This window comes from Apium graveolens, chromosome 10 (genome assembly GCF_009905375.1).
Source record: "Apium graveolens cultivar Ventura chromosome 10, ASM990537v1, whole genome shotgun sequence".
NCBI classification, from domain to species: domain Eukaryota; kingdom Viridiplantae; phylum Streptophyta; class Magnoliopsida; order Apiales; family Apiaceae; genus Apium; species Apium graveolens.
The window spans coordinates 188,415,185-188,559,363 of record NC_133656.1 but is presented as its reverse complement, the minus strand read 5'-3'; the positions used below and the strand labels follow the sequence as shown (position 1 = coordinate 188,559,363).

Sequence of the window (144,179 nt, the reverse complement as noted above, 5' to 3'; positions counted from 1 at the left end):
TAATGAGTTATCCGTCGGGACTATAATTCTTATCCGTCGAGTGCTACATTATTTCACTAAGTAAAATCTACTTAGGTGTTTTGTTTGTGAAATCATCAAGTACACAATATATGCACAACAATCTCCCCCAATTTATGTCTACTGGAATTGTAGTCATAAATTAAGAGATAGTTGATGATAACAAAACATCCTAAACATACAGCTTTAAAGAAAAGTAGATAATACTGAAAGTGCTTCAAATAATCAAAATGTACAAAGTTTGGCTCACAGCCATTTTCAAGATGCTCCTCTAGCCTGAGCAAATTTATCTAGTTCCTTGAAGGTCTGGATCTTCTTCCAAGCTTTCTGTTGTTTTCATTAATCTGATTTTGGAGCTGCCTGTGGAATTCCAGTTCATCAGATTCTGAGAGATTTAGCTTTTCTTGCATTTCCAAGAGAGTCTCATTGCTAGAGATGCTCAATTGGTCTTCTAATCTGAAGAATCTTCTCACACCTTTGTCATCCATGAACTCCATCAGCCAGTAGGGCCTTAGATGCACTCTTCTCCCTGTGTATGGGATAATTAGAGTCTTTGGGAGTGCATCTTTAGCTCTAACACTCCTTAGATCTTCAATCTTCTTCAATACTAGTCTTCTTGCAGTGATATTGAATCCAAAGTTCTTCTTGAAGGATGAATAAACTTTAATCAGTACAGCTTGGCTCTCTTGAAGAATCCTGTGAAGTGGCCACTGAATCTCCCTTCCTCCTTTGTACTTGAACACTAACCTTTCGGGTAGGTTTCTGTATGCATCAATTCCCCTCACTTCATCCAGTTCATCCAGATAGAGGTTTAGATCAGAAAATTCTTTGATGTGACACAAGTACAAGTAGTCTCCCTTGTTGACTTTGGGTTGAGCTTTAACTACAGATTTGGATTTGAGAGGTGACAGCTTCACTTTCTTGACTGCCCTTGACTTTGTTCTTTTTGGATTGCTAAGGATTGGTAGACTGAAGTCAGGAATTGATATGTTATCCCATTCTATTGGCTCATCCTTGGGCACAATAGGTTCACCATGAATATTCCTGCAGGGATCCACCACCCTTATATCTTCAAATACCACAGAGGGCTTTGATGTTTGAGTTGTAGCTGGTGTGGGTTCCTTAGGAAATTGATCTTCCAATTCCTTGTCAACAATATCCAGTTTCCTTTTTGTTCTTTTAGCCAATTCTTTCTTTCTTGGAGATTTCTTCTGTTTTTCAACTTGCTTCCTTGATTCAGTAGCTTCAGATGGTTGAGAGGGAATTTGTTGAGATGAATTCACAGCCTGTAGCTTGGCCAAGATAGCAATCTGCTCTTTCTTTTATTTAGTCTTCTTTGCATCTAGAGCAGCTTGCTTCTTTTCCTGCTTCAATCTGGCTTTTTTTTTCTCTCTTTGCTTGAGCAAATTGTGGATGTCCAGCTACCACACAAAGTTCCTTCCCATTTCTGAATATCTTAGCAATTCTTCTTTTTAAAGCTGAATCAGCTGGATCTTTATAGAAGGCAATTGATCTTGGCAGAAGCTTCTTCTCATCAGGCTTTGGTGTCTCATACACAGTATCCAAGGGGTTCTTCAAGGATGATTTTGAATAGTTTGCCCTTGGTTTAAGAATCATTTCAGCCTTTGGAGACTTGATACAGGAAGATTATCCTCTTTCCAGATAGTTCATGCTCATCTCATTCACATTGATTTGCTTGACTTGAGAGTGATGGATGGCTGACTTAACTGGCTCCTTGACAAGTTGGAATTTCTTCTGTATCTCCTCATCAATCTTCTCCCAGTTGACTAAACTCAACTTTTCTTTCTCAACAGCTTTCAAGTTGGCTGCTGCTGCTTGAATCAGATCTATAACATCTGTAACTGATGGCTTTGAGACAGTAATTGAAGGCACAATTACCTTATTGATTTGTATCTGAAGCTTCTCCCCCTCACTTGGTCCTTTATCCCCCTTTTTATTATCATCAAGTTGAGGAGTCAAGCCTTGTGCTTTAGCCAGTTGCATTAGAAGATTGGTCTGAGACTGTTGATTTTGAAGAATGGTGGCCACAGAGTCTTCAATAACTTGAACTCTGTTCTCCAATTTGGCCAGCTTCTTTTCAGCACCAGATTCTCTTCTCAGTCTCAGTAATAGATCCTGCATGGTACCATAGGGCATGATTGAATCCAGCTTTTCAGAATTGTAGGTCTTCAAGTCAGCTATATCCTTTTTGAGTTCATCCACACTCAGATTCTATCTTAATTGCTGTAGCTTCATGAGATGTAGAGAATCTAGGTGAGCTTGAAGAATAGACTTGGTACCAGCATTTGAGGTGTTCTGAATGGCATTTTGGATAGACATGATTTGTTTGACTAAGGATACATTAAATTGTCCTGGTGTGGACTCCTTTGTCAATGCCCATTCAAGTAGATCCGGAATAGAACTTGGGCCTTCATCTCCCCCTAAGTTCATGCTTCCATCAAATGAAATAGAGTCATCATCATTAGAATTTACTCCAAATTCCTCAGATGGCTCACCAGCTGTAGGAGGCATCAAATTGACAACAACTTTATCCCTTTGTAGAGATTCTGAAGTATGGACTAGATTCAAAGTCTTTTCTGCCTCCTCATTGCCCCGAGCAGCCAACAGTTGATAGGCTGACACATGATGAGTAAAAGTGTCAGCATCCAAGGAAATGTTATCAATTACAGCTTTGTAATGTTGCTGAAATTGTCTTTCCTTTTCAGCATCATCCACAATCATTGACTCATGAGCAATGGCTGGGTCCACCCTTATACCCTCTGTACCTGCTTTTCTCTCATGTTCTCTCTTTTGTTGTATCAGGGTCTCACCCTGGCTCCCCAGCCTCACACCCTCACCTTCACCTACTAAGGTGGGACTCCTTTCATTCCCTTTTGCCAATCCTGAAGAAATGGATTGCAGATTTTCACTCATTTCCTCTTCTTTTTCCTGGGAGCTGAAAGAGATATGTCCTAAGTCCAATCACGTATGAGGAATTAGGAATAACTTTTATATAATCTGTTTTGATTTCATTGATAATTAATAAAAGACTTGTTTTGTTTTTATTACGGGCTCTATCTATTTAAATGTTTAAATAAGATATATTATAGTTTAGAGTAAAGCTTTTTATGGATTATGATGAGATCATAATAATGAGACCTAAAAGATGATAACTCTAAACTTAAATAGTTCCTGGTCATAGGATTACTAACTGATAATTAATAATCCGCAAAGATTGGTACATACTATGCTTGCTCCCTTCAGGAGGATGTCTGTTCTCATAGACATTTGTGTGGTGACACTATAGCTAGTATGTAGGTGCTTATTAGGGAATAAGTTCACTGAACATGACTCGATAAGTTGAACAACTAATGGAGATTACTCACGTGTCAATAGTTATTCACTAAGTGATAGTTGTACAAGTGTCCTTATACTTGAGATCATTAAAGGTATCTTATATATAATAAACTGTGCTTTGGTTTAGTCCTTAGTCTCAAGGACATCCATTAGGTCTATTTTGGGCATAGGGATTTGTGTATAGAGATAGTTAACATCAATAGAGGATCTACCCCTTCCAGTATAGGAAGAGAATATCCTATGTTATTCTTAGTATGCGAGTTCTGGAACCTCTGGCCAGAGTGTATGAAATTAGAAAGGAGTTTCTAATTTGCATTAATATTAACTTTGCATTATGAATAAGAAATCATATGATTAAATTTGATAGGCTTGACACGAGATCCATGCCTTGTATTTATTCGGGATATTATAAGGGTAGAAGGAATTCATTGTACGGTAACTAGTCACTGACAGGTTCTTGATATTCTAAGCAGTGAATTCATATTATCCGGATAGTCGCGATATGTTGAGAAGCATCACTCACGATGTAGAATAAATATAATTAATCAGTTAATTATATTTAGTGAATTTTAGTATTCATATAAATAATTAGTAAAAGTTTATTATTATTTATTTCAACTGCCGACATAATATTGAACCTACAGGGTCACACCATAAAAGAATATTTTTTTTGATGAAATAATGAGAGAGAGAATTATTTTCTAAATAGTTAAGAAAAGAAATAATGATTAAAATAGTTTTAATTATTATTAAAGCATTTTATGAAGATAAAATGTGGGGGTTAATATATATAAAGATATATTATAAAACCCTAGGAGAGCCCTATAAATAGAATGAGATGGATGGCTCATTCAATTGACACACAATTTTGGTTTTGTGAAAACCCTAGCCTCCATATTCTTCTTCTCTCTCTCCATCCCAAAAACTCCATTTTATAAAAGCTCGGTTTTATAAAAGGTTCATCGAAGAGGATCGTTCTTGGTGGATACCGGTAGAGTGCTTCACACACTGAGGAGCAACTGCTAGCACTCCAATTTTATAAAGCTTCGATTCACGAGGTATGATTTCGATTCCTCAGTTTTTCCCTTTTATACGTTTATCTATATATGCGGTATATGGTTTTTACGGAATAAATATTATTTCACGCTTCCGCTCATCCGTAAATTCCATCAGGAGCAACCCAGCCTCTCACTCAAGACACTCTCCTCTCTCAATCCTAAGAGTGACTGTACAACCACTAAATCTTCTGCACTTGAAATAATTGAAGTTTGAAGCTGTGCAGAGATACTCGACGGATGAGTGATATCCATCGAGTGAGTGGTAATGATATCCGACGGATAACTGCTGTTAGGCTTATCCATCGGGATACAAACACTACTCGACAGATGAGCAATATCCGTCGAGAGAGTAGAAATGAATGAGTTGGGAAGAGAAACTATTGTTGACTCTGTGTTGATTGAAGATATTTTGGGCACATATATCATAATAGTTTCTGAAAGAATTGGCAAGTGAGCCAACAAATCATCTAAAAGATGATGCTCACTTGCACTAGATTTTGGCTTCCCCAACAGAGTTAAAGAAGGGAAATCAGGAATTGATGTGTTTATCATATCCACATCCAGAGAGTTTGTTGGTGAGTATGGTGTATGAGGTGCTTCTATAACTAGAGATTTTGGCTGTGACTCCATATTTATTGGAGCCACATCAAACTGAACTTGAGAAGGTGCAGTGACTGTGTCTTTAGCACCAGTTTGCACAATGTGTGTACCCTGTGCATCCCCAGAGGTTTTAGATTTCTTCTTTCTTGTATAAGTTTGGGGTGAGCTTGTGTCCCTAACCCTCTTGGCCTGTGCTCTTGGTTGAGAGCTTTGTTCAATAACTACATCCTTTAGGGAGGATGCAGCTAAAAGTGAGCTTTTATCCTTTTTAAGCACTGCAGTTTGTTGGGAAACTGCAGTGTGGCTAGGCCGGGATTCACTCAACTCTCCAACCTTATTCTTGGGGTTTCTTTGATGTTCACCCCTTCCCTCACCTGACTTTCCCTCCTTCATACTCCCCTCTTTTGCTTTTGTGGATTTTTCAACTGGCATCTTTTGAGAGATACCAGAGGGGGTTTTCTTTGATTTAGATTTGGAGATTGTAGTAGGTTTGGCAGCTTTAGTAGGCAATTGTTTGGTCATTGGTACAGTTGCCATAGCTACTCCTGAATTCAATGAAATTGTGGAGGTTGGAATAGTTGTAGGGACGGATGAACTTACCTCACTTACCTGAGGTGCCTGCATTACAGGAAAGTAGAACATTGGCACATTCTTGTGATGATTGGCCCTGTTCAAATCTGCAATGAGTCTTCTCTCTTGAACCCAACAATCCAGTTTGTTGTTAGGGTTCTCAAGCACAATCTCTTCACAGAGGTGGTTAGCCAATAACATGAAAAATCTAGCATAATACACATTTTTACCTCTTTTAGCTAACTTACCCAATTTAAAACCTAACTCAAACAGGACAAGGTCACTGAAATTGTAAAAATTATATGTAACTAGCATGTATAGCATGTTAAGCATGGAAATATTCACTGAATCAAAATTACTGATTTTTCCAGAGAAAACCTTAGTAACTACATCACACATGAAACTCCACTCCTTCCTAAGATCCATTCCCCTAATATCACTCAGTTTAGAAGTAGGAAGTGCATAATGTATGGAATTAAGCATATTGATAATATCAGTGTCATTGTGTGGTGAAGTCACATTGTTATCAGGAATTTTGAAACATGCTTTTATCACATCACTATTGATACAGAATTCTTTACCTTTGATGGTTAGAGTAATGGTCTTGTCAGTAGAGTTGTAGATAGCAGTGGTCCACATCTCTTCAACAATTTCATAGAAGATTATGGGTGATTCCAGCATGGCGTAATTGAGCTTGCAATTCTTCACAAAGTCCATCATCTTGTGGTAGTCCTCTGATTGTCGAATACCCTTATTGACTAATGCAGTGAAATTGTTCTTCTCATAAATGAACCCAGTTTGAGACATAATCTTTACTACAGATGCCATTGTTAGAGAATGAAAGCTTGAAGAGAAGGAGAGTAAGTGCTTGAGAGAGAATGAAATAAGAGCAGTTGAATTTGAGAATGATAAAAGAAAAACAATTGCAATGAAATAAGCTTTTATACTATCTCAAAAATAACTGATAAAAATAATAAAGTAAAATAAAGTAACCAATAGAAATTTCCTAAAATAGCCGTTTTAAAAATAAACTGTAAAAATTCCACCCATTATCCGTCGTGTAATGCTTACAAACTGTAAGTATACTCGATGGATAATGTACAGGGAATTAACGGCTGAGATTAAGACAATTTGACGGATGAGGATAAACTGTTATCCGTCGAGACATAAAATATTTCAGAAAAGAAATTGATTTTTATTAGCAAATAGTATATCGACGGATGACCAAACTCGATGGATAAGGGTCATCCGTCGAGATGTAAATTTTGACTTAGCCAAAATTTCATCCAAGAATGAAAAATTAATTAAATTTTTGGCTGCATATCAACTTGCAAAATAACTCAGATAGATTTAAGAGTAATTAAACATACCTAACTCACTTACCAACCTTGAAAAAGTGGATTCATCCAGTGGCTTGGTAAAGATATCTGCAAGTTGCTTCTCAATTGGAACAAAATATAGTTCCACAGTACCATTCATTACATGTTCCCTTATGAAATTGTAATTGATATCTATGTGCTTTGTCCTTGAATGCTGCACTGGATTTTCAGTGATAGCAATTGCACTTGTGTTATCACAGAAAATTGGAATCCTCTCAACTTGCAAACCATAGTCCAGCAATTGATTTTTCATCCATAAAATCTGTGCACAGTGAAAGAGATATGTCCTAAGTCCAATCATGTATGATGATTTAGGAATAACTTTTATGTAATTTGTTTTGATTTCATTGATATTAATAAAAGACTTGTTTTGGTTTTATTGCGGGCTTTATCTATTTAAGTGTTTAAATAAGATATACCATAGTTTAGAGTAAAGCTTTTTATAGATTATGATGAGATCATAATAATGAGACCTAAAAGATGATAACTCTAAACTTAAATATTTTCTGGTCGTAGGATTACTAACTGGTAATTAGTAATCCGCAAAGATCGGTACATACTATGCTTGCTTCATTATGAAGGATGTCTGTTCTCATAGACATTTGTGCGGTGACACTATAGCTAGTATGTAGGTGCTTATTACAGAATAAGTTCACTGAACATGACTCACACAACTGAACAACTGATGGAGTTCACTCACGTGTCAGCAGTTGTTTACATAGTGATAGTTGTACAAGTATCCTTAGACTTGAGGTCATCATAGTCATCTTGTGTACACTGAACTATGCTTTGGTTTAGTTCTTAGTCTCCAGGGATAATTATAAGGGCTCTATTGGGTATAGGAATTTGTATACGAAGATAGTGTATGATCAATAAAGGATATACCCCTTCCAGTGAAGGAATAGAATGTTCAATGCTGATCCACTTATGCTAGTTCAGGAATCTCTGGCCAGAGTGAATGAAATTAGAAAGGAGTTTCTAATTTATATTAAATAGAACTAAGCATAGTGAATGGGAAAACAAATGATTAAATAAGATAGGCTTGACACAAGTTCCATGCCTTGTATTTAATCGTGACATTGCAGGGTAGAAGGAATTAATTGTACGGTAACTATTCACTGAATAGGTTCTTGGTATTCTAAGCAGTGAATTCGTATTATCCGGATAGTCGCGATATGCTGAGAAGTATCCCTCACGATGTATAATAAACATGATTAATTTATTAATTAATCATATTTAATAAATTAGAGAATTTATATAAATAATGATAAAATAGTTTTATTATTATTTATTTCTACTACCGGCTTAATATTGAACCTACAGGGTCACACCATAAAAGAGAATGATTTAATGGTGGAGGAATTAATTAATAATGGCCAGTAATTATTTATTTGTGAAATAAATAATTAATTAGAAAATTTAATAATTGATTAAATGAAATTTAATTAATTATAAAATTAATTAAGAAAAGTTCTTAATATTATTAATTAAGAATTTAATTTTGGAAATTAAATCAAGTGAAAGAATTATTTTTCTAAAGTGTTTAGAAAAGGGATTAATGATTAAAAGGTGTTTTACTTATTAGTTAATTGGTTAATAAGAATAATCAATTAAAAGGTTAATAATAATAATATTTTATGGGAAAATTTTCAGCTAAAAATTTTGCCTATAAATATACTATTATAAACCCTATTTGCCTCAACCCAAATAATTAACCCTAATTCTAAAGTAGAACAAGAGGGAGGCAACTAATTCTCTCAACCTCTTCCTCCTCCATCACATTGTACTCTTGGTGGATACCGTTGGAGTGCTTCACACTTGAGGAGCAGCTGCTAGGGATCTCCGCTCATCGTTCTTGGATCGCTATTAAAGACCTCCATCTTTCCATTAACGTAAAACTTCTTAAGGTAAACATACTGAACTACGAATTAAATATTATTTTCGCATGGATCCTGCGGAGGGTTTCGGTTTTTTTTAAGATTTAAATTTATATTTTTGCTGCGTTTATGTGCTAAAAACCCTTCAATGGCATCAGAGCTACTTGCGAAAAGTTTTTAATTCGTTTATGTGTTTAACTGTTTTCGATATATGAGCATGTACGTGATTCGCCATGATTTGATGTTGATATAATATGCTTATATATGTATAGTTTTGAATATATGATATTCATGTGAGTTGTATAATCATAAGATGATTATGTAATCTGTATATATACTGGTATATACATGATTTGTGTTTGTTCTAATTATGAGAATCATGTTATATACGGATTCTGAATTGGCTGCTGCATATTTGCTGAAATCTGGGTCTAGTGTCCGATTTACACAAACGAATACCCTATTCTATAGGTAAATGAGCGTCTGAACAAAACTGATAGCTATAGCTATTAACGACTCGTCTGTAAGGCGTTTGACGTCGTTTACTGCCCGTAAACAGTGATTCTTGTTTTTCTGATTTGATTCTGATTTTTCTGATTTTTGTCATATTTTTTTATAATTAGATCATGGATAATATGATATGTTAAGATCAGATTATGTGTTTTAACATGCTTTTATGTGTTGTATGAGCATGATGGATGGTTATGGCCTTTCGACCTTAGTGTAATGGTTTTGGTTTTGCTTTAAAATACGGCTTGAATGTCGTCAATCTTTGTAATCATAAATCTCGAATGTAACTCGAGTTATTCTTATAAGTTCATTAGATTAGTTTACTTTCAATCTTGTAATGTAATTGAAGACTCAAGAAGTCTATCCAATGGAGGTGATACAAAGAAGAAGACGAGGCATACAAGTAGTCTAAACAAAGAAGAAGACTTATGTAATAAGTAGTTGTATTTATTTCCATCACCATATTAGATTGACCTTGATCTTTATCATGAGCTTAACAAAGATCACATAGGATGGGGCCATAACCAAACACATTTACTTTATTTCACTTTACATTTACTTGTTTATTTAATTTTATATATGAGATATATGCCTATGTTTACCATGCGATGATATATTTAGGTGAACTTAAATCAATATAAGGCGTGCTCTAGAAAATCTAGAATATGAATCGTTTCTTGCCTTAACAATAATATTATGAATACAATCATGAGATTCTTGTGTTTATGAAACACGTAATTAAATATGAATTTTCAATATTGAGAGAAAGGATGATTCTGTCAAAGGCAGATTTCTATCTGTAAGAAAGGGGTATTAAGTGACGCCTCTTGACAATGCTCCCCCCGATCTGGGAATCATCTGATTATCGATTATTGATTTGAAATATTTAATTTAAAAGGAAGAATCTCTTTATAATATGATTATGATTGTAGCATATTATAATCCCTCTAAAATTAAATAATATCAAGTAGTAATTAGCCAATGACACAACGGGCTTGTGTCTGTCATAGCCTTCCAACATGGTAGAAAGTGGTTCTTATTTTTAAATCATTATCGTTTCGTGCTACAGCCGAGGGCTTTTATTTCGAAATAAGAAATACTTGTCTATTACATAGAGATGTGTACATTGAATTAGAATCTAAAGGTCGTTACGTGCTACATCCGTGGGCCGTTGGAGACTGATTCAATTGTACGAAATGTTGGGTTAGACTTGACTTAGAATATTGAGTTTGTCGTGCTACAGCCGTGACTCAATTATTCAAGAGACTAAAGTTTTATTAGGGAATAACATAAGATGTAATTGACAAGAGTTGTCTGCCTATTGAACATCACATGACGCTTCGTGCTACAGCCGAGGTTGTGTGATGGAATGTAGGATCCATATTCCCACTAGCATTATGAATGCTTAATTTTCACTTAGGGGTTGTATAAATTAGATAAACTAGTGGGAGCCACTTATGAATAAAGACCCGATTCATATAGTGTCTTGAAATGAAATTGAATATTTGCTAAGTGTTGTTTTGTGTTCATCATTTACAGATTTACTATATTCGTTATATCTTCTGCACTATCACTCTGGAGTATACTAGATGCTCACAAGTTGACTGGTCCTAATTTTGCTGACTGGCTTCGAAATTTGAGAATTGTTCTCAGGGTTGAGAAGCTGGAATACGTGCTTGACTCACCTAAGCCTACTGAACCTGCTAGCGATGCACATAATGATGAACATGTTGTGTATCGTAAGTGGATAGATAATGCAAATGTTGCTCAATGCATCATGCTAGCTTCCATGAACATTGAGCTACAGAAGCAACATGAGCATATGGATGCTCACACTATCCTTATGCATCTACAAGAGTTGTATGATGTGGCGGGGAGGACAGCCCGATATGAGATATCGAAGGAACTGTTCGATTGTAGGATGTCTGAGGGATCATCTGTGAATGACCATGTACTTAAGATGATCAATTTGATTGAACGTCTTGGACAACTTGGTTTTGTCATGGATGGGGAGCTGAGCCAAGACTTGGTCTTGCAATCACTTCCGAGTTCGTTCTCGCAGTTTGTTGTGAACTTTCACATGAATAAGCTGGATGTCAGCCTACCTGAACTCCACAACATGTTGAAGACTGCGGAATCGAATTTTCCCCCTAAGAAGAGTTTTGTTCTTCTAATTGGTGAAGGTTTCAATCCTAAGAAAAGGAAGAAGAACCCTTCCAAGAAGAAGAAAGTAGGTGAGAAAAAGCCGGTTCCACCAAAAGCTGAAGACCCCAAGAGCAAAGCTGTTTGCTTTCACTGTAACAAAGTGGGGCACTGGAAGAGGAACTGCAAGGTTTACCTTGCAGAATTGAAGAAGAAGAAGGGTAGTGAGACTACCGCTTCTGATTCAGGTATATTCATGATCGAAGTTAATATGTCACTAAGTCAAATTTCTACTTCGGTATTTGATACCGCCTGTGGTTCTCATATTTGCAATTCGTTGCAGGGACTAAGGAGAAGTAGGACTCTTGAAGAAGAGGAGGTGATTCTACGGATGGGAAATGGAGCAAGAGTCGCTGCTGAAGCTGTAGGATCATTTCATTTACATATGCCTACGGGCAAGACTATTGTTCTAAATAATTGTTATTTTGTTCCTTCGATTGTGAGGAATATTATTTCTATTCCATGTTAGACTTGGTTGGATTTTCGTTTGTTATTCAGAATAATAAATGTACAATTCTTAGAGATAACGTTCTTTATGGAAGTGGTATTTTAAACAATGGTCTGTATGTATGTGACCTAGAGCATAATTTACTACAAATTGAACATACTAATAAAAGAAAAAGGGATGATGAAAATCTCACTTTCTTGTGGCACTGCGGACTTGGTCATATTAGTGAAAGTAGACTGCGGACATTGCATAAGGAAGGGTTACTTGAGCCCTTTGATTTTGAATCATATCCTACATGCGAGTCTTGTCTATTGGGTAAAATGACCAAATCTCCATTTAGTGGACATGGAGAGAGGGCTGCAGATTTGCTAGGATTGGTACACACAGATGTATGTGGACCAATGTCTACGCAAGCCATGGGTGGATTTTCATACTTCATTACTTTCATAGATGATCGATCTAGATTCAGATATGTGTATTTGATAAAACACAAGTCTGAAGCCTTTAAAAAGTTCAAAGAATATAAGTATGAAGTGGAGAAACAAACCAAACATAGTATTATAACTCTTCGATCAGATCGAGGTGGTGAATACTTGAATAGAGAGTTTCTAGCTTATCTCAAAGAAAATGGTATAGTCTCCCAGTGGACTCCTCCATATACTCCACAGTTGAATGGGGTATCTGAAAGGAGAAATCGAACATTGTTAGACATGGTTCGGTCCATGATGAGCTATGCGAATCTTCCAGTATTCCTATGGGGTTATGCATTGGAAACCTAAGCATATTTACTGAATAAGGTGCCTTCCAAATATGTTTCTCAAACTCCATATGAGATATGGAAAGAAAGGAAACCGAGTCTTAAACACGTTAAGATTTGGGGATGTCCAGCTTATGTCAAGAAAATTGACCCAGATAAGCTGGAATCTCGATCCGTAAAATGTAATCTTGTGGGATATCCTAAAGAGACTTTAGGGTATTACTTTTACACCGATCATCGGGTGTTTATCTCCAGACATGCTACCTTCTTGGAAAAGCAGTTTATCCTTGAAGGAAATAGTGGGAGAAAAATTGAACTTGATGAAGTTCAAGAAGCACAAACTACTACGGATCAAGTGGAAACACCTGTTCAGACTGAACAACCTTCTGTGGAACAGCTCATTCATAGGTCAGGGAGAGTGTCTCGCCAACCTGAGAGGTATTATGGCCTTGTCATTGAGAAAGACAATGAGTTGTCAATCATTGATGATGGCGACCCTGTGACCTATAATGAGGCTATGAGTAGTGTTGACTCAGAGAAATGGCATAGTTCCATGAAATCCAAAATGGAATCTATGTATACCAACCAAGTATGGACTTTGGTTGAGGCGCCTGAAGGTGTTAAGCCTATTGGGTGCAAGTGGGTATACAAAAGAAAGATTGGAGCAGATGGCCAGGTGGAGACCTATAAGGCCAGGCTCGTGGCAAAAGGATTCAAACAAAGGCAAGGGATTGACTTTGATGAAACTTTTTCGCCTGTAGCCCTGCTAAAATCAATTCGGATTTTGCTTGCGATTGCTGCTTACTACGACTATGAGATCTGGCAAATGGACGTGAAAACGGCCTTCCTCAATGGGAAACTTGAAGAGGAATTGTATATGGCACAACCAGAGGGTTTTCTTTCCAAGGGAAATGAACACCTAGTGTGTAAGCTGCTGCGAACCATATATGGTTTAAATCAAGCTTCTCGTAGATGGAATATCCGTTTTGATGAGACAATCAAAGATTTTGGTTTTATCAAAAACATAGATGAACCACGTGTCTACAAAAAGGTTAGTGGGAGCACGGTAACATTTCTAGTATTGTATGTGGATGACATTCTTCTTATAGGAAATGTTTTGTGACGCTTTCATCAGATTAGGGAGATTGTTGAAAGAGGAGATGTCAACATCAAGAGAGTTGACACACATAACAACATAGCAGACCCTTTAACAAAGCCACTTTCTCAAAGTCACTTTGATCGTCATAAAGACAAGATGGGTATTAGATACCAGAGTGATTGGCTTTAGTATAAGTGGGAGATTGAAAGAGATGTGTCCTAAGTCCAATCATGTATGATGATTTAGGAATAACTTTTATGTAATCTGTTTTGATTTCATTGATATTAATAGAAGACTTGTTTTGGTTTTATTGTGGGCTTATCTATTTAAGTGTTTAAATAAGATATACCATAGTTTAGAGTAAAGCTTTTTATGGATTATGATGAGATCATAATAATGAGACCTAAAAGATGATAACTCTAAACTTAAATATTTCCTGGTCGTAGGATTACTAACTGGTAATTAGTAATCCGCAAAGATCGGTACATACTATGCTTGCTTCATTATGAAGGATGTCTGTTCTCATAGACATTTGTGTGGTGACACTATAGCTAGTATGTAGGTGCTTATTACAGAATAAGTTCACTGAACATGACTCACACAACTGAACAACTGATGGAGTTCACTCACGTGTCAGCAGTTGTTCACATAGTGATAGTTGTACAAGTATCCTTAGACTTGAGGTCATCATAGTCATCTTGTGTACACTAAACTATGCTTTGGTTTAGTTCTTAGTCCAGGGATAATTATAAGGGCTCTACTGGGTATAGAAATTTGTACACGAAGATAGTGTATGATCAATAAAGTATCTACCCCTTCCAGTGAAGGAATTGAATGTTCAATGCTGATCCACTTATGCTAGTTCAGGAATCTCTGGCCAGAGTGAATGAAATTAGAAAGGAGTTTCTAATTTACATTAAATAGAACTAAGCATAGTGAATGGGAAAGCAAGTGATTAAATAAGATAGGCTTGACACAAGTTCCATGCCTTGTATTTAATCGTGACATTGCAGGGTAGAAGGAATTAATTGTACGGTAACTATTCACTGAATAGGTTCTTGGCATTCTAAGCAGTGAATTCGTATTATCCGGATAGTCGCGATATGCTGAGAAGTATCCCTCACGATGTAGAATAAACATGATTAATTTATTAATTAATCAAATTTAATAAATTAGAAAATTTATATAAATACTGATAAAATAGTTTATTATTATTTATTTCTACTACCGGCTTAATATTGAACCTACATGGTCACACCATAAAAGAGAATGATTTAATGGTGGAGCAATTAATTAATAATGGCTGGTAATTATTTATTTGTGAAATAAATAATTAATTAGCAAATTTAATAATTGATTAAAAGAGATTTAATTGATTATAAAATTAATTAAGAAAAGTTCTTAATATTATTAATTAAGAATTTAATTTTGGAAATTAAATCAAGTGAGAGAATTATTTTTCTAAAGTATTTAGAAAAGGGATTAATGATTAAAAAGTGTTTTAATTATTAGTTAATTGGTTAATAAGAATAATCAATTAAAGAGTTAATAATAATAATATTTTATGGGAAAATTTTCAGCTGAAAATTTTGCCTGTAAATATACTATTGTAAACCCTATTTGCCTCAACCCAAAAAATTAACCCTAATTCTAAAGTAGAACAAGAGGGAGGCAACTAATTCTCTCAACCTCTTCCTCCTCCATCACATTATACTCTTGGTGGATACCGGTGGAGTGCTTCATATCTATATATATGATGTGAGCATATTTTATTTAATTGTGCTTGTTATTAAACTGGTGATGATGAATAATAAATTACATATTCTATGTGAAATTGATTGATTAAATAAATAATTAATATCACTTTACTTGTGGATCCTAAAAAAAGATCGGTACTGTTTGTTTGGATACATTTGTTGTTTTGTTACTTGTATGCCCAGTGATTGATACTCCTATTTGATGTTATCTTAGTTCTAGTTGACTCATTGCACTTTGACATGCTCATTCAATTGTTGATATTTTCTTTAGTTTTAGTCAACAAACTGAAAATTCAAACTAGAACTTATGAATTGTGATAATAATATCCTAATGTTGCTAATGTTCCATGTTATGAAACTATACCAAGGTATCAAACTGGTTCAATGGGATATGTCCATGTATACAGAATGGCAAGAAATAAACACAAAATCGCAAAATAGGAATTACTGGACGCATCAATTTTGAGGCATATTTACATCAAACTAACACATTACTAATGGCATTGAATGTTGATGTTTTAGTTCTTTGACAAGGTTGTGATAAGTTACACCGTCAGGATTGAATAGTTCGGTAGATTTTGGAGTGCAATTGATACTAAACACCATATTCTACTCTTTAACACAATTAACTAGTGATGTTTTGATATTAACATATTGTTGTGCATAGTTTATAGGTGTCTTGGTGTTAAACAAAATGTTATTTGACATTGATATACAAATTAGTTGTACCTATTTAGGCTCTCAGCAAGTACCTGACATTCCTATATAGGCCATGCTGACTCGCCTGATGTTGCATCCTTAGGCCAAGTAAAAGCAGTGGAAGTATTCATAAAGCAATAGCTTGTGTTGTTCTTCGTATTACAGAAGAGTAGTAGTGCCTTCTAGGAATTTTTTATTTGCAGTGGACTGGACATGCTGGAAATATATTATCTCAAATAGAGTACTCATCCGCCCGTGAAACATGTACTTGGGTTTGTCATGTCATCTGGATCTGTAAATTAGTCTTCTACAGTTAGCAAAGTGGCAAGACCAAGATAAAATTAGTCTTCTACAGTTAGAAAATTTTATCTGTAAATTAGTCTTCAACAGCTTAGAACAGGTAAAGTTTAGATTTCTTTCTAATTACTGAATGTGGTTTGTACTTATGACAACAAGATATGTCTGGTATCTGATTATTATGCAAGTCTTGCAACTTTATCTTTCATTCTCGAGCATACTTTTTTTTCTGTACACCTTATTATATAAGTCTGTATTTTATTATCAGCTTTTGGTGAAGATAATTTAATTCCTTGTTTTGGATTCGGAGATGGTATTTCTTTATTTCTTCTTTCACTGTTAGTGCTAAAAGTACGACTTATGATGATGTTTGTCATCAATGCAGCATTCAACCAATGGTTGGTTGAAATAAGTTGACTGAACCAAGGACTTTAACTGATTTTTTCATTTACAGCTTCAACGCATGACCAAGAAGTGTTCAGTTTCTATCCAGATGAGAAATATTGTGATAGATTTGAGGAAGTGTTGACACGATATAGAGAGCTAGTCCCACAACTCAGACTTGCAGGTTTGAACTTGACTAAATTAATATCCGTTTTCTTTTTGGTTGGGGCTAGTATCTTATAACATGGTGTCGGTTTATGTGAACAGGCCCAACTTCTTTTGCTCCCGTTATTGAAATGGAAATTACTATTGTTGAACAAAGTCGTGACCAGTATCATGTTTCGTTGATAATAGCCGAAGGGCGGGTATTATAAAATTATAGTCCGAGAATTGTAATTTATTGAAACAAACATGGCTATGATTGCTTTCTGAATACATATATGACATATGGATTTAATGTATATTTAACAATGTACCTTTGATGATAGGTGACAAGAAGTGTCGATACTAAACGTGGTCAGCTAAGCCATCATGATAGAAAAACTGTAGAGGCAATTGTGAAAACCAGGTGATTTTGGCAGTCTAACTTTTTCTTGATGATGATTTTGATACCAAAACACCTACACATGTTCTTACATTTACTTTTACAGTGAATACCCCTTTTTGATCATATTAGTTGATGTTGGGGATGGATCCTGGGACATGATGCGAGAATTTGATGACAATATACCTGCTCGAGCCTTGGACAACTTTTAGGCAAGTAACAGGAATCTCCTAGCTACTGTTTAAGTGCTTGCATTTATGTTTCCGTTACTAACTGATTTCTATTTTCTATAGTTTGTCAATTTTACAGAAATTATGTCAAAGAATCTGAACCGATCCAAGAAAGAGGCAGAGTTCGCTCTTGCAGCCTTAATGGAAATACCTTCCCAATATAAAGCAAAACTAAAGCTTAATATATTGAAGTATTACTTGGACTTATTCGCAATTAGTAATAATTTTAGATTATCTTTTTTTGATTTCATTACTTATTATATTTGCATTTATCCATCAATGCACAGAGAGGCAAGGCAATAGATAGGATTCCTCTACTCCCACCTCACTACGGCATGGCATCTCGAGGGGAATCAAAGCCTTCACAGTCAACTGTTTTATGTCCGAGTGGATCTTCTTCATATAAACAAACTCCATCCGTCCCTAGTAGGGAGCCTCCAAGTTCTTCAGCTGATGCCAATGTAAGTGCATTCCCAGTGGAATTTCCTACTGTATCACTTCTCACTTTACTGTTGGATCTGGTAATATAGGAATCTTCCTCCAGATGCTGTCTACCTCCAGATACTACCTCCAGATACTATCTGGTGGTACATATTAACTAGTCAAATATGTTTATAATGTTGGATGTAATAACTTTGGAATTTGGGTTTTATTGTTTTTAGTTGGGATGTTTATTTTAGACTTGGAAAGTAATGTCCGAATTGAGCTATTGTTGGATTGAATGTTAGTAAATTTGGTATCAATGTATACCTTTATGTTTTTACAAATTTGGTTGGATGTATTGCATATTGTTGGTATTTTTCTGGTTGAAAATGCAATTGGTTCCCTGGGCTATTAATAGTACCAGGATGGCATATGCAATTTACAGTACATTAACATCAGAATGGTAATTTAAAACCGATGTAAAAATGAACAAAAGACATCAGGTGAAACAATATTAAAAGAAAAGGAACTACAAAAACCAATGTCAAATAGTCATTTGACATCGGTTTTGTAAAAAAATCAATGTATTTTAGCCAAATAACATTGAATTTTCAATAGCTGATGTCTTAAATTTTACAATATTAAAGATTAAACATCGGTTAGAAAAAAACACTGATGTTAAACAAAAGGATTTAACATCACAAAATGAACGAAACCGATGTCTAACCCGGTATTTTACATCGGTTGATAAAAGTACCCGATGTCTGATGGACCATTTCACATCGGTTAGACAACATAACCGATGTCTGATCTAGACTTTCACATCGGTTTGTTTGAAAGATTTAAAAAAAAAATGTTTTTTAGAGCTTGTAGGTTTCTTGTTTTAATGGATAATTACCCCATAATATACTCATATTCACCTAGAAATACTGTAATATAAGCTGAAATTTGTTGCAAAGAAATCAGAATTATTCTTAAAACCGATGTATAGCACTGTAATAGACATCGGCTGTGAACCGATGTCAAAGGCTGATGACATTTAACATCACACGCGAAGACATCGGTTCAGTTTTTTTTTTAACATCGGTTCAGAACCGATGTCTGATCCCATATTTCTAGTAGTGTACAGAGATCAAACTTTAACATGTGAAAGATTAACTTCTGAAAATCTTGCTTGTAAAAAGAGGAATGATTATTTAGAAAAAGAGTTAGTCATGTTCCATCAAACTCAGAAAGATAGAGATGATGCCTTCTATGTTAGGGATGAAGTTCTTAAAATGAATGAATCTCTAAAAACTGAGTTAGAAAAGGAAAGAGAGATTATCAGGATTTGGACTAACTCTGGCAGAACAACTCAGAATTTGTTAAGTAGTGGAAACTGGAAAGAGGGTTTAGGTTATGGAGATGATAAGAATGATAAAGGAACTGTAGAAATTAAGCCTATAGTTGTTAAACAAAATCCAAAGTTAAAACCTGTTAAGTTTGTAGCTGTAAAGTCTGATAATGAGAAATCAGAAGTTAAAGAGGAATTAACTTCTGACAAACTAAAACAGGAAAAGGCAACTGAAGTAAACTTAGGCTTAATGATAAAGAAGCAGCTTAAGCATAAGCTGAAAGACGTTAAGAATGTAAACAAGGTAAAGTCACCTAGGAAAAATAGGAATGGAAAGGAAGGTGTGAATAAAAGCAATGATTATAAGCCTATTCCTGATGCTCCTAGAAAAACATGTCATAACTATGGAAGTTCTAACCATCTGGCTTCTTTTTGCAGAAAGAATAAGAACATAAACTCCTTACCTTCAAAGTCAGGAGTTAAGAGTCAGTCTATTAGATATAGGCCACAAAATCCTTGTTTTCATTGTGGTAGTTTATGGCATTTCATTTATACTTGTAAGGAATATCATAGTTTGTACTATGATTATTATCAAATAAAACCTTCTTTAAAGAAAGTTAGCAGTGTTCCTTCTAGTGTAAGTTCTGATACAAAGTTTGATAGTGTAAATGCTGATATGAAAAATGTTAACATAAACTCTGATGCTAAATCCGCTACAAATGTTAATAAACTTAAGAAGGCCAAAGGATCCAAGCAAGTCTGGGTCCTTAAAACTAATCATTAGTGGTCTTTGTGATTGCAGGGCAACAGGAAAAACATCCTAGTTCTGGACAGTGGATGTTCAGGACATATGACTGGAAATAAAGTCCTGCTATCAGACTTTGTGGAGAAAGTTGGCCCAAGTGTTTCTTATGGAGATGGCAACATTGGAAAAACACTGGGATATGGCAATATCAATTTTGGGAATGTCATCATTAAGGAAGTAGCTCTAGTCTCAGGACTTAAACATAATCTGCTGAGTGTTAGTCAAATCTGTGACAGAGGTTATCATGTGGATTTCTTTGAAGAAAACTGTGAAGTTGTAAGCAAATCTACATGAAAAGTTGTTCTGAAAGGATACAGGCATGGTAACATTTATGAAGCCAAGCTTTCAACAAGTACTGATGGTTCTGCAATCTATCTGTTGAGTAGAGCATCAATTGAAGAAAGCTGGAATTGGCACAAGAAACTCTCTCATTTAAATTTCAACAAATAAATGAACTAGTCAAGAAAGATCTTGTGAGAGGACTGCCAAAATCAGTATTTGCTCCCGATGGCCTTTGTGATTCATGTCAGAAGGCAAAACAAAGAAAATCTTCATTCAAGAGCAAGACTGAATGATCAATTCTTGAGCCTTATCACCTACTACATGTAGATCTATTTGGTCCAGTGAATGTCATGACTATTGCAAAGAAGAAATATGCTATGGTCATAGTGGATGAGTTCACCAGATACACATGGGTGTATTTCTTGCACACAAAAAGTGAAACTGCATCTATCTTGATTGATCATGTCAAGCAATTGGATAAATTGGTCAAAGATTTTGTAAAGATCATAAGAAGTGATAATGGCACTGAGTTCAAGAATTTGATTATGGAAGAGTTCTGTAAAGACCATGGAATCAAGTAGGAATTTTCTGCTCCTGGAACTCCACAGCAAAATGGAGTTGTTGAAAGAAAGAATAGAACTCTTATTGAAGCTGCACGAACTATGTTTGATGAAGCAAAGCTACCAACCTATTTTTGGGTTGAAGCTGTGCAGACTGCTTGTTTTACTCAGAATATAACACTCATTAACAAGCATGGAAATACACCATATGAGATGGTGAAGAAAAAGAAGCCAAATCTGAAGTATTTTCATGTATTTGGATGCAAGTGTTTTGTTCTTAAGACTCACCCTGAACAGCTATCCAAATTTGATTTAAAAGCTGATGAAGTAATTTTTGTTGGATATCCACTTTCCACAAAAGCCTTCAGAGTCTATAATTTAAGAACAAGGGTTGTCATGGAATCTATCAATGTCTCCTTTGATGATAAGAAGATTACTGGACTTGGAGATTTTAATGATCATGATCAGCTGAGATTTGAAAATGAAGACTTAAATTCTGATACTGAAAATCCTGACAGTCTAAATCCTGATACTGCAAACTCTGATGGATTAAACTCTGATGTTATTGAAACTGTGGTGACTACGCCAAAGGAAGATGCACCTGTGCAAGAGGAGCATACTGAAGAAACAATCACATCTCAAGAAGCATCATAACATACAACTGGCTCTTCAAGTTCTGATTCATCAAGTTCTGATAAGCCAAGTTCTGATAGTTCAGATAACTTAAATTCTGAAGGATCCAACTCAGAGAGCATATTTCAGGGGTAGCATCAGAAAATGTTGATGAAGATAGCATGGATCATGGGGGAGCATCCAGTTCTAGAGAAAACCTTCCATCTGCAAGGAAGTGTACTAAATCATATACACCTGACTTAATTATTGGAAATCCTGATACAGGTGTCAGAACTAGAACAGCTACTTCAAGTGAATGTCTTTATAATTCTTTTCTTTCTCAGACTAAACCAAAGAAAGTAGAAGAAGCTCTTTAAGATGCTGATTGGGTGCAAGCAATGCAGGAAGAGTTAAATGAATTTGAAAGAAATAAATTCTGGACCCTAGTGCCAAGACCAAAGAACAGATTTGTTGTTGGTACAAAGTGGGTGTTCAGAAACAAAACTGATAGTGATGACATAATTACAAGGAATAAAGCAAGGCTGGTTGCAAAAGGATATTCTCAACAGGAGGGAATTGATTATGATGAAACATTTGCACCAATTGCTAGATTGGAAGCCATAAAGATATTTTTGGCTTATGATGCTCACAAGAAGTTTACTGTCTTTCAAATTGATGTGAAAAGTGCTTTTCTCAATGGAGAATTAGAAGAGGAAGTATATGTTGAACAACCTCCAGGCGTTGTAGATTCCAAATTTCCAAATCATGTCTACAGGCTTGATAAAGCACTTTATGGCCTTAAGCAAGCTCCAAGAGCATGGTATGAGACTTAAGCTCAGTTTCTTCTGGAAAGTGGATTTAACAGAGGAACTATTGAAAAAACACTGTTCTATCTCAACCATGGAAATGACTTATTTTGGTGCAGATATATGTTGATGATATCATTTTTGGTTCTACAAATGACAGACTTTGCAAGAAGTTTGCCAAACTGATGCAGTCAAGATATCAAATGAGTATGATGAGGGAACTTAGCTATTTTCTGGGCCTTCAAGTCAAGTACAATGAAGAATGCACTTTTATTTGTCAAACCAAGTACACCAGAAATTTGCTGAAGAAATTTGGAATGCTAGATTGTTCAAGTGCATCCACTCCCATGGCTACTGCAACAAAATTGGATAAGGATACTGGTAAATCAGTAGATATTACTAATTACAGAGGTATGATTGGCTCTCTACTCTATCTACTGCTAATAGACCTGATATCATGTATGTTGCCTGTCTTTGTGCAAGTTTTTAAGCAGATCCAAGAGAACCTCACTTAACAGCTGTGAAAAGAATTTTCGAGTATCTTAAGGGAACAGCTGATCTGGGATTGTGGTATCCCGGAGAATCAGATTTTAAACTAATAGGTTACTCAGATGCAGATTTTGCAGGATACAAAATTGACAGGAAAAGCACAAAGGGAAGCTGCCAATTTCTTGGAGGCAGATTGGTTTCTTGGTTTAGCAAGAAACAAAAGTCAATTTCCACATCAACTGCAGAAGCAGAGTATATTACTGCAGGAAGCTGTTGTGCACAGATTCTTTGGATGAAGAATCAGTTACTGGATTATGGATTAACATATTTTAAAATCCCTATTTACTGTGATAATCAAAGTGCTATTGTTATGACAGGTAATCCAGTTCAACACTCAATGACAAAGCACATCAGCATTAGGTACCACTTCATAAGGGAACATGTAGATGAATGTACCGTGGAATTGCACTTTGTTCCCATAGATCAACAACTAGCAGATATCTTCACAAAACCACTGTGTGAAGCTACTTTTACAAGATTGGTAAATGAACTTGGCATGGTTTCAGGTTTTTTCTCTAAATCTGCTTAGTTTTTGTTCTGATGCATCAGATTTTATGATCAGTATTTACAGATATTACTATCTTTGTGTATTCTGTGCTTAATTGAAAATTGCTTAAGTACTGATTGTTGTCTGATGTGAATTTCTAAACTCTGATAATGATATGAATGTTTTTGTGATTATTCAATCCAATGAGGATAACTGTGCTAGATGCTAACCTAGTAGTCTTTAATATACTAAAGATCCCATGTTTGAAGTAATTGTTTATGTGGAAATCTTTTAACACAAGCAAATTCTGATATTGAGCTTAGTTAAGTTTACTTTGTGTATTTTATTACTAAGTCAAAAACTAGAATAATGCTTCTTATCTGTTAAGTTCTGATGTTAGTAAATCTAGTGGATGTACTAAGTGTTGATAAGCCTCACTTATCAAAAGAAAAAGAAAAGAAAAGAAATAAAAAAATCAGGTACTCCTTTGAGATCTAGAGTAAAAATGTGGAAGGGAAGATCCAAGTGCATTGCTGGTATTAAGTAATATGCATCAGAAAAGCAAAATAAATATTTTTCTTGGTGACTTTTCACACTCTATGATTACTAGAGAAATACTCTGATAATAGCATAAATTCTGATAAGCATTCGTGACTCACTTACACTGAGAAGCCACTGTAAAATGTAATTTCAAAAGATGCATAAAATGAGCACAAAACAGTTGAGGTGGACTCATGCATGAACTCATTCTAAAGTAGACTTCAGAATCATGATAGATTTTGAGCAAAGTTCTTAGTTATGCCTTATTTCTAAGATGTACTGAAGTGAATCAGACTTTAATCTTTATCTGATATTTAGCTTACTGCACACACATACACTCCATATGAATGATGAAAATTACTGTGGTGATAAATGTTCTTTTAGATGAACAGTTTAAGTGTTAGTTGCATAAATTCCGAGGACAAGTTCTGATGATTAAGTTCTGGAGAAATGAAATCAGAATTTGCGTGCAGAATTACAGAAATAGGCATTCACTTTTCGAGTTAAGAAATCATGTTCTGATGACTATTAAGTTCTGATATAAGTCTAAGTTCTGATATTAAACTTTGATTCTTTACTTGACTTATTTGTGGTTAAAATCTGAAACAGTCTTATTTAAAAATCAGAATATGTTTGGGTGAGACATTAACAGTCAACATAATTTGGGTTAGTGGTACACGTCTATGCACTGTAATTTTTACTTGTTTCGTGTGCACATTAAATCATGTTTTAAACTTCCAATGGCTATTATTATTCTCATCAGTCTAGGGAGACGAGGTAGAATTATTTCTACCTATAACCATTCAATTTTCTTTGCGTCTCTTGGTATTCTATTGGCTATATAAACCAACACCTCATTCCAGCAAACACATCTCTCATTTTCTATCAAACTCTCAAACTCATTTATTTTTCACTCATCACAAACATGGTTCACTTTAACTTAGTTATGAACTATAACACTTTCACTATCAACTTGAGGTATCCTGAATGGCAGCGGGAATGGCATGTCACTGACATTCCTGATGATGTCTGGGACTCTGTTCCCCAAGAGGTCCTCACAGACCTCTTGTTCTTCTACATGGACTACCATCGCCATCTTGAGCGTCTGGAAGAGGAACGGAGAGAAGCTCTCCGACAGCAGGAGCGTATTATTCATCTTTTTGTTCTTTTTGTTGAGAGTAGGAAGAAGAAATCATTTCTTCTATCTCTTTCTCTTCATCGTCAGCTTTGTCTGGCTTCTTAGCTTAGGAATAAAGCTGTTGATGTTAGGATTTTTAGCTTAGGACAATCTTGTACTTTTAAGCTTGTAATTTAAATTTCATGAAATGTATTTGCTCAATATATTAATGAAATTTTATATTTATGCAAGATTTTGTCTCTGAGTCGTTTGATATACTGATAACATTTTAAATCCTGATACTAACCATTTTTGATGACCTTTTTAGCTCTGATACAAATCAAGTTCTAATTCTGACGTGGCAGTATTTGTTTCCTTGGTTTATTAATGGTCATTCTCTCATTGGTTATAATTTTACAAAATATAGGTCAGGCAGTAATAGAAATAAAAAAAACAAAAAAAATTAAGTGGGAACAGTTTTAAAATTTAAAATAAAACTGAACAACCTTGATTAATGGGATTACTTGGTAAGTGGAACGGTTTTTCCTTGAAAAACTGCATGTGATAAGTAATGATTACTGAATACCCTTGCCCATTAATTATCTTTTACTGCTGCATGTTTGACAGGTGTCTCAACGGTTACTTTTTCTACCGTGTATAAGTAAAAGAGAGAAAAGATTGTAGAATCTTTTATTTACTTTTATATTTTATCTCTCTCTCTTTTTACTTTTATTCTCTCTCATCCACTGGCGATTTTTCATACAGACATTTTCTAAAACACCTTACAGACAATTTTCTTTCTCATAAATTCTCATGGCACCCAAGGACATGATTTTTGATGGAGCTACGTTTGTTCCTAATAACTTCTCTGCTATTCTTAGCAAGTCGGAAGCACCCTCTGAACTTCACTTCATTCAGGTGTTTCTTGCTAGTTCTGATATTGGGTATGCTCTGACCGCACCCGAAGCAGTCTCTGGTACTCAAGTACTGGAGTTCTGGAGAAGCGGTGTATATAATGATGGTGGTGCTCAAGGGTCCCCAAGTATTATTTTTTCATCAGGGGAGGATGAGTATATTATGACATTATCTACGGTTCGACAAGCACTGCAGCTACCTGAGAACTGTGTTTATTCTACTTTTGATGAGCCAGTTCTTCAAAACATGATGGCCAGTCTGGGATATGAAAGGACATTGGCAAAGCTGGGCCAGTTGAAGAGATCTTTCATAAGGAGGGAATGGAGTTTCTTCTTTGATTGCATAACTAAAGCTTTTGCAAACAAATGTTCCAATTTTGATGCAATTCCCATATTCAGCCAACAAATCGGGTATGCTCTCATAAATCGAACTGATTTTGACTATGCAAGTGTTGTTTTAGGTTTTATTAGGGACATGATGCATGAAGATAGATCTACTGTTTATTTTTCTAGATTTTGTCAGCTTATTTATAGTTTCTGTTGTGATAATAAGCCCCAAAGTTATGGTGAATTAATTTCATCATTCCGAATAGCTAAAAGAGCTTTTACTGATTTATTATCTACTGATAATAAGAAGGCTGTATTAAGACCCCTCTTAATTCCTTTATCTGTCAAACAAGCCTTAATAACCTATGATCCTGTTAAGTACACTGCATTATATCATGATGTTCAACCATCTGAACCTTATCCATCAGAACCTACCACCTCTACTCAACCACCACAAACTTCTCAACCTCAAACTTCAGATCCTACAGTGCAGCCTTCATCTTCCAACCCTAAGAGGACTAAGAAAGTATCTCAGACACAACAGAAGAGAAGAAGATTCATTCTGTGAGATGAATCAGATGCTGAGGAACAGGTTCCTATATCAGATGATGTTGTTGAAGAAGCTGAGAAGGTTTCTTCTCAGAAGGATGTTGATATTGGGAGTTTTAGGCCCCTAAAAAGGTTTAGAAAGCGTAATTCTGATGATACAACTCCTAAAGTCTCATTAAAAGCTAAAAGATTCAAAACATTGGCAAAAAGGCCTGAAAATTCTGGTAAAGGAATGGAAGCAGCAGCTAAGGAAGGGGATCATGAATCTCTGATCTCACAAGACTCTGTTGAAGCTCACAATTCTCCTAGTGCTGATCCAGACTCTCATGCAACTTATCACTCTCCACTACATGAGCCAGAAACTACTCACATGCCTACACCTCCAGTATCTCCGGTAAATGCTGATACCCAGGGGCCAAGTGATGAAATTGACATTCATAACTTGGAAGTGCCTCAGGTTTTGTATCTAGAAGTTCCACCAACTCAAGTCACTCCACCAACAACACCAATTCCTGATGCTGATTTTAATCCAGAATTGCCTACAACACCTTCTCTGCATCTAGATACTGAAGATCAGATTTTAGGTGAGCATCAGAAGATGGTTGTTGATCAGAACTTAGTTAGAGATCAGCCCTTAGAGGATGATGTTGAAGACTACATAGCTTCTCATACTGTTCTTTTATCAGAATATGCTGAAGCTGTTGACTCTGTAAGTTCTGATGCTGCAAATGTTGATGCTACTGGTACTGCTGCTACAAATTTAGATGCTGATGCAGCTGGTCCTTCTTGACATGCACCTCTACAAGCTCCTTCAAAAGCTGAGATAGTCAAAAAGTTTGTTACAAGGGAAGCACCAGTACCTTGGCGTGAAACTCCTAGAGGACAAGAGTGGACTAAGGAGTGGAACACAGTTACCTTTGTTCCTTCTGAAAAGATTCTTGCTGATCACTTGGCAAAAGCTGATGAGATGTTAGTCAATGATGATTTCAAGACACAGCTCCGAGTTACTGCACTAAGTACAAGGCACCTTCAAGGTCAACCCTCTGTAACTCAGGCCAAGGTGGACAAGATTCAAGAAACCTTAAATCAGCAAGATACAGTTTTCAAGTTGGACAAGAAAAGGTTTTTCAAGCCTTCCTTTGACAAAATTACCAACATTGAGAAAACCCAAGAGAAGCAACAGTTTCAGATTGATGAAATTTTAAAAAATCAAGCTTCTCAGAAATCTCAACTCAATGAGATCTAATCCTCAGTGGAATTGCTTCTCTCTCTTCTTTTACCTGCTGATGCCAAAAAGGGGGAGAAAGTAATTAAGTCCAAATGCAAATCTGATAAGACACTGAAGAAAAAGGATGATGGTAATGACCCGGGAAACTCTGGAATGGGTGGAAGTCATGGTCAAGGTGGAGGTCTCTCATCAAGTAGAGATGGAACTACAAGGCATAGAACAAGTTCTGATACTGGGAGAAGAATAACTTCTGATACTGGGAAAAGGATAAGTTCTGATGAACTTTTGGAACTTGATGAAGAAATTTCAAGACAGTTATTTCTGAAAGAAAATCCAGGAATGGACTTTGAGAGTCTAATGGAAGAAGAAGCTAGACTTAAGTTAGAAAAGGTCAACTCCAAATCTGAAGCTTCTGTTGTTAAAAAGAAACTTCATATGGCTAAAGGCATTGTGATAAAAGAAAGGACAAATCCTATGGCAATTAAGGCCAAATCACAATTGCAGATAGATCCAAAGTTCAAGGGCAAAGAAAAAATTGGTGAACCTGTAAAGGTTTATGTGCCTCCTATGGATAAAGAAATATCTGATGAAGATGCTAATCTTACTCTGACTTCAAGGAAGATTTCTAAGACAACCTCTGACATGGCTCAAGTTGTTCAGAGTCAAGATATAGTTAATTCTGATATAACAATGAAGCAAGTAACCTCTGACATAGCTCAAGTTGGCTTGATATCAGAAGATAAAGGAAACCTCTGACATTGCTCATGTTAAATCCTCAAAGTTACTCCTACCAGGATTCACTAAATCCAAACAGACTCAACCTTTGAAAACTGCAGCAAGTGGCTTTGAAGCAAGAGTGGTTAATGGAAAGGAAGCAAGAGATAAATCTGGATTGGGTAGTGCTGATGAAAGAAGAGTGCAAAACACAACTAATGATCCAAATTCCTTAAGTGAACCAGGTATTGGAGCAACTCCTGAAAGATTGAATCAACTAGAATTTGTACAGATGGTCTACCATACCTTCTTGAAAGAACACATCTTGTTATATTTCATGACAGATGGAAGGGTTTACCATATAAGGGAAAATGTTATACCACTGAAGTATTTTGAGGAACTAGAACATGTTTTATTCTTACTTCAAGTAAAGGACAGAATAACAGAAAGTGCTGCAAATTATTTGAAGAATCAAATTCAGAGACAGGAGAAGCTCTATTTTGTAAAGTCTGACAGCACATATTGTCCCAAGTACAGAGATCACAAGGGTGATATTGTTGATATAAAGCCTAATACTGCAAAGATCAGAACATATCTTGGTATTAAGGGACTTGAATTCAATCTAGAGTCTGACAAAGCCTATGTCATAAGACTAGATCAGGTTTTGAGAAAAGCAAAAATTAATGATCTCAGATATGCTATCTTCCAAACTGGTGAAGATATTGCAGAGCTTAAAGATGCTAAAAGGAGAATGATTGATGAACTCAGATATGCTGAGAGATGTTTGTTAAAGAACTATCTTAGAACAACTCATGATATCGAAGAGATCAGAAAGTGAAGCCAAGTCAAGATCTACAACTGCTCAAATTCTGATATGTACACAGACTGAAGTTGTTATCAGAAGTTAAAGTTGGTAAAGCTTTAAGGACTATAAGTTGTAGTTATCTAGTCAAATTCTCATGCATTTGTACTTAATATTTTTGACATCATCAAATATCTGTTAAACTTGTATATTATGCTAATTTACAAGTTGGGGGAGATTGTTAGATATATTTGATAATGTCATGTCTAATATGATTTATGTTTAGTTTTCAGATCTTACTTAAACAGGACAAATCAGTACTTAACTGAAATCAGCACTTATACTGAAGTCAGAACTTAAGTTATCAGTACTTAAGGTTCAGGAGATATTTATCAGGAGATAATATCAGGACTTAAAGGAAACTTTTAGATAAGGAAGGCGGCTGATTGAAAGGAAAGAAGATCAAGACAAACATAAGAAGAGATATGCATGAAGAAGGAATTCTATGAAAAATAGAATACTTGGAAGAAAAGATAACTGATTGATATATTTTAGGAAGCAGAATTATATTCCATATCAATTAGCGATTATCTTGTAACTGTGTAGTATATAAACACAGACATAGGGTTTACACTATAAGTGTTATCATTATCGAGAATATTATTCATTGTAACCCTAGCAGCTCTCGTGATATTTGTTCATCACTGAGAGAGGACAGTTCTACATTGTAACAGAGTTTAATAAAGTTTGTTTTCTGTTACTTGTGTTCTTTAAATTTGATTTGATTGTGCTATACACTGTATTCAACCCCCTTCTACAGTGTGTGTGACCTAACAGTGAGTTAGGTGTGCTTAATTACTCCTAATCTATTTTGATGTCTAGGCATATTGATATGCAGCCAGGGTGAAAGTTGATACTCCCTGTCAAAGATAAAATTTTGGCTAAGTTAGAATTTATATCTCGACGGATGTTCCTTATCCGTTGAAAATGAATATTCGTTGAATCTTATCATCCATCGAAGTATCAATTATTACTATGGGTACTTTTATCATTATCCATCGAGTTGCACTCAATCTTAGCCGTTAATTTTAAGCATTATCCGTCGAATTTACTTACATCCTGTATGTATATCTCAACGTATAATCTTAGCATTTTGACAGTTTTCTTTATTTTTAAACGGCTATTTTGGGCTAATTTGATTGGTTACTTTATTTTACTTTTTACTTTTTGACAGTTTATTTCTAAAAAAGTATACAAGCTAATTTCATTTCTATTCTTTACTTCTATCTTTCTCAAGAAATTTCCCTAACTCTTTCTTCTCCAAAGAAAAATATTTTCCTATCTGCAAATTACTCTCATTCTCAGCAATGGCACCAGTAGTCAAGATCATGTCCCAATCTGGATTTATGTATATAAAGAACAACTTTGTCGCACTAGTAAATAAGGAGATTGCTGCTTCTGAAGATTACCACAAAGTGATGGATTTCATTCGAAGTTGCAAACTGAATTATGCTATGCTAGAGTCTCATGTTATCTACTACGAAGTGGTTGAAGAGATATGGACCAATGTTGTTTACCACTCAAGTGACAAAACCATTACCTTTACTCTCAAAGGTACAAATTACTGCATAAATAATGATATATTTCGTGCATGTTTTCAATTGACTGAGAATAATACACTAATTCCACACACAGACACATATGTGAGTTCTATGCTCATTTCTATGGGTTATGCTTTTGACCGCACCAAGTTAGGTGATGTTAAAAGAAAAGGCCTCAGAAAATAGTGGAGCTTTCTCTGTGATTCTTTTATTAGAGTATTTTCTGGAAAAATTAGTAATTTTGATGTTGTGACTTACTCACTTGTAAACATGTTATATATGTTGCTTAGTGATAAGTGTCATAACTTTAGTGAGTCTGTCTTGTTTAAATTAAGTTTTAAGCTAGGGGACATTAAGAAAAGATCTAAAAAAATATACTATGCTAGATTCTTTATGTTACTAGCTAACTTTGTTTCTGAAGATCTTATCATTGAGAACCCAACCAACAAGCTTGATTGTTGGGTTCAAGAAAGAAGGGTTATTGCTGACTTAAACAGGGCAAACAACCTCAGTGGGGTTCCCCTGATTTACATGCCAATAATGGAACAGCCTCGGGTAAGTGAGGTAAATGTTTATGTCCCTACTACTTCTCAACCACCCACCTCTTTGCAATCAATTGTGGCCTTGACACCTGTGACAGTGACTAAACAGGTGCCTACCCAAGCCACAAAATCAAAAATTTCAAAATTCAAATCAAAGAAAGCCCCATCTAGTTTCTCTCAAAAGAAGCTAGTTGTAAAATCCACTAAAAACCAAGAAGGGAGTGTAAAGAGAAGTGAGTCTAGTGAGGGACAGGGTGAACATAAAAAAGCCCTAAGATTAAGGATGGAGAGGTGTGTGTAACCAAACCTAGCCACACTGCAGTTTCCCAACAAACTGTAGTGATTAGGGCTGTAATTCGAGCGGAGCTTTTTTGAGCTCGACTCGAACTCGACTCGATTAACTCGGCTCGAACTCGTTATCGAGCTCGAGCTCGAACAAGATTTTAGACTCGATTAAAAACTCGAGCCGAGCCGAGTTTTTTTGAATTCGACTCGATAAACTTGAACTCGACTCGACTCGAACTCGAACTCGGTTAATTTTTTTATATTTTATTAATTTTTTTATTTTTTATATATGTTATTACTTATGTTATTAATATTACTTATGTTTTTCTATATTTTTATTTTTTTCCATTAATATAACTTGATGTTATTTTTATTTGTTATTTACATGATTAATGCAATTTTATTTTACTTATATTATTAATATGACTTATGTCTTTCTATATTTGTTATTTACATGATTGATAATTTTTTTTGGTTATGTATATATATTTTGATATTGGTAGTCCTTTGTCATTTTGTATATATTTGAGGGGACCCCTTCCATACTTTTATTTGTTTGAAAATGTTTGCATTTATTTTTTTCAATCGGTTTCTTCAAAGTTCAGATGCCTTCCTATATATTGTCCCTTTTTCTACCCAAGGGTGTTTTTTTGGTCAACCTTAATATACTAATCATGTCTTCCATAACCTCATTACGATTCTACCATATTTGATTAATAAACTTAACACTTAACATTGTAATAGTGATACATAAATCCGGAAATTTCATGTAACATTTATTTTGTTTCAAAACTAATTTTGTTTTGAACTGAATTAGATTTTTATTGCATCAATAATTAATATTTTATAGAAAATTAAGAATTTATTAATTTGAAAGAGTAAATCAAAAAACTAAAAAGAATCAAGTTGGAGTTGAAGCAAGTAAAATTGTTATCGAGTTTCGTTTGATTTTATTTTAAAATAAAAAGGACAGTTACGAATTTTACATGAAATAATCTATTCAATATAGGGTTTCTATTTTTTTGTTTAAATCATGAATCTATAGAATATTCCTTTATTTTAGACTCAAAAGTTATCATTTATTTCAAAATTTAACGGTCCTTTATAGTAATAATGTATTATTACTATATTGATATTTAATTATATATTCGATTCATACTTTTGATAGTTGTCTAAATTCTAATTGAGATGTCAACTAATTAGATCTAAATTTACAATTTAGTGATAAGTTAATATGTATATTATACAACTATTATAAAAAATTACACCAAAAAAGTTTTATTATGATGTATTGCTATTAATTAAAATTATTATTTTTATAATTGTTATTTATTAATGATTTAATGTCTATTGCGTACTTTTGTTTTAAAAAAGATAAAAATTACTTTTCTCCCCCGAGTCCCGACAATAATAAAATTATCATTTTACTTTATTTATCATATATATAAGATATACAATATACAATATAGAAAAATAAGTACATTTTTAAGAAATATGAAGATAGAGTTAAACAATATTAATAGAATAGATTATTTGTTTTCTAGTTTATACATGTATTTGAATATGTTGTTAGATTTATCTCAGAACACATGTATGTTATTTTGAACATTTATTTATTGTTATTAATAGTGAAACTAATGTTTTTAAATTATAAGTCAAAATTTCAAAAAAAGAAATATTTTTACGAAGGTAAAAATAAAACTCGAATAACTCGATAAGAACCCGATAACTCGAAAACATGTTAAAAACTCGATAAACTCGTAGGCTCGATAAACTCGATAAACTCGATAAGGACTCGATAACTCGAAAATATGTGAAAAAACTCGATAAACTCGAAAACTCGTTAAACTCGAAAACTCGTGAAAAAACTCGTTAAGTTCGAAAACTCGCGAACTGCTCGAACTCAGCTCGTGTATTACCCGAGCCGAACTCGAACACACAATTCAGGCTCGATTATTTTCAAGCTCGACTCGACTCGATAAAAAAAAAGCTCGAACTCGACTGTAAAAAACTCGAACTCGGCTCGACTCGGCTCGAATTACAGCCCTAGTAGTGATTAATAAGGATATAAACTCATTACTAGTTTCATCCTCCCAGAAGGATGTTACTATTGAAACAAGCTCTCAATCAAAAGCACATGCCAAGAGGGTTAGGGACACAAGCTCACCCCAAACTTATGCCAGAAAGAAGAAATCCAAAACACTAGGGGGTACACAGGGGGCACAATGTGCAAACTAAAGTCAAAGACTCAGTTACAGCACCTTCTCAAAGTCATATTGATGTGGCTCCTGTAAATGTGGAGTCACAACCATAATCTTTAGTGATAGAAGCACCTCACACACAAAACTCACCCGCAAATTCTCTGGATGTGGACATGATTCATACATCAATTCCTGATTCTCCATCTTTAACTCTCATGGAGAAGCCAAAATCTATAGCAAGTGAGCACCATCTTTTAGATGATTTGTTGGCTCACTTGCCATTTCTTTCTGATTCTACTGAGAAATCTGTACAAAATCTCAAATCAATCACCACATATTCTACAGTAGTCTTTACTCCAAACTCTGTCATTTTTACTATCTCGACGGATATTGTTCATCCGTAGACTATTGATTGTATCTCGACTGATGTGCTTAACAGTAGTCATCCATTGAAACTCTCAACTACTACCTCGATTGATATCTCTCATTCGTTGACAATCACTGCACAACTTGAAATCTCAACTGTTGTCACAAGTGAAGATGATTTAGTAGTTGCACAATCACTCTTAGGATTGAGGGAAGGGATTGAACAGAGTGAGAGGCTGAGTTGATCTCATGCAAAAGGAGAGGAAAAGAGTGAAAATTTGCAAGCTATTTCTTCTAGCTTGGCAAAGTGAGTGAGTGGAGTCCCACCTTAGTAGGTGAAGGTGAGAGTGTGAGGGTGGGAAGCCAAGGGGAGCCCTTGATGCAAGAAAAGAGAGATTATGAGAGAAAAGCAGGTATAGAAGAATGGGAAGAGCCCATTGTAAGTGAGCTAAGGGATGTCAATGAGGCTAAAAAGAAACAACTACTTCAGCAAGATTATCAAGTTGTCTTAGACTCTGTTTCTTATGAAGCTGAAGCATTTACTCACCCTGTTCCATCTTATCAAATTTTAGCTAAACAAGACAATGTGGTTGCTGAGAGAATTCTCAATTTGGTCACAACTGCCTCTATGCAAAGGGCCAATGATGCAATCACTGCCATGCCCCCAACAGCTGGTGATGACTTTGATTATCCAACTGGTGGTTCTGAGGATATATTTGGGGATGAAGATGACGATGAAGGATATTTTATGCATATAGGGGAAGAAGCAGGCCCTAGCTCAAGAACAAACACTCAATCTTGGATGTTTGGCAAAGAATGTGATGAGCACCATTTCAAATCCACTCTCTTTCACATCATTCAACAAACTCAGACAGCTCTTCAAGCTACTACAAATGCCAACACCAAAAGACTTCTTCAAGCACACCTAGCATCTCTTCAACTGCACCAAATTCAATCTCTAAAGCAAAATCAAGATGTCACTGAGCTCAAGACAGAAATTGGTCAAGTCAAAAAGGATATTACTGCAAGATTGGAGGCTACCTTTCCTAACACAACAATGCTAGATATCAACAGATAGCTTAGGAAAAACTCTGATCTAGCCAGCAAAGTGAACTCCTTAGATACCAGACTCAAGACCCTGGAAACATCTATTACTCAAATTCACCTCCATCAAGCTCAACAAACTTTGCTACTTCATAAACTGTTGGCTGCACAAACCTCAACATCCACTCAACTTGATGCTAACAAAAAGGGGGAGAAAGACTCTATTGTTCCAGTTAGCCAGGGGGAATCAACAAGTGAGGGGGAGAAAGTGCTCAACATACAAGTTAGCAAGTTGATTGTTCCAGCAATTACTTTCACTAAGCCACCAGCATTTGATAGTATTGATCTGATCAAGATAGCAACAGCTAAGTTGGAGTCAAATGACAAATTAAAAAAGCTTGATGTAGCAGTAGTTGAGTTAAAGCTAAATGAAAAATGGAAGAAGCTTGATGAAAACATCAAGAAGAAGTTTGGTCCAATTGGGAAGTAAAGCAAGGTCTTTTCTCACTTCTCTCAATTGAGATAAATTTCAGCAAATGAAATAAGCTTAGGGAATATGGAAATAGGTCAACCCTCATCAATCAAATCTCCAAAGGCCAATGTGATTTTTAAACCCAAGAAAAATTATCCAAAGAATTCAAAAAATATCCATTGGACCTATCCTATGAAACCCCCAAGCCAGTTGAAAAGAAGTTTTTTGGAAGGTCTATTGTTTATCCAAAGATACCAGAGACACAGTGTCAAAGAATAGAATTGCTAAGATCTACAGGAATGGTAAATTAATCTGTGTAGTGGCAGGACATCCACAGTTTGTATAGGCTAAGAAAGAAGAAAAGGTGAGGCTTAAACAACAACAACAAAAGCAAACTGCTTTAGAAGCCAATAACCTAGCCAAACAGCCTGCAACCACAGAAGCTGCATTTTCTGCTGTGATAATTGAGAATCTGATTGAAGAAAAGTAAGAAAAACTAAAGCAGACTAAGAGGAAATTTAGGTACAAGCTACCAGCCAAGAGGAAGCTGGATTTCAATGATGATAAGGAAGAATTCATGCAATCCCAATCTACAACTTCAAGTCTACCAGCCATACCTACATTGGAGGAGGTTGGATTTAAGGTTGATCCTAAATAACTTTTCATGGTGAACCTGTAATTCCTAAGGATGAACTCATAGATTGGGACAGCCTACATCTTCCTGATCTAAACATTCCAATCCTATCCAAGCTAAAGAAGACAAATAAAAGAGCATTCAAGATGGTCAAGCCTGTCAAACTTCAATCCAAGTCAGTGGCCAAACCCAAACCTATTGTCAACAAGGGAGATCAACTCTTCTTCTGTGACATCAAAGAATTCTCAGACATAAATCTTTATCTGTAAGAAATAGATGAAGTTAGAGTTATTGATGCTTACAGACACCTTCCAGAAAGATTAGTCTTCAGGTATAAGGGTGGAAGAGAGATGACATGGCCCCTTCACAGAATTCTCAATGAAGGTTATTCTAATTTGGTAACTATCTTCTCCTCAATCAAGAAAAACTTTGGATTCAACATAGTTTCCAACAAAATGGTACTAAACATGATTGGGGAGATAAGAAATAGTTGGAGAGGACCAAATGCACTCCCAGGGGTATTAACAATTCCTTTTACTGGAGATAAGGTGTATCTGAGACCTTACTGGATAATGGAGTTCAAAGATGAAAAATGCATCTGAAAATTTTTCAGATTGGAAGATCAGCTCAAGATTTCAAGCAATGAAACTCTCATGGAGATGCAAGAAAAGCTGGATCAGACAAATGAAGATGAATCTGAATTCTACAGCAACTCCAGAATCAAATTGAATATAATAATGTGAAGTTGGGAAAGAAGTCAAGACAATCAAGGAAGTAATCTAAATTTGCGCAGTCTAAAGGAGCGCCTTAAAAATGATCTGTAAGATACTCTACAAATCTTCCTTTGTAAGAATTTTCAATAAATTGCAGCACTTATAAATTTTATCTACTTTATTTCATTCGGTTTTCACAGAGTATTTTGTTATCATCAAGTTTCTCTTAATTTATGGCTACAATTCCAGTAGACATGAATTGGGGGAGATTGTTAGAAATATGTTGTGTACTTGATGATAACTTAAACAAAATACTTAGTAGATTTTATTTAAGTGATTTTGTAACTTTCAACGAATGATCAATTCAACATTCGTTGAAACAGTAGCTTATGTAATCATAAGTTTTGTAGCACATTCCTACATATTATAATGTCTTAGTGAACTAGATGTTGCAGATTGTTTAAGTTATGTTGAATACTAGCTTAAAATGCAAGATAGGTTGGTTAATTGTAAATATTAGATGCCTTGTAAACTTGTATAAATGAAATGGAGTTAACTACCAAGAAAACAGTCTCAACAGATGATTCACAAAGTTTCAGTGGATGCTCAACTAAAGCTTCAACGGATGATTCACATAGTTTCAACGGAGGATCAATCTGAGTTTCAACAGATGATTCAATGAAGCTTCAACGGATGTTCAAATTCAAAAGAGCAATTGATAGTGACTTGACAGTCACATGCGTTGATTATATGCAAATGGAATGTGGTAGCCTATTTGCAGGTTTAGAGAACAAAGAAGCATTTCCATTTCCATGCTAAACTGAAGATATTCAAAGATGCTGGATAGAGAAACGAAGGAGCATGAAATTAGACTAAAAACATTTTATTTTATTAGTTTGTCTTTTTATCATGTAACTTGTGATATATAAGCCAAGTGGAGTAAGTAGAACTTTAATAAATCTATCCTAGTAAGCAATAACCAGAAAAATAGATAAGGCAAAATATGTAAAGAATTTCTCTGTTCTTGTAGTTCAACTTGTAAGCAGCTGTGTGTAAAATTGTAATATAGAGTTCTCTACTTAATATATATCTCTGGTGGAAAAGTTCAATTTATCAGAAAATATTTAAATACTTGTATTTGATTACTTTGTGTTTTGATTTCCATGCTACTTTCATTCCGCGCCATTGCTAAATCAAACACAGTTAGATATATTTATAGCAGAATTGTTCTTAATTTTAAGAAGTCAGAATTACATTCAACCACCCTTCTGTAATTCTTGTTTAGATTGTTTGGGAATAACAGATATTCCTAAAAAAACTAAGAGGAAGACCCAAGAAAATGAAGAGGAGTGGGAAGGAGGTAGCAGAAGTCAAGTCACACCATCCCCTGGAGGTTTTAATTGCAGACTTCAATGCCATAGAGTCTCTAAATGCCCCACTAAGAAGTCTGGTGAGAATCAAGCTGTTCAAGGAGATGCACCTGATGAAGAGACAATTAGGAAAAGAAAGGAGAACACAACAGGACATGTGAACAAGTTAGCCAAGAGGAAGAAGAGGCAAAAATTAGTTGTGAGAAGGCCTCCGAAAGGAATTTAAATTAATGAGTTATAAACTCAAAGCTCACAGACTGGTGCTACAAGAGTAAAGAAGCCATCATATACAGGTAAATGGAAGTTGCCAATATAGGAGGAAGAAAAAGATGATGGTGATGAAAGTGAGATAGGTGAAGAAGATGTGTGAAGATTGTTTGAGCATGATTATGCGAATAATGAAGCGGATCACCAGAAAAGGGATGATGCAGAGAAGTGTCAGAGCATTGATGATTTAATTGATGAAACAATTTCAACAATATGGATGAAACAGAAGAAGGCCAAGCTAGTGGTTGAATGTGGCACATAAGGAGCTCAGCTAGCTGATGATGAGCCCCTTGCTTTCTTTAAGAAAGTTCCAAGAAAAAAGATGCATTTGGTGAAAGGTAATGTGACGGCCTCAACCCCGGGGTCAGGAGTTGACGTCACCAAACACAATAACCAAAATATAAATAACAGGATTATTATTAAATATAGTAACTTGACCCCAAACCAAGATCCGATCCAGGTTCAAGTATAATTCAGGTTCTCATTATTACAAACTCTTTTATTCAACATCTACACACACTAACTTTATTCAGCAACTCATCAGACCTCATGGCCTGATACAAACTACCTCAGAGGAGCCGTGTCCAGTAGGGGCGGGAACATGGGTCGGTCTGACTGATCTTCTAGGCATCTACGAGATATACATAACAGTTTGCAAGGGTGAGCATAATCGCTCAGCAGCACCAACATATGAATAACGGAATAAAACAGTAAGGTAACAGTATTAGGAACAGAGTTGTAATCATAATATCAACATCATATAATAAAAATCAGAGATAACTGGATACCATTAACTAGCATGCTTTATCAAAACAACATAGAAGTGTGTTGTGTAAATGCCAGAGTTCAATTTTAGCATGCTAACCAATTTTATAAAATCGCTGTATCAACTACTTATGGTCTTATGTAAATTATAAATCCCAATCAGATACGTAGCGGATATGTGAAGACAACTAATCAGGCTATCAACACCAAACGGCTCTAACTGCCATCCCATTTACCTATTCCGGAACTCAGAGACTAGCTAGGTCTTTGACCTTCTGGACTAATCGGTTTTATAGTGCGCGCAACCGAATTAGCCTCTTACGCCACCTCAATAGGCCTACTCTGGCCCCAATGTATCCCATATCTGACCGTTTTATCCAGTTTTCAAAACACTTGTACCTATCTCATTTTCAAAATCTTTTATTTAACCAGCACACATATAAAATCCAGTTTGTAACTCATTTCATTCGAGATAGGTACCTTTCGAAGTTACTTTTCCCCAAAACAATTTGAAAACAGTGATTTATAACTACGGGGATACGCAACTTAAAACGTTTCTGTTCCATTATGAAAGTAAAACATTTAGCTATTCATATGCACTGAACCACAAAAGAATGGTCAGGGGTACTTGCCTTGCAACGCTTTACAAAATCCTAAGTAGCTTTCACGCTGACTTTGATCCTGGAAAAACTCGACTAAGATCTACAAATACAGAGTACCCTAATTAGTTATACCGACATGCTTGATATCCTCAATCCAATAACCCAATACGATAACCCGACTCGTATTATTATTATTTTACATATAATCACGTAATCACATATCCCGAACATAAATAGGGGTAACACGTAGAATATAATTATGTACATTTACAATATATTTTTAGAAAATTCTGACAGCATCTTATTTGTTTATAAGACTACCCGTCAATTACGATCGACGTCAATAATCGCAACAATCCACAATATTACTCCACCAATTTATACAATGTACATCCCAACACCAATCAAAATTAATTATTTACGTCCGAAAATATTTTACGTAATCATTTTATATATTTATAAAATTTAGGACTCAGAACAACGTCATCACCGTCCACCGTCCGCTCGTAACGAGTCATCGCGGTACGGCGGCAAAATTTCCGAGGTACCCGATAATTCGGATTCCAACCAAAAATTTCACTGATTATTAAAATTCTTTTTACTGCATGGATATTTTATTTCACAAAATCAGTCAACAAAATCCCTGCAAAAACACCATTAATTTATATTAAACCAACTGCACAATAATCAAGCCCACAATTAGAGCCCACTTTTAAACCCAACTGTCAGACCCAATAATAGGCCCAACAGAAGGCCCAATAATCAAGCCCGAACTGCAAGCCCAACAACACAGAAAACCCAACACAGAACCAAGCCCAACAACCAAGAACACAGCTGCACACACTACACAGCCGCCTTCCACCGCACACACGGCCTCACGGCCATCACAACACAATCACACACACACACACCATTACACAGGGCACACACACACATATATATATACATGCATAAACCAACTGAGCAACAGAGTCACCAAGCTCACCGGAGCAAAAGCACGGCGGCGGCGAAACCGGAGTAACATGGGAAGCCGAAGAAGAACGCCGGAAACAGAGAAAGAACGGGGAAAAAAAGGAATGGGAAGGGAGAGATACAGCGGGAGAGAGAGATAACGAGAGATGAGAGAAGATAGAGATTAGAGATTTCGAGAGAGGGAGACAACGACCGAGCAACACAGTGAAAAGGGGAAACCCCCCTTTAATTTATTTTTTTTCCTTTCTCCTGCTTACAACACGTGGAAATGCAAATACTGAGAAGCTGACACGTTGATTTTGTGATAATTATAAAGATTTAAGGTCGGCTTTGCCCCGGTATTCAAAATTAACGGGTAAAGGTGCACAAAAAACAATTCTCGAAAATTATAAAAATAATATCAAAATGTCATAAATAACCCGAAGTTACAAAGACATAATTTTTAAAATTTTTAAAACACTTTTTAAGGTGCTCTTCGTATCCGCTATTAAACAAATAACGAAACGACGCACGATGAAATGATTCCCGAAAATTTCCAAAATAATTTTAAAATCCTCAGAATATTATAAGCTTCATAAAATATAAGTTTCGTAATTTTTAAATATTTCCATAATTAAATATGGATTTTACCATTAAACACAACCAGAAAATCATTTAAAGATAAATAATTAATAAAATATTGATTTCTCAATTTTATAAAGTTCTAAAAATAATTATTGAAATAATAAAATTATAAAACCAATTTTAGAAATAACCCAAGTATTTATGGAATTACAATTACAATAAAATCACTTTTACAAGCGAAATAAAATCATATAACTCACTAATAAATCACACAATTCAATCCCACATAATAACAAGTCATAAATAATTAAATAACAATCAGTAGCCGCTGCTAAAATCAATACACACATTTTATTTAATTATTCAAATCTTTATTACACTTTTAGATATTAAAATAAAAGAAAAATACACGAGTCGTTATATCCTTTCCCCCTTAAAAAGATTATGTCCCCAGAATCTGACTTAACTAAACAGATGAGGATATTTATCAAGCATGTCTGACTCTAATTCCCAAGTAGACTCTTCTACTCGAGGATTTCTCCATAAAACCTTCACTATAGGAATCGACTTATTCCTAAGGACTCATTCCCTACGGTCTAGGATTTGAATCGGTTGTTCCACAAAGGACAAATCTGGCTGAAGCTCAATCAATTCATATTCTATGTCTTGATTTGAATTAGGGATATAGGGCTTCAACATAGACACGTGGAACACATTATGAATGTGCTGCCACTGCGGTGGTAACGCTATCTCATAGGCAACCTTTCCTACTTTCTTCAAAACTTCAAAGGGTCCTATAAATCTAGGGCTAAGTTTACCCATTTGGCCAAATCATACTAACCCTTTCCAAGGTGATACCTTTAGTAACACCAGAGCTCCTATCTCGAAGTCCATATCTTTCCTATGCAAATCCGCATACTTCCTTTGTCTATCTTGGGCTGCTTCTAACCTTTTCTGAATCAACACTATGGCATCTCTAGTTTGCTGAACCAACTCAGGACCTAACCCTTTCTTTTCTCCTACCCCATCCCAATACAACGGTGATTTACACTTACGTCCATATAAAGCTTCGTAAGGCGGCATCCCGATACTGGCATGGTAACTGTTATTATACGAGAACTCAATCAAAGGTAGGTGTTCATCCCAATTACCCTTAAAATCCAGAACACAGACTCTCAACATATCCTCTATGGTCTGAATCGTCCTTTCACTTTGGTCGTCCGTCTGAGGGTGGTAAGCGGTGCTCATATTCAGTTTCGTTCCTAGGCACTCTTGAAATTTAGTCCAGAACCTAGAGTTAAATCTCGGGTCTCGATCTGACACTATAGAAACAGGCACTCCATGTTTGGTAACTATCTCATCCAAGTATAACTTAACTAGATTTTCCAACGAATACCTTTCACTGATCGGAAGAAAATACACTGACTTAGTCAACCTATCAATGATTACCCAAATAGCATCATGATTCACTCTCGTCCTTGGCAATCCCACTACAAAATCCATGGCAATCTCTTCCCATTTCCATTGGGGAATCTCTAAAGGTTGTAACAATCCACTCTGTCGTTGATGCTCTGCTTTTACCGTTTGACATACATGACACTTACTTACCCAATTGGCAATATCCTTCTTCATTCCTGGCCACCAAAATTTCTCTTCAAGTCCTGGTACATCTTGGTACTACCAGGGTGGATAGAAAACCTAGAGCTATGCGCTTCCTGCAATACCTCGTTCTTCAATTCTGTTACATTAGGAATCCAAACTATGGATGAAAATCTATAAAAACCTTGGCTATCTTTTTGAGTATACAACTCTTCTCTTGTTAAAGTATCCGACTCCTGTTCCATAACTCCTTCTTGACACCTTCTGATCTTTTCCATCAATGCCGGCAGGAAAGTAACTTCATATAATTGCTCTTGACTTTCGCTAGGTACTCGAACCTCAATCTCCATTCTTTCAAATATCGTGCTAGTTCTTCCGCCATTTTAATCATATTCAACTTTTCCTTTCTACTCAAGGCATCAGCCACCACATTGGCTTTACCGGGATGATAGTTAATCGAATAATCGTAGTCCTTAATTAGCTCCAACCACCTTCTCTGCCTCATGTTCAAATCCTTCTGCGTGAATATGTACTTCAGGCTCTTATGATCTGTATAAATATCGCATTTCTCTCCATACAAGTAGTGACGCCATAACTTCAGAGCAAACACTATAGCCGCCAACTCAAGGTCATGAACTGGATATTTCTGTTCGTGAGGCTTTAACTGTCTGGAGGCATAAGCAATCACTTTGTCATGCTGCATTAATACACAACCCAATCCTTTCAAAAAAAGCATCACTATAGATTACAAAGTTTCCCGTCTCATCCGGCAATGCTAACACTGGAGCCGTCACTAATCTTTATTTCAATTCCTGGAAACGTTTTTCACACTTTTCCGTCCAAACGAACTTCTCATTCTTCCTGGTCAACTTGGTTAATGGGAATGCAATCTTCGAGAAATCTTTCACAAACCTTCGATAATATCCTGCTAATCCAAGAAAACTTCTTATTTCTGTTGGTGTCTTCGGTTGCTCCCACTTTGATATGACTTCGATCTTTACTGGGTCTACTTTGATACCCTCATTACTCACCACATGTCCAAGAAACTGTACTTCTGTCAGCCAAAACTCACACTTAGAAAACTTCGCATATAATTGCTTTTCTCTTAACTTCTGAAGGGCAATCTGTAGATACATTGCGTTATCTCCCGGATTCTTCGAGTATATGAGGATGTCATCAATGAATACAATAACAAATTTATCCAGATACTCCTTATATACCCTATTCCTCAAATCCATGAAAGCCGCTGGTGTATTCGTCAATCCAAACGACATCACTAAAAACTCGTAATGCCCATACCTTGTTCTGAATGCAGTCTTGGGGATATTTTCAGGCTTTATCTTCAGTTGGTGGTAGCCAGATCTTAAGTCAATCTTTGAGAAGTAACATGCTCCCTTAAGCTGATCAAACAAATCATTAATTCATGGTAAATGTAACACCCCCAAATTCAAGGTCGGGAATTCGGGTCGTTACGATCACTTAATATTGACTAATAAATAATTAATCCTCTTTTCACATCATTACTCGACCTTTTAACCAAACTCACACACACACAGGTTATATGCTCAGAAACATTACTAAATTAACGTTAAAGTATTTAAGTTATTACAGACCAAAGGAAATTATCTCAAAAGAGTGAATGCCGAGAACAGCTCTACATGAGACTGACTCGGGTCACAAATAGTCTTGGTTCAAGTACTCAAAAGGAAACTATCTCTATTCGTCTACCTGAGGTGGCTGGCGGACGAACAGTCTACGGTACTCACGGGCGTCCCCTACCCGTTTGCGGGCAGTCATCCTGGTTCGGGCCATGCTGGTAATCTGTTGTGATATGATATTTATAAAAGCAAGAGTGAGCACTAATGCTCAGCAAGATATAGATATCCATTATCTCAATATAATCATTTAGGGAAAAACAACCATTAGGCATTGTATAACCAAGGTTTCTAAAAGTTTATATGCTTGTCAATTTTATGAAAAACTCAACTTTAACTGTATCAGTTTAATCGGCTTATACTCGTACTCATTTTATCTCAAAATCTCAATATGATGCTTGAACCAAGATTCTCATATGGATGTGATATATGAACATCAACATCCTTATTTAAAACTCAGCCTTATCGGCCTTCTGTTGTAGGTTTCACAACAATTTATCCAAAGTGGAGGAAGGGACTATACTGGAATAAACCACGTACCGGTGATCAGCCGAATACGAAATTTTCTCTACTAGTAGAAGGAATACAAACCTAGCCGCCTTTGGGCTTATCAAGACATTACACGATGGTTGCCCATTTCCGTGCAAGTCCGAAAGTCAATGGTCACAGAGACCACATAACTGTATACTGCGCCACTCCGCGCTTGGTCACTACCCGATACCTCTCCGTGCCGGGTAAGCCACATTCCAGTCCCAAAACAATTATATCATTTAGATAAAATCCTTTATCGAAGGAATAGATCGTTCTCAGTTGACCTTTAAACAAGGTAATTTATCGGTCACTTTTATTACAATTGATTCTTGGGAGTTGTCGGAGTTTTGAATTTAAAAATCGTTTTCTACCCTTAACCGTAGTAGAGTTTTACATATATTGTTCACTTGTTTTTCATTGAGCGAGGAAGCAAAACCTTCATGCTTCTAGACTAAGTTCCCTAAGGTTTTGATAAGTTTCAGATGATTGATCTCTTCCGAGAAATTTTGAATAATTTAGAAAGTATCCTTGGGAACTATGTCTATTTTTAAATGATTTTTTTTTGAGGTACGTAATATTAAATATTTACGGTCTCATAATATTTTTATGAAGGGTCCAATGAATTGATAAAACCTTAAGTACAAAATGTTTCTTAATAAGGTTCAATGAATTGATAAAAATCTTAATTAAATACTTAAGACGGGATTCGACATCTTATAATTATCCTTCGAATGGTTACATACATTTTAGATAGAGTGAATTGATTTAAAAACTTTTCAATATTACTTTAAGTATTTTCCGGATATTTTAGTAACTCTTTAGGTATTACTTATAAATAAATAGTCAAGTAGGATATCCCTTGAGTGAGTATTCGATTACCTCTTTTAGTTATAAATCAAATCTCAATCGCTCGTTTGATATGTATGTTACGCGAAAGTACTTTATTTATTGAAATCGAAATTTTCCGCGTCCGGCTCGTTCCGGGATTAAATTGATTTAAAACTATCTCCGACTCCCACTATCTTGTATTATATTAAAATTACGTTTCAATTTCTCATACTCGTATAAAACGAAGTTCGTCTCCGTAAATAATCACATAATTGGAATGTATTGATATCACAGACAAGCATATATTTTCGAATTATAAATCATGGCATCAATATCACAAAAGTATATATAGCATGGATAATTTGTGTTAGGGTTTCGTAAACTTGCCTCGAGTGCTAGGAGTGGTATGGTCTCGGGGCTTTTGTTGGCGATCTAAAATCAATAACCAACGATCTTAGTTAGTACGCGATTATCGATTCGCTTTACTAAAACATTTTTATAAAATCGAAAAATTAATATTTTCTTAAAATTCTTTTTGGACAGTCTTCCTTGCTGCATTATTTAATTATCATGATTTTTCCAAATTTTCGAAATCATTTTTAGCCTTTCAAAATTATTAAGCAAGTGGCCTATGCGCAGTTGGCTTTTCGTATGAACGCTCTACACTAAAACGATCATAATTTTTAAACCGTAAATCCCCTCGTGATGATCCACACATGTACAGAAACTACAAATCAAGATCTACCCAGTCATGGCCAGTGACTCACAAATTTCAAACATTTACATGGCCGAATACACTGCAGAAGGCAGACCAAGTGCAATAGGCTCCATATTCCATTTCTACTACTTGTTCTTGACACAATCACTACTTATGACCAACACAACACTTCTTACTTCTCAAGATCCACCCACATACACCTTATATACTTTATCTATCATCAAATAAAAGAATCATAACTCAAAAACTCAAGTACTTAGCAAGAATATGAGTAAAACAACCTTACACATACACAAACTCTTGGATCTTGACACTACATCATAAATAACTCTTAAACCCACCCTTAAAACTTTAAAGAGTTGGAAGTTATACCTTATTGAGCACTAGGAGGGTTAGTACTAAGGTGATTAGGGCTTGGTTTGCTTGAAAAACACTTAGAAGGGCTAGATCCTTAAGAAACAAAACCAAGAAACAAGTTAGAATTTTGGAGTTACTTTTCAGCACCTCATTCAAACATTTTTATAAAATTGAAAAAAACTAATTTGAGGCTGAAATTTGGTACGAATCTTACCCAAGATATATAGAAGCTATGGTAAAAATTTCATGACATTTGAATGCGTACATTTTGAGTTATGAATTTTTCTTTCTCCCTTGCTCAGAAAATCCGAACTGCTGGAATGTAAAATGGGAGAGCTTTAAGTGAGGGAAAAGAGGGTTGTTTTCTTTTGTGGATGAAGTGTGGGAGTGTATAATGAATATATGGGATGTATGCAGCAGATTTGACAATAATTTGGCAAAGGTATAGGTTGGTTTGATTGTGTGATGAAGTGAGAAAAGGGAGAAGTATGGCTTGTGTACTTGTTTGTCTCCCATCACTATTCAACACTATTCCACTAACTATTCTAGTTAACTTCTAATCATCTAGTTACACTCCTAACTACTAGTTAGGACTTGGTTATGCATGGCCAACTTGCATGGGATTTAATTTCTCATTCCTTTATTTATCGTAAACGCAATCGTCGTTCCATTCCGATAGATTCCACGTATAACGACTTGTTTCGTAGCGATTTCTTTTATCGCTTATAATACTATAACCAATTCCATTCCTTCTCTTGATCATAGAAACACCTTGATATATTATTTATTTCATGTAGTATTCCCGGTTCTACGCCATTCTTTACGGATACGAAAAAAATGTAGTATAATCGTAAATCTTCGAATTTCGTCGGCTTTTACATTCACTTATTTTCCTCGATAAACAAGAATATGATCTCGGATTCTCAAAATTCCACTATTCATTTTATGATGATCCCCATACGTATTACTTAATCAGCTCAAGTTACTATTCACAGAAGTTTTAAAATATTACAAAAAATCAGGGTTCTTACAGTCTCCCCCCCTTAAAAGGATTCCGTCCCGGAATCAATCCACAAATAGATGGGGGTACTTTTCTTGCATGTGACTCTCTAATTCCCAAGTCGACTCCTCGACGTTGTGATGCCTCCATAAGACTCTGACTAGATTGACACTCTTGTTCCGGAGTACTTGCTCTTTTCGGTCAATGATTTCGACTGGCTGCTCAACATAGGACATATCTGGTTGAAGGTCTACTTGCTCATGCTCCACTATATGTTTGGCATCCGCATTATACTTCCTCAACATTGATACATGAAAAACATTATGGACCTGCTGAAGATTTGGAGGTAAAGCTAACTCGTATGCCACGGGTCCTATCCGTCTTAGAATCTCGAAAGGTCCAATATAACGGGGGCTCAGCTTCCCCTTCTTCCCAAATCTCATCAATCCTTTCCATGGTGACACTTTCAGAAACACCTGGTCACCCACTTCATACTCTCTGTCCTTTCGTGCCAGATCGGCGTATTTACGCTGTCGGTCTTGGGCTGCTGCTATGCGTCCTCTGACTAATTGAACTATGTCCCTTGTCTTTTGCACCAAGTCGGGACCTAGTAACTTTCTCTCACCTACTTCATCCCAATACAAGGGCGAACGGCACCTTCGGCCATACAACGCCTCGTATGGGGGCATTCCGATACTCGCATGATGACTATTGTTGTAAGCAAACTCTATCAAAGACAGGTGTTCATCCCAAGAACCCTTAAAATCAATTACACACATTCTCAACATGTCCTCCAATGTCTGGATGGTTCGCTCACTTTGTCCATCTGTTTGCGGATGGTAAGCGGTGCTCATGTTTAGTTTGGTTCCTAGGCATTCCTGAAAGCTCCTCCAAAATCTGGAGTTGAATCGAGGATCTCGGTCAGATACGATAGCTACTGGCACTCCATGCCTTACCACAATTTCTTTAATGTATAGCTCCGCTAATCTATCCACTGTGTAGGTTTCCTTGATTGGGAGAAAGTGCGCTGACTTGGTTAGTCGGTCTATAATTACCCATATTGCATCATGGTTAGTCTTAGTTCGGGGTAATCCTACCACAAAATCCATAGCTATCTGCTCCCATTTCCACATCGGAATTTCTAAGGGTTGCAAGAGTCCGCTTGGTCGCTGGTGTTCTGCCTTTACTCTCTGACAGGTCATACACTTACTGACCCACTCCGCTACATCCTTCTTCATGTTAGGCCACCAGTAGTACTCTTTTAAATCTTGGTACATTTTAGTGCTTCCTGGGTGGACCGTATATCTAGAGCTGTGTCCTTCCCGTAAAATTTCATCCTTTAGTTCTTGGACGTTAGGGACCCATATCCTGTAGGCATGCCTCCTGATTCCTTTCTCGTCTGGGTCACACTTGGCCTCCTCTCCGCTTACCAGTTCCTTGTTCTCCCTCAACACTATTTCTTGGCATCGCCTAATCTTTTCCAGTAGCTCCGGTCGCATAACCATCTCATACAAACCTTCGGTCCCTGGCTCAGCAACCTTGACCTCAATCTCTAACTTGTCAAATTCTCTGATCAAATCCTCTGACGTGGTGATCCTTTTCAATCTTTCCTTACGACTAAGGGCATCGGCCACCACATTGGCCTTCCCCGGGTGATAAAGAATTTCGCAGTCGTAGTCCTTAATCAATTCTAACCACCTTCTCTGCCTCATGTTTAGCTCCTTCTGGGTGAAGATATATTTAAGACTCTTGTGGTCAGTATAAATTTCACACTTTTCTCCGTATAGGTAATGTCTCCACATCTTAAGGGCAAACACTATGGCGGCTAATTCTAAGTCATGGGTGGGGTACCTCACTTCATATTCCTTTAATTGCCTGGATGCATAGGCAATCACCTTACCGTGCTGCATCAGCACACATCCCAAACCCTTATGGGACGCATCACTATAAATCACAAAGTTCCCTTTATCGTCTGGTAGGGCCAGCACTGGGGCCGATACCAACCTTTTCTTCAATTCTTGGAAGCTCTCCTCACATTTCTCCGTCCAAACAAACTTTTCTGTTTTCCGAGTAAGTCTAGTCAACGGGCCTGCTATCTTGGCGAAATCCTTTACAAACCTTCGATAATACCCGGCCAGTCCAATAAAGCTTCTGACCTCGGTGGGCGTGGTTGGTTGTTCCCAATTAGCGACAGCTTCTATCTTTGCGGGGTCTACGAGAATTCCTTCCTTACTAATCACATGACCCAAAAACTGAATTTCTTTCAACCAAAATTCACACTTTGAGAATTTGGCATACAATTTTTCTTTTCGTAAGATTTCCAATACTATCCTGAGGTGTTCCGCATGTTCCTCCTCCGACCTAGAGTAAATTAGAATATCATCGATGAAGACTATCACGCATTCGTCCAGATACTTCTTAAAGACTCTGTTCATCAGATCCATGAAAGCCGCGGGCGCGTTAGTCAAACCAAATGACATAACCAGGAACTCATAATGTCCGTACCTAGTACGAAATGCAGTCTTAGGTATATCTTCCGGTTTGATCTTAAGTTGATGATAACCTGTCCTAAGGTCAATCTTGGAAAAACATGTGGCATCCTTTAGTTGGTCAAAGAGGTCATCTATTCTTGGCAATGGGTACTTGTTCTTAATGGTCAGCTTGTTCAGCTCTCGATAATCGATGCACAGTCTCATGCTGCCGTCCTTCTTCTTCACAAATAATACGGGTGCACCCCACGGGGACACACTTGGTCTAATCATTCCTTTATCCAATAGATCTTGCAGTTGATCAGCCAACTCTTTCATCTCGACGGGGGCCAAACGATACGGGGCCTTTGATACTGGTGCCGTGCCGGGAGCTAAATCAATGGCAAATTCTATCTCCCGATCCGGAGGTAGTCCGGGAAGATCCTTGGGAAATACATCCTCAAACTCGTTAACTACGGGTATGGTGTGGATCTCAGGGGTTTCTCGTTTGGTATCCACCACGTGAGCCAAGTAGGCCTCACATCCTTGCCTTAAAAGTCTTTTGGTCTGCACCATAGTTAGAAACTTCTTGGTTTGCCGTTGCCCCTTAATTATTACACTCTTACCACTAGGTGTTTTCAATTTTACTTTCTTCCCCTCACAATCAATCTGGGCATGGTTTCTAGATAGCCAATCCATTCCTAATATCACATCAAACTCCCCTAGTCGAAAGGGAATTAAATCTACTGGGTATCTTACTCCACCTAATTCTAGGTTGCAGTTAGCATAAACTTGATTTACAGGGATAATCTCTTGATTAGCTATTTCCACTTGCAAAGATTCTTTCAAAGGTTCCACTTTTAAGTTCAATTTTTCAGCAAATTCCTTAGACACGAAAGACTTAGTAGCTCCAGAATCAAATAGCACATTGGCGGAATTGGAGTTTAGGAGGAGCGTACCTGCTATAACATTGGTGTTCCTCACGGCATCTTTCACAGTCATATTAAAGGTTCTGGCAGTCGGCACTCTGTTAGATGCAGCTACACTACCCCTTGAGCTAGCTGGGGCCGCCGCAGGGCAGTCCTTCCTCATGTGTCCTGTCTTTCCGCACTGGAAACACTTAGCCGCTTCCTGGTTACAAGCTGTGGCATAGTGCCCCACCTTACCACATTTAAAGCATGTCACTGGTTTCTGCATACATTGCCCAGAATGCTTCTTACCACAGCTCTTGCATTCTGGCAGAGGGGGTCGTGGTTGGCTATGATAAGACATTCCCGTCTGGTTCCCGCTCCGGGCCACACTCACGCCCCCTGATCCCCCGAATCCTGTACTGCGGTTGGGTTGGGAGGCCGTCCCCCTGACAAACTTACTAGGGAAGCTTCCCCCTCCCACACTCCGGCTTTGACCATCAAACTTTCGCTTCTTAGTTTGCTTCATTTTCTGGCTCATTTCACTCCCTGCTTCAGCTATCGTGGCCTTCTGCACTAGGGTGGCATAGTCAGTTATCTCCAGAATTGCCAGCTTATTCTGAATCCACTGTTTCAATCCCTGTTGAAATCTCTCAGCCTTTTGCTCTTCGGTACCCACCAGTTGTGGCACAAACCTCGACAATTCTGTGAACTTAGCTTCATATTCCGCTACGCTCATATTTTCTTGTTTCAGCTCTAGGAACTTTCGCTGCATCTGAACCTCCATAAACTTCGGGACATACTTCTTTAAAAATAACTCAGTGAATCTTTCCCAAGTAACAATCCCTTGGGGCTCCATATTTTTCTTGGCTTCCCACCAATAGTTAGCCTCACCCTTTAAGAGATAAGTGGCAAAATTAGTCTTGTGGGCTTCTTCAGTGCCGATTCGCTCAAAGGTCTTTTCTACCTCTTTTAGCCAAGCCCTGGCCTGAACTGGGTCAGTAACACCGTGAAACTCTGGGGGCTTGACCGACTTGAAAGATTTAAATGCATTAGCCATGGCCTGCTGGGGTTGCTGGGGTGGTCGTTGCTGCTGCAGGTTTTGCCTCAGAAGTTCTACAAACTGCTCCATAGGGTTCACTGGCATTTCCATCCCCTGAGTATCTTCAGCCTCTGACTCCTCATAGTCCTCATCATCATACTCATTTCGTTCTTTGTTAAATCTTAATGGTGGGGTCTGTGCTCGATGCCCTTGCTCATTATTACTACCCTGGCCGCCAGATGCAGCCGGGCGAGTTCTTGTTACTATTCTCCTTGGCGGCATTTTCCTGTTACATAAACTTATTTAGGTTGTTTCCACTTGCCAATTCTCATGCTTCCTGATTTGTTATGACAGTATGTAATTATGCAGGTATGAAAGAAGATTAAACCACAATCTAGAAATCGCAATTAAACAACATGATAATTATACATAATTTGGCCATACGCCGGGTCTAGGTACAACATACTGAATAATAAAAGTACAATTTGCCTTAATACAATAATCCTTAGCTGGTGGCACTATCAAAGACAACAACCCAGAACAACTATCACAAAACAACTAAGTACCACCACTGAGGAACAACAACCAACTACTAACAGTGTCCACTAGCCATGAGTAACATCACGAATCCGCCTCATAGCGCGAACCACAACCCTAATAACCTCGCGCCTACTCACCAAGTCACGCTGGGGGGATAAGCGGTGAATCCTACCGATGGTCCTCTGCTCTATGCGGCGAATGGTCCTGCGCACGCGTCGGGCGCTGGGGTATCCTCGCCTGGCTCGGGCCTCTATCCTCATGTGCCGCTCGATGGAAAGCTGGTCCCTCAGCTCGGTAATACGGGCCTCAGCCGCTGTCAGATCAGCAGCATAGCGACCTACCACCCAGTCGTGAACTGCTAGGGATATGACTGGTAGGGGTGGTGGAAGTGGGGAATTTGCAGGAGTCGCTGCCACACCGTCAAGAATAGGGTCCATGCCGTCGTCGGTCTCAGTCCGTGCGGGACTAACTGGTACAGGGGATGAGGTGGGTGTCCTCACTGGGGTGGATGCCCCTAGCTCCGCCTCTAACTCCTCAGTCAGTGCAGTGACTCTAGCCTGCAGAGCTATCATCCTATCCATCAAATCTGCTACTCCCGTCTCGCTCTCGAGCTCAGCGACTCGAGCCTGGGCTGCTGAGATCCGATCTAACAAACGCTCTATCGACCTCTGATGCACATCCACCCTCATCATCTCTGGAGACGAAACCTCCGTGCTGCCGTATGGAATATCCTCAGGAGGGGCTATCTCAGTGTCTGGCTCAGTGGGGTCCTCCTCTGAGTCCTCCTCAGGGTCAGTCTCCGGGTACTCGAATACCTCTAAGCCCACAGTGGGGGCAGGGTCTGCTACCTCGATCTCAGCTAAAAGGGCCTCATCATGCTCTCTCTCGTACGCCTCTACAGCCTCAGGGTCTAACACATCGGGTACCTACAAGTCATTTAACACACGTATTACTATCCTTGGATACTTAAATCACCCCTAAGGGTTCTTAATATCAGTGCTACCCTCGTAGCCCGACTACGAACTCTATGTGAGTTCTAGTTCATTGATTCAGTTGATTCACCTAACATTTCTGAGACTTATAACCTAGGGCTCTGATACCATTTCTGTAACACCCCCAAATTCAAGGTCGGGAATTCGGGTCGTTACGATCACTTAATATTGACTAATAAATAATTAATCCTCTTTTCACATCATTACTCGACCTTTTAACCAAACTCACACACACACAGGTTATATGCTCAGAAACATTACTAAATTAACGTTAAAGTATTTAAGTTATTACAGACCAAAGGAAATTATCTCAAAAGAGTGAATGCCGAGAACAGCTCTACATGAGACTGACTCGGGTCACAAATAGTCTTGGTTCAAGTACTCAAAAGGAAACTATCTCTATTCGTCTACCTGAGGTGGCTGGCGGACGAACAGTCTACGGTACTCACGGGCGTCCCCTACCCGTTTGCGGGCAGTCATCCTGGTTCGGGCCATGCTGGTAATCTGTTGTGATATGATATTTATAAAAGCAAGAGTGAGCACTAATGCTCAGCAAGATATAGATATCCATTATCTCAATATAATCATTTAGGGAAAAACAACCATTAGGCATTGTATAACCAAGGTTTCTAAAAGTTTATATGCTTGTCAATTTTATGAAAAACTCAACTTTAACTGTATCAGTTTAATCGGCTTATACTCGTACTCATTTTATCTCAAAATCTCAATATGATGCTTGAACCAAGATTCTCATATGGATGTGATATATGAACATCAACATCCTTATTTAAAACTCAGCCTTATCGGCCTTCTGTTGTAGGTTTCACAACAATTTATCCAAAGTGGAGGAAGGGACTATACTGGAATAAACCACGTACCGGTGATCAGCCGAATACGAAATTTTCTCTACTAGTAGAAGGAATACAAACCTAGCCGCCTTTGGGCTTATCAAGACATTACACGATGGTTGCCCATTTCCGTGCAAGTCCGAAAGTCAATGGTCACAGAGACCACATAACTGTATACTGCGCCACTCCGCGCTTGGTCACTACCCGATACCTCTCCGTGCCGGGTAAGCCACATTCCAGTCCCAAAACAATTATATCATTTAGATAAAATCCTTTATCGAAGGAATAGATCGTTCTCAGTTGACCTTTAAACAAGGTAATTTATCGGTCACTTTTATTACAATTGATTCTTGGGAGTTGTCGGAGTTTTGAATTTAAAAATCGTTTTCTACCCTTAACCGTAGTAGAGTTTTACATATATTGTTCACTTGTTTTTCATTGAGCGAGGAAGCAAAACCTTCATGCTTCTAGACTAAGTTCCCTAAGGTTTTGATAAGTTTCAGATGATTGATCTCTTCCGAGAAATTTTGAATAATTTAGAAAGTATCCTTGGGAACTATGTCTATTTTTAAATGATTTTTTTTTGAGGTACGTAATATTAAATATTTACGGTCTCATAATATTTTTATGAAGGGTCCAATGAATTGATAAAACCTTAAGTACAAAATGTTTCTTAATAAGGTTCAATGAATTGATAAAAATCTTAATTAAATACTTAAGACGGGATTCGACATCTTATAATTATCCTTCGAATGGTTACATACATTTTAGATAGAGTGAATTGATTTAAAAACTTTTCAATATTACTTTAAGTATTTTCCGGATATTTTAGTAACTCTTTAGGTATTACTTATAAATAAATAGTCAAGTAGGATATCCCTTGAGTGAGTATTCGATTACCTCTTTTAGTTATAAATCAAATCTCAATCGCTCGTTTGATATGTATGTTACGCGAAAGTACTTTATTTATTGAAATCGAAATTTTCCGCGTCCGGCTCGTTCCGGGATTAAATTGATTTAAAACTATCTCCGACTCCCACTATCTTGTATTATATTAAAATTACGTTTCAATTTCTCATACTCGTATAAAACGAAGTTCGTCTCCGTAAATAATCACATAATTGGAATGTATTGATATCACAGACAAGCATATATTTTCGAATTATAAATCATGGCATCAATATCACAAAAGTATATATAGCATGGATAATTTGTGTTAGGGTTTCGTAAACTTGCCTCGAGTGCTAGGAGTGGTATGGTCTCGGGGCTTTTGTTGGCGATCTAAAATCAATAACCAACGATCTTAGTTAGTACGCGATTATCGATTCGCTTTACTAAAACATTTTTATAAAATCGAAAAATTAATATTTTCTTAAAATTCTTTTTGGACAGTCTTCCTTGCTGCATTATTTAATTATCATGATTTTTCCAAATTTTCGAAATCATTTTTAGCCTTTCAAAATTATTAAGCAAGTGGCCTATGCGCAGTTGGCTTTTCGTATGAACGCTCTACACTAAAACGATCATAACTTTTAAACCGTAAATCCCCTCGTGATGATCCACACATGTACAGAAACTACAAATCAAGATCTACCCAGTCATGGCCAGTGACTCACAAATTTCAAACATTTACATGGCCGAATACACTGCAGAAGGCAGACCAAGTGCAATAGGCTCCATATTCCATTTCTACTACTTGTTCTTGACACAATCACTACTTATGACCAACACAACACTTCTTACTTCTCAAGATCCACCCACATACACCTTATATACTTTATCTATCATCAAATAAAAGAATCATAACTCAAAAACTCAAGTACTTAGCAAGAATATGAGTAAAACAACCTTACACATACACAAACTCTTGGATCTTGACACTACATCATAAATAACTCTTAAACCCACCCTTAAAACTTTAAAGAGTTGGAAGTTATACCTTATTGAGCACTAGGAGGGTTAGTACTAAGGTGATTAGGGCTTGGTTTGCTTGAAAAACACTTAGAAGGGCTAGATCCTTAAGAAACAAAACCAAGAAACAAGTTAGAATTTTGGAGTTACTTTTCAGCACCTCATTCAAACATTTTTATAAAATTGAAAAAAACTAATTTGAGGCTGAAATTTGGTACGAATCTTACCCAAGATATATAGAAGCTATGGTAAAAATTTCATGACATTTGAATGCGTACATTTTGAGTTATGAATTTTTCTTTCTCCCTTGCTCAGAAAATCCGAACTGCTGGAATGTAAAATGGGAGAGCTTTAAGTGAGGGAAAAGAGGGTTGTTTTCTTTTGTGGATGAAGTGTGGGAGTGTATAATGAATATATGGGATGTATGCAGCAGATTTGACAATAATTTGGCAAAGGTATAGGTTGGTTTGATTGTGTGATGAAGTGAGAAAAGGGAGAAGTATGGCTTGTGTACTTGTTTGTCTCCCATCACTATTCAACACTATTCCACTAACTATTCTAGTTAACTTCTAATCATCTAGTTACACTCCTAACTACTAGTTAGGACTTGGTTATGCATGGCCAACTTGCATGGGATTTAATTTCTCATTCCTTTATTTATCGTAAACGCAATCGTCGTTCCATTCCGATAGATTCCACGTATAACGACTTGTTTCGTAGCGATTTCTTTTATCGCTTATAATACTATAACCAATTCCATTCCTTCTCTTGATCATAGAAACACCTTGATATATTATTTATTTCATGTAGTATTCCCGGTTCTACGCCATTCTTTACGGATACGAAAAAAATGTAGTATAATCGTAAATCTTCGAATTTCGTCGGCTTTTACATTCACTTATTTTCCTCGATAAACAAGAATATGATCTCGGATTCTCAAAATTCCACTATTCATTTTATGATGATCCCCATACGTATTACTTAATCAGCTCAAGTTACTATTCACAGAAGTTTTAAAATATTACAAAAAATCAGGGTTCTTACAGTAAAGGATACTTATTCTTTATTGTCAACTTGTTCAGCTCTCTGTAATCAATACACAATCTCATGCTTCCATCCTTTTTCTTCACAAATAGCACTGGAGCACCCCACAGAGAAACACTGGGTCGAATAACTCCCTTGTACAATAATTCCTGAAGTTGTTTAGCCAGTTCTTTCATTTCCATCGGGGTCATCCTGTATGGAGCCTTAGAAACTGGTTCAGCTCCAGGTATCAAATCAATAGAGAACTCTATCTCTCAATCAGTGGAAATCTTGGTAACTCTTCTCGGAAAATGTCAGGGAATTCTCTCACTATGGGAATCTCATCCAACATAGGGGTCTCTTTCTTCGTATCCACCACATGAGCCAAATACGCCTCACATCCTTGCCGCAACAATCTCTTTGCTTGCATCACTGAAAGGAACTTCCCATCTTGTCTTTGTCCTTGGTAACTGATCCTTTTATTATCTGGGGTGTACATAACAACTCTCTTTTTCTTACAGTCTATATTCGCCTTATGTAAAGACAACCAATCCATACCTAAAATAACATCAAAGTCCCCCAACTCGAAAGGTATTAAGTCAACAGGGAACATATACCCTGAAATCTCTAGGGAACAACTAGGACAAAATTGTTTTACAGGTACTTTATCTTTATTAGCCACTTCTATGGTCAGAGGTTCGTCTAGGTCTTCTAACATCAATTGCATTTTATTCACACCATTCACAGATATAAAGGATTTGGATGCTCCCGAATCAAATAAAACATTAACAGGTACGGAATTAAGAGTAAGCGTACCTGCAACCACATCGGAGTCATGAACTGGAGACTTCTGGGTCATCTTGAAAGTCCTAGCTCTAGCAGTACTGGTTGCTGGTCCTTAGGACACACTCCTTCCAACATTACCTTGGGTCACTGACTTGCAATTCCTAGCTATGTGTCCCACTTTGCCGCAATTAAAGCAAGTAAGTCCTTGAATCTCAGACTTACATTCCGTGGAATAGTGACCTTTCTGTCCACACTAAAAACAGTTGATGTTCTCTCGGCACTATCCACTGTGCCTCTTCCCACACGTCTTACAATCAACCACTGGCTTACTCATCCTCGTCGGGGCAGAGTTAACTGAAGTAGTACCGGGTTTAACCTGGGGAAGATTCTGCCTTTTGAACTTCTTATTCTTATTCTTGCCAAACCAACGCCGGAACTTCCGACTGGCTATTCCTGATTCTGACCTAGCGGGTCCACTTTCAATTTTCCTCTTCTTCTCACCCTGCTATTTTTCCGCTAACTTCTGATCACCCTCTATCACTAAGGCAGCCCGGACTACCGAAGTATAGGTCTTAAGTTGTAAGGCTACAACTCCACACCTTATTTCTGGTTTCAACCCTAGTTGAAACCGCTTCGCTCGTTGAGCTTTTGAACTCACATATTTCGGTGCTATATGGGCCAACTCCGTAAACTTCTCTTTATATTCCGTAACACTCCTGTCTCCTTGTTTCAACTCTAAAAATTCCATCTCCATTTGACTTTGAAGACAGTCCGGAAAGTATTTCTCCAAAAACAATTATGTAAATCTGGCCCAGGAAACTGGACCTTCTCCTTCTAGGGCTCGCGTAGATTCCCACCAATAATTCGAATCATTCCTTAGAAAATAACTAGCATAATCAGTCTTTAAATCCTCACTCACCTTGGTGAGCGCAAACGCTTTTTCCATCTCCTTTAACCATATCCTGGCAGCAACATGATCTACTTCTCCTTTAAACTCTGGGGGCTTCACTGCTTGAAAAGACTTAAAACTAACACCCTGATTTGCCCCTCTCATCTCATGCTGCTGTTGGATTTGTAGTTGTTGCTGTTGGATTTGTTGTGGTTGTTGATGTATGAGCTGCTGTTGTTGTTGTTGTTGTTGTTGCAATTGTTGTTGCTGCTGCTGGAATTGTTGTTGCTGTTGGGCCAGCTGTACAGTCTGCCGACGCAACAAGTTCATCAAGTCGCTCATGGAAGGATCCCCAGCATATCCGTTATTGGGTTGAGAGTTTCTCTTTGGTGGCATCTCCTGAAACATAACAGTTATATATAAGAAAATGGATTGCTCCAGCAGTTTATATTTATGCATCAGGAGAGCGTTACCACTAAGACAATATTCTCATCCCCGGTTTAATTGGATCCGTCCTGAGTGAATGATTATAATCTAAAAATGCCAACAACAGAAACAACAATAATAATAACAACAATAATAGCAACGCACAATATATAAAAACTGAACAATAAGATAAAGCAGCTAAAATACAATAACCAACAGAATCCAACTAGTACAACTGAAAATCCAACTGAAAAGAACCATCCGAATACACACCAAAATTGGCTGTCATAGCAGCCTCGCCTACTACAAACTATCACAACATAATGTACATATACAAAGTAAACAACTACAGAACTCCTAGAGGTCAACTCTGAAATCTGTATCCCTCTGCTACAACTCTGTCTAGCCACTACCACCAATGGAACCTAGCTCAAACACTAGCCAGTTCACTAGGTCCTGATACTGCACAGCTCTAAACTCTGAACTAATGAAATGGTCAACAAATCTAGCCCTCTCTACAGCCATCTGGGTCAATGCTCTCACACGGGCTCGCACCTATGAGGAAGGGGCAGGGATGCCCTAGAAATGTGCAACAGGTACCTGATCAAACTGAGCAGCAAACTTTGGACTCTGATCTCTGATAAAGGAAGTGTTCACCGCTCGGTGAACGTGGTAAGGGATCGGTGAAGAAGTACCACTAGGGGCCACATGAGGTACTGGAGGTCTCATCATGGAAGAACTGGGACTGTAGCCACGAGGGAAATCCCTGACAGCAGACATAGACCTACGTACCCAATGGGGACGAGGTCCAGATCCAGGAATGTCTCTCGGCACAAAGGAAGGAGCTGGCGGAGGTGGCATAGGGGTCTCCTCAGTAGCAACATCTGGGGGTCTCTCAGAATCTGAGCTACCCGAATCGGAGGGATTCTCCCGAGATGGAGAACTCGAAATCGCAATAGGCCACTGTCAACATAATAAATATACAGGAAAGACACAACTAGGTCAAGGCAATTCTATCAAAATATTTAATAGATGCCAGGGTAACGCCGTCGGAACCCTCGACTGACTCTAAAGGTTTGCTCCTCTATATGAGTTGTTGACTCACACTTAAAGACTCACGTTATTCACCTACTCGACACAATCCCTAACCTGAATCAGGGACTTGAACCTGTAGCTCTAATACCAACTGTGACAGCCTCAACCCCGGGGTCAGGAGTTGACGTCACAAAACACAATAACCAAAATATAAATAACATGATTATTATTAAATAATATAAATAACAGGATTATTATTAAATATAGTAACTTGATCCCAAACCAAGATTCGATCCAGGTTCAAGTATAATTCAGGTTCTCATTATTACAAACTCTTTTATTCAACATCTACACACACTAACTTTATTCAGCAACTCATCAGACCTCATGGCCTGATACAAACTACCTCAGAGGAGCCGGGTCCAGTAGGGGCAGGAACATGGGTCGGTCTGACTGATCTTCTAGGCATCTTCGAGATATACATAACAGTTTGCAAGGGTGAGCATAATCGCTCAGCAGCACCAACATATGAATAACGGAATAAAACAGTAAGGTAACAGTAATAGGAACAGAGCTGTAATCATAATATCAACATCATATAATGAAAATCAGAGATAACTGGATACCATTAACTAGCATGCCTTATCAAAACAACATAGTAGTGTGTTGTGTAAATGCCAGAGTTCAATTTTAGCATGCTAATCACTTTTATAAAACTGCTGTATCAACTACTTATGCTCTTATGTAAATTACAAATCCCAATCAGATACGTAGCGGATATGTGAAGACAGCTGATCAGGCTATCAACACCAGACGGCTCTAACTGCCATCCCATTTACCTGTTCTGGAACTCAGAGACTAGCTAGGTCTTTGACCTGCTGGACTAATCGGTTTTATAGTGCGCGCAACCGAATTAGCCTTTTACGCCACCTCAATAGAACTACTCTGGCCCCAATGTATCCCATATCTGATCGTTTTATCCAGTTTTCAAAACACTTGAACCTATCTCATTTTCAAAATCATTTATTTAACCAGCACACATATAAAATCCAGTTCGTAACTCATTTCATTCGAGATAGGTAACTTTCGAAGTTACTTTTCCCCAAAACAATTTGAAAACAGTGATTTATAACTACGGGGATACGCAACTTAAAACATTTCTGTTCCACTACGAAAGTAAAACATTTAGCTATTCATATGCATTGAACCACAAAAGAATGGTCAGGGGTACTTGCCTTGTAACGCTTTACAAAACCCTAAGTAGCTTTCACGCTGACTTTGATCCTGGAAAAACTCGACTAAGATCTACAAATACAGAGTACCCTAATTAGTTATACTGACATGCTTGATATCCTCAATCCAATAACCCAATACGATAACCCGACTCGTATTATTATTATTTTACATATAATCACGTAATCACATATCCCGAACATAAATAGGGGTAACACGTAGAATATAATTATGTATATTTACAATATATTTTTAGAAAATTCTGCCAGCATCTTATTTGTTTATAAGACTACCCGTCAATTACGATCGACGTCAATAATCGCAACAATCCACAATATTACTCCACCATTTTATACAATGTACATCCCAACACCAATCAAAATTAATTATTTACGTCCGAAAATATTTTACGTAATCATTTTATATATTTATAAAATTTAGGACTCAGAACAACGTCATCACCGTCCACCGTCCGCTCGTAACGAGTCATCGCGGTACGGCGGCAAAATTTCTGAGGTACCCGATAATTCGGATTCCAACCAAAAATTTCACTGATTATTAAAATTCTTTTTACTGCATGGATATTTTATTTCACAAAATCAGTCAACAAAATCCCTGCAAAAACACCATTAATTCATATTAAACCAACTGCACAATAATCAAGCCCACAATTAGAGCCCACTATTAAACCCAACTGTCAGGCCCAATAATAGGCCCAATAGAAGGCCCAATAATCAAGCCCAACAACACAGAAAGCCCAACACAGAACCAAGCCCAACAACCAAGAACACAGCTGCACACACTGCACAGCCGCCTTCCACCGCACACACAGCCTCACGGCCATCACAACACACACACACAACACAAACACACACACACACCATTACACAGGGCACACACACACATATATATATATACATGCATAAACCAACTGAGCAACAGAGTCACCAAGCTCACCGGAGTAAAAGCACGGCGGCGGTGAAACCGGAGTAACAGGGGAAGCCGGAGAAGAACGCCGGAAACAGAGAAAGAACGGGGAAAAAAAGGAACGGGAAGGGAGAGATATAGAGGGAGAGAGAGATAACGAGAGATGAGAGAAGAGAGAGATTAGAGATTTCGAGAGAGAGAGACAACGGTCGAGCAACACAGTGAAAAGGGGAAACCCCCCTTTTATTATTTTTTTTCCTTTCTCCTGCTTACAACACATGGCAATGCAAATACTGAGAAGCTGGCACGTTGATTTTGTAATAATTTTAAAGATTTAAGGTCGGCTTTGCCCCGGGATTCAAAATTAACGGGTAAAGGTGCACGAAAAATAATTCCCGAAAATTACAAAAATAATATCAAAATGTCATAAATAACCCGAAGTTACAAAGACATAATTTTTGAAATTTTTAAAACACTTTTTAAGGTGCTCTTCGTATCCGCTTTTAAACAAATAACGAAACGACGCGCGGTGAAATGATTCCCGAAAATTTCCAAAATAATTTTAAAATCCTCATAATATTATAAACTTCATAAAATATGAGTTTCATAATTTTTAAAGTTTTCCATAATTAAATATGGATTTTACCATTAAACACAACCAAAAAATCATTTAAAGATAAATAATTAATAAAATATTGATTTCTCAATTTTATAAAGTCCTAAAAATAATTATTGAAATAATAAAATTATAAAACCAATTTTAGAAATAACCCAAGTATTTATGGAATTACAATTACAATAAAATCACTTTTACAAGCGAAATAAAATCATATAACTCACTAATAAATCACACAATTCAATCTCAAATAACAACAAATCATAAATAATTAAATAACAATCAGTAACCGCTGCCAAAATCAATACACACATTTTATTTAATTATTCAAATCTTTATTACACTTTTAGATACTAAAATAAAAGAAAAATACACGAGTCGTTATAGGTAAGGGTGCAGATGAATGGGAGGCTAGTGGAAAAGACTATGCTGAGTTCAGCGAGAAGCTTAGAGGTCCTGTAGGGCAAAAGCCGTGTTCATGCCTACACCAGTATTGGTACCTTTCAGACCACCAAGATGTACACCACCTACAAACACACTACCTACAAGAGCTGAACAGAGCACTAGTTCAATCAGGCATGCTCAACAAAACATCAATATCCAGGAGATCAAAACCATCTTCCATCAGAGAGAAGGACTTATGTATTTAGACTAAGCACTAGGTTGAAAAGGCTGAGTGGGTTCAAGAACACTCCAGAAGATCCAATTAACCTAGCTGAGTGAATCAAGTTTGCATTTTAAGACTAAACATTATGACTGAAAGAACTTGGGTTTCCTTTTGACGTAATTTTATTATCGGTGTTGGTTGAAGACATTGTAAGACTTCTTTGAATTTGGTATTTATGCTATGTAAGACTTATGACCTAATTTATGCTATTAATGTTTTGGATCTACTTTCTTTTACATTCAAATCCAATTTTATTTAGGTTATTGTCATATTTTCTCGACTGTTCTCTGTCATAATTTATTACAATTGTCATGGCAGATTGTAAAGTAGTACAAGTAGCAAAATTTGGTCTTTATGACCTTTTCATTTATTGCATATATTCCCAACATACAACACATTAAACTAAGGCTTGATTATACGAGGATATGCTCAATTAAAGGCGAAACCAAAATTTGGCGAAACAAAAAGTGGTGAAATTAAAGTACCACTAAAAACATAGTTTACTCATTAATAAATCTTATTAATGTATTTAACCATACCAAAAAAATCACGTACATAAAGAAAGTACTATTCTAAATCAGAGAAAAAAAGAGAAAGAAACTTACTCTACAGAGCAGTAAGTTCAAAAGAAGGAATATTTACCAGAAACCAAAGCATTTCCCTTTGTAATTGAAGAGCTACTCCCGCCTCCCGATACAGTTTTAGGTAGGGCTGTCAAACGGATAATTCGGATACGAATCTCCCTATATCCGTATCAGGATCCGAATCCGAAAATCTGTATATATATCCGTATCTGAATCCGAAAATATTTAAAAAATAATATTTGAATCTGGATACGACGAATACTACCCGGATACGGATATTACCCGGATACGGATAATATCTGGACCTGAATCCGATTTTCAATCAGATTTTGTATTTGATATTAAAAATTAAAAAAATTGAAAAAATTAAAAAATATTGGTAAAAATTAAAAATTCATTTTTAAAATTAAAATAAGAGATAACGTGATTTAATCACATTTTAATTTAAAAAAAAATTATTTATCTCTTCAATATAATCGTTATCTTTAAATTGTTGAATTCGAATATTTTCTTCTATATGTCTATAAAATTTGTATAAATATAATATTTAATATATATACACACATAAACACACTATAAATTTAAATTATTTAAATATAAAATATATTTATTTGGATTCAAATATTATCAGATACGGATATGCCTATATCTGTATCCGCATCCGCAATCGTCAGATTCGAATACGGATAATATCCACTTTATTTCGGATAAGGATAATATCAAGCTTTATTTCAGATACGAATGCAGATTTTTCGGACGAATATCGGATTTTTCGAATTTTTTTGACAGCCCTAGTTTTAAGTCGATTTTGTTCCGGCAACATAATAGCCAAGTGTAGTATATTATGGCCATTGATGTCCCCAAAACTAGTTACGAGGTCCTTAATTGAGCGCATCTCGTATAGTAGTTGTTATAAGACTTTTATACAAATTAATAGGATTATTAATTCGAAATTTTTTTGTATTATAATTAAGTCTCACTTAATTATTTAACAACTTAATTTCAGAATTAATATTAGTAAATTCAAGTATCATTATTTATCTTGTTTATTAAGTCATACTTAACTAATATTATAAATAATTCAAATTACTTTAATTTAAATCTAATTTAAATTAAATAATATTTTGAGCATTTTTTGTGGATGACCCTATATGTTATTATTACGTTGGGAACAAATTTTCAATCTAAAAGTTAGAAATGAGATTATAAGAATAATATCAATATTCCTAAAGGTGCCTAATTGAATATTATTATTAAGAAAAAATAATAATACTTAAGACTAGTGTGTCTGTTGACTGATCATCACATTTCATTAATAATATATATGGTGTTGGATAAACGAATCAGATCAATTTATTATTCGGACAGCATTTCAGATCGAATATTTAGACCCATCTATATCAATTTAAATTAGGTCTGATATGATTGGATCGATAGGACTAGACCAAACATTTTTGGATAAATAAATATATACTAGCTTATAAACCGTGCAATGCATGACTTATTATAAAATTTGTATTTTATTACTATATAAAAACAAATTATAAAAATAATAATTATATATTATTGAGATTAATTAAGTTAAAATAATTACTAATTATTTTGTTTGTATTATATTATTGAAAAAATCAAAATTTAGATAGTTAAAATCTTAAAAAATCCTCCTAATACATCTTATGGGTGGCTTAGCCTATAAGAAAGTGGGAGTCTTGAATAACAGTGATGTATGTGGATGTTTTGGTATTATTTTTTTATGTTTTGGTATTATTTTTTTAATATTATTTTTTTTTAATTTTTTCTTGATTTATTAATTATCTTGTTATATTATAATTTGAATTACTAAAACTAATATTGGAAATGTTTGATTCTCTACAAAAGAGGTAATAAAGAAGTTATGTGTGATTATAAATTAAGTTGAATAATAATTCACAGAGTTTGTAGTTATATCATATACATGATTTTTTTTTAAAAAATAAATTAAATTTATTAAACTTTATTTTGGAGGAGGTTAACACACTTTCAAGGAAGGTGCTTAGTAACCGGCCAAACGAAACCATGTTTTACTTTAATAGTACTAGCCTATAACTCGTGTGATACACAAACTGATTATAAAATTTGCAATTTTATAAGTTTAATATTTTATAAAAATAAATTATAAAAAACAATAAATATATATTATTAATATTAATGAAGTTAAAATATGTTCAGATTATTTTGTGTGTATTACTTTATTGAAGAATTTTAATTTTAAATAGTTAAAATCTTAATAAGTCTTCCTTCGTACAACAACCCTAGACCGCTTTGGGCGGGTGCATAGCCTATAGGAAAGTGGGTATCTTGAATAGGGTGTACTTGGATGATTTTGTATTGTTTTTTTATATTAATTTTTTTGATTTATTAATTATTTTCTTATATTGTAATTTGAGTTACTATATTAATTTTGAAAGTGTTTGGTTCCCAGTAGAAGAGGTAAGAAAAAAATTGAGTGCCATTATAAATTAGTTAATAGTTCATAGAGTCTGTAATTATATTAGATACGTGATTTAATTTTTTAATTAAATTATAATTATTTAAATTTTGTTTTGAAATGTGTTAACATATTTTTTTAGGAAGATGTTAATCAACCGACCAAACGAAACAATATTTCGCTTAAAATAGTATAGTATAGTACATACTCCCTCAGCCTCATTGGGTTGTTTATATTGGGGGACGGGGAATCGACACACATTTTAAACCTCCCGTAAAATATGATTCTCTAAATAATTAAAAATATTTTTTTTCTTTTAAATAAAAATATAATGTTTAAATTTTTATACATAAAAAAAATTTAAAAATATATTATAGAACTAAATTTTATAATAATCTTAAAATGCATGGCAAACGAGGAAAAAATATGTAAAAATCCGGCAGTACAGAGGGAGTATAAAGATAGTATAGATATATACTCGTAGACTACTCAAAAAAACTCAATTCAAATTGGGCCTTCGAAGGTTATATATGATAACTCCTGGTGGCGGGGCCGCTCCTTCGACGCCGTGTCTGGATCCTTCGCCGCTGTGAAGGTGTAGCTGTGGTGGGGTTCCTACAAAACAACACCGGAAGGGGGGTCTGGGTCTCGCGGCGCCTCCGGCGTCAGAGTAAGAACTCACTTTTGGGGAAGATGAAGATAGATATGAATGCAGGGTGGTTGTGTGTGTATATGAGTGTGAGAGAGTGATTAACCCCAAAACCTCACCTTCTTGGGCTATTTATAGCCCAAGGGTAGGGTTTAAGGGCTAGTACCTTTAGATCGTGGCCATTGGTTCTGGGAGCGGAGGACACCTGGTTGGAGTGGATGCTTTACACGTGTCAGCGCGGGACTGGCCGAGGAATGTTCTGAGGATCCTCTGACACGTGCCCCGATTATTCCCACGATTGATGTGTGACAGTTGTCCCCATCATGTGCTTGGGCCAGTGTCCCACGTGCTGGGATTTATCAAGGTTTGGTTTGCGGGACTAGGTCAGTCAGGACTGGTAGTGTGCAGGACTAGTCCTTCCAGGAGCTGCGTGGAGTTAGGGGTCTAGGAGTAGTCCTTCCAGGAGGTATATAGAGTTGGGAGTCTAGGAGTGGTCCTTCCAGGAGCTATATAGAGTTAGGAGTCTAGGAGAAGTCCTTCCAGGAGCTGTATGTACTATCAATATATGTCATTGAAATTATAAAATTGTGAAGTTAACCATAGTTAATCTAAAATTTTACAAAAATCTAAAAATGGGATATATTTATAAATATAATTATAAATGGGATATATTCATAAATCAATTTTTGAATTGGGACATAATAATAAAAAACCCAAAACTCAATTCAAATTGGGCCTGCGATCTTGTGAATAGAAAAAGAGAATTAGGCCCACGACTCTAAAAACAATAGTCTAAAAACAAAAGTAATTTTATTAATAATAATATAAATGTTTGTTGTTGGCGGGATTCGAACCTGTAAGCTTGGTTGGTGTATTTTTTTTAGTATTCGGATCTAACGGTTATGATCATTTGGTTAAGAGATCTGACGGTCGTGATCGAATTGGATAATCAAAAATAGGGTTAACCAAACTACCAATTATAACCCTGTTTGGTTATTATAATTTAGTATAGATAACTGCTACAGGTGCTCTGCTGTTGAGATTAGGCGGCAGCTTCCCGAAACGGAGTGCAGGCTTTTTGGGAATCTATGTTGGTTTATTTATCAATTAGCTTAATAAATAAAAATAATATTTTTGAGAGATAATTAAAATATTTAATAAGGGTATTTAAGGAATTTTAGCGAGTATTGACTAACCAAATTTTTGATATTTCGTATATTATAATATAGTATAGATAACATATTATATAATATATATGTTATATTGTATTGTATATTATATATATAACATATAATATATATGTTTATATATATATATTGATATATATATATATATATATATTGAAATAGTTTGAATTATTAAATATGTATATTAACATTTTACTTAATTTTATATATGCGATACATAATTTACATTCATGTTATCGATATTATATTTTTCTTAAATACTGCGCATTAAATAATTAAAACGAGTGATTATAAACAATTAAATTAGGAATGTTTCACACGTTTATTGTGCTAAATAAAACATGTGAAACCCTTTTATATTTCTATTTTTTAAAAAAAAAATCAATATTCATGTTTTTGATAAAAAGATAATTTTTTTATTAATTTTTTTATTTTTAAGTATCCGAATTAGATACGAACCCGAACCGAAACCCGAAAAATCCGACGGATCGGATCTGGATTTTCATTTTAAATATCCGGACTCGAAACTAAACCGAACCCAAATATAATGGATCGGATCTGGATCTTCAAAAACCCGACCCGACCCGTTGCCATCCCTACTCGGAGTAGTCAAAAACTCAATTCAAATTGGGCCTTGGATCTTGTCAAAAGAAAAAGCAGAATTAGGCCCATGACTCTAAAAACAATAGTCTAGTAGTACTGAGCCCATATTGTAAGGCGGATTAAACAAAGTTTAGGCGGACATAACGAGAGTTTCAGTTCAGCTTTTATATACACACACGTGTTTATCTGTAAATCAGACAGACATGAACTAGACCAAACATGGGTTTCGGTTCAGTTACATATCTCTGCAACTCCTCTTAGGTATGTAAAACTACTTATGTTTTATATTCATGTCCGTGTCTTTATTTTAATGCATATATATATGTTATTAAATTCCCTTCTTTTCCATTTAAATTGATATATTGCCATTAAAATCTCTATGAATTGATGGTATAGATTGTTTTAATTTATTTATAGAGATTAATTTATATATCTACACAAAGATTACACAGATCGAGTAATATATTAATTTGTGTAGGTAATTGTTTCACGCAATTGTGGGTTAAATGTGTATATTTCTGTCTGGAGTTGTTGTTTATGATTTGAACATGTATGGATCTAAGCTTGGTAATTGAGAATATTCGATAATTGTTGTTTACGTGTTCAATGGGTCATGGATCTATGAAGAATTGGTGTTTACGATTTTTATAGGTCATGTGATTATGTTAATTTTGGTGTAATATAAATAGATTCCTAAAAAACCTTGACTAGATGTTTACTGAAACAAGGGGCAAATATGGTAGATGTATTGTTATATTTAAACTATTGAAGATGAAATATGGACCTAGGTAACATATACTATGTTATTAATTTTTTGGCACAAAATGATAAATTCCCCCCTTTTGACCTTAATTGAACTCGGCGAATGTTCTAAATTGGTATATACTAATATTCCTTCACGTGTTTTAACTGTTTTTTTTAAAACTTATGCATGTGTTTAGCATGCTTTTTGTTCACTTAATGATTGCCCTGCACTATAAACACATGAGTATGCACAATAATGGCGCAATGCGCGGTTATTAACTGAATAAAAATGTTTAATACACTAAGTTACATTTGAGTGTCGTATGCTTGATAAAATGCGTAATTAATGGTGTAAAAAGGGCAAACTTTTGTAATGTGATGCTAAATCAAATTTCAATTAGATTGTGGTAAAGAGCTAAGAGCCCAAGACCCCTTGAAGAATAATTTGAACTCTTAAGTCTTGATAATGAAATTTGATTAAATGCGATGATATGGTTTGTTAGGTTTTTAATCTTTTGAACCATTGTTGCATGGATTATTATAATCAATAATATTCCATATACAGAGAGTGAGTATTTGTAAACCTTCTGATACTTCATGCTTAATGTTGTTTGGAACAGGGTAATTATGAATTCCTTGTTGGATAGGATACAGAGAAGGCCTGTGCGAACTCCTTGTTGGAGAAGGAAGCGGATTGTTTTCATACAGATGCTAGAACCACCTCCGCAAGATGATGATGCAGATTTCAGGTCTATACTTGTTTGCATGTGCATATCAGCTATAGCATTTTCTTAGACTTAATTGCTTTTAAACAAAATATCTATTACTAGATTTAACAAAATGTTGTTTTCTATATCTCCATTGTTTTTGGGCTTTCTTTCTAATAAATCTTAGCATGTGGATCTGGTATTGACGTATTGTTTTTACTCAGAAATTATTGAAGTCATCAAGGCTGCCGGTGTAATTAAACAATAACAGAAACCTAGATTTTAATTCTTTTGGAAAGTGTTAGATAAGACAGAAATGATTTGGACTTTAGATATTACCAGTTTAGTAATAGCTCGCCAAATTGATAATCAGGTAATTTATAAATATTGACCACATAATATTATGTATATTACCAGGCTTATTTACGCGAGGGACCTGTACTTCTTCAAACTGATTCACCAAACAAATTACGACAAGTAGAACTTTCCAACTGTAAGAACACCGTAGGAATGCTTATGGCTATTCTCAGGTATTCTTGTGATGCCTGTAGGCTGTTACCTAACTATTAAATTATGCTGTAAGGATACACTTAGAATAGTCTATAATTTCATTAAAAATACGGAACTATACCTCGTTACACAGCTAATAACTTATAAATTATTTTAAATTTACTTGTATGTCGTGTACGAAGTGCAGTTTTTTCTGGACCTGTCTTTACTTGTATTACTGCTTAGTTACATGTTCCTTTTCATGCTATGCTAGGTGGCTGCCACACAAGCAGTAGCTACCTTCGGGACACTGATCTCCAACCAAATTACGCAGTGCAAAACTGAGACCTCCATTGGGAAAGAGGTTACTACAAGGGAGTACTGGTCCAGATACCTAAATGGATTTAAACACTTCAGTTGCACTTGCTTTGTATCTTCTACACCCTTTTACAGATTTCCTACAAGTACAGTTGCGTGCACAGTTACTTGTTCATGGATGCATCTTTAAGGGGTGTTTTGTTCTTCATTTTTAATTCTATAGGACCTCCTAGAATTCGGATCACAGGGATAGATTCGAGGTTAATATTATCTAGATATATGTTAACTGTAAGTTTCTTAGATAGCTTATTTGTAATTGCATCAAATATCAAGCTAGCAGTTTTTGTTATCTGTAATTATATTGGAATGGTCTTGTTCTGTGCTCTCTTCTCCAGTCAACATGATGTTTCACATTTCAAGTTAAATGAAAAAACCAAATGGTTACTTGGCAATATGTTGCTGCATTACTGTCCTTGTCTATTGTAATATAATTACCAGTCTATTTCTTTAATAACATTTAAATTGTTATATACATAATTTTTGTGAGCTTTTTGAGTAATTTATGCATTCGAGAGTAATTAACATAATCTCAAGGGACATGAAAAAAAAAGAGAAACAAACGTGACTTGATATAAAAATTGTATATAGTAATCTTTATTCGTAGTTGACTTCATGCAATCTCCGGATCTAAACGCCTTGACCTTGCACATGTTTTAGAGCAATTCTTCTTAAATTATTCACAGTAACTGATAATTTTTTTAAAAAAATTAAACATTAGAGATCTAAACACTACTGTACTAGATTAAAATCTAAATCAGTCACTGTCAAAAAAAATATAAATCAGTCCATATAAATTTCGTAATTTCAACTTAAATTCGAATCATGTCTTAATTAATTTAAGTTACTAATAACTCCCATCCCACAAAACAATATCAAAAAAAATAAAATAGAATATAGTTTTTAACAAATTTCGAACTCTCGTAAATTCAAAAATTATATCAATCTGACAAAGAAAATACACAGTGTGTCTAAAACTCAAAGCAACTAAAGTGTTGAGTTGACACGAATCATAGTCAGCACTTTGATTTATTTTTGATCTTATCTATTTTTTACATTACACACGCAATTAATATCTGACCATGTTGCTATATTTAAAAGATCATTTAAACAACCCCATCATTTCATTTTTATTGTCTCATCCTATATACAAAACATATACATAAAATTAATACCAGATCTTAGTTGAACTAGTTGAACTGAAATAATGGCTGTTACAACTGTGGGTTTCATCGGACTTGATGAATCAAGCTTAGTTCTCGCTGCAAAGCTCATCAGTTCTGGCTATGCAGTCAAAGCCTACGAGGTTTTATATTTCATATTTATGTTTTTTTTAATGTTTTATATACGAATTTTGGATATGTTGTTAATAAGTTGATAATCTAATGACCCTTTGCTTTGTAATGTTATAAACTGCTCTCATTGTGTGTTTATATGGGTCTTTTTGTGAGAGATGTTTATTGTTTTTTTTCGAAAAATATGTGAGGACTGCTGATGAGGTTTATTGGTTAGATTTTTAGCTGTGAAGTACTCACATTGACTATTAATGGATTGAATAAGTTTGTTTGTTAGAATTAGGAGTTTCTGATTTGGGTTTGTAGTGGATACATCTATTGATGGGAATGATCATTTATACTCGGAGGACAAAATTTTAGAGGGAGCATTGCTTGAATTATGACATGGGAAAAGCAGGACTCTCGTTTAACGACTGTTTGCAGATTGTTTAATGAATTAAAGAGAAATGTGTGTGTGTGTGTGGGGGGGGGGGGGGTACCGCTATGCTCTTGGCAATGAAAACATGTGTATTTAAATGTTTGTGAATTGATTGGCGCTGTCACTAATGTACCTGATGGCAACCAGACCTACACTAGACTTCCGTCATTGTTAAAGACAGAGACATGAACTTTTACCTTGATCACTTGCAGTAGTGCCTTGGTCCATTGTTTATTTCCAGCACCGGGAGGATACATCCCCAAAGACGGTGTTGTAACATTTTATTGATCATTTACCAATTGATCAATATGTAGTTTTGCTGACATTTCTAGTACCTCCACTAGGCACTAATGGCTGTTTCTGTTGCCAGATGAGGTTGTTTTGAGCTTTCCAAACAGACTAGCAAAGCACTCATCCAAAATTAAAACATCCCTACTGTGATCGCAGACTAACTTGACGTGAACACCGATTCATGGATTACATAACCAGGCCTAAAAAATATAGTGGATATGATAGATGGCTCTATTGAGTACATTTGCAATATACACTCTTTATTTGTACTACCTTCATTTATTAAAAGAATTAATTTCTGTTCAGGTAATTATTATGATCTATCTACTTACATTTTAATTCACTGAATTATTTAAAATACTCAACTACACTTTGGCTTTTCCATAAGCTATACTACTAATGAATACATATAAAGCCAATCATCCCTTTTACAGAGATCTAAAAACATGTTTGTTAATTAGGCCTATTTTTTAATGCATTTTTCTTTGTATTACCTGTGGCAAACAAAACATTTTCATATATTAAATATCTGTTATTCCAAGTTCTAATTACAGCTGTTCAAGATGCAGGAACTTTGTCCTTCAGTTGATGAATTTCTGAAGATTGGGGGAGTAAGATGTCCAACAGCTTCAGAGGCTGTGAAAGGTTAAGCTTTATTTAGGGCCCTTTAGGTTTTAATTTTTCAAGCTAAATTATATTCTCTAGGGACTTTTTTAATGAATTAACTTTGTGTTCAGTATGGTGATTTGCTGAGGAATTCAGGATGAATGTTTATAAGTTATAACCATTGCTGCGGAAATAGCTTATATTTTTACAGGAGTGAAAACTACAATTAAATTCTGCCAAGTTATTTAGAAGCTCTATAAGTTGCATCTGCTTATATACTGACCTTGACCAAGGCCATGGAGTATAAATAATCATGTTCAGTTCAGAGCTGCTTCTTTTTTTGAAAATTTAAGAGTTGGTTTACAGTCATGATGGTTGCTTGAATAGATACCTCTAATTAGATATAAATAACTAAATAAGTGACCTAAGGCAGAGTTTCCAGAAAAAGCTACAGGGATAGTAGGTTATTTATAAGATTATAAATGGTTTTAACCTCTTAACCATCTATTCTAGAACCAATTTAACTGGGAAACATTTTATAGGTATATCTTTTGCGAACTGCCCAAAAATTCAGTGTTGGGAAGACATATACTTAAATGTGCATGTCATGTCACTTGGGCCACACTGCCAACTCTCCCAACATCTCAATATCAATTTTTTTGGATAATCCCAATATATTAAGGTTTTAGGAGACGGGGACTATTATTTTTAATATTCATTTGTGTAAAAGTAAAACTCAGCAGGAGTTAATTATAATTATTGATTATTATTTTATATACTTCTCAAGCATTATACTTCGTCGTCTTAAATTTTTCTTGTTTAACATTTCGATGCACCCAAATTTCTGTACTACCTCCATTCAGACATATGACCCATTTTGAAAGAGTCATTTACTTCAAAACAATGCACGGTTCTCCTGGACCTACCTTGAACTTATTTTTGTTCCCTATGAGCTATATACTATCCTATTAGACAATTTATATTATCTACAAATGTAAAAAGTTCTTAGTCTTTCAGAAAACTGAGACTTGCATTTAGGATGTGAGCGAGCAAACAGCAGCATCTGATTTATGCACCTTTTAGTTGTTCTTTTGAAATCTATATTTGTCTGTAGTTATACCTTAAATACTAGACATGGTGGCAGGTGTGGCGGCTTTGGTTTTATTAATAACCTATCCTGATCAGCTAACTAACATACTGTTTTCCCAGGATGGTGCTTTAAAAGGTATTTCTAGAATTTCTTCTTATAGAACTTTCAGTTGGTGACTATCTTACTGATCAACCTTATAATGCGTGTATGAATACACAGGACTAAAGAAAGATGCGCCCATTATCATCTGCTCGACAATATCACCTGTTTATATTCAAAAGCTGGAGAAGAATCTTGCAGGCATGCAAATATTTACTTATATATAGTGGCGTGTCTGTCTTAGTTTTACCACAACTCTTAGCACAGAAAGTTCAGTATCAATCAGAATGGGTGGGCTGTTGGGGAGCTAAATCCTAATTGTTGGATAATTCTGACAGCGATTTCGTTTTTCCAGTTAAAATGTTGCTTAAGTTTTACAGGCTGTAGGTAGAATGTAATATTTTATCTGTTTACCCGTTGCAAGGAATCTTATACATAGAAGTTTTTTCTTTTAGGTCGAAACATGAGCTTATCTTGTATTATTATTCGATCGCTAACTTAGTTTCTCTGCTGTAGAGAGTCTTGGGACAGCTTATATAGTTGATATATATGTTTATAAGGCAGTGTCAGATGTTTTGAATGGAAAGACAATGGTAAGATCTATTGGTCTCTTTTTCATCACTTACTTGGGTATTCAGGAGTTCAACTTTCTTGCTATTTGCTGGTGCGTAACAGCACAATGGATTTCTTTACAGATACTCTCTTCTGGAAGATCAGATGCTATTGCTAAGGCACAACCAATTCTTAGTGGTACCTTTCTTTTAATCATTTTCTTGGACAATTTTTTTATTACTTCTGTTAGGATTTGTGAAATTTTGCTGAAATATTGTGTTTTGCAATCAGCTATGTCTGACAAGCTTCACATCTTCGAGGGTGAACTTGGAGCTGGAAGGTGAAATTCTCAATTCAATATGAGCAGAATTGGATTCTCTTAATCAAAACTTTTGTAGTGACAGGATAATAAAAAGATCTGTTACAAAAGCTTAAGTTACTTTTTGGCTAGTATGTGAAGCATGGTTGCTGGATCTACTAGTTTCATAACATAGCTGTAGAATACTATAATTTTATAAGTTATAACTATCATCTGGTATTAAATGCTATGCACTGTATGTCTTCTTATTATCATCACAGTAAAGTGAAATTGGTAACTGAGCTTCTAGAGGGCATTCATTTTGTTGCCTCTGTGGAGGCCATCTCTCTTGGTGCCCAAGCTGGAATTCATCCGTGGATACTTTACGACATCATTTCTAATGCGGCGGGAAACTCATGGTGACTACCATATTTTGCAACTCAGGTCTTTTACTATTATGATACGTTGAAGCTTAAAAGTAAGAGTTTAAGATTAGATATTTTATGGATGGCATTGTTTCTGCCTCGTAGTTGGGAGAAAGAATATGTGACCATGTCGAGCTTTCTTCCTTAAAATAAGAGTTTAAGATTAGATATTTTTTGGATGGCATTGTTTCTGCCTCGTAGTTGGGAGAAAGAATATGTGACAATGTCGAGCTTTCATCCTTTTGTTTATTTTAGCTTTGACAATGAATGCAAAATTATTCTTTTTACTTGTATTTATCATTATTTTTCTCTACTATTTTGAGCAAAACAATTAAAGGTTCTTCACGTTGGTTTTTTATTGTATCCAATTATTGACTAACAATCCTTTTCTATATGTATGATCTTGCAGGGTTTTTAAGAATCAAGTTCCCCAACTATTGAGAGGAAATCAGACCAAAAACCTCTTTCTTAATACTTTGCTACAGAACTTGGTAAGATCTTTGTAAGTCATTTGTGAACTAAATTATTTTAGCATACCATATAGTTTTATCATTATTTTTCTCTTTTGAAAAACTCAAGCCAAATGGACTCTACGTGCAGGATTGGCTGTGTGTGGAATTTTAAGGAAATAATTTTGTTTGTGCTGATTAATTTCATAGAATTTCAAAGTAAGATTTGATTATTACATTAACATGTTCTTAGAATATTAATAATTTACGCAAGAGATAAAAAAAAGAAGTAAAAGTGATGCATCAACTCAATATCTTAAGCGCTTTTGTATGTGAAATTAGTATGCTTTTGGATGGTTTCTAGAATCATCTATTTTACTATTATTCCTTTGAGATGTAGTTTATGTGTGTGCAAGTTCAGTTGAGGTACAATTGTTTATAAGTCTTAATGAGTTTGATGGATGCTGTTTAAATGAAGGGAATTGTTTTGGATATGGCCAAATCACTTACGTTTCCTCTTCCCCTGTTGGCTGTTGCTTATCAACAACTCCTCGCAGGTATGAATCTAGATACCTTAGCAGTAGCTTATGTTTAAATGATAATATTTAGTTGCCAGTAGTTGAGTGCCGCTACTCACTATTTTTCTGGATGTTTAGCAGGTGCAGGACAGGGTCGGGGAGTTGATGATGATGCTACATTAATCAAGGTTCATAATTTCACATATATATATATACATATATATTTATATCCTTTCACAACTGGATCAATCAGATAATCCGGCATTTTAAATCTAACTTCTTAAAGTTTTTCAGTTACAAACTTTGTAAGTTGTCTCAAGTCTCAACTAATAAATCTCCGTGCATGCATATGCTTTTGCAGGTATGGGAAAAAGTACTAGGTGTGAACATCATAGATGCTGCAAATGCGGAAAAATACAAACCTGAGGAATTGGTAAATCATATTGTTTCGAAGTCACAAACTGTAAGCCGGGTTGGTTTCATTGGTCTTGGAGCAATGGGCTTTGGCATGGCAACCCACCTGCTCAAGTCAAATTTCATTGTTACTGGTTTTGATGTGAGTTCTCAACTGCTATCTTTGTTTGTTTTGGAATTTAACTCATCGAGCGCTTAATATGTTGGCCTGGTGGTATAATAATCAACTAATGCATTTTGTTTTGTCTCCCTATTTTGGTGTCATCAATAAGTTAGTAATGGTAGCTGAAGTCGGTGGACTTCTTCTAATCTTCTAATGTCAACCTTTAAAAGTTGATTATTATGAGTTTTAGGCTTGACGTAGTTTATACTTTCCACAAGGCTTAAGTAAGATCAGCCGAAAACTTTTCTTAAATAATTTTTTTGTAGTAAACTAATATTTTGATCACAATTTTAAAAAAGTATCAGTTAGATTAAAAAACTCAAATACTTGATGCAGTTAAGTAATTAATTCATAAAATCAAATTTGACATTCTGACTAGTAGAGAGAAACAGTATATAAATGTTAAACATGTTGTATATTACATAATTAATCTCTCCATGTTCATTATATATATATATTATATATATATAATAATATTTGCTTTCTTAACATTACGCCCTGTGTCTATGTTAAATACAACATAATGCCTGACTATGGATTGACCGTCATGAAAGTTTACCAAATAATTTTGTATTTTCTTCATTTATGAAAATTGTGTCTATTACCTATAAATGTGTTCTACTTATTTATGTACAAGTATTCATAACTTAAATCTCAAAAAAAATAAATATTTACACAAGTCCTCTAGAGGTCTTGCTCCTAGCAGATAAATTGCTTAGATTCTATTTCAAATTGTACTGCTAAAGGGTCGAGTGCTGATTGCAACATGAAGGTCACACTAAGAGTGTCAGATCCCACAGCCATTTCAATTGCAAAAATAAAGAGTTTGGTGATAGTATCAAAAGGATAGTTGATTATTATTTTTCTAAACTGATGCTTTGGAATTTATTAGTCTTTCCTTGAACCAAAGAATGTATGCAGATATGACTAACGAGCATGATCTTATATTGCTGTACGAGTATACAAAATTGGACTAACTTTGACTTTGGAAGTTGATTCAGATCATCTTCTCATAGTAGATAATATTTTTTGGGACTTCTCGTCATTAGTATTTTGTTAACTAGATGATTAATACTTTTGCATAATATATTATTGTATTGAATACTGAATTAAAACATGGAAATTCATTTTTTTTTAAATAAACCTGACCTTTAGAAATTAAAATGGTTCATGTAATTTGGAACCCTGTGTAGATCGTACAGCAGCATATCTACAGCAGTATGAAAACATACATGAAATTAATCTTTATCTGCACTGTCTTTGACATGTAGGTATATAAGCCAACACTATCGCGGTTTGAAAATCTAGGTGGCTTGATTGGATACTCTCCAGCAGAAGTATCAAAAGGTAAGTTACGGTTGTTATAGGTCTGAATTATTGGACGATCTTATTGAAGTTATGTTTTTCCAAGTATCTATTGTAGCTCAGTAAAATTGGCAGAGGAAAGAGAGTACGTTGAAAACCTATTTAAAAGATTCACTTAAAATATCTGTAGTAGAAGCTTGATAAATTATTACTTGGGAAAATAATTATTTTGTTAAATTATTGTTTTTATTTCTCTGTATTACAAATCTATGAAAAACAAAGAGACTAGGAGAGCCAATTCAATGGTAATAAAATGATTTAATCTATGCAGTGATGCTAGTATGATATAGCTGACAGATACAAGTGAAAAAATATAACTAAGAGAAGTTATATTTTTAATCTTGTAGCCTTCTTTGGGCATCCAGTGTTCACTTCTCTACTGAACCTAAAGAAGTTATTAACTTATCAACTCTAACCTGACTTACCTTTGTTAGTAACTAATCATCAGTTTGCAGATTACGACCAATTTTCTTCCTTTTTTTTCAGAAGCGGATATACTTGTAATCATGGTCACGAATGAAGCTCAAGCGGAAAGTGTTCTATATGGTGATCTTGGTGCTGTGTCAGGTAAAGTTCTGTCACTTAAGTATTATACTATATTACTACTTCTGTGCAGTTAATTTATTTAGTGTATGTGTGCTTTTAGTCCTTCCGACTGGAGCATCGATCATCCTTTCATCCACCGTTTCTCCTGCTTTCATCAGTCAGCTGGAGCGGCGCTTAAAAAGTACGTTCCTCTAGTCACGCTTAGCAAATACTCGTTCCTATTGCATGTAGTAGCTTAAGTTGCTAGTTTAGGACAGCTCTGTGGGTTGGATTTATTCATATTTATACATAGCTCGGATGCTTTTAATCTTAGTTAGATTGGGTATGTTTGTTTTACCGAGTAACTTATAGGTTTACTATTTCACTATTTACGTAATAAATAAAAGTGACCTATAAATTGAATTCTGAAAAGTACGAAATAGGTACTTCTTTCTGTTATTTTGATTTTGCAATTTCACTCCATAAGTAATTAAGTATGAATATTATCCCTTATAAAGGTAACTTCGAGGACTGTTGTAGTTATATCGCTATGTTATATATGTATTATAAGTTATACATTACTAATAAATTTAACAAAAAAACGAAAACTTACAAGACAAAAATTACTTATACTTCGATAAGTATAATTTATTTACTATTTTTAAAGATAAGCGAAACAGGCCCCTAATCTTCCAGAGTTTCTAAAAAAATCATGATTATTCCTTGAATGCTATTGAACAGAAGAAATTTTACTTAACAGTGCACAGTGAACTATACATATTATCTTTTAAATATTCTTCTCCTGATCCCTCCCTTTTGCAGAGAAATTTATGTAATATTCTGTTTAAAATAAAAAAATACTTACATGGAATGTACTTTTGATAGACGAACACAAGAATCTAAAACTGATTGATGCTCCTGTATCTGGTGGTGTTAAGCGGGCCTCAGAAGGCACACTTACGGTGTGGAATTTTGTATCTTCTTTGTTTACGCAGTTCTTAGAATTTTTCCAAAACAATATTTTGACTGCAAAATTTAATTTGAGCTAATTTCCATTTAGATAATGGCATCAGGCACGGATGAAGCTCTGGAGCATGCTGGATCTATTCTTTCAAGTAAAAACACTATTATAAACTAATTTGCATTTATTTTGTTAATTTATGATTTATCTTTGTCTCATTGAATGATCTTTTTCCCCAAACCAGCATTAAGTGAGAAGTTGTATGTTTTGAAGGGAGGTTGTGGTGCTGGAAGGTACTTGTTCATTCCACTTCTCATATTGGTTTATGTTTATATCAATTGGCTTTAGAGTACATACGCAGGGTAGTGGCAATTCTTACATGGCTGTCTATTCAATATCATATTATAGTGACATGATATAGGGAATACGTGGATTAACCAAATTAGTTGTTCTAAATTTGGTGATGTAGTGGTGTAAAGATGGTTAACCAACTACTTGCTGGAGTTCACATAGCATCAGCGGCTGAAGCAATGGCATTTGGTGCTCGACTGGGCCTGAATTCAAAATTTCTGTTTGATGTACTCATGCATTGTGCGGGGACATCTTGGTAAGTTTATACATTCTGCAGGGCACAAATGCACAAATGTGTGATTAATTTTCATGTTTTATATAATTTTATATCATCACTTCTAAGTACTATTTCTTGTCTGCAACCTGGCACACTTTTCCTAGATTTTCAATATATTTAGTCTGCTACCCATATTAGTAGGCCCATTAAAATCAAGTTGAGTAAAAACAAGGACGCACAATGAAAGGAAGCAAGAATTTGAAATGTTTATGTTAATAAAAAGCCTATATAAATTTACATTTTAAACTCTGTTTCTTTCGGAGATGAGTACCTTAGCTTCTGTTCTTGCAATTCTGATGTATGTACTAGCCAAAGTACTTCTTTTTGAAGTGCAATATATGTTATATAGCTTCACAACATAATGGCAAATAATCAATTTACAAGGGTGAAAAGTTTTGTTGAAGAATAGTCTGGTGACAGGTTGGATGAGAGCAAAATTCTGTTTGATTGTAAATGGCAAGTTCCTTAACACCATATTCTTTCCTATGATTGTCATAGTTTAAACTTAAAATAATGCGGGTTATTAAATTCTACCAAAATAACTTAGCGCCACCTAGAGCTGATCATGATGTGCCAAAGCTACTGGAAAGTATGGCCTTTACCCAGAGTCTAGAAATTGACTTAGGCAATCTGGTGTAAACTAAAAAAAGTGTGCAACTCAGTGCGTAAAGACTGCGGTAGCAGTTACTGTGGCTGCAACTTGTTGAAATATGCTGTTAAATTTGATTTGTCAAATGGTAGCAGAATAACCAAAATTTAGACCAAGAATTTTTATTTAAATTCGTAATTATGATTTGAAGTTGTCAATAGTAATTTTGCTTCTTTACTTCCAAGCTATGAACTCTCTCTCTGCACACACACACCTACTTATCTATCTCTCTGTATGCATGTTATTTTATATATCTAGTTTGTAGGTAAAAGTGATCCTTTACCCTATTTGTTGTAGGATGTTTGAGAATCGTGTTCCCCACATGGTTAACAATGATTATACGCCGTTATCTGCACTTGATATCTTTGTGAAGGATTTGGTCAGTCTTATTATAAACTCTAGATTGGGTTAGATGATGCATCATCTTTGCTTAACCTCCTTTTTCTGATCCTTGACCATCTAAGTTGATGTTACACAGGGGATTGTTACCCGTGAATGTTCATCTCGCAGAGTTCCACTTCATATAGCAACTGTAGCACACCAATTATTTTTGTCAGGTGAGGTTGTATATGGAAGAACATATTATTTGTCTAGATACTACATCTTATGTAATCACTGTCATTCCTGGAAGATTTCAAGCTCCTATGTAAGGTTCTCATTTTCTTTGAATATAGTAAAGCTTAGTGCAAAATGTCCGAGATCATGTGGCAGATCCCTATATGTACATGTAGTCATCTATCTAATTAGCAGCTGTAAGAGAAATTTAGGAAAGTTTGTGCCATTTGATTGTCCCAATATAGTTGTAAGATGAATTTAGAATAGTCTGTCTTATAAGAAATTATGTATACAAACGGCCTTTGATTTTGAAATATGGTAGGTATACCGTGCTACTACTTATGTTATAGTTTTGTTATAAAATTCGACAATTCTTTGTTATTATCCTGTGGAGGAACACTGCATTTGCTTATATTTTTTTAAGCATAGTCACAATATTGAAATAAGGTGAAATGCAACTCAGTGAGGGAAGGGATTATATTCCTATAGGAATGAACAAAAAAGAGGATTAAATCTAGTCCTATGGGTATATAGGCCTTAGTCCTTGAATTTAAAGTACACGAGATAATGATATGGGGATATTAACGTTTTCACTTTTAAAAGCGTATTTTTTTGGTTGTTTTTTTGCTGTACTATGTATGTCCCGATGAGATTATCAATATTGGAGAGTAACATTGCTTATAACCAACTAGTAACAATTTCTCCTTTCAATTGACTAGGTTCTGCTGCAGGGTGGGGTCGGTTAGATGATGCAGCTGTTGTAAAGGTATGATCATGTTTACAATTGCTAAGCAGAATAGGTCCCACGATGAATAGTAGCTTGTCATTCATATATTTTAGGATTTTTTGCAACTTGCTCCATACCAGGTTTAGGATGATGGGTTCAAACATTGTTACATCCATTGTTTCAATTTAAGAACGAGAGTGTTTTGATCTTTAATCTTCTGTAATTCTTTGAAGCTACCAAATCTAACAAGCCTTTAACATGTATTTATGACTCGTGTAATGTGAACTCAATCTGTTAAAAATATCTTGTCTGAAATGAACAATTAATCAAATGGATTTGAGAATCTCTTTGTAGGTTTACGAGGCACTCACAGGTGTCAAAGTTGAAGGGAAACTGGCAGCTCTTGAAAAAGAATCACACCTAAAATCTCTTCCTTCTGAGTGGCCCCATAATCTAACTGATGACATATGTAAGCTAGAGAAGCTCAATTCAAAAACTTTGGTGGTTCTGGATGATGATCCAACCGGAACCCAGACTGTTCACGATATTGATGTCTTAACAGAGTGGTGAGTATTTCCCAAATTACTTGTTAGTAATAGTTAATTCAACTCCTAAAAAGAGTTTCTTCAATGTGTAATATTTAATTGTGGGCATATAAACTGGTCAATATTAAATTGTTTCTATAAAATCTTACAGTTGTTTGCTTTATTAATGGTAGTATTCTCAGTTCTGATGCACTATTTTAAACCTTTTTCTAGAACATAAGCTATAACAATATTTTTGAAACTTATATTGCCGCTATCTGGCTTTCAAAAGACAAGAATGGTCATCTTTTCGGTATGGGGGGAGTAGAAATTTTTGTTCTACCTGTTGGTAAAAAAATATACCAAATTACAATTGAAATTACAAACTGACCACATTACTCTGTCACTGTTACTTGGTTTTTTTAAATCCTTTTTGTCTAGTATTAGATCACCCCAATGCCGATCATCTTCAATATAAAAACTGATGTCAATAATACAAAGAACTGCTCAAAAAAGTTGGTACTATATCTTAATTCTATTTTCGAAACATGTATCTTTTCAGGAACATCGAATCTCTTGTTAAGCAGTTTAAAGCAAAGCCAAGTTGTTTTTTCATTCTAACCAACTCCCGTGCACTAAGTTCTGAGAAGGTATTCAGCTTTCCTATATAATACAGTTTTTTCTTTTATTAATCCAAAAGTTGGTCAAGATACTATCAGGCTTTGCTCTAAAAATATATGTACAACTTTCTAGATAAATTTATATCATAGTGTTCTCAAACATTTTTTTGGTGTAGTTTCATTTAATCTTTAGTATAAAATGTATTATTAATGTCTGGGGTTACTATCATACACATGCAGGCTACTGCCCTTATTACAAGTATTTGCAGAAATCTTCAATCTGCAGCTAAGTTAGTTGAGCACACTGAGTATACAGTGGTATTAAGAGGTGATTCAACGTTAAGAGGTCATTTCCCAGAGGCAAGGACACTTAAATATAATCTATGATTATTGTAGTAATGCTGTTCTTCTGAGTATGCGAACATTTTTTCTGATATACGTAGGAGGCAGATGCAGCTGTGTCAGTACTTGGTGAGATGGATGCCTGGATCATTTGTCCTTTTTTTCTTCAGGGAGGCCGTTTCACCATTAATGATATACATTATGTTGCAGAAGATAAGAGGTATTGTTATATCGTCTCTTACAATGTCACATTTTTTAAATTTCCACACTCACTATTATTCTTTTGTTCCTGAGTTTGTAGGCTTGTTCCTGCGGGGGACACAGAATTCGCAAAAGATGCTGCTTTCGGATATAAAAGTTCAAATCTCCGTGAGGTCTGCAACTTTTCCACTTTACTTGAAGTGCATTGTAGAATTACATCACTCATAGATAACCCAAAATTCTCGCTATATGTATTTTCTTTCATAATAGTGGGTGGAGGAGAAAACTGGTGGCCGCATACTAGCTAGCAGTGTTGCATCTATCTCTATCCAACTTCTAAGAAAAGGTGGACCGGATGCTGTTTTTGAGCATCTTTGCAGTTTGCCAAAGGTAAGAGAACGTTTAGCATGAATTATATGTAATACTTGATATCTGGCTTTGATTTCTGGTATAACTAATTGGTCTATGTCAGTTGTTCCTCTTATTGCATATGAAGTTAATTCTACTTCTGTACCTCCTCGGCTAACCGAAACCTAAAGTCATCTCACATATTTTAAAAAAAGAACAAGCAGAGAACCTGTTTTCATTGTCAGTTTCAACTGTATAGTGTAGACAAGTTAGAAATTACATAATACCGAGAAAGAGTTTCAGATGTGACAACCTACTGTTTGAACCAAAGTTTATAATATGAAACTTGCTTCTTGGTTCGCATTTTGATAACTAATTAGCTCTTCTGAAAGTCAACCTGATGCAGTACAATTGCACATATGTTCAAAATGTTAGGTCTCATAATCCCCTAGACATGTGACGATGGCTCTTTAAGACTGATCTATAAAAAATTCGGAGGTCTGCAGTTTGTTAAACATTTTTATCTACAAAAGAGGAAGATAAACAGACAGTCTTTTAAATTATCCTTTAAATACCCCTCTTGTTGTTTAAAGTATCTTATTCCAGACATTTTTAGTCTTTTTCGCTTCTAATGCGGTATGATCAAGAAATCGATCCTCTTCAATCACTTGCCCTCTTCCAGTACCCTCCCTTCTAATTAAGAAAAAGAAAAAAAAATACGATTTATGGCTGAAAGGCGAATTTTTTTTGAAGTATTTCTTGCATTAACCTTTCTACATTATCCAATTATATGTTCAATAAATAAGGACTAATTACATCAGATGAATTGGAGTCTCTTTACGTTCTATTCTTTTGTTAAACAGGGTTCGGTATGCGTAGTAAATGCGGCTAGTGAAAGAGATGTGGCTGTGTTTGCAGCAGGAATGATCCAGGTAACCCGCACCGTTGTATATCTTTATGTCCTCCTAAAGGAATACTATAGACAAGCTTTCTATCTTTGACCCAAATTTCATTGCCAGGCAGAGCAGAAGGGAAAACGGTTCTTATGCCGAACTGCAGCCACCTTCGTATCTGCTCGTATTGGAATTGTCCCAAAGGCTCCGATTTCTCCGATCGATCTTGGAATAGATAAAGAAAGTAGCGGCGGTCTTATAATTGTGGGTTCATATGTACCAAAGACAACAAAGCAGGTTGAAAGAATTCAAGATTCTTGATGCATTCCCCCTTTTTAACTATAAGTTTTAAATCTAACTCATCAATCATATCTTTAATGAACAGGTTGAAGAACTTAAGATACACTGTGGCAATATAATTAGTATAATTGAGGTGATTCTTTACTAGTATACTGATAAAACTCAAGCTATATGATTATCGGCTAAAGATCTGATTTATTTGTGACATAGATATCAGTTGATAAACTTGCCATGAAATCAATAGAAGAAAGGAAGGAGGAAATCGATAGAGCAGCTGAATTAGCAGACATTTTTCTTGGGGCTTGTAAGGATACTCTAATAATGACCAGTCGAGAGCTAATAACAGGAAAAAGTGAGTTCATTGTTACACACTTTCCATATTACGAGGTAGTCTAACAACACCAAATATTTTTGAACAAGTGTTAATTTTTTTTTAAAATTGGAAACAGATCCTTCAGAGAGTTTGGATATAAATTTTAAGGTGAGTTCTGCACTTGTGGAGATAGTTAGGAAGATAAGTACAAAGCCACGCTACATTCTTGCAAAGGTACATCTCTTTTTTGTAACAACCTATTAGTTCTGTTACTAGTACTACTTAGTCAACATATACTATTTGTCTTCCAGTGTGAGGAATATTTTAAGTCTTGGAGCTTAAGTTAAGAGCTATCTTTCAGAAGTTTCCTTTATTAAGCCTGTTAGGTCACACTTTCACTGTAGAGGGGGTGAATACAGTGTTTATTACAATCAAATCAAACTTCAAGAACTTATGTAACAGAAAACAAACTTTATTTAAACAATAAACTCTGTTACAATCTGGAACTGTTATCTCTCAGTGATGAACAAAATATCACGAGAGCTGCTAGGGTTATAATAAATAATATTCTCGATAATGATAACACTTATAGTGTAAACCCTATGTCTGTGTTTATATACTACACAGTTACAAGATAATCGCTAATTGATATGGAATATAATTCTGCTTCCTAAAATATATCAATCAGATATCTTCTATTCCAAGTATTCCATTCTTCACGGAATTCCTTCTTCATGCATATCTCTTCTTATGTTTATCTTGATCTTCTTAACTTTAATCAGCTACTGTCCTTATCTTATCGTCCTTCAGCACTTAAGTTCTGATATCTATCTCCTGATAACATAAGTACTGATATCCCTTAAGTTCTGACTTCCAGTATAAGTACTGATCAGTTAAGTACTGATTTGTTCTGTTCAAATAAGATCTGAAATCTAAACATAAAACATATTAGCCATGACATTATCAAATATATCTAACAATCTCCCCCAACTTGTAAATTAACAAAATATACAAGTTTAACAGATATTTGATGATGTCAAAAACATTAAGTACAAATGCATGAGAAATAGACAAGATAACTACAACTTACAGTCCTTAAAGTTTTTACCAATTCAACTTCTGATAACAACTTCAATCTGTATAAATATCAGAATTTAAGCAGTTGTAGATCTTCGACTTGGCTTCATCATTTTCTGATCTCTCTGATGTCAGGAGTTGTTCTGAGATAATTCTTCAACAAACATTTCTCAGCATATCTGAGTTCATCAATCATTCTCCGTTTGACATCTTTAAGCTCTGCAGTATCTTCACCAGTTTGAAATATTGCAGCTCTGAGATCATTAATCTTTGCTTTTCTCAACTCCCGATCTAGTCTTATGACATAAGCTTTGTTAGACTCTAGATTGAATTCAAGCCCCTTAATACCAAGATATGTTCTGATCTGTGCAGTATTAGGCTTCATATCAACAATATCACCATTGTGATTTCTGTACTTTGGAGCATATCTGCTGTCAGACTTAACAGAATAAAGTCTTTTCTGTCTCTGAATCTGTTCCTTTAAGTAGTTTGCAGCAGTCTCTGTTATTCTGTCATCCACTTGAAGTAAGAATAATACATGCTCCAATTCTTCAAAATACTTCAATGGAATGGCATTTTGTCTTATATGATAAACCCCACCATCTGTCATGAAATACAACATGATGTATTCTTTCAAGAAGGTATGGTAAACCATCTGTACAGATTCTAGTTGATTCAATCTCTCAGGAGTTGCTCCAATACCTGGTTCACTCAAGAAAGTTGGATCATCGGTAGTGTTGTGTACTCTTCTTTCATCAGCACTTCCCAATCCAGTTTTATCTCTAGCTTCCTTTCCAGTAACTACTCTTGCTTCAAAACCACTTGAAGTAGTCTTCAAAGATTGAGACTGTTTTGCTTTAGTGAATCCTGGTAGGAGTGTTTTAGATTTATTTTCTGATATCAAGTTAACTTGAGCACTGTCAGAGGTTACTTGCTTCTTCTGAATATCAGAACTTACAATTTCTTGACTCTGAACAACTTGAGCCATGTCAGAGGTTGTTTTAAGAACTTTTCTTGAAGTCAGAGCAAGATTATCTTTTCCATCAGTAATTTCTTCTTCATCAGGAGGTACATAAGGCTTGATAGGTTCGCCAACCTTTTCTTTACCCTTGGATTTTGGATCTATCTGTGGTTGTGATCTAGCCAAAGTTTCTTCAGTATGTATCCTTTCTTTGATCACAATGCCTTTAGGTTTTGGAAGTAACTTTTTACCAGAAGCTTCAGATTTAGATGTGACTTTCTCTGATTTAAGTCTGGCTTCTTCTTCCTTTAAACTTTCCAAGTCCATCCCTGGATTTTCTTGAAGAAATAACTGTCTTGACATTTCCTCATCAAGATCTAGAAGTTCATCAGAACTTATCCTTTTACCAGCAGCAGAACTTATTCTTTTCCCAGTATCAGAACTTGTTCTGTGACTAGCTTGTCTTGATGTAAACCTTCTACCTTGACTATGACCACCACCCATTCCAGAGTTTCCTTGGTCATCTTTTCCATCATCCTTTCCTTGCAGTGACTTGTTGGTTTTGCATTTGGACTTAATTACCTTCTCCCCCTTTTTGGCATCAGCAGGTAATAAAAGAGAGATAAGTAGTTCCACTGAGGTCTGGATTTCAGTAAGTTGCGATTGCTGAGAAGCTTGATTTGTCAGAAGTTGATCAATCTGAGCTTGTTGCTTCTCTTGAGTTTTCTCAATATAAGCAACCCTGTCAATGGTAGGTTGGAAGAACTTTTTCTTATCAAGTTTCCAAACTTGTTCCTGTTTAATAAAGTTCTCCTGAATCTTGTGTAGCTCTGCATGAGTGTTGGAATGAAGACCTTGTAGATGTTTAGTACTCAATGCAGTGACTCTAAGCTGGATTTTAAAATCATCAGAATGTAACATTTCATCAGCTTTAGTCAAGTGCTCAGCAAGATGTAAAGCATTTGGAACACATGAAACTGAGTTCTATTCCTTAGTCCACTCCTGACCTGCAGGAGTTTCACTCCAAGGTACTGGTGCATCCCTGATAACAAACTCCTTTAGCAGTTCAGACTTAGGAAGAGTCAGTGGAGGAGTATGTCCTGAAGGACCTGCTTCATCAGCATCTACAGTTGTAGCAGCTTCACCAGTATCTCCAACATTTGCAGCATCAGAACTTAAAGAATCAGTATCTTCTGATAAGACAACTGTATGAGTAGCAATGGAGGCTTCAACATCCTCTAATTGCTGATCTGATACTAAGTTCTGATCAACAGCCATATCTTGATGCTCACCTAAAATCTGATCATCATCTTGATGCAGAGAAGGTGTTAGTGATAACTCAGAAGTTTGAACAGCATCAGTAACAGGTGTTGTGGAAGGATTATTTGCTGTTGGAGCTTCTAAGAAAAGTATTTCAGGCACAACCAAGTTCTGAATATCAATTTCAGCACTTATGCCTGGATCAACAAGAGATATAGAAGGTGAATTAGCCTTGTCAGATACAGGTTCCTGAGATGGAGTTGATGGAGAAGAAGTGACTGGAGCAAATTCCTTGTCTTGTGAGATCAGAGATTCCTGATCCCCTTCCTTAGCTGCTTCCTCCTCATCATCTGAAACTGACCTCTGTGCCCTCTGTTTCTTGTACTTCCTTGTTGATTTGGATTCCTTGGGAGTTGCAGGAACCGTCATACGTCTAAGCCTCTTGAGAAGCCTAGAACCCCCAATTGCAGAATCCTTCTGAGAAGTTGCCTTCTCAGCTTCATCTATCATAGGTTCTGAAGAGGGAATCTGATCCTCAGAATCTGATTCATCTCTCAAAGTAATCCTCCTCTTCTTCTGAGATGTTTGAGGAACAGTCTTTGTTCTCTTTGGCTTAGAGGATGTAGGCTTCACAGTAGGTGCTGAAGAAGAAGGTTGAGCAGTCTGTGAAGTGGAGAGATAGGATTTGAGATAAGTTCTGAGGGTAGGTTGAGTAGAATGAGAGGTAGGGACTGAGGTTGATGGATTTTGGTTATGGTGAGTTGGTTGAACATTTGAGTAAACAGATTTGTAAGTAGCAGGATCAGCAGTTACCAGAATCTGTTTCACAGACTGAGGAATCTGTAATTGTCTCACCATTGATTTCTTTGTGTCAGCATTTATCAGGTCGTTAAAGTACCTTTTTGCAACCTTAAAAGGTGGGGTTTGAGTGCTGACTAACTGGGGTTCAGCAGTACAATACGTATAAATAAGTTGACAGAATCTAGCAAAATAAACAACATCTCGATCCTCTGTCATCCTATCCCCAATAAAACCAATTATTCCAGTTGCAAAATCAAAATGAGTTTGATGGATAATAGCATACCCGATGTGCTGACTCAGAATTGGGATGGCATCAAAATTTGAACACTTGTTGCCAAAAGCCTTGGTGATGCAATCGAAGAAGAAACTCCATTCTCTTCTGATATTAGCCCGTTTCAACTGTCCAAGTTTCGTCAGACTCTTTTCATATCCCAAATCAGTCATTAACCCCCGATGGTCTGATTCCTCTGGTATAGAGAAGGTACAATCTTCTGGAAGATGTAATGCTCTTCGTACTGTACCAGGAGTGACTATATAGGATGAGTCACCAACTTGGAAGATAATACTGGGAGTTCCTCGTTTACCACCATCATCATAAACTCCAGTCCTCCAGAACCGCAGAACTTGTTGACTTGAAAATAATTCAGGCTGAGCTAAGGCGTACCCAATCTCACTATGTGCAAGAAGATCTTGCACAAAATGCAATTCAGATGGAGATTCAGCATGATCAAGAATTGCAGCATAGTTGTTTGGAACAAACTTTGCTCCATCAATGATTAAATCCTTTGGTGCCATGTGAAAAAATATTGAAATTCAAGTATGCCTGTTAGGTGTGTGAGATAATGTCGTTGGACACCTGTCAGACATGCAGTAATAACGGATAGTTACTGGGCTCGAGAAAACAGGAATGATTACTTATCCAGTTGCCTTGATTCAAGGAAAAACCATTTCAGTTATCAAGAGACACAGGTTTAATTCAAAATTGAAACCGTTAGCACTGATTGAATTGTTTTTCACTGCAACATTAATATTCTGAAAATGAATCATGTTAAAAATGACCGAGATAATTTCGATGAATAAGTGCTGACAAAGAATCAGAACTTAAATAAAGACAAAATTTAAATGGTCATCAGAATATCAAGCAGGATTTAACAACACAGATAAAATAACTCAGAGACAAAATCTTGAAGTAAAAACAGTTTTCATTAATATATCAAGTCAATACATATATGAAATAGAAATTACATCAATACAAGATTTTCCCTAAGCTTCTAATCCTAACGTCAACAGCTTTAGTCCTAGCTAAGAAGCCTGACAAAGCTGAGGATGAAGAAGAACAGGAAGAAGATGAGATTAAGTCATCCTCCTCTTCCTATCTTCGACAAACAAGATAGCGAGTCGAATGATTCGCTCTTGCTGACGGATAGCTTCCCGCCTTTCCTCCTCCAGGCGCTCCAGATGGCGATGGTAATCCATCTCGAAGAATAGAAGGTGAGCCAGCACCTCCTGTGGGACAGAGTCCCAGATCTCCTCAGGAATGGCTGTTATATGCCACTCCTGCTGCCACTCGGCACAACTGAGCTCCATTGTGAAGGTTTGTGTGTTCAAAAACATGTTGTATCGAACCATTGTGTTTTTGACAGAAGAAGGAGGATAAGTGTGTGAGAAGAATGTGATGGAAAGACTGATGTGAAGTGGTTGCATATATAGGCAAGAGAATGCCAAGAGACACAAAGATATTGAATGCAGACAGGTAGAATTAATTCTACCTCGTCTCCCTAGACTTTGAAAAAGAATAACAGTCATTGGAAAAGGAATGTACACATGTAACAAGAGTGAACTGTTCAAGGACGAGTGCCATTATGTTTTAACCATAGACTATTAATCTTCCACTTCAACATTTCGAAATTAACATTTTGATAAGAGAGGTTTATCAGCACTTAGTACATTCAGCAGTTTTACTAGAATCAGAACTTAAACAGATGAGTAGCATTATTCTAATTTGTGACTTAGTAATAAGATATACAAAGTAAACTTAACTAAGCTCAGTTATCAGAATTTGCTTGTGTCATAAGATTTCCACAGAAATAATTACTTCTTTCATGGGATCATTTGTTTATTGAAGACTAGTAGGTCAGTATCTAGCACAGTTATCCTCATAGGATTGAATAGTTACTGAAACAGACATATCACTTCATATGAATGATGAAATTTCTGTGGTGGTCTATGTTATTTTAGATCAACAGTCATTGTGTCACTTTTGCACAAATTCTGAGGACAAGTTCTAGTTACACGTTCTGATGATTAAGTTCTGACGTTCATAACTAAGAACTTGTATGAGTATTTACTAAGATAGATATTCCTTGTTCGAGTTAAGACATTATGTTCTGATGACTGTTAAGTTCTGGTATAGGTCTAAGTTCTGATTTTTCAGTCTAACCCTTTACTTGACTTATCTGTGAGTAAAATTTGGTAACAGTCTCAGATTAATTTCGAAATGTTGAAGTGGAAGATTAATAGTCTATGGTTAAAACATAATGGCACTCGTCCTTGAACAGTTCACTCTTGTTACATGTGTACATTCCTTTTCCAATGACTGTTATTCTTTTTCAAAGTCTAGGGAGACGAGGTAGAATTAATTCTACCTGTCTGCATTCAATATCTTTGTGTCTCTTGGCATTCTCTTGCCTATATATGCAACCACTTCACATCAGTCTTTCCATCACATTCTTCTCACACACTTATCCTCCTTCTTCTGTCAAAAACACAATGGTTCGATACAACATGTTTTTGAACACACAAACCTTCACAATGGAGCTCAGTTGTGCCGAGTGGCAGCAGGAGTGGCATATAACAGCCATTCCTGAGGAGATCTGGGACTCTGTCCCACAGGAGGTGCTGGCTCACCTTCTATTCTTCGAGATGGATTACCATCGCCATCTGGAGCGCCTGGAGGAGGAAAGGCGGGAAGCTATCCGTCAGCAAGAGCGAATCATTCGACTCGCTATCTTGTTTGTCGAAGATAGGAAGAGGAGGATGACTTAATCTCGTCTTCTTCCTGTTCTTCTTCATCCTCAGCTTTGTCAGGCTTCTTAGCTAGGACTAAAGCTGTTGACGTTAGGATTAGAAGCTTAGGAAAAATCTTGTACTGATGTAATTTCTATTTCATATATGTATTGACTTGATATATTAATGAAAACTGTTTTTACTTCAAGATTTTGTCTCTGAGTTATTTTATCTGTAGTGTTAAATCCTGCTTGATATTCTGATGACCATTTAAATTTTGTCTTTATTTAAGTTCTGATTCTTTGTCAGCACTTATTCATCGAAATTATCTCGGTCATTTTTAACATGATTCATTTTCAGAATATTAATGTTGCAGTGAAAAACAATTCAATCAGTGCTAACGGTTTCAATTTTGAATTAAACCTGTGTCTCTTGATAACTGAAATGGTTTTTCCTTGAATCAAGGCAACTGGATAAGTAATCATTCCTGTTTTCTCGAGCCCAGTAACTATCCGTTATTACTGCATGTCTGACAGGTGTCCAACGGTAACATTTTTCTTCGAGTATAAGAACAACAGAGAGAAGATTTCTTTAATCTTTTACTTTCTTTATACTTTATCTCTCTTCTTACTTTTACTCTCTTTCTCATTCTTTCTCACGTTGGTTTTTCATACAGACATTATCTCACACACCTAACAGGCATACTTGAATTTCAATATTTTTTCACATGGCACCAAAGGATTTAATCATTGATGGAGCAAAGTTTGTTCCAAACAACTATGCTGCAATTCTTGATCATGCTGAAGCTCCATCTGAATTGCATTTTGTGCAAGATCTTCTTGCACATAGTGAGGTTGGGTACGCCTTAACTCAGCCTGAATTATTTTCAAGTCAACAAGTTCTGCGGTTCTGGAGGACTGGAGTTTATGATGATGGTGGTAAACGAGGAACTCCCAGTATTATCTTCCAAGTGGGTGACTCATCCTATGTAGTCACTCCTGGTACAGTACGAAGAGCATTACATCTTCCAGAAGATTGTACCTTCTCTATACCAGAGGAATCAGACCTTCGGGGGTTAATGACTGATTTGGGATATGAAAAGAGTCTGACGAAACTTGGACAGTTGAAACGGGCTAATATCAGAAGAGAATGGAGTTTCTTCTTCGATTGCATCACCAAGGCTTTTGGCAACAAGTGTTCAAATTTTGATGCCATCCCAATTCTGAGTCAGCACATCGGGTATGCTATTATCCATCAAACTCATTTTGATTTTGCAACTGGAATAATTGGTTTTATTGGGGATAGGATGACAGAGGATCGAGATGTTGTTTATTTTGCTAGATTCTGTCAACTTATTTATACGTATTGTACAGCTGAACCCCAGTTAGTCAGCACTCAAACCCCACCTTTTAAGGTTGCAAAAAGGTACTTTAACGACCTGATAAATGCTGACACAAAGAAATCAATGGTGAGACAATTACAGATTCCTCAGTCTGTGAAACAGATTCTGGTAAATGCTGATCCTGCTACTTACAAATCTGTTTACTCAAATGTTCAACCAACTCACCATAACCAAAATCCATCAACCTCAGTCCCTACCTCTCATTCTACTCAACCTACCCTCAGAACTTATCTCAAATCCTATCTCTCCACTTCACAGACTGCTCAACCTTCTTCTTCAGCACCTACTGTGAAGCCTACATCCTCTAAGCCAAAGAGAACAAAGACTGTTCCTCAAACATCTCAGAAGAAGAGGAGAATTACTTTGAGAGATGAATCAGATTCTGAGGATCAGATTCCCTCTTCAGAACCTATGATAGATGAAGCTGAGAAGGCAACTTCTCAGAAGGATTCTGCAATTGGGGGTTCTAGGCTTCTCAAGAGGCTTAGACGTATGACGGTTCCTGCAACTCCCAAGGAATCCAAATCAACAAGGAAGTACAAGAAACAGAGGGCACAGAGGCCAGTTTCAGATGATGAGGAGGAAGCAGCTAAGGAAGGGGATCAGGAATCTCTGATCTCACAAGACAAGGAATTTGCTCCAGTCACTTCTTCTCCATCAACTCCATCTCAGGAACCTGTATCTGACAAGGCTAATTCACCTTCTATATCTCTTGTTGATCCAGGCACAAGTGCTGAAATTGATATTCAGAACTTGGTTGTGCCTGAAATACTTTTCTTAGAAGCTCCAACAGCAAATAATCCTTCCACAACACCTGTTACTGATGCTGTTCAAACTCCTGAGTTATCACTAACACCTTCTCTGCATCAAGATGATGATCAGATTTTAGGTGAGCATCAGGATATGGCTGTTGATCAGAACTTAGTATCAGATCAGCAATTAGAGGATGTTGAAGCCTCCATTGCTACTCATACAGTTGTCTTATCAGAAGATACTGATTCTTTAAGTTCTGATGCTGCAAATGTTGGAGATACTGGTGAAGCTGCTACAACTGTAGATGCTGATGAAACAGGTCCTTCAGGACATACTCCTCCACTGACTCTTCCTAAGTCTGAACTGCTAAAGGAGTTTGTTATCAGGGATGCACCAGTACCTTGGAGTGAAACTCCTGCAGGTCAGGAGTGGACTAAGGAATGGAACTCAGTTTCATGTGTTCCAAATGCTTTACATCTTGCTGAGCACTTGACTAAAGCTGATGAAATGTTACATTCTGATGATTTTAAAATCCAGCTTAGAGTCACTGCATTGAGTACTAAACATCTACAAGGTCTTCATTCCAACACTCATGCAGAGCTACACAAGATTCAGGAGAACTTTATTAAACAGGAACAAGTTTGGAAACTTGATAAGAAAAAGTTCTTCCAACCTACCATTGACAGGGTTGCTTATATTGAGAAAACTCAAGAGAAGCAACAAGCTCAGATTGATCAACTTCTGACAAATCAAGCTTCTCAGCAATCGCAACTTACTGAAATCCAGACCTCAGTGGAACTACTTATCTCTCTTTTATTACCTGCTGATGCCAAAAAGGGGGAGAAGGTAATTAAGTCCAAATGCAAAACCAACAAGTCACTGCAAGGAAAGGATGATGGAAAAGATGACCAAGGAAACTCTGGAATGGGTGGTGGTCATAGTCAAGGTAGAAGGTTTACATCAAGACAAGCTAGTCACAGAACAAGTTCTGATACTGGGAAAAGAATAAGTTCTGCTGCTGGTAAAAGGATAAGTTCTGATGAACTTCTAGATCTTGATGAGGAAATGTCAAGACAGTTATTTCTTCAAGAAAATCCAGGGATGGACTTGGAAAGTTTAAAGGAAGAAGAAGCCAGACTTAAATCAGAGAAAGTCACATCTAAATCTGAAGCTTCTGGTAAAAAGTTACTTCCAAAACCTAAAGGCATTGTGATCAAAGAAAGGATACATACTGAAGAAACTTTGGCTAGATCACAACCACAGATAGATCCAAGATCCAAGGGTAAAGAAAAGGTTGGTGAACCTATCAAGCCTTATGTACCTCCTGAGGAAGAAGAAATTACTGATGGAAAAGATATTCTTGCTCTGACTTCAAGAAAAGTTCTTAAAACAACCTCTGACATGGCTCAAGTTGTTCAGAGTCAAGAAATTGTAAGTTCTGATATTCAGAAGAAGCAAGTAACCTCTGACAGTGCTCAAGTTAACTTGATATCAGAAAATAAATCTAAAACACTCCTACCAGGATTCACTAAAGCAAAACAGACTCAATCTTTGAAGACTACTTCAAGTGGTTTTGAAGCAAGAGTAGTTACTGGAAAGGAAGCTAGAGATAAAACTGGATTGGGAAGTGCTGATGAAAGAAGAGTACACAACACTACCGATGATCCAACTTCCTTGAGTGAACCAGGTATTGGAGCAACTCCTGAGAGATTAAATCAACTAGAATATGTACAGATGGTTTACCATACCTTCTTGAAAAAATACATCATGTTGTATTTCATGACAGATGGTAGGGTTTATCATATAAGACAAAATGCCATTCCATTGAAGTATTTTGAAGAATTGGAGCATGTATTATTCTTACTTCAAGTGGATGACAGAATAACAGAGACTGCTGCAAACTACTTAAAGGAACAGATTCAGAGACAGAAAAGACTTTATTCTGTTAAGTCTGACAGCAGATATGTTCCAAAGTACAGAAATCACAATGGTGATATTGTTGATATGAAGCCTAATACTGCACAGATCAGAACATATCTTGGTATTAAGGGGCTTGAATTCAATCTAGAGTCTAATAAAGCTTATGTCATAAGACTAGATCGGGAGTTGAGAAAAGCAAAGATTAATGATCTCAGAGCTGCAATATTTCAAACTGGTGAAGATACTGTAGAGCTTAAAGATGTCAAACGGAGAATGATTGATGAACTCAGATATGCTGAGAAATGTTTGTTGAAGAATTATCTCAGAACAACTCCTGACATCAGAGAGATCAGAAAATGATGAAGCCAAGTCGAAGATCTACAACTGCTTAAATTCTGATATTTATACAGATTGAATTGTTATCAGAAGTTGAATTGGTAAAAACTTTAAGGACTGTAAGTTGTAGTTATCTTGTCTATTTCTCATGCATTTGTACTTAATGTTTTTGACATCATCAAATATCTGTTAAACTTGTATATTTTGTTAATTTACAAGTTGGGGGAGATTGTTAGATATATTTGATAATGTCATGGCTAATATGTTTTATGTTTAGATTTCAGATCTTATTTGAACAGAACAAATCAGTACTTAACTAATCAGTACTTATACTGGAAGTCAGAACTTAAGGGATATCAGTACTTATGTTATCAGGAGATAGATATCAGAACTTAAGTGCTGAAGGACGATCAGATAAGGACAGTAGCTGATTAAAGTTAAGAAGATCAAGATAAACATAAGAAGAGATATGCATGAAGAAGGAATTCCGTGAAGAATGGAATACTTGGAATAGAAGATATCTGATTGATATATTTTAGGAAGCAGAATTATATTCCATATCAATTAGCGATTATCTTGTAACTGTGTAGTATATAAACACAGACATAGGGTTTACACTATAAGTGTTATCATTATCGAGAATATTATTTATTATAACCCTAGCAGCTCTCGTGATATTTTGTTCATCACTGAGAGATAACAGTTCCAGATTGTAACAGAGTTTATTGTTTAAATAAAGTTTGTTTTCTGTTACATAAGTTCTTGAAGTTTGATTTGATTGTAATAAACACTGTATTCACCCCCTCTACAGTGAAAGTGTGACCTAACAAGTGGTATCATATATGTAATTTCTATTTCATATATGTATTGACTTGATATATTAATGAAAACTGTTTTTACTTCAAGATTTTGTCTCTGAGTTATTTTATCTGTGTTGTTAAATCCTGCTTGATATTCTGATGACCATTTAAATTTTGTCTTTATTTAAGTTCTGATTCTTTGTCAGCACTTATTCATCGAAATTATCTCGGTCATTTTTAACATGATTCATTTTCAGAATATTAATGTTGCAGTGAAAAACAATTCAATCAGTGCTAACGGTTTCAATTTTGAATTAAACCTGTGTCTCTTGATAACTGAAATGGTTTTTCCTTGAAACAAGGCAACTGGATAAGTAATCATTCCTGTTTTCTCGAGCCCAGTAACTACCCGTTATTACTGCATGTCTGACAGGTGTCCAACGGTAACATTTTTCTTCGAGTATAAGAACAACAGAGAGAAGATTTCTTTAATCTTTTACTTTCTTTATACTCTTGTTAGGTCACACTTTCACTGTAGAGGGGGTTAGACTGAAAAATCAGAACTTAGACCTATACCAGAACTTAACAGTCATCAGAACATAATGTCTTAACTCGAACAAGGAATATCTATCTTAGTAAATACTCATACAAGTTCTTAGTTATGAACGTCAGAACTTAATCATCAGAACGTGTAACTAGAACTTGTCCTCAGAATTTGTGCAAAAGTGACACAATGACTGTTGATCTAAAATAACATAGACCACCACAGAAATTTCATCATTCATATGGAGTGATGTGTGTGTGCATTAAGCTAAATAACAGACAAAGAGTAAAGTCTGATCTACTTCAGTACATCTTAGAAATAAGTCATAATTAAAATTTTGCTAAAAAGCTGCCATTATCCTGAAACCTAATGATAAATGAGTTCATGCATGAGTTCACCTCTACTGTTTTTGTGCTAATTTTATGCATCTTTTGAAATTCTATTTTACAGAGGCTTCTCAGTGTAAGTGAGTCACGACTGTTTATCAGAATTTATGCTATTATCAGAGTATTTCTCCAGTAATCATAGAGTGTGAAAAGTCACCAAGAAAATATTTTGCTTTTCTAATGCATATTTACTTAATACCAGCAATGCACTTGGGTCGTCCCTTTCACATTTTTACTCTAGATCTCAAAGGAGTACCTGATATTATTCTTTGATTATTGTTCTTCTTCTTTTGATAAGTGAGGTTTATCAGCACTTAGTACATTCAGCAGTTTTACTAGAATCAGAACTTAAACAGATGAGTAGCATTATTCTAATTTGTGACTTAGTAATAAGATATACAAAGTAAACTTAACTAAGCTCAGTTATCAGAATTTGCTTGTGTCATAAGATTTCCACAGAAATAATTACTTCTTTCATGGGATCATTTGTTTATTGAAGACTAGTAGGTCAGTATCTAGCACAGTTATCCTCATAGGATTGAATAGTTACTGAAACAGACATATCACTTATCAGAGTTTAGAAACATATATCAGACAACAGTCAGTACTTAAAGACATTTATCAATTAATGCACAGAATATACAAAGAGATTAATTCTGTAAATACTGATCATAAAGTCTGATAACATAGAACAAGTTTAAGCAGATTTAGAGAAAGAACCTGAAATCATTCCAAGTTCATTTACCAATTTTGAAAAGGTAGCTTCACACAGTGGTTTTGTTAAGATATCTGCTACTTGTTGATCTGTGGGAACAAAATGCAATTCCACTGTACCTTCATCCACATGTTCCCTGATAAAATGGTACCTGATGCTGATGTGCTTTGTCATAGAGTGTTGAACTGGATTACCTGTCATAGCAATAGCACTTTGATTATCACAGTAAATAGGGATTTTGAAATACGTTAACCCATAATCTAGTAACTGATTCTTCATCCAGAGAATCTGTGCACAGCAGCTTCCTGCAGCAATATACTCTGCTTCTGCAGTTGATGTGGAAATTGACTTTTGTTTCTTGCTATACCAAGAAACCAACCTGCCTCCAAGAAATTGGCAGCTACCACTTGTGCTTTTCCTGTCAATTTTGCAACCTGCAAAATCTGCATCTGAGTAACCTATTAATTTAAAATCTGATTCTCTAGGATACCATAATCCTAGATCAGCTGTTCCTTTAAGATACTTAAAGATTCTTTTTACAGCTGTTAAGTGAGGTTCTCTTGGATCTGCTTGAAATCTTGCACAAAGACAGGTAGCAAACATGATATCTGGTCTACTAGCAGTTAGATAGAGAAGTGAGCCAATCATACCTCTGTAATCAGTAATATCTACTGAATTACCAGTATCCTTATCCAGTTTTGTTGCAGTGGTCATGGGAGTGGATGCACTTGAACAGTCTTGCATTCCAAATTTTTTCAGCAAGTTTCTGGTGTACTTAGATTGACAAATAAAAGTTCCTTCTTCACTCTGCTTGACTTGAAGGCCCAGAAAATAACTAAGTTCTCCCATCATACTCATCTGATATCTTGACTGCATTAGGTTGGCAAACTTTTTGCAAAGTTTGTCATTTGGAGACCCAAAAATAATATCATCAACATAAATCTGGATCAAAAGTAAGTCCTTGCCATGGTTGAGATAGAACAATGTTTTGTCAATAGTTCCTCTGTTGAATCCACTTTCCAGAAGAAACTGAGCTAAAGTCTCATACCATGCTCTAGGAGCTTGCTTAAGTCCATAAAGTGCTTTATCAAGCCTGTAGACATAATCTGGATGTTTGGAATCTACAAAGCCTGGAGGTTGTTCAACATATACTTCCTCTTCCAATTCTCCATTGAGAAAAGCACTTTTCACATCCATTTGAAAGACAGTAAACTTTTTGTGAGCAGCATAAGCCATGAATATCCTTATGGCTTCTAACCTAGCAACTGGAGCAAATGTTTCATCATAGTCAATTCCCTCCTGTTGAGAATATCCTTTTGCAACCAGCCTTGCCTTGTTCCTTACAATTATGCCATCACTGTCAGTTTTGTTTCTGAATACCCACTTTGTACCAACAACCGATCTATTCTTGGGTCTTGGCACTAAGGTCCAGACTTTGTTTCTTTCAAATTCATTCAACTCTTCCTGCATTGCTTGCACCCAATCAGCATCTTGAAGAGTTTCTTCCACTTTCTTTGGCTCAGACTGAGAGAGAAAAGAATTGTAAAGACATTCATTCGAAGTACCTGTTCTAGTTCTGACACCTGCCTCAGGATTTCCAATTATTAAATCAGGTGTATATGATTTTATCCACTTCCTTGCAGATGGAAGATTTTCTCTAGAACTGGATGCTCCCCCATGATTCATGCTGTCTTCGGTTTCATTTTCTGATGCTCCCCCTGAAACTATGCTCTCTGAGTTGGATCCTTCAGTATTTAGATTTTCAGCACTGTCAGTACTTGGCTTATCAGAACTTGACGAATCAGAATTTGAAGAGCCAGATGTATGTTCTGATGCTTCTTGAGATGTGATAATATCTTGAGTATGCTCCCCCTGCATTGGTGCATCTTCCTTTGACGTAGTCACCACAGTTTCAATAACATCAGAGTTTAAGCCATCAGAATTTACAGAATCAGGACTTAGACTGTCAGGACTTGAGGTATCAGAATATGAATCTTCATTTTCAAATCTCAGCTTATCATGATCAATGCAATCTTCAAGTCCAGTGATCTTCTTGTCATCAAAAGAGACATTGATAGATTCCATGACCACTTTTGTTCTCAAATTATAGACTCTGAAGGCTTTTGTAGAAAGTGGATATCCTACAAAGATTCCCTCATCAGCTTTTAGATCAAACTTGGATAGCTGTTCAGGATGAGTCTTGAGAACAAAACACTTACATCCAAATACATGAAAGTATTTGAGATTTGGCTTTTTGTTCTTCACCATCTCATATGGTGTTTTTCCATGCTTGTTAATGAGTGTTGCATTTTGAGTAAAACAAGCAGTCTGCACAGCTTCAGCCCAGAAATAGGTTGGAAGCTTTGCTTCTTCAAGCATTGTTCGTGCAGCTTCAATTAGAGTTCTATTCTTCCTTTCAACAACTCAATTTTGCTGTGGAGTTCCAGGAGCAGAAAATTCCTGCTTTATTCCATGATTTTTGCAGAACTCTTCCATTATCAAATTCTTGAATTCAGTGCCATTATCACTCCTCAAAATTTTCACAGAATCTTTGATCAATTTATCCAGATGTTTGACATGATCAATCAGGATAGATGCAGTTTCACTTTTTGTGTGCAAGAAATACACCCATGTGTATCTGGTGAACTCATCTACTATGACCAACGCATATTTCTTCTTTGCAATAGACATGACATTCACTGGACCAAATAGATCAACATGAAGTAGATAATAAGGCTCAAGAATTGATGATTCAGTCTTGCTCTTGAACGAAGATTTTCTTTGTTTAGCCTTCTGACATGAGTCACAAAGACCATCAGGAACAAACACTGATTTTGGCAGTCCTCTCACAAGATCTTTCTTGATCAGTTCATTTATCTTGTTGAAGTTTAAATGAGAGAGTTTCTTGTGCCAATTCCAGCTTTCTTCAGTTGAGGCTCTACTCACTAAACAGATTGCAGAACCATCAGAACTTGTTGAAAGCTTAGCTTCATAAATGTTACCACGCCTGAATCCCTTCAGAACAATTTTTCCTTTAGATTTACTAACTATTTCACAATGTTCTGCAAAGAAATCAACATGATAACCTCTGTCACAGATTTGACTTATACTCAGTAAGTTGTGTTTAAGTCCTGAGACCAGAGCTACATCTTTAATAATGACATTCCCAAGATTGATATTGCCATATCCCAAAGTTTTTCCAATGTTGCCATCTCCATAAGAAACACTTGGGCCAGCTTTCTCCACAAAGTCTGATAGCAGGGCCTTATTTCCAGTCATATGTCCTGAACATCCACTGTCCAGAACTAAAATATTTTTCCTGTTGCCCTGCAATCAAAAAGACCACTAATTATTAGTTTTAAGGACCCAGACTTGCTTGGATCCTTTGGCCTTTTTAGGTTTGTTAACATTTGCAGCGGATTTAACATCAGATTTTATGTTAACAGTTTTCTTATCAGAACTTATACTAGAAGGAACAACAGAAACTTTCTTTAAAGAAGGTTTTATTTGATAATAATCATAGTACAAACTATGATATTCCTTACAAGTATAAATGGAATGCCATAAACTACCACAATGAAAACAAGGATTTTGTGGTTTGTATCTAACAGACTGACTCTTAACTCCTGACTTTGTAGATAAGGAGTTAATATTCTTATTCTTCCTGCAAAAAGAAGCCAGATGGTTAGAACTTCCACAGTTATGACATGCTTTCCTAGGAGCATCAGGAACAGATTTATAGTTATTGCTTTTATTCACACCTTCCTTTCCATTCCTATTTTTCCTAGGTGATTTTACCTTGTTTGCATTCTTAACATCTTTCAGCTTATGCTTAAGCTGCTTCTTTGTCATTAAGCCTATGTTAACTTCAGCTGTCTTTTCCTGTTTTAGTTTGTCAGAAGCTAATTCCTTTTTAACTTCTGATTTCTCATTTTCGGATTTTTCAGTTACAAACTTAACAGGTTTTAACTTCGGCTTTTGCTTATCAACAGGCTTAATTTCTACAGTTCCTTTTTTATTTTCTCCATAGCCTAAGCCCTCTTTCTAGTTTCCACTGCTTAGCAAATTTTGAGTTGTTTTGCCAGAGTTAGTCCAAGTTCTGATAATCTCTCTCTCCTTTTCTAACTCAGTTTTTAGAGATTCATTCATTTTTAGCACTTCATCCCTAACATAAAAAGCATCATCTCTATCCTACTGAGTTTGATGAAACATGACTAACTCTTTTTCTAAGAAATCATTTCTTTTCCTAAAAGCAAGATTTTCAGAAGTTAATCTTTCACATGTTAAAGTTTGATCTCTATAACTAACAAACATGGTTTTAAGATATCTTCTCAACTCATTAATATCATCAGTATGAAAAGCATAAGTAGTCTGAGGTACCTTTGTTTCAGCAGCTTCAGAACTGCTCTCAGAACTTGATTTATCAGCATTTGCCATCAATGCATAGTTCTCCTCACTTTCAGAGTCTGAGGTGTCTGTCCAGCTTTTCTGCTTTGTGACAAGAGCTTTGCCTTTGTCATTCTTGGTCTTCTTGCAATCAGGAGATATGTGGCCTTTCTCACCACAATTATAACATTTAACATTAGCGTAATCTCCTCTGTCAGACTTTCCTCCTCTTCCTTCAGATCTTCTGAAATTCTTCTTATCAGAACTTATGCCTTTCCTGGAAAACTTCTTTCCCTTCCTGAACTTCCTGTATGCAATCTTTGTGATTCCTTTCACCATAAGAGCACACAGCTTCATCATCTCCTCATCAGCATCAGTTTCAGGCAAGCTTTCAGAATCTGAGTCATCATCACTCTCAGAACTTGATGACTCAGTATCAGATTTTATGATAAGAGCTTTACCCTTATCTTTCTTTGAGGAAGGTGGTTTGGGGGATTCCTCTTCAACCTTGAGAGCAACTGTCCTTGACTTTCCTCCTTTCCTCTTGCTTCTTTGTTCCATCTCAAGTTCATGAGTCTTGAGCATTCCATAGATTTCATCAAGAGTTGTTTCATCAAGATTGTAGTTGTCTCTTATTGTTGTTGCCTTCAAATCCCAACATTCAGGAAGAGCTAACAGGAATTTGAGGTTTGTATCTTCAAGATCATACTCCTTATTTACTAATGACAAGTCATTCAAGAGTTTGACAAATCTATCATATACATCAGTCAATGACTCATTAGTCCTAGAGTCAAAGTGTTCATACTCTTGAGTGAGTATTGTCTTCCTGTTCTTCTTAACTGTTTCAGTTCCTTGACACCTTGTCTCCAGTGCATCCCATATCTCCTTAGCAGTCTTGCAGTTGATTACCCTGTTTGACATTACATTATCAATGGCACTATGCAATAAGTGACGTACCTTGGCATCCTTAGCAATAGATGCTATATCTTCAGCAGTGTAATCATTCTTTTCCTTTGGTACGGTCATTGCTGCTTCACCTGCAACTACAACAGCGAGCTTGGTAGGTTTGTGAGGCCCTTCCTTGATTCTATCAAGGTATTCTGGATCTGTTGCTTCCAGAAACATGGTCATCCTTACCTTCCATATGGGATATTCAGATGGTCTCAATATGGGAACTCTGATAGTCTCATATCGACTCTGAGTTGATGTCTTTGATGATTCCTCAGTTTTGGTAGGCTTAGTTGGAGTTTCTGTGTCAGACATGATTGTGTTTGGATCTTTAACTGTATGTGTGTTAACAGATAGCTCTGATACCACTTGTTAGGTCACACTTTCACTGTAGAGGGGGTGAATACAGTGTTTATTACAATCAAATCAAACTTCAAGAACTTATGTAACAGAAAACAAACTTTATTTAAACAATAAACTCTGTTATAATCTGGAACTGTTATCTCTCAGTGATGAACAAAATATCACGAGAGCTGCTAGGGTTATAATAAATAATATTCTCGATAATGATAACACTTATAGTGTAAACCCTATGTCTGTGTTTATATACTACACAGTTACAAGATAATCGCTAATTGATATGGAATATAATTCTGCTTCCTAAAATATATCAATCAGATATCTTCTATTCCAAGTATTCCATTCTTCACGGAATTCCTTCTTCATGCATATCTCTTCTTATGTTTATCTTGATCTTCTTAACTTTAATCAGCTACTGTCCTTATCTGATCGTCCTTCAGCACTTAAGTTCTGATATCTATCTCCTGATAACATAAGTACTGATATCCCTTAAGTTCTGACTTCCAGTATAAGTACTGATCAGTTAAGTACTGATTTGTTCTGTTCAAATAAGATCTGAAATCTAAACATAAAACATATTAGCCATGACATTATCAAATATATCTAACAAAGCCTTTTACTGTGGTTACCTTATTAGCCTTTCCTCGTGCCTACGCAAAGGACCTGTAGTCTGTTGCAAATTAATAATAGAATAATATAAATTATTCACAATATATACACTAAATAGTTACAAGCTTGGATTACATATTTTAATTCCTAATGATGGTTACATGTTAAAAAATGTACATATTTTTGGTCTAAAATAAGTGTCAAAATCTGGTAGTCGAGTGTCCTACATGGATACTCAAGGAAAATTGAAAAGTCCGAGTAACATGTACTCCTGTTCCTTTTCATTGTATTAAAAAATACATCTAAACAAACAGAAAAAGTGCTACCGGAGAAAGTCGAAACACAAAACACAGAATCTACGAACATATTTTATATTACTCCTGTTGCATTTATTTAATGGAAAGGAAAAGGAAAGTAGAGATTGATTTAGCAGGACATGTATAACAAACACAAGCACACTTCTGGAGAATGTGAAAACAAAATGCAAACTCTACCAACAGAGTTTATGATGTGGCTGATGCTGCTTCTTTCCAAATATGAAAGATATGATGGGTCCGAACATCTAATCTTGTATTACCATATGCTTCATTTGAACAAACTGAAAACAATCCCTCTGTAATTTGGAGGGGGGCATGCAAGTAGATAATTTAACCGTTAGTATTGTGAAACCACTCATGCTCGTCGTTCTCGTTACCGTTAATATACCAAACTCAAGTTGTCTAAAGCCAACAATTTTTTTTAGTTTTTGGTGTTCCTTATAAGTTCATTTGTATGTAGTACTATACTAGTATCAGTGTGTGTATGACCATGGATACGAGAAGCCTCAGCTTTTCCTTTTATTAGGGTGGAATCACCTCATCAGACATTGCTACGAAAGCTCTAGAAGCAAAACGTGCTAAAATAGTTGGACAAGCTTTGGCTGGTGTACCCTTATGGCAGCTAGGCGCAGAGAGTAGACATCCAGGAGTACCTTACATTGTTTTTCCTGGTGATTTTGACTTCGTATATTATCTCCATACCAGTCATGTTCTTATATTTCTTCTGTTTGATTTCTTATTGATTCTTTATCTTTATTAGGAAATGTGGGTGATAATAAAGCTCTGGCTGATGTTGTTAAATTTTGGGCTCGTCCAATCCGATCATCAACAAAGCAGCTGCTTCTTGTAAGACCAATAAGAAAAAATAATTGAGTATTCATCTTTACAATTTGGTATTTATTATCATGTGCATAAAGAATGCAGAAAAAGGCAAATATGCCATCGGGGCATTCAATGTTTATAATTTGGAAGGAATTGAGGCAGTTGTTGCTGCAGCAGAGGAGGAAAGAAGCCCTGCAATTTTACAGGTTCCAACCTATTTTTTTTGTTTTCCATTTCAAATGTCGCTGAGCTGTGGTTCATATTACATGCTCGGTTATCTGTAATTCATAGGAAAAATATTCTTTTTTTTTTGTAAAAGGCTTTAGTTTTTTCCCGTGCATACTAATTTAATTAGATGCCATTTCTTGACAATATTCGGCAGCTTTAAAGTTTGTCTTCCGAAACTCAATGGGGCGGGTTCGGGGCAGGGATCGCTATTCCCATACCCGCCCCCTATAAAAAAAATTTGCCTCATACCCGCCCCGTTCCCTGCGGGGATTTTTAATATATTCCCATCCCTCCCAAACGGGGCAAAAATTAATCCCCACCCCGCCCCATCACCCCGTTTAATAATTATTTTTTTAAAAAAAATCAATTATAATATTATTTTTATAATATATTATATAACGTTAGAAGAAAGGCATAGATAATTTGAAACACACTATGCAATATATTTATTATATTATGTATATAACTGAAATAAATAAATTATAGTTTATTCTACACTTTAAATATATTTTACTACAAGATATAAAATATTATATTATGTTATAAAATATATATCCTTTATATTCGGGGCGGGGCGGGGCGGGGCGGGGCGGGGCGGGTTTTCCCCGCGGCGATAATATAAATACCATACCCGCCCCATATTTAAACGGGGTAAAATTTTGATCCCCGTCACTGCCCCATTCCCAATATAAGCGGGGCGGGGCGGGGCGGGGCGGCCCCATTTGGATCAGGTTGGGGCGGGTTCACCATTTTCCTTGCCTCGTTGAGAAGCCTACCTCTTCCCAGGTTAATGACGGCAAGAAAGCTAGTTCTAATAAATAAATAAGATTATCAAATTAAATTGTAAATAGAAGTGGTTCTTTGATCAAACTTGGACAGGTTGGTACTTTAAATTGGTAAAAAAATAGATTTGATACTAATAAACTCTAAAATAGATCTTTAAATTATAAAAAAAATAGATTTGATACTAATAAACCCTAAAATAGATTTTATACTTTAATTAGACTCTGGAGTGAGATCATCTCCTACATGTTGAGGGTTGCTCCAGTCACTTGATGAAGTGATACGCCAACATATATTTCTAGCTATATTTGAACCTTACCTTACTATGAGGTAGGAACTTTTCTTTTGTTTCAGTTACAAGGCCTAGGCCATGATATTTATAGAGTTTGGAAGCAACCGTTCTTGAGTGTTTTCTATTTTACGATTGTATGCAAGGACTAAGGTTCTTCACAGGTCTATGGTTCTATAATGACCATTTAATTTGGCTCCATTTGCATTTCTTGTGTTTTCTTAGTCGGGTCACATATGAAACTGAGAGTAGACAATAGATTTTTTTGCCCCTCTTGGAAGGACGAAAAGAAATGAGTCCCTGAAAATATGGCTACACTGCTCAAACATGTAAATTATTGACTTGATCTGTCAATTATATCCAAAAATTGTGAGCTCATTAAATACTTGCGTGAATTTTGTGGTTCGGGGACATGTGAACTGCTTTTTATCATTGAATGAACAATTGTACTGAAAAGCAGTTCAGTTTTTAAATTTGATAATGATTTTATACTATAGAAGTTTTAGTGACGTTTCAGATGATATTCTAAACCTTATTATGGTTTTCAGATCCATCCAAGTGCCCTGAAGCAAGGAGGGATCCCATTGGTTTCGTGTTGTATTTCTGCTGCCAAAGAAGCTAGGGTGAGTATAAATGTTCATTACATTTATTATAGAGAAAAGTACATGCATCTGGCAAATCGTCCAGACTATTGTAATTGTATGTTGTCATCAACATGATTTTTTCTTCTTTTTTAGAATTTATTCCCCAACCTTTGTCCACTTATTGAAATGTTAGATATCTCTTTGCCAACATGAGGTCCAAAATAAATGTGTCATCAACTTTGTTACTGCTATGCAATATATCACCTATTATAAAAGTTATACATGCCTATAGTAAGTGTTATTTAAGGCAGAAAACCCAAATTTAAAGCGAAAATCGCGAAGCGCCAGTAATGGCACGCCTTTTGACCAAAAAAAATAATCACAAATTTGACAAGAATATAGTACTTAAGATAATCTTAGCACTTAAACATACAAAAGAGCATAAATAAAATGTTTATAATGTCAAAAATGAAGCTTTAATCGATAAGGGACTCTAATTCAAAAGTTTCACGGTCGTCTAACTCAATCTCCGGCTTACTTTTAGATGGAGGCTGGGATTTAGTGACCATTGAGAGACCTATTGATGGAGGCTGATTGTTTGTATGAAACACTTCAGGGTTTTTTTTAGTTTACCCTTCTTCTTTAGAGTATTACTATTTTTTACTGTTATGAGCGCCTTTTAGCGCTTCACGAGTGCCTTTTGGACGATTTCAGAATCGCGCTAAGTCGCTCAATTTCGAATCGCACACCTTGCACCTAATCGCGAAGGGCCATTAATCGCACAATTAATCGCACCTTTAACATACACTGATGCTTATTTGCCCAAAAACATGTATATGTCTGCGTGACAGGTTCCAATTACTGTTCATTTTGATCATGGGAATTCCAAAAAAGAGTTGGTGGAAGTTTTGCAGTGGGTAAGTTTAATTTTTTATTATAAATTACAAATGCATATATATACTCGATGACGGAAAATCGTTCACTCTAATTCTAATGTTCTAAAGAATTTTAGTTCAAATTATTTCAGGAACTTGATTCAGTCATGGTAGATGGGTCAGAACTTAATTTCATAGAGAATATCACATACACAAAATATATTACAAACTTGGCACATGCTAAAGGTATTCTGGTGGAAGCTGAACTAGGAAGATTGTCCGGAACAGAAGATGAATTAACGGTAGAAGATTATGAAGCAAAGCTGACTGATATTGAACAGGTCCTTTTCAAATAGTTACATAATTATAACGAAGATGATGATATGAGTACCAAAATTCTAATTTAGTCAAAACTGCTACTAGTAATTTCATTACCTTATGCTAAACATTTCCAGATACATGATATAGGGCTTTTTTTTCAGGCTCAAGAATTCATTGATGAGACAGGTATTGATGCTTTGGCAGTATGTATTGGAAATGTTCATGGAAAATACCCTGCAAGTGGCCCTAAGCTCCGACTTGATTTGCTCAAGGTTGAGTATATCCTATCTTAATTGTATATTATAGTCACGAAATATGTATCCCACCGGGGCTCATGGTTCATGAATTGAGATTGATTTGATAGTTTTCCCCAGAAAAGATGACCCATCTTTGCAATGCAATTGAGAGTTTGTTTAGAGACTCAAATTCTCCTTAATTTAAAAAACGAATATGCAATTTTAAATTTATTTAGTACTGTGTGAATTTTACATCTACATTGGAAGGAGTTCTCCAATATACACACATAAAAACTATTTTAACCTTATATTTTCTAGAACGAAACTTGCACAGCTTGAATTAGTTATTAAAACTTAATTACTAGTATGAGTTGAATTCCTTCATTTCTGGACTTGATTTATTCTGGATAAGCTAATTCTAATTATGTTTTTCAGGATCTACATGAGTTGTGCTTAAAGAACGAAGTTTGTCTTGTCCTTCACGGAGCTTCTGGATTACCAAAAGATCTTGTCCAGGTATTTCTTACTGACTCCGAGCAACTAAATCTTTTGAAATGTTGGTCTATAGATGCGAAATTGAACCGCACCCGCATATGCATTTGCGTTGAATGGTCAGGAATGTATCAAGTATGGCGTAAGGAAGTTCAATGTAAACACTGAGGTGCGGAAGGCTTACATGGACTCATTGAGCAATCCACATAAAGATCTCGTTCATGTCATGGCATCTGCAAAGGAAGCCATGAAAATTGTAATTGCCGAGAAAATGCATCTCTTCGGTTCAGCTGGGAAAGCATGATAATTTAATATTGGTTCTGGTGAAGCTACGTTTTACTTCTTAGAAGTGTTTTCAGTGACTCTAAGTTGAAATTTAGAAATTAATATGATTAATAGATCATTGAAAAGGATGGGTCGTTCCTACTGATTTGTACGTACTCCATGATGGCCAAAAACATTTATAATATTAAACGAATGCCTTGTACTTCATCATTTTTTAGATTTACAGAATTTCCTTTTTTTTATTGGTTCTATCAGTTACTAGTGTTTGATAAAATTTGTAAATTTCTTTGCTCCTTGATAGCTGTTCTGTCCTCTACCTGTTTATGAATGATCTAGTTACTTTCCAGATTATATATTGTAGATCTGCCTTTATCCCAACTTTAAATCAGAATTCTTGTAAATATAAATGTTTATTATTTATTTTTCATGAAATAGCTTGTAGTGGGGGAGGTTAGGGCACACGTCTGAATTATGTAGAACCTGAACTTCACTAGTGAAGTGGTAGAGGAGGCTTGATTTGGACTCCTAGCTAATGCATATAACTTTTTTTCACTGTTTAGTTTTGTAGTTCTTGGACAAACTAAGGATGCAAAAGTAATCCAAAGTTTGACAAAGGACTAGTAAAGTTATTTGAAGTCGTGCAGTGAAGTGCATTTAGTTATGTTCCGCACATGTTTGTTTATAGCCTGCTTAGTTGCCTGTTTTTTGATATTATGCTATGTGTACGATCCAAACAATAATCTACCTTTGTAGCATAGAACCAACAAAAATATGCAGTGGCAAAAGTGAGTTATTCTAGACCGAGATGTAAAATACGGCACTTTGCTCTTAGTTGAGAAGCTGCTAAGAGAGATCCCAACTGTTTTAGAGTTTGTAGCAACAGAAAAGATTGAGATATGGGCTTAGAACATGAAGTTAATCTTCTTCTGTATGCTGCAAGTACAGGTGCTAGGGCTATCCAGCTCTGACAGTCTTGCTGAAGCTACTTGCTGCCTGGCCGTTCCAGGAATCATCAGCGACATAAATAGCAGCCCTGAAGCCTGGGGTGTAGCTGTGGAGGGTGCCACTCATTGTCATTTGTCATGGCTGAGATAAATAGCAGCCATGGAGTATGAAGTGGAGGGGAAGTACATGTGTTTCCTTGCGCACATCTGTACTCATCATCTGTTAGACTTGCCAAATTATCTTCTTTCAACTGGAAGCAAGATTACAAATTCTTAGGCTGTGTGTGTTTCATGTCATTAAATAGGGGGTAAGATTATAATCTCTTAAATTTTCCAATTTCATGTTTGTTTTGTAAAAAATTAGTAAAGGGTTATCTAAGATTAAAATAATTATTTAAATTATCATATCACATGTTTGTTTTGTTGGAGTAGAGTATAGAAGTATAATCTCCTTTAATATTTGGTGGAATGAGATATTGTTTTATTCACTAATTTTGAGGGATTAGTTATCTAAGATTATTATTCCTGTATTATAATCTTATAAAACAAACGAGGTCTTAATCTATGTGGTCATGTTTATTGTTTGTTTTGTAAAAAAATATTGAAGAGTTATCCAATGATTATAATTCTTTAAATTATTATATCTCATATTTGTTTTGTTGGAGGTATTATTTTATCTTCTCTTACAAGTCATTTTTTAAAGAATTATAATCATCTCATTGCAATCACATGTGATACAAACATAGATTGAAACATTTTAAATTCAATTTGAAAGACCATCTCTCAGAACAAACATAGAATAAAATATAAAATTTTAAAAAATTATAACCAATCCTACACTTAATTCTTTGAAACGAACAATAATATGATTAATTTATTCAACTAATCTTGATGGGATTAGTTATCCTCATATTATTATCCTGGAATCTCTTCTATATATTAAAGGAGGACTAGGGACAAATTGAGTCATTTTAATGGCTGTGAAATTACGATTTTGCCCTTTTACGTTAAAAAATTATAAAAATGTCATCTTTACACAATTTTAGCTAAAAATAGGTAGAATTAATATCTACTACGAATCGAACCCCTTCCCTCCCAATTATCAATTTTATGTCCCTTTGAGTTCAATTTAAAATTCTTATAAGATAACCCACATTATCTCTTTTTATCAAAATCTCTTTTTATAAATTTAATTTTTGAGTGAATAAAATACTGATTTATATTATTCATTGGTGTCACCCCGTTTTTTTTAATTTAGTTATTATAGTCTTCTTCTATATATTAAAAGGGGACTACGGGCAAATTGAGCAGATAAAATAGTCATGAAATTACTATTTTACCCTTACATACAAGAAATTTACAAAAATGACATTGTAATATAATTGTGCTAAAATAAGAAAATTATGATACTAAGAATCGAACACCTAGGATGTTCTACAAGGAAACTAATCTCATAACCATTATGCTACAAAAATCTTTAAATTTATTGTAACATTCTTATTAGATAAAGCACATTCTCTATTTCTGTCTTAATTTCTTATATTGTTTTAACTTTGAGCAAATAAAATTTTGATTATATTTTTATATAATTCTATTTTTTCAGTTTCCTTAGTTTTATATATAATTGTGAATTCAGTCATCTTTTATAAGTGTTAGTACCCTTAAATTGTTTTTGATTAAATAATGCTAAATATATTTTTAATTATTATAACATTATTTTATATACTTTATTTAAATTAGTCAAATTACTGATAAGGGGTGTAAAGTGGGGTGAAACCGAACAAATTCATACTAAAGAATGAGATCATTTTAATTTGTAATGTATATATTTGAATTTAATATAATTTGATTCGAATATAATATAGTCTTGGGTATTATAAATCAGATTTAAACCGAATTTGAGCATTATTATATAATTTCTCGTACTAACCGAATAGTATATGATGTCTCGTATACTTGGCAAATATTATCTAATAACATAAATGTGATTTTTATTTAAGGTATTGATAACTAATAACCTGAAAATTTTGAAATTTTTACCAGTTAGCAATAATATCAGAAATTTCTACAAAAATATAACAAACAAATATTGAAAAGCGCAAATAAATAGTTTATAATAGATGACCATTAATTAAATATATTAAATTCTATGACAAAAAATGTACGGTCCGATTACGGTATGTTCGTCCAATCTATTTCTTATTATTTTTTCTCATAATGTACACTCGCTAAAATGACATGTCATTATTTATTAATTTTGGTATATATTTCACTCTCACTAATTCAATGACTTTTAAAAAAAAAAAGCATTCACACTTCTCAACTTTCTAACTCTTCATATTCACCATATTCACCCGAAATGTGAATAACTGAGATTTTAAAACATAAGATATCGCAAAAAAAAATCATTGATTAAACATTCTATAGTGTTTTTTTATTTTAAATAAGAAAAAACTTGTAAAATTGGAATTGAAAAAAAGTGTGTCTTTCATAACAAATTTTTATAAGATATATTAAACTGAAGTGCAAAATTATCTCATTCAATTTATTAAATCAAGAACTAAATACGTGGACAATCAATGAACTTTTTTTAATTTTTATTACATATACATTATTTTTCAATTATTTTTTTGTAATTAAAGTAATGTGTGCGTGTGTGTATTACAGTCAATTCAAAGATTATTACATTTATTTATAAATTTATTAATAACATAATTTAATGAAATACACAAATATTAAAAAAAATTGCAGTAACTTTTAGTTAAAAATTTAGATCTTCAATATATAATATTTCGCTTAGACCAATGTATAATAAACTCAATATATATAACCGTGTAATTAAGTTCATCCGAACCCGATGTTATGAGAAATAAAGATGGTCAAGTGGTAAATTTTGAAAAGAATATTAATATTTATCAAGCGGTCATTCAAGACGTATATAAATATTACCTCAGGGGAACTAACCGATGTCTTATACATAGTTAAACAAAGTGAGATAACTCCATGAATAACTATTAGGGGTGCTCGCGAGTCGGGCGTATTACATGTAAAGCCCTAAGTCAACCCATTTGATTCGGTTTTAATGATTTTTAACCCAATTAAAGCTCTGATTAAATTCTATCAGGCTGGGTCTGTTAGAATTTGAGTTCGATTAGGTCGTTCAGAATATAAAAAATTATTATGTCCGTGTACAACAATGTTAAGATAAAAGAAAGCTCGCCTGATGGATTTTTTTAAGTACAAGTTTTTAATATGATACCTATTATACTCACAGAGCGTCATTTTGATCAAGTTCTAACATGAATACTGTCAAAAGTGTACGTAATATTAGTTAAAGTTAATTTGTATGTCAACTTAATTAAATAAAAAATTTGGCTATATATAGTTGCATTTAGACGTAGCTTTCAAGTCAAATGTTAAATTCATATACCACAATGATGTTAACTGTTAATCATCACATCTTATGGGAGGTTGAATAGAAATATTCAACTCAACTCATATTATTGCAAGTAGAGAAGTGAGTCGTGTTGAAATGACGAGTTACACACAAAATCCTAAGTAAACCCATTAATTTGGTTTTATTCATTTTTAACTAGATAAAAGTTCAGTTGAATTTTTTGGACTGGGTTAAGGGTTCGTGTCGGTTAGGTCGAATATTGTATAAAATTATAAAATTTTGCAATATGTCTCTGTGCGGTCAAAATTTATATTTTACGAATATACTATGATTATATTAAATTACATGAGTTTATGTGCGTCCATATCTAACATGACTATTATACTTAAATAATAATTTATACGTACTCAATTGTTTAATTTAATAAAACCGATTTAAAATCATTTGAATTTAAAATATATTTTTAACCAAATTTGAATTTATTGTATGTCTTTTGTAGTATTGATATTTATTCAAATTTTATGAAATAAAATCTAACATAAAAAAATTTGATTTATGAGAAAAATATGTGATGTCACAAAATTAATATATAATATAAGATGAAGCAAAAAAGACATTTACATCATTTTTTAATTATAAAATTATTTTAATATATATAAATTTTATTTCAAAAATTATTTTTATATATATACAGACCCGTGCCTCGTACAGTCTTTTACGCTGGTTACAATTTAATGAAACAAACATGGCCAATGAGATAAAATATTAGTTTGAACAATTATGTCATCAATTATCAAAAAATACAATCCTTATAAACATATGTATTTCTAATTAGTCTTCATCCAAATATCACTATATTATAAATTTAAAATTTATAATACCTTAATCTACATATATAAAATTAATGTATCAATTTATAATAATTAATTAATTTCTGGAAACCCCTCACTGTTCTCAAAACGTATAGCGATTGCTGGAACGTAAATACACTTGAATTTTTAAAAAGATGTAATATAAAGCATGTGCCCAAATCAGCTCCAAACGTCGGCAGATTCTTGTATTTGTACTCAAACTTGCTTGCAAATTTCACAATCAACTCAAATAATTTACTACTAAGAGACAAATGCCACCACATTACACCTTTCTCTTTTTAAATAACCTATTCAAATATAACTCACGCGTAAAGCAAAAGCAGCTAACCAAACACACCATATAATAATAGCAATCCCCCCATTAACTCATAATCAACAAAAGCCAAGTTCACACCCAACTAATTTGACGTCAACTCCAACACATAAACACCCTCTTCGTTACACACAAACACAACACAACCCCTTGTATCTTCTTTATCTCATTTCTCAACAAAATTAAGAAAATCTTGAATTTTCAAGAAAATCAAACACCATCATCATTACACACAACCCTTGTGTCTATATCCCATTTTTAACCCAACCCCAAAATAAACAAGAAAATTTAAGAAAATTCTAGAAAAGCTTGAATTTTTTTTATAATAAGCTAAAATGGCTGAACCCCATCCATCAGATATACGTATAAGAGTGAATTCAAAGAGAAATGTTAATGTGATTCACCCTGTTGAAGTAGGGGATGCTCCACTTTTGCCATCTGCAGCTGCAAATTCAACTGATCATCAAGCTAGTAATGGTTATACAGAGATTAAGCAATTTAAGAAATGGGTTTCTTGGTTGATCCCTTTGTTTGTTGTTGCTAATATCATCATGTTTGTGATCACTATGTATGTCAATAATTGTCCCAAGAACTCTGTTGATTGTGTTGCTGACTTTTTAGGGAGGTTTTCTTTTCAACCCTTTAAAGAAAATCCTCTTCTCGGGCCTTCTTCTGAAACGTGAGTGTTCAATCTTGTTCTTTTTCTTGAAATTCCAGCTCTCTCTCTCTCTCTCTCTCTGCCCCCCTCCCTCTCTCTCTGTCACACACACATACTCTCTCTCTCTCTCTCCCTCTCTCTCTGTCACACACTCATGCACACACACTCTCTCTCAGTATTCAATTTGAGTAATCAAGAATGTTTTGTGCAAGTATGATTTATGGTTGATATTTTGAATTTGTGGGGATGTTGTAGTTTGTATGTTTAATTATATAAGGTAAGTTCAGTTATGTCTGATTGTCAATGACAATGGTGAAGTTGATCAGTGGACTTTTGATTTGATTAAATTTTTTTGTACGAAGTATATGACCTTTTAAGTGTTCAAGTATTTTTAGCTTTATGCAGACTATTTGTGTTGAAATTGATGTTTGTTTTGCTGAGTAAGACGATTTTACTAGCATCAACGATGGTCTGACTGGTTTTTTTTTGTAACCAAGTATATAATATACTGGGTGGTGGCCCTAAATGTCACATGGGGGTTAAAAATGGCCCTAAATGTCACTTCAAAATGGTACATCGTGTACCGTTTATGCAAAACACCTACAACGAAACTTTGTGTAACATTTTGGCATTTTAATTTTTTTTTATGCGCAAAACGGTAGATAAAGTACCGTTTTGGTACAAAACGCTATATGATGTACCGTTTTGAGCCAAAACAGTACTTCAACCTCCGTTTTGCACATTATAAAAAAATTAAAAAAAAATAAAGTACCAAAACGGAACACTAAATACCGTTTTGCATTAAAAATACAAAACGGAAGACGAAGTACCGTTATGAAGTGACATTTTGGGCTTATTTTCAAAAGTGACATTTTGGACCATTTAATACTAAAAAATGACATTTTGGTCCATTGTTCTATATAAGTGAGATAGACATGATTCAGATTTTTATTAGATTGCAGTAATAAAGTTATTCACTATTTGTACACAGCTAAGCTTACAAAAATGCTTCCTATGATGGTTAGAGAAATGTTGTGGAGGAAGGCTGTCCGTTGCTAATTTTATTAGCTGGATTATAAAAGATTGTACTGTATACATGGCCTATGACAAGCTCTGTATTGTTTCTTTCCTTCAGGTTAGGAAAGATGGGTGGTTTAGAAGTGAGTAAAGTGGTTGACGGAGATCAAGGGTGGCGTCTTATCAGTTGCATGTGGTTACATGGAGGAGTTTTTCATCTACTTGCCAACATGTTGAGTCTTTTGGCTATTGGCATTCGTCTTGAACAAGAATTCGGTTTTGGTATGTTCTAATGGACTTCTATTATTGCACCCTTGTACATATAATTTGATTTTGGTTACAATCTACTCAATACTTTTCCAATGTATGTGTTGAAGTAATGGCAAGAAGAGAGATTTTTAGCTACTGTTGTCTTAAATATTAGACAACTTGCTTATATGAAACTAAAAGCCTATATCTATATTAATTTTTCCATATATGTGAATATAAGAAAATGCAATTCTATAATACAGGGTCAGTGCTTCTGATCAATATACTAGTGGATGTGATATGAGTAGAGTAGAACTTTCAAAGAAAATAAATATGCGAAGTAGTTGGTACCTCCAAAAAAACAAGACTTTGTTGTTTACCGAGTAATCACATCTTTTTCTCAGAAATATGCTTGGACATGCTAATGTGTACTTTTACACACCCAAGGAGTTGATTGCTCTGATTTCTGTGGTATTTTGAGTATGACACAAAGTAGATAGTTTTCATGTGTAGTTTCTTGAATTTTCCTTTGCTTCTTTCTTGTGGCAAAAGAAATTCTAGAAACTTTCTCTGTGAAAGACTTGCTGGTTTACTTGTACACCATCTTCTTAAGGCTTGTGATCATGGCTGACCTTTCTTTGCAGTGCGCATTGCTTTGCTTTATATCATATCTGGATTTGGCGGGAGTTTACTCTCTGCTCTTTTTATTCAAACAAATATATCTGTTGGTGCATCTGGTGCCCTTTTTGGACTACTAGGAGGAATGCTATCTGAACTCATCACTAATTGGACAATTTATGCTAACAAGGTACCTGCTGAACTGTTTATTTTTTAAGAATAATTTGGTTACTTATGAAAGGGACCTATTATCTTACGATCCATGTTTGTATGTTCAGGCAGCAGCTCTTCTTACCCTTGTAGTCATAATCGCTATCAATCTAGCAGTTGGTATTCTACCTAATGTTGACAACTTTGCTCATCTTGGAGGGTTCATTGCTGGTTTCCTTCTTGGTTTTGTGCTTCTGATCCGCCCACAGTTTGGTTGGATTAGCCAAAGATATGCTCAACATTCTACAATGCCAGTCAAATCAAAATTTAAGATGTATCAGCGCGGACTTTGGATCATTTCTCTGATCCTTGTTGTTGTGTGGTGAGCTCCATTAACTTTTTCCTCTTTTTTTACCTTCTTGCCGTCTTCTACTTTTCAGTTTCCTTCTACCCAGTCCCCACTACCTGCAACCAAATACAAGTAGAAGAAATGACAGAACTTTTGAAATGGGATCCTGATGTTGACATATAACATGAATTCTGGCGGACCTGCAGCCTGCATAATAAAGAAACTAAACTTATTTGTACTGTAATTTTAGCTAAACAGTACAGTATGCCAGGAGTGGTTATATGAATAATACAGGCGCGATAATGTTGACGAATTTAATCTTTCACAGGTCAGTTTCCCTGTTTCATTTAAAAAGCTTTCTTAATATTTTCAGGTTAGTGGCCGCCTTGGTTATGGTTCTTCGTGGAGTCAATTTGAATGATAATTGTTCTTGGTGCCATTATCTGAGCTGTGTACCTACCTCGAGGTGGAGCTGCAATACACAGCCTGTATCTTGCATGGTAAGAAACATTTATGAGTTTTCTCTTTTTTCAACTTGGGCAACAAAGTATCTCATGGGCAAGCCATGTAATGCTTGGTAAATGACAAGTTTGAGCTCTAAATTTTGTTTCACATTTATGTGGTATCTGTTACTTTACAAAGGTTTTCATGTCAAAGCATGAGGCTGCAGTCAAAACACAAAATATTTATGTTTGTCATCAGTGGCTGACGAAGCAAGTTTAGGCAGGGAGGCGCACTGGATTCTTTTTAACCAATACAGAGTAATAGGTCAAAATATTATACCGAAAACACCTAATATGTGTAGAGGCTTCTTATAAATCAGTAATTTCTTTGGACACCTAGGTCTTTAGCAGAGAGGGGTAGACTCTGTTTTGTGTGCTCATTTATGTTTTAAGACAATAATACAACAAATAGATGTAGTATGCACAAAGCAAAAGGTAAATGGGCTAGATGCAGTATGCACAAAGCAAAAGGTAAATGGGCTAGCCTTCTTGACAGACTTTTGGACACGGGTTTGTTTTACAAAAAATAATAATTTAATGGCCCAGAAAATCCAGCACAGGCCGAAGCATACCCTGGCCACTGTGTGTGTCCGCCATTGTTCGTCATTCTATATTTAGTTCATATGAATTACTTCTTATCCATAGTTACAGCATCACTGGACTACTGATAGAATGTAAAAAAAAACTGTATCTAGTATGCTACTTGTACTCTAGTCTTTTAAGTATTCTAAATGTATATACATAAACATGTAACTTATGGATGTACATTGATTTTTCAGTCTCAGCAAGCCGGTGACCAGCTTAGCTTAACGTGTTCAAACAACAATAGAACCAGGACGTACACACAGGCGGATGCAACCTCGTCTCAGATCAGGGGACTCTGTAGTCAGCTTTGTCGATAAACTTTGGTATTGTGTATGGATATGGTATGGTTAGCTTTGATGTATAGATATTCCCCATGCCAACACGAGTCTACAAACCTGCATTGTTTTGTTATATCTTAAACTCTTTCAGTAGTGGTCTGTATATTTGATTTTTGTTCAATAGAAATTCATTGATTCCTCCCAAATATTTACCTGTGTCCTTGAAAACAAAAATGTTAATTATAGGGTTGTGTTGGCTTATATACTTGAGCATTGATGAACCATTTTTGTCCCTTCAATAAATGATCGTAGAACAGACTATGGTCTATGGAGGAAGGATCTCCATGAAGGACTCTGGTCTATGGAGGAAGAATGTATGTGGCACATTCATAAGTTTGTTATAAGTTTGGTATGGTTATTATCCAATGCTAAGACGATAACAAATTGTGATTGTTTATAACTAAGAATTACGTTAACAATTATAATTACGAGAATAAGATTGACTGAATTGATATATATGACAAATATGGGATTCTAACTTCATTAAATACTTCATTCAATATCCTTATTATTCTTAACCTTAGCATGCAATGGTGATGACACTCATCAGATAACACGAAACTGATAAACGCCAACTTTCGTTGCACGAGTACCATTCTACCAGACATCCACAAAAGAGATAAAAGTTGAATAGGCACCAATTATATTGAGACCCTATATGTCTAATAGAATTTGACAACATAACGGTTCAAGAACAAGTTATCTATATTGATTACATAGAGAAAGTAAGATGGTTAAAATTACCTACGAATCATGCATAACAAATAATGAACCTATGGTAGCATGACAAATTCTAAATCCTTAAATTCACTTTCGCTTCATTAAGAATTAACACGCTATTTTATAAGTTTGCGATGCTCATAAGACGAATACGCACAACGAATACGCACAACCAATACTAGGATATCATACAATCACCACATACTAAGACATCAAACAATTTAACTAAAGAAATCCATAAATAAATCCGTTATAACCCCACGATAACGATTAGCCCATAATCGGACTCATCATCAACGTGGGTTCCGATGAAAACATGATATAACAAACGTAGTCTTTATACGAATGAATAAAACCAAGTACAAACAAGAGTGTAGGTTCAGTAAAACAAGAAACAAGCATCCAAATTACAACTCAAATTAAAGATTCACAAGAATAAATTAGATCGTTTTCGCCTTTGTTGAATTGTGCTAAAGGTCTCTTGTCGTCTTCTCCTTGCGCTCTGGACCGTCTCTGACTTGTTATCTATTAAAAACGACCTAATATGAAAATATATAGCAGCCCTCAACAATCTGGAAGCTTCCCTTTTAGAATTGTAGTAGAAACAGGATTCTGAAATTCGGCCTCGGCGCGGCCGCGCGCTGCATTTCTGGAACCCGGCGCGGTCGCGCGCTATCACAGCGCGGGCGCTCCGTCCTTCTGGGAAAAACTCAGATTTCTTCTTAAAACTTGCTGCTTCGAACCGGCTTTCCACGAGCTTTTATTCCAACACCACCTGGACACCAAATTAGCACCAAAATAATGCTAATTCACCTGATTACCTGAATAGTGCCTGAAATACAAAAACACTATAAAATTCATTAAAACACATAACAACTTGAGTACAAATACACCAATTCAAAGCTTATTAGAGCATAATAAAGTGTCATAAATGCCACTCAACATACCCCCAAACTTGAATCGATGCTTGTCCTCAAGCATAAACACACTCAAAGAACAAAAAACAAAAATGCATGAATCAACTATATGAATGCGACGATCCCTAATAGAATAACTCAACCAACCAACAAGCAACACATTAACAAATGCAGTTATTCGCATGAAGATCAATCAAATCATATGTAACACCCCCAAATCCGGGGTCGGGGATCCGGGTTGTCACGAGTTCCATTTCCCTTAATAACACCCAATTTTAATAAATAATCAACTACTCTGTACTGTGACCCCACAATAAACACACACACCACAAGTTATAGTCTCAGAGATGAACACTCAAAAATAACACAAGTCCTTATATTCCACAATTATAAACCGTTACACCTTAAAAAGGTTCTGAATAAATTTACATATTCCTTGCCATTATTACAATTCATATTATACATAAGTCTGGTTCATCAATAGTTGAAAACCTAGCCTATTGGTAGCTCCTACCTCAGCTACGGCGGCATCAACGCTTCCAGAAGACTGCGGAATGTTTTCTAACCGCTTGCGAATCGGGAGCTTGGTCCTGTTCATCTTTTCTATCTGTTGTTGTGTGATGAAAGAAGAAAGCAAGGGTGAGCAGCAAGCCCACCAAAATAATATGTATAATGATTAACAATATATGAGCCTTCTCATAGTACTCATGAAAGTCTTGGTCAAAAGAAATGAACCAAGTTTGATATCTTAATGCGATAAAGTTGCAAAATATTCAGTATATATACATATATACTTTTCAAAATCTTGGAAGTCCTCTTCCATGCATAATATACACAGAGTTCCAGTTTATAACTGTATAAAAATATCGTTGCAAGGTGATCTCATATATCTACCCTTGTCTCAACGTTTTTCTGAAAATCTTTGATATGCATAAGATAATCATTAACTAGATATAAGCTGAAAATATGAAGTTACAAGATACCCCAATATACTTATATCTTTTCCAAATATTACTTGAACTACCACCGTTCAAGTTATAATCAGTTCAAAAGTTCATCACATAGATGAGAGTACAAGACAAGATTTGAATAGATTCAATCTTTGAATATCATTATAAATAATGAAGTTACGAGATACTTCATTAAATCCCGATATATATATACACCTATATATATACATTTCATACACTCCTTGAAAACCTCTGTTATGAAAATTATAAACAGAGTTGCAATATCCAATGAATTTGGAAAGGAGAAAACCTTGGCATAAACCTGATATCTTGCTGATCAGGCAAAGATACCAATAAGTAACCTTTTCTACTAGTAGATGGACGAATTCCCCACTGGTCATCACCCTGGTCGCAATAGGACCTTATGCTGGACTGCCACTCAGCCACTTACGTATTTGATGGACTCCCACTGAGCCACTTACACTATCATGGACGCCCACTGAGCCCATGTTGCTTATGCCGACTCGATAGATGGACTTACTTCCCGAACGTTGGGTAAGTAATCAATTCATTTACCAAAACAGCAACCTCGTTGCGAATATAAAATACACCACAGAGCCGGATCCCTCAGGTTTTGAGCGAGTATTTAAATCCCCTTTAAAAGGAAGATCTTAAATATAAAAATGAGTTTTGGGATCCGCTCTAACTTTTAAAAATCATTTTGAAGACTCGAAAACACTTTAAAGAGTGTTTGGAGTAATGCTGATTTAATGAAGTAAATCAGTCCCAATATATTTAGAAAATGTCTGAATATTATTATTTAAATAATATTCCCATAAAGAATAATCTTTATACAAATAATTGAAGTAGAAGTTGTAAGACTTATACTTGAAATGAGTATTAAATAACCAAAGATATACTTATACGAAAGTACTATCTTTATTTGAATAATCAAAGATAAGTTTGATTATCGACACCTTATTCTTTAATAAAATAAAGAATATATTTCAACAAATAATCGGAGTCATAGATTCTCAAATGAATATTTAAATAATATTCATTAAATAATATAAACTGAGTCATAAGCCCTCGAATGAATATTCAAATAATATTCAATAAATAATATAAAGGAGTCATAAGCCCTCGAATGAATATTCAAATAATATTCATTAAATAATATAAAGGAGTCATAAGCCCTCGAATGAATATTCAAATAATATTCATTAAATAAAATAAAAGGAGTCATAAGCTGAATATTCAAATAATATTCATTAAATAATATAAAGGAGTCATAAGCCCTCGAATGAATATTCAAATAATATTCATTAAATAAAATAAAAGGAGTCATAAGCCCTCGAATGAATATTCGTAATAATATTCATTAAATAAAATAAAAATTAAAGTTATTGAATAAACCTTATTCGATTAATAGTTTTGAAAACTATAACCATATATATATATATAAATATATATATATAATATACTCGGGAACATCGACTCCCGGTTTAGAAATATGTTCACCCTGGGTCCCCTATACTAAGGGTATACACAACTACTGCTTATTTCTAGCATATGTATTATGCAACTATAAGCATTGAACCAACAGATATATATAAATCAAGAATATGAAACAGGCATGCATATATATCACATGCTACAATATATCGCAAGAATTTGCTAATAACAAATATGCATTTATCGCAAGATCATGCATATACACATATACATCACAACAACAGTTATACGGCTAGAAAACTTGCCTGAGCGAATGGGGGTTACAAATGGCTGGGGAGGAGTCTTGTAACCTATAAACAACATATAAGTTGGAATTAAACCGAAGTCACTTGTAAATCTATACTTTAACCAAATCAGATTCTAACGCTCGCTTTGCGCTTACTGATTCTCTTAAGTCGCTCGAGTACCCTCGGCTCCACCATTTTTAATAAATTAACCATTACGAGTTTTAAGGCGATTCCTTCGCGAGTGTCTTACCAACTGCCTATTACACTTTACATAAATGTTTCATACTCCAATTAGTCCTTTAATGTCTTTAACCTATGTTTCAAAGTAAGGCGAGGGGTAATGTTTCGTTCGCGAAACGTCGTTACTTAAAACGGCCATTTCTCCTAAACCGTACATCGGAATCAAACGAAACACATATCAAAACGAAGCTCGTAACATGAACTATCTAAAGTGTCAATGGTCAAAACCTAGCAGGGAGTTTTAGGGTCCTAATATTATGAACAAAAGCAGTCTAAAGTAAATCGGACATTACGACGGCTATGTTTACGCGATTTCCAAATTTTTTACCATTCCAAATCATATCAATCCAACTACCAATCAACAACAACTCAAGATACACATCAATGCTACTGATTTCAGTCATAATAAGCTCAAGGATCTCAATCCAATCATATATTATAACATCTCCAAATTCAACTAAACTACTTAACAATTAAGCTCGAATCATGCTTATCATTCAAATTACTACTCATCCATCCAAACCATCTCCAAACTTCAACATTCAAACTTATTACTAAAGGGTGTGAAGATTTATACCTTTCTTGGAGGGTGGAAAGTTACTAGGAAGCCTTATGGAGCCTCCTACAAGCTTGATCTTTCCAAAGAAATCAAGAACACAAAGTTAGGCTTTGAAGTTTCTAAAAGTCCGATTTAAAGAACTGTAAAAATGAGGGTCTTCCCTTACTTATTTGGAAGGGACTTGTGAATAAGAGTTGTAGGCCATCTCAATACCTTTCCAACGAGCTATAGAACACAACATTTGAATGAGTATTGAAGGAGATATGGCAGTTTGAAGTTGCTGGGTTTGTTTTAGCCGAGAGCTTTCTTCTTGAAATGGGAAAGTCAACTTTCAATTTGTATTTGTGTTATGATATTTGTTGGTTGGTTGCTTCCTTTTGTCTTGGAATTAAATTAAATTTTTACCATGGTGAAAAATGTGTGGCTCACAATCAACCAACCAATCCTTCCCACTTGTCATGCTTAGGTCATCAAGCTTAGGTCATCTTGTTACACTTGTCTTCTTCTTGTTGGTTTGATGACATCATCATCCCTAACCTCCTTGATTAACTCCTAATTGCTTGCCTAATGACCGCTGATCTGTTATACGGTTCGCTTAACTTTCGTTCTCGTTTATCGTTTGAGGAATCATATCCGGGATCTTATCACTTGGGTTCCCCTAAACCTTCCTCAATATTTTATATTCCTTTTTATGATCCCCTCTTAAAATCCTTGAATTTAAATCTTATTTATCCTGTTACCTTATACTCACTTCTTTCTGTATCTGGTGGGTTTCTGGGAAAAATCAAAGTGTTCGGAATTGGATTCTGACGATCTTTACATACACTTATATACCACATAGAGTACTAATAATATCCCAGAAGATCAATAACAGAACCCCTACATAGTGTGACATGAAAAGTTTTCTCATTCAGCATAATCTGCAAAATCACTATTCATAAGGGTTTCAAAAATTTCCAAAAATTGGGGTTATTACAGTCTCCCCTCCTTAAAAGGATTTCGTCCCGGAATCAGATAGAAAATGAATAGGGATACTTTCTTAACATTGCACTTTCTAATTCTCGAGTAAATTTTCCCACATTATGGTTCTTCCATCAAACTCTGAATAGTTTGATAACCCTTCTCCTAAGCACTTGTTCCTTTTTACTCTATAACCCTTCCTGGTTGCTCCATATAGGTTACGTCGGGTTGCATGTCTATGCGCTCATATGCCCCTATTTATCTGGCATCCGAATTATACTTCCTTAACATTGATACGTGGAACACGTTATGACTTGCTACATGTTCGGGGGTAGGGCTAGCTCATATGCTAACTTCCCAAAACGTCTTAATATATCCAAGGGTCCAACAAATTGTAGACTTAGCTTTCCTTTCTTTCCGAACCTCATCAATCCTTTCCAAGGGATACCTATAACATTACTAGGTCCCCTATTTCATACTCTTTGTCCTTTTGAGTCAAATCAGCATACCTCTTATGTCCATCTTGGGTTAATACCAGCCGTTCTCTGATTAGATCTATTATATCCCTGGTCCTTTGGACTACTGCGGGTCCGAGCATCTTGCGCTCTACAACTTCATCCTAACATAAGGGAGATCGACATTGTCTTCCCTCAAGGATCTCATAAGGCGATACCTCAATACTGACATATGATCTATTGTCGTAAGAAAACTCAATCCGTGTTAAGTGATCATTCCAATTTCTTTCAAGTCTATTGCACAGACTCTCATTATAGCTTTTAGCATTAGAGCTTTTGCTTCTCAATACCTATTCTTTTTCAGTTCGTAATCTCTACTACCTTCCGTTCCTAATATTATACTGGTTATACTTTTGCTCGTTAGCGTTCTATAACCTTTTAATAACCACGTCAACCTTAGTATCACGAATGTGTTTCCATTCCGAATACCACCACAACTTTACTACTCCTTTTTCAGCTGTATCTATTTCCCAAAGTTTGATCAATCATATAGAAGTAAAGGAATTTGTTGAGAGATCACTATGATCATGAACACTTGTTATATCGCATAGTTGGTACAGAAGGTGGCCAGCCTTTAGTACTTGACAAACAATTAAACAATAGATGGTATCCTACTAGGCTTCTATCACACAGATAGATAGTCATTCGGCAATACCTCCCCTTCTGGAAGGGTTGTTCTTCTCAGCTTACATGAAATGAAAAGAAGAGAAAAGAACGAATTGAAGAGAATTGTATATATGAAAAAAAAATATACTGCCACAAAATATCTGGCTTGGAACCTACCTCTAAATTATAGAGGTTTGTCATAGGAGAACAAAACATATGTGTATATATATCAACATCAAGTATTATCGCATCGCATTTCACATGCTTAAATATTTTTGCTATTCCGTCCGTCATTCTATGGACTCATGCTCTTCCTCGAGCTTATACACAATCACCTTTGAAACTCCCTCGATATCAAAAATCGAACCTGGGATCTCATTCTAGACATCATCGTTACTAGAATTCTATGCTTGCACCGCAACCTTCCTCATATATTAATACGGCTCTCTTTTCATAAGAGGGAATAAATATTCAATAGGTAGATACTCTACTTAATTAGTCTATCAATGATAACTTATACACTACCACGACCCGATTAGTGGTACTCAATCTCAACATCCATTCCAATACAACTCTCACGGTTGTAATCAGCTCATTACTCGCAGAATCATTGCTGCACTACTATGGTCCACTACTGAGCTACTGTCGTCGTTCACTTTCCATGAAATCTTAATATCTAACCATACGGAGTCCATACATCTCGTATAGAATTCTTCTAAGGAGTTAACATAACCACCAATCATAATTCATGAAGAACACTCCAAACTCTGACGTACTTTCATGACATGAAGTAGATAAAATTGCAGAAGAGTTCCCGTCAAAGCAACGATAGCAGGTTAATACCATTCTTAATCGTATACCTTAAATAGAAGACTTAACTCAAGGGTTCGTCTAGTCCTTTTTGAAACATGGTCCTGGCTTATCTCAAGATAGTATCTTCTGAGATAGATAGCCCGCTCATGGCGATTACACGAATTAAACCTTTACCAACTACTATTACGGATGGGTATTGCACAGTCATCAGAAGGAATGTCAATCTTCCAAACCATAATACAACCTGCATAGCTTTAACCATCATCACTGTATTCCTTTGGCACAAGCGCCTATAATTATCCTCTTACCTTTAAAGTGTCGGCCACCTCTTTGGCCTTTCCTTATAGTAAAATTTCCTTACAGTCAATGTCATTTTAACCACCTCCAAATAATTTTCTACCTCATTTCAATCACAACTTATGTGAAGATGTTTTCCTTCAAATCTGATGAGAAAAAAAAATATCACCATTTTTCCATAAGTTATTGTCTCAGTCTTTAGAGGTTAATCACTGTCACGACTGACTCTCAATCATACTTAGAACATCTTTTATCTTAAGTCCTAATTGCCCTGAACAATTTCGACCCTTACTGGTTCGATCCATATTTTCTCGTGGTTTAACACGTGCCCCACTTGGCATCATTATAATTACGTCATATTTCCTTTATCAACATTTCTATTCTTGAGAATTTTGAATATTACCTTTCTCCTTGTAAAACCTCTAAGGTTATCCTTGAATCGTCCCTCCTGTATTCCCTAGATACAGGGCATATCAAGATACCATTTATTAATACCAGAATCATTGTCTATATACTTCTGAAAAATTTCTCCACTGATTCTTAAAGGTTGTTATTATCTTAATCCTTTCCAATTCATACTGTCAAACTCATACTATCCCTATTACGGGTGAAATGCCAACCTTTATGCATTCCCCTGGGATTCATTTTAAGTTACCGATATTCTATCCTTAATTCCACCTTTAGAAAAAGTACATGCATCCTTCCATGGATAAATCAAGTCATATATCCCTGATGAGGGTGTCTTATTCAATCATTCCCACCTCGATAGTATATGCCTAATTTTATAATAACATCTGTATTCCAAATGAGGTCAATCAATATGGCCTCCAAAAGATAACAACGGTTATCCGGTTTTCTTGCCTAATTTGGTAACGATAACATGGATGTTCTGGAAGATATTGGTCATGTTTAACGTGAACTTCTTCTTAATAATTCCTTATTTACTTTTGTTGTTTATCTCAACAGTCATCTCAATATTGGGATATCTTTCATATCTGGCGTCTCCCTTTCTAGGTATCAAGCCACCGGTCTTACACTTCATATTCTTGAAGGTCACTTCCTTCATCCAATTTTCCTAATTTCTTACTTCCTTGTCTCCTCAGTCTATCCGCGTCTTATTATTTATCCTTCGAACTATCTCAAGGTTTCCTCGAATCCTCCCAACTTACAGGGGATAAAATATATGTATCTCTTATGCCTTCCACCATCAATTTTAACTCATGGTGAATCACCCTCATCCTGACGATTACATACTTTTCTATTTCTATTACTACGAGTCTTTAGGGTTTCCTCATACCCAACTCCTTTATCATTCCTCACACTCTACTGCCTTTATATTCCTTTCCACTTCAGTTTCTTTTTATTTTCCTTTCTCTTATCATTATTTCATGAACCCACTAATCATTGACTTCAAGCATCACATCGTTCTGGGATTCTTGTCATCAGAACGAATCTTGACAACTTTTATAACTTAGCTTCATATTTCATCATACTCGTCCGCTTTTGTTCTGACTCTAAAGCTTTTACACTATCTCCATAACCTTGGGAATTACTTTCCCAAAAACAATTGACTGAACTTTAATCAGTTTATTATAACCTCTGGCTCCGTGCCTTTCTTGGTCTTTCACCAGTGGTGGCCCTTCTCTTAGGAGGGTAAGTGACAAAAATAGTCTTTTGTGATTCGTCCATCATTTAGAATCTCAAATGATTCCTATATTTCCTTTAGCCAGGCTCTTGCCTCGACTGGGTCAAACTGTTCCTTGGAACTCTGAGAGCTTAGCGACTTAAAGGTCATGAAAGGATTTCCTACCGCATTGTTTCCTCAAGGTGGTGGTTGGGAATAAAAGTATAAGTTCTGTTTAGACAGGTCCATGAATTTCCATATAGGAGTACCGTCTCGGGTCTCCTTATCTTGCTCGACTTCTATTTTCTTAGTATGAAATGTTTCACCCTTCTCCCATACTTGGGGTTATCTTATACGTTAAAATCCTCATTTTCCACTTCATTATGTTATGGGTTCCTTCTATCTTGATGGCGTCCTCCCTGACTATCACATTCAGGGTTTGCCCTAAATCTTATTCCTTGAACTATGACTTTCATCTAGGATCTCATCTTTAAGCTCTTAAACATTTGAAACCCAAATTCTATAGGAATACCTCATTATTCCCTTATCATCTTTCTCGATATTAATCTCATATCTATTTGTTGGCTCTCTGCCTTCATTCATCACTTTTTCTGGCTCAATATGTTCTTTTCCAATAATTCGGTCTGTCTTGCAATCTCAAACAGCTTTTCGGTATCGGCTCCGGTTACCTTCACTTCTATTTCCATTTTCTCAAAATCTCTTATAAACTCTCTCAAAGACATTATCATCTTGAGTCTCTCCTTTTTACTAAGGGCATCAGCCACCATATTGGCTTTCCCCGAATGATAAAGAATCTCATAATCGTAATCCTTGATTAGCTCTAACCACCTCATTTGGCACATGTTGAGCTCTTTCTGCGTGAAAATGCACTAGAGCACTTATGGCTTGTGTAAATCTCGTACTTCTCTCCAGACAAGTAGTGCCTCCAATATTTAGGGCACAACTATTGCCACGAGCCCAAGCTCATGGGTGGGGATATCGAATTTTATATTCCCTTAATTGTCTTGATGCGTACGCGATTACCTTATTGTGCTGTATAAGAAACACCCTAATTCCTTATGTGAAGCGTCACTATACATCACAAAATCTCCTTTTCCATCCGGCAACGCCATCATAGGGGTCATCACCAATCTTTGCTTCAGTTCTTGAAAGTTGTTCTCGTATTTCTCTGTCCATTCAAACTTCTCAGTCTTACGAGTAAGCCGCGTTAAAGGGGGCTACTATCTTTACAAACTTGAACGAACCTCCGATAGTGACCGACCAATTCTACCTCTGGTAGTCGACCTAACCATGGTCATCAATTCATCAGTGGTCCTTTATTCATTCTTGTCAGGATCCTTCACGGGATCCTCCTCAGCAACAATCCCTTCTAGGACAACATCTTCAACCGCTACATCCTCAATATCAACATCATCCGGTCCAGCGTTAGGACGCTATATCGGATCCACAATCCGATCTCCAATTAGTAATAAAACATCATCGCGCTTTTACTCCTCAACCTCAGGGTTCGGAGTCCCGCTACCATTTACGATAACGAACTACGCTTCTATCACGATATTTATAAGGGTTCCCATAAGGGTTTTAACTGTCAGTACTACGTTAGGTAGCCCGACTATGAACTTGGCAAGAGTTCTTATTATCTTTGTGAACTTATTATCTTAACGTCACATCATCTCTGAGGTTTATAACGCTTAGCTCTGATACCACTTCTGTAACACCCCCAAATCCGGGGTCGGGGATCCGGGTTGTCACGAGTTCCATTTCCCTTAATAACACCCAATCTTAATAAATAATCAACTACTCTGTACTGTGACCCCACAATAAACACACACACCACAAGTTATAGTCTCAGAGATGAACACTCAAAAATAACATAAGTCCTTATATTCCACAATTATAAACCGTTACACCTTAAAAAGGTTCTGAATAAATTTACATATTCCTTGCCATTATTACAATTCATATTATACATAAGTCTGGTTCATCAATAGTTGAAAACCTAGCCTATTGGTAGCTCCTACCTCAGCTACGACGGCATCAACGCTTCCAGAAGACTGCGGAACGTTTTCTAACCGCTTGCGAATCGGGAGCTTGGTCCTGTTCATCTTTTCTATCTGTTGTTGTGTGATGAAAGAAGAAAGCAAGGGTGAGCAGCAAGCCCACCAAAATAATATGTATAATGATTAACAATATATGAGCCTTCTCATAGTACTCATGAAAGTCTTGGTCAAAAGAAATGAACCAAGTTTGATATCTTAATGCGATGAAGTCGCAAAATATTCAGTATATATACATATATACTTTTCAAAATCTTGGAAGTCCTCTTCCATGCATAATATACACAGAGTTCCAGTTTATAACTGTATAAAAATATCGTTGCAAGGTGATCTCATATATCTACCCTTGTCTCAACGTTTTTCTGAAAATCTTTGATATGCATAAGATAATCATTAACTAGATATAAGCTGAAAATATGAAGTTACAAGATACCCCAATATACTTATATCTTTTCCAAATATTACTTGAACTACCACCGTTCAAGTTATAATCAGTTCAAAAGTTCATCACATAGATGAGAGTACAAGACAAGATTTGAATAGATTCAATCTTTGAATATCATTATAAATAATGAAGTTACGAGATACTTCATTAAATCCCGATATATATATACACATATATATATATATTTCATACACTCCTTGAAAACCTCTGTTATGAAAATTATAAACAGAGTTGCAATATCCAATGAATTTGGAAAGGAGAAAACGTTGGCATAAACCTGATATCTTGCTGATCAGACAAAGATACCAATAAGTAACCTTTTCTACTAGTAGATGGACGAATTCCCCACTGGTCATCACCCTGGTCGCAATAGGACCTTATGCTGGACTGCCACTCAGCCACTTACGCATTTGATGGACTCCCACTGAGCCACTTACACTATCATGGACGCCCACTGAGCCCATGTTGCTTATGCCGACTCGATAGATGGACTTACTTCCCGAACGTTGGGTAAGTAATCAATTCATTTACCAAAACAGCAACCTCGTTGCGAATATAAAATACACCACAGAGCCGGATCCCTCAGGTTTTGAGCGAGTATTTAAATCCCCTTTAAAAGGAAGATCTTAAATATAAAAATGAGTTTTGGGATCCGCTCTAACTTTTAAAAATTATTTTGAAGACTCGAAAACACTTTAAAGAGTGTTTGGAGTAATGCTGATTTAATGAAGTAAATCAGTCCCAATATATTTAGAAAATGTCTGAATATTATTATTTAAATAATATTCCCATAAAGAATAATCTTTATACAAATAATTGAAGTAGAAGTTGTAAGACTTATACTTGAAATGAGTATTAAATAACCAAAGATATACTTATACGAAAGTACTATCTTTATTTGAATAATCAAAGATAAGTTTGATTATCGACACCTTATTCTTTAATAAAATAAAGAATATATTTCAACAAATAATCGGAGTCATAGATCCTCAAATGAATATTCAAATAATATTCATTAAATAATATAAACTGAGTCATAAGCCCTCGAATGAATATTCAAATAATATTCAATAAATAATATAAAGGAGTCATAAGCCCTCGAATGAATATTCAAATAATATTCATTAAATAATATAAAGGAGTCATAAGCCCTCGAATGAATATTCAAATAATATTCATTAAATAAAATAAAAGGAGTCATAAGCCCTCGAATGAATATTCAAATAATATTCATTAAATAATATAAAGGAGTCATAAGCCCTCGAATGAATATTCAAATAATATTAATTAAATAAAATAAAAGGAGTCATAAGCCCTCGAATGAATATTCGTAATAATATTCATTAAATAAAATAAAAGTTAAAGTTATTGAATAAACCTTATTCGATTAATAGTTTTAAAAACTATAATCATATATATATATATAAATATATATATATATATATATATATATAATATACTCGGGAACATCGACTCCCGGTTTAGAAATATGTTCACCCTGGGTCCCCTATACTAAGGGTATACACAAATAATGCTTATTTCTAGCATATGTATTATGCAACTATAAGCATTGAACCAACAGATATATATAAATCAAGAATATGAAACAGGCATGCATATATATCACATGCTACAATATATCGCAAGAATTTGCTAATAACAAATATGCATTTATCGCAAAATCATGCATATACACATATACATCACAACAACAGTTATACGGGTAGAAAACTTGCCTGAGCGAATGGGGGTTACAAATGGCTCGGGAGGAGTCTTGTAACCTATAAACAACATATAAGTTGGAATTAAACCGAAGTCACTTGTAAATCTATACTTTAATCAAATTAGACTCTAATGCTCGCTTTGCGCTTACTGATTCTCTTAAGTCGCTCGAGTACCCTCGGCTCCACCATTTTTAATAAATTAACCATTACGAGTTTTAAGGCGATTCCTTCGCGAGTGTCTTACCAACTGCCTATTACACTTTACATAAATGTTTCATACTCCAATTAGTCTTTTAATGTCTTTAACCTATGTTTCAAAGTAAGGCGAGGGGTAATGTTTCGTTCGCGAAACGTCGTTACTTAAAACGGCCGTTTCTCCTATACCGTACATCGGAATCAAACGAAACACATATCAAAACGAAGCTCGTAACATGAACTATCTAAACATGGCAATGGTCAAAACCTAGCAGGGAGTTCTCGGGTCCTAATATTATGAACAAAAGCAGTCTAAAGTAAATCGAACATTACGACGGCTATGTTTACGCGATTTCCAAATTTTTTACCATTCCAAATCATATCAATCCAACTACCAATCAACAACAACTCAAGATACACATCAATGCTACTGATTTCAGTCATAATAAGCTCAAGGATCTCAATCCAATCATATATTATAACATCTCCAAATTCAACTAAACTACTTAATAATTAAGCTCGAATCATGCTTATCATTCAAATTACTACTCATCCATCCAAACCATCTCCAAACTTCAACATTCAAACTTATTACTAAAGGGTGTGAATATTTATACCTTTCTTGGAGGGTGGAAAGTTACTAGGAAGCCTTATGGAGCCTCCTACAAGCTTGATCTTTCCAAAGAAATCAAGAACACAAAGTTAGGCTTTGAAGTTTCTAAAAGTCCGATTTAAAGAACTGTAAAAATGAGGGTCTTAACTTGCTTATTTGGAAGAGACTTGTGAATAAGAGTTGTAGGCCATCTCAATACCTTTCCAACGAGCTATAGAACACAACATTTGAGTGAGTATTGAAGGAGATATGGCAGTTTGAAGTTGCTGGGTTTGTTTTAGCCGAGAGCTTTCTTCTTGAAATGGGAAAGTCAACTTTCAATTTGTATTTGTGTTATGATATTTGTTGGTTGGTTGCTTCCTTTTGTCTTGGAATTAAATTAAATTTTTACCATGGTGAAAAATGTGTGGCTCACAATCAACCAACCAATCCTTCCCACTTGTCATGCTTAGGTCATCAAGCTTAGGTCATCTTGTTACACTTGTCTTCTTCTTGTTGGTTTGATGACATCATCATCCCTAACCTCCTTGATTAACTCCTAATTGCTTGCCTAATGACCGCTGATCTGTTATACGGTTCGCTTAACTTTCGTTCTCGTTTATCGTTTGAGGAATCATATCCGGGATCTTATCACTTGGGTTCCCCTAAACCTTTCTCAATATTTTATATTCCTTTTTATGATCCCCTCTTAAAATCCTTGAATTTAAATCTTATTTATCCTGTTACCTTATACTCACTTCTTTCTGTATCTGGTGGGTTTCTGGGAAAAATCAAAGAGTTCGGAATTGGATTCTGACGATCTTTACATACACTTATATACCACATAGAGTACTAATAATATCCCAGAAGATCAATAACAGAACCTCTACATAGTGTGGCATGAAAAGTTTTCTCATTCAGCATAATCTGCAAAATCACTATTCATAAGGGTTTCAAAAATTTCCAAAAGTTGGGGTTATTACATCATACAAATCAACTTACAAACTAGAGACATGTGTGTGTGAAGATACTTACAGATATACTATCGCAACTAGATCAATAATCATGACTCACTACCCATCAAGGCAATCACAAGGTTATAAATAAAATAAAAAGATAGACTCAAAATAACTTATAACACTTCATTCTTATATTGGGGTTTTATACGGATTCATGCTTTTATTCACTACAAAACAACACAAATATGCTTATTTGATCGTGCAATGAGTGAGGTCCACAAAAGACTTATACAATATCACCCATGTAGCAAGCGTTAGGTTAGTGGATCCCAGACCATAAAAGCCTTAGGTCACTAGGCACAAAGTCCCCTAAGAACTTAATAACTCGAGTACTAAAGAGCCCACTCGTGATCAATTATACATAACACTTATTCTTTTTTTTTTTCTTTTTTCATTTTTTTTTCATTTTTTTTCCACAATTTCTGAATGAGTGTGTTTCGCTCCATCTCATTCAACCCTATACTACTCATAAAAATATGAGCCGACTACTAGCCACACAACTAGCAATGAAATCCAATTTCTCCAATTTTTAAATATCCATGTCTTTTATTATTAAGAGAATACCCTAAATTCTAGATATAAACAAGCGATTAAACCTCGACAATTCAAATAAACCATGATCATGATCTAGCACTCTAGCAACCTATAAGACTTAGTGAAATACAAGTGTCTCTAGCATACAAATCAATCCAATAAGACTCGACATCACTAAATACGAGATCACTACACTAGCATCAATATCGCAAGTCAATCAGAAAAATTATCTAAGGGATCATGTTATAATGCAAATGCATGAAACTGCATGAACAAAATATCATAAAACTACCAAAATAAAAAAAACTACATGAATATACAAACTGTATGAACTAAACTATCATGAACATGCAAACTATATGAGACTCACACAAACATATTCCTTCAACTACTACCCCCAAACTTAAAATATACACTTTCCTCAGTGAAGGTAATAGTAAGGAATCAGGCATACCTACTCTGTATCAGAATCCTCACCCTCAAGGGGTGGAGTGTCAGGTGTGTCTGGAGGTGAATAGACAGAGTCCTCACCAAATACTGGCCACTGAATGTCAACTCCGGTGGCTCTAAATGTAGTCCCAAGTGCCTGGGTGAGATCCTGTGCAAAACGACTATGGATGTCGTGCATCGCATCCATCCTCCTCGCAAGATGCCTATACTGCATCGAGCTCTTCTTCGATGATTCCTTCAACTGTGACGACTCTATCTCCTCACCCAATTGAGCTCTCCAACCCGCTTCACGGGCAAACTTGGAACAACCAGCATAATACTGATCATAGGGCCACTTGCCTGAAAGCATATCAAATGAATAACCCAAACCCTTAGGATCGGGATTACCCCCATACCACTCCACCATGTGCAATATAATCGAACTATCAATGGCAGCACTAGGGAGCTGAAGTTGTTCATGTTTGGCCCAACAAACACGAGCCGCCACACACAACCTCGTCACTATGGACGCGTAAGGTATAGAACCTGTAGTGCTCCCTCTCAAAAATTGCAGAATATCATGATGAATAATCCTAATAATGTCCACATAATCCCCCTTCAGAATACCCCACAATAAACGTGCTCGCTCTACGTTAACCTCATGCATGTGAGACGTTGGCAGAATATTGGCACAAATAAAGGCATTCCAAGCACGGGCAAATCTGTTCATACAAGAAGCAGGGAATGTGGCATAATCAGTGGTGCCCCGCTTGAATTTCCACTGAGTCTTAGGCACACAAAGAGTAGCAACAATAAAATCTAAGTCAAAATCCTCTGGAGTCTTATCATTCCAAATAGCTTGACTGGCCTTTTTCGCTGGCTGATTAATTACCCTCCTTATCGCTCCAACATTATACTCCACCTTCACCCCCCTAACCAACGTGGAACCATTCTTCACCACCCTTGCATTAGCATAAAACTCTCGCACAACACTCATAGACAAAGAAGCGGGTTCCTCACAAAAAGAAACCCAACCCATCTCCTGAATCATCTCTAACAGCTGACCATCCTTCCCTGATGGAAGGAAACCTCTCTCCTTAGCAATAGACTTCGCGAGAAGCCTCGTGTACTCCTCCTCAGCCTCGGGAGTAGAAAACCTGAGCCTCACACCACTCGAAGTTGAAGAATCAGTGCTGCTGCTATCGACTTGAGTTCTTTGTCTCTTGGGTGCCATAAAAATTGATTAGAGAGAATAAGAGTTGTGTTTGAGAGAGAATTTGTGTTTGAGAGTTTGTGAATTGGTGAAGAATTTTGTGTAAGGGGTGTATGTATATAGAGGTGGTGAAAAGAGAATTAGATATGGAATAGAAGTGGGATTTGATTATGGGAATAATGGGTTTGATTTGGAGAAGGAATTATGGGATGTGGGGGAGTAAAATTCGGTTAGGAATTGATTTTGGGACAAAATTCCCGTTTCCCCCCTTTAAACTACCTTTTATTTTTTTCCAAAGTCGGGACACGGCGCGGGCGCGCGCTGAGACGGCGCGGGTGCGCCAGGCTTCTGTAGTCAGACCTGAATTTTTTTGATTTTTTTTTTGATTTTTTTGTGATTTTCTCTTTTCTTCTTGCTTCCTCTACTTACTAATGTACAACAAACTTGGGTTGCCTCCCAAGAAGCGCTTCTGTTGTGAATATATTGTGTACTTGATGATTACCTAAACAAAACATCTAAGTAGATTTTACTTAGTGAAATAATGTAGCACTCGACGGATAAGAATTATAGTCCCGACGGATAACTCATTATAGTCCCGATGGATGATTAACTTATTATCCATCGAGTGAGTAGCTTATGTAATAATAAGTTTGTAGCACAGTGTTGTATGCACCTTTGTATAGAATCTGGAGTAGCATATAAGTCATGTTGACTTTTTATAGATATGCAGAATAGGTTGATTAACTGTACATAAGCAATGTCTTGTAATTCTGTATAAGTGAAATGAAGTCAAGTACCAAAATAGCTACCAACGGATGCTTAACAAAGCTTCGACGGATGATCAAATGACTATCAATGGATGTTTAACATAGCAGTCGACGGATGATCAATTAAGTCATCGATGGATGATCTGAAAGTCGACAGATGATCATATCAAGATTCAAACATCAGTTGAACAGTGAAAGCTGACACACAGCCGTTGAGTTGGATACAAGTACACTGTGGAAGCCCATTAACTGGGTAATAGAGGACGAAAAAGCAGCAAAGATCAAGACAGTTAGATTTTATATTTGTTCAGTTCTTTTGACTTTGTAATCTTGGTAATATATAAACCAAGAGAGTAGCAAATAGAAAAATAACTGAGATAGCTAAGAAACAATAACAGAGAAATCTTTGTAAGCACTATCTTTAGCATTTCCTCTGTTCTTAGCAGTTCTATTTGTGTAAGCAGCTGTGAGCATTTCTGCACACAGAGTCCTCTCGATATATTAAATATATCTCTGGTGGAATTGTTTAAATTCACCATAAAGTTTTTAAAGACTCTTGTTTTTAATTACTTATGTTTTGATTCATTCAAGTTTACATTCCGCATTGTGCTAATCAAAACAAATATATCCATAATCGAGTTGAACATTTTTATTTCAAGAAAAAGGTTCAAGAATTCCATTCAACCCCCCTTCTGTAATTCTTGCTATATTGTTAAGGGACTAACAATTGGTATTAGAGCAAGCTCTTAATCTACAAAGAGTTTAAAGATCAAAACAATTCAGCAAGATGAACAAGAAAGATGTTGGAGTCAAGATTCCTTTTCTTGATAAAGATAATTACCATCATTGGAAGGTAAAGATGCATCTTCATATGCTTTCTCAAGATGAGGCCTATGTGGACTGCATAGAAAGAGGCCCTCATGTTCCTATGAGAGCTGTAATAGGAAATGAACCATCTGTTCCAAAGCCAAGGCATGAATGGTCTGATCCTGATATTGAACAAGTCAGGAAAGATAAAAAGGCCATGAACATTCTGTTCAATGGTGTTGATGCAGACATGTTTGATAACATCATCAACTGCAAGACTGCCAAGGAAGTTTGGGACACAATACAGATAATCTGTGATGGTACTGAGCAAGTAAGAGA

The 144,179-nt window shown here is 35.6% G+C and overlaps 3 protein-coding genes, 1 long non-coding RNA gene and 1 pseudogene across 9 annotated transcripts; 4 read left to right on the top strand and 1 right to left on the bottom strand.

Moving 5' to 3' along the window:
- The first annotated feature begins 16,789 nt into the window (after positions 1–16,789).
- On the top strand, positions 16,790–18,316 carry LOC141691476 (E3 ubiquitin-protein ligase RGLG1-like; annotated as a pseudogene).
- Positions 18,317–53,788: 35,472 nt separating this feature from the next.
- On the bottom strand, positions 53,789–55,378 carry LOC141693965 (uncharacterized). The gene is made up of 2 exons (XM_074499162.1): positions 55,282–55,378; positions 53,789–54,804 (listed from the first exon to the last, which is right to left on the bottom strand). Exons 1-2 carry the CDS (start codon positions 55,363–55,365, stop codon positions 53,944–53,946), a joined length of 945 nt encoding a protein of 314 aa, XP_074355263.1. The 5' UTR covers positions 55,366–55,378; the 3' UTR covers positions 53,789–53,943.
- Positions 55,379–70,826: 15,448 nt separating this feature from the next.
- LOC141693249 (uncharacterized) lies at positions 70,827–73,433 on the top strand. The gene is made up of 3 exons (XR_012563051.1): positions 70,827–70,982; positions 72,086–72,214; positions 72,936–73,433. It is a non-coding gene; the product is annotated as an uncharacterized LOC141693249 (long non-coding RNA).
- A 694-nt stretch (positions 73,434–74,127) lies between these two features.
- LOC141693454 (uncharacterized) lies at positions 74,128–114,355 on the top strand. Of its 6 annotated transcripts, none has more exons than XM_074498552.1 (42): positions 74,128–74,342; positions 75,604–75,685; positions 76,791–76,871; positions 76,956–77,036; positions 77,352–77,428; positions 77,531–77,585; positions 77,679–77,727; positions 77,967–78,104; positions 78,520–78,601; positions 79,038–79,116; positions 79,216–79,265; positions 79,439–79,633; positions 80,926–81,001; positions 81,506–81,586; positions 81,666–81,746; positions 82,430–82,506; positions 82,605–82,659; positions 82,750–82,798; positions 82,975–83,112; positions 84,080–84,161; positions 84,261–84,339; positions 85,057–85,103; positions 85,419–85,630; positions 86,151–86,238; positions 86,449–86,568; positions 86,652–86,770; positions 86,852–86,924; positions 87,022–87,141; positions 87,963–88,031; positions 88,119–88,289; positions 88,378–88,425; positions 88,503–88,644; positions 88,742–88,839; positions 109,713–109,857; positions 109,947–110,032; positions 110,104–110,214; positions 111,857–111,931; positions 112,744–112,809; positions 112,920–113,108; positions 113,250–113,360; positions 113,760–113,840; positions 113,941–114,355. In XM_074498552.1, the coding sequence occupies exons 1-42, from the start codon at positions 74,244–74,246 to the stop codon at positions 114,118–114,120; spliced, it is 4,137 nt and encodes a 1,378-aa protein (XP_074354653.1). In that variant the 5' UTR covers positions 74,128–74,243; the 3' UTR covers positions 114,121–114,355. The 6 variants fall into 6 exon arrangements, with proteins under 6 accessions (XP_074354653.1, XP_074354655.1, XP_074354654.1 ...); XM_074498554.1 differs by having other exon boundaries at positions 74,129–74,342; positions 75,610–75,685; XM_074498553.1 differs by having other exon boundaries at positions 74,129–74,342; positions 79,219–79,265.
- A 5,302-nt stretch (positions 114,356–119,657) lies between these two features.
- Positions 119,658–124,240, top strand: LOC141690123 (RHOMBOID-like protein 2). Its single transcript, XM_074494772.1, has 6 exons — positions 119,658–120,306; positions 121,421–121,584; positions 122,196–122,359; positions 122,448–122,701; positions 123,042–123,168; positions 123,951–124,240. Exons 1-6 carry the CDS (start codon positions 119,963–119,965, stop codon positions 124,071–124,073), a joined length of 1,176 nt encoding a protein of 391 aa, XP_074350873.1. The 5' UTR covers positions 119,658–119,962; the 3' UTR covers positions 124,074–124,240.
- The last annotated feature ends 19,939 nt before the right edge of the window (positions 124,241–144,179 follow it).

Coding starts and splice junctions, on each gene's coding strand:
- LOC141690123 (XM_074494772.1), top strand. CDS start 119,963: ATGGCTGAACCCCATCCATCAGATATACGTATAAGAGTGAATTCAAAG. Junction 120,307..121,420: donor CTCGGGCCTTCTTCTGAAAC/GTGAGTGTTCAA, acceptor TCTTTCCTTCAG/GTTAGGAAAGATGGGTGGTT. Junction 122,360..122,447: donor GGACAATTTATGCTAACAAG/GTACCTGCTGAA, acceptor TTGTATGTTCAG/GCAGCAGCTCTTCTTACCCT.
- LOC141693454 (XM_074498552.1), top strand. CDS start 74,244: ATGGCTGTTACAACTGTGGGTTTCATCGGACTTGATGAATCAAGCTTA. Junction 79,634..80,925: donor TCATTGTTACTGGTTTTGAT/GTGAGTTCTCAA, acceptor TTTGACATGTAG/GTATATAAGCCAACACTATC. Junction 82,507..82,604: donor CCTCAGAAGGCACACTTACG/GTGTGGAATTTT, acceptor ATTTCCATTTAG/ATAATGGCATCAGGCACGGA.
- LOC141693965 (XM_074499162.1), bottom strand. CDS start 55,365: ATGGCCCGAACCAGGATGACTGCCCGCAAACGGGTAGGGGACGCCCGT. Junction 54,805..55,281: donor TCGTCCGCCAGCCACCTCAG/GTAGACGAATAG, acceptor AATGACTTGTAG/GTACCCGATGTGTTAGACCC.